Consider the following 131390-nt stretch of genomic DNA (forward strand, 5'->3'; position numbering starts at 1 on the left):
CACCCACTGGGAGGTCATGAGGCCGTTATCATCTTCACACATAGTTGATCACCAATACCAGTACAAGACGACAACGCCGACCTCTAGTGGCTACAGTATTTATTACGGAAGCAAAGTACGGAGTCAGGTGACGTAGTATAAAGAGCAACAAAGTCAGCACGGGGTGGCGGTCGAGGCGATTGATGTCCTGACAAACAGGACTTTCACTAGGAAGCCCGCTGTCCGTGTCCCATGTGAAACCAAACGTCAACGTTGACTTATTTTACCATGTTTCGCTGCTTCCCTTGCATATTTCACTGACGCCTAAACAAGCGTACTTATTCTAACATAAAGCACACGGTTTTGTTTCAATTCACAACATTAAGTTTCACTTTCACAGCGTGGCGGGTGCAGTTTTGGCTCGTCTGTGGCGTCAGAATGATAACGATAACCACTGATAACGGCCATTCCGTCGGCCGATAGCTCTCGGAATGTGCGTAGAAAGTGTTTTTGTGATTTGGGTGAACCACTGTTGGAGTACGGAATGACGTGCACCCTGCTTATTCTATTACACCTTAGTGATAATATAATAACGCACAATGCTGCGGCTCGATGCCCCGTGCACATTCAAATCTCTCTCTCTCTCTGCAGCCGATGTGTAATTGCTCAGGTCAACCTGCCTTCCTTAATAACAATCATATATTTACTGAAACACACACGCACACACACACACACACACACACACACCATCTCTTAAACACACACAAACATGTGCACAGACAGAGGGTATATTCCCCACCATCCACTACTAATTAGGAGCTAATTATCTAGGCAAGTGTAAACAATCTCAGCAGATGGCAAAAAGCGTGGCATTAGCACTAATGACCTTGAGCAGTGCGAGGCCGCGGGCTTCCATTCAGGAACAGCCTCTCTCGTTATGATATGCTGCACTATCATTAAGCGCCACACATACGCACACACACCAACCAAGGTTACTATTAAAACCAATCGTCATTAAGCTAAACGTTGTTTTGTTCTATTATACATCGAAAGTTTCACTTAACAGTATTTTCAGTTTGCATGTGGGTCGGGTCATTGATTAAAAATGATGACATTAGCGCCATTTGTAAGTGGAGGTGTCCTCCCAAAAGTAGTCACTATGTGGTTTTGCTTGTATTTAATGCTTCTCTGTAGTTGCAGGCTCATTTAATTTGCTGATAGGTTGGCTGAGTGTCTGCACCAGGAATGGATGAAACTAGTAATGTTGAGCATTATTGCGAATGTATATGTATACTTCTGTTGAATTTATATACATGATCGCTGTTTTTTATCCCATTATGCATCTACACTGCGCTAATATTGTGTTAATGTTTCTCATTTATGACTGAGTTCACCTTTTCAAATACTGCTTATTGTAAAAGACAAGAACAACTTTATTGAGCCCACGTAGGGAAACTTGAACGGGATATGTTGTATTTGTTGTATCCCGTATTCATACGTCTTTACGGTTTTATACTGAATCTGCTCTCCCGCATCTGGCCTAAATGTAGGATTGGATGAGCACACAACTGTCAGATGTGCAACCTTTATATACCTCAACATGTTCAACCATTCTAAAGCAAGAATAGTGATGAATAGAATAAAAGAAACTAAACGTATAATTGAAGAACATTCGATAGCAAGGCTACGTATCTAAAAATATCTATCCCGAGACTGCATACATTTTCATAAACATGTTTTTCCCATCTGTCTCTGCCCACTATTGTATCCATCAGACATGTGACATGAACAACAACCATCAGCCCCTCCCCTCCCCTGAATGAATTCATATTTTGTTCCGTTTTAATTTGAATCACAGTGGACTTCATGTGAAATATAATCCCCATTGAAAAGGCACAGACAAAAAACAAAAGGAAACCCACACAGATGAAGCGTGTGGTACTGCTGTTCTACGCAGGTGTACGTCTCCTTGTAGACCTGAGATGAGTAATGAACACTTCCACTCCACTTGTAGCTGTATCTCTCAGACACTCATTCAAATTGGCTCCCAAAGTGCCTGTCCTCCTGCCTTCTCTCATCTCTATCAATGTTAAGTCTCGTGTGACGTTCCTCGCCATGAAGCCATCTTAACACACACACTCGTGGTCATTCTGGCACATCTGCACACTCCAACCCAAACAGCTCTGTGATAATATTCAGGGAAATAAATTAAATTGAGTGATAGAAGAGATCCTTAATGTTTTATTTCTCTCGGTTTCTCTCGGTTCCCCCAGAACACTTGTGCAAAAGTGTTGCATCTAATTTACCCTTCTTTTTTTTTTTGGAGAATAAAGCATTTTTCTTCTTGGATCCATCCAATCTTGACGAAGTGAGCAGAACAAAAATATAAAAAATTGAAGATGGATTTACATAAAGAACAAAGTGATTGGGTGAAAAGGAGGTGAACAGAGGCAGAGCACAAAAAAAAGCAGGAAGCATTTATGGGACAACAATGGGAAAAAGGCAAGCGGCTTCTGGTGTCTTGCTTTTGAAGGACCTCGGCCCTTCATCTCACCACGCCTGCCCGCCCAGCTTGGCAAAGGCCACTCTGCCCTTTTTCTTACAATGACAACAGTCTCCTTTCCAGGACAATGCACCCTATACTGCGTTTGGCTCTGATCTGCATGATAAAAGAAGCCTGATGCAGCAGGTAAGAAATAGGACAGGTTGGGCTAATTGCAGCAAGGACGCTAGCCGGCTTTTCTTGCTGTTAGATGTGTTAAGACAGGTAGAGGCCACAAGGAGAAAGAGTTTTAGTTTGGTGCTGAATGACTTGACTTGGCCTTTAAAGACTAGACTATGGAAAACAAAAGCCTGAGCACTTACCACAGAACAAGGTGGGAATTAATAAATAGCGAAGAAGTAGTTCCATAATACATGTCCTGAACATATTAAATCCAGTTTATTGCAACTTTAAACAAACCCTCAGGTTAGCCAAACTTATTTGAAAGAGAAAACATTAAACATTAAAATGTTTACTCAAAGTGATTTTCATAATCTGTAACGTTGGATTTCTTTGTAAAGATATCAACATATTCCCCTATCATAGCAATTACTTCGTAGTGCAAAACTACTTTATTTTGAGTGAAATTAAAGAGAAAAATGGAATAAATGTCGGCCGGGCCGATGGTTTTCTGGTCCGTGTCTGACTTTCTTACGAGCTCTTCTTGTTTTGGTTGAGTCTGAGATGTTGTTTGTTGCATGTTGTGCCCTCTTTGCGTTAGCGAAGCAGCTATAAGCTTCAGCGTCGGTCAACCATGGAAGGATCCGGACGCAGTTCAGCCGCTGGTTTGAAAATGTCGCAATAGAAACGAGATAGAGAAAAAATGGTCAATAGACGATTTTATATCACCCGAAACAAAACGTGTTTTTTTTACAAAGTAGTGCCGATACGTCAGCTCAAGCTGCTGTTAGCCTCTAAAAGCTTCTGTTTCCTGATGCCCTGCTGTAGCTGCAGTATGCTTCGGCTCTGATACTGATAATGGTCATCATTCATGGCAGCCAGAGAGCGATGTGCCATTGTGATGCGATGGTGAATACATGTTGGTCCACGCCTGTAGGACTGCATTAGGCGGGAAAGAAATGGAGTGTGCTTTGTCTGTGGCGAGCGCGGAGATTACGACAATTAATGTCGAGCTATCTGCATATATGACGGTGACGCTGGATAGTCAGAGTGTGTGACAAGTTGGGGCGTTGGAATACTTTCCAGAATGTATGCTTCTGTGCAACATATATATAGTGCACCTCTGTGCGTGAGCTCCTTTTGGTTCCCACGTGTGTGAGGATGTAAACAGACCGCTCATAGGACGTCAATCACGGGGGCTTTAACTGTCACGGTGCTGCCGCTGCTGCTGAGGGATGGCGTTGACCTTCAGCAGTGACAATGGAGCAAGGCAGCACAATTAGACTGCACTTCTGCATCTCTCCCCCCCTCTGCCTTCCTCTCGCCGCTCAGAGACGTCAGGCCACACCCACCTTCCTTTCAATACCCGGAGTTCAATGTCGCCCGTATCGCTTGCGTGTAATGGAAGATAGGCTGCAACCAGACAGGGACATGACACCCACCTCCACACATAGATGTGACAGGAGAAGAAATTGAGAAAAAAATAGTCCCCCAGTCAAATTTATGCAGAAGCGAAAATGAAGGTAACCCAAACTGTCTGTTATAAACAACCGATATTTTACATTGTGCAAACTCATAGTTCCAGGGATTATAACAGACACATTCAGTGAACTAGACGAGCGTGGGCAACAGGTCACTTATGAAAGATAATGGAGAGTGAGTTTAGGATTGGTAAAGGACAGGTGAAGCCCCACGTGGCACGACGAGGGTGTGACCTCCCCGTAGACGGTGATGAGCGCTAGGCCTCTGATGGATGGTCCCACGTCCGGCCCTCTTTGCAGTGTCATTAGGCTCGGAGGTTTGCAGGACTTGTCTGAACGCAGCGTGCGCCGCCGCCGCCGCCGCCGCCCATTCATCACCGGACACTGCTGTGTCGGCTGAAGACATCAGGAATAAAGTTCCACTGGTGTGTATTCTGGAGCTGTGGGAAATTGAGGATTTCCACACGCACAACCTCCTGCTGCGGCCTTGAGTATATTTTCCCTGCGGCATTTGTACGAACAGGTCTGGTTGATTAATTGAAATCCCAATATAGTAGTGATATACTTACTCATGTGTTGGTGTTTCAGTGAAAATAACCATTCAAACTCCAAGGTTTCCACAGATATCTACACACATTAGGATTCAGCGCTTCACGCACCCATACATGCTCTCTTCATACATACTCAGTGATACCCAAACAAGCCTCCAGCATCGGCTTTATCTCAGCTACTTTACTCCAGCCTGAATTGGATACCGCTATATTGCCGAGATACAAAGCAAAAGGGCAAACTAATTTTCTCTGTGCAGCGCAGCTAAACCTGTCCAATGGCAGTTTCATACGGAAGTGTAAATGCACACACACACATGCCTCGGATGACATTCAATCTTCTTCTTTTTTCTCTCTCAGTGATGGGCATTAACCCTCCAAGGACGGTGGGATAATCTGTGGATTTACAAGCTTAAGGCAGATTAGGATCCTGACAAATCATACATTGTTTTTTTTTTGTCCAGGACTAAATATAATGCCTGCTGCAAAAATTCACACTAGGAGCAACATGAATAAAAAGCCCTGGATTTCTACTTGCAAAGGAAAGTAATGTGATTTAAAAAAAACGAAATAAATAGTTTCATGAGTGCAATGCCTTTCAAGCATTCAAGAAATAACGCAGATATGGCCAGCTGTGTACGTTTTGGCTCAGGTCAGCACATTGCCAGATTGTCAGGCCTGGTGTGCATGAATGAGGTCTCAGGACTGCTGGGACATTATGCAGTGTGATGGAAAATGGGCGCTGAAAACTGGAGTGCATCTTACATAAATCCAATGGAAAAACTATTTATTATTCTTATTTTTTTTTTTCTCCCCATACAGTGGTGGAGGAGAGTAGCCCGCTACGAGCAGTGGAGTGGCTGAGCGTGTGTTTTGAGTGTCCACCTTTAGACAGATGCTCATCAAACAATGGCAGACGCGGTTACGGAGGTGGGCGGCATACCTATCAATCACAACGCAGCCAATGCACTTCCATTTGAGGGAGCTGTCAGTCACCTGTGAGAGGTGCAGTCACAGCGCGGTTGTCACCAGAGAGAGAGAGAGGGAGAGGGAGAGAGAGAGGGATTGGACTGGGGGGGGGGCTGAAACTGATTTGGTAAAGTGGAAGGAGAAGAGCTGCCACTTCTCCAAGACGGTTCCTGGAGTCGCTACCTACTGCTGTTGGAGCTAATTATGGCATAGCTGCAGGCAGCATAGCTTCAGGTGTGTGTTTGTTTGCCATGCTTACAACGTCTCTGTGTTTTTGAGAAATACTTGCGCTTATTCGCTTTCTTCCCGAGAATAAAGAAAATTAATACCACTTATGTCGAGATTGGTATAGATCCCCCTCGTCTTACTGTTGGCAAGAAAAAAAAACAGATTGTTGCGCAAAACATTGAACTAATGCATGACTGATGTGTTTTATCAATGCGAAAACTGCGAAACAAAAACACCTTGATAGTGTAAGAAGCGTGAAGGATTTAGACGTAACATGCCATTAGCAAACATTTGTGAAACTTGTCGCTGCCACCGTTTGTGATCTGCATGCAATTAGTGCACACACTTTTTTTGGGGGGGGGGGGTTCTGCTAACCACTCTTTTTCTGTTGTTAAACCCGTTCTTTTAAACCGGTGATCCTCCGAGGTGTCCGCCACCAGAAGCTTCAGGGAAAGAGAGCATTTATTTAATATATATAATTTAAATATAGAGTCTCTGTTGTTATATGGCAGTAAAACAAGGGACTAATAGATGCTCAATAGTGGTTTTGTTTTTCCTTGTTTCATTTTTTATTCTCAAAAGCAAAGAAACAGAGATCACAGCAGCAGGTAAAACTTACAACCTCTCTTTCAATCCAATTTCTGCTCCCATGTTGACAGAAAGTACAAAAAAAAAGATTAAACTTCCCACTTGCCCTTTCGACACATCTCACTTTAGGTTTTAAAAGATTTATTTTTCTCTCTACCACAAGCAATCCTTGCTGCTTCTGTCTTGAGGAAAATAAATGTTCTAGCTCAACAAAAAAAACACAACAACAACAACACTGAGTCCAAATAATAAACATTTTCATATTGACTTCAAAACTCTTTCTGGCAGAGCTTTGGACGAAGGTTGTTGTAGATGAACTCCTGGGTTGAATGAAAAAAGTTGTGTTTAAGAAAGTTCACGTCAGGTTTTGACAAACAAAACCAAAACCGTGCTCCTCAAAGTCATGAGCGGAAAACTATAATCAGTCGGCAACCTCTGCTGGGCCTCGTAGGTCTCAGTGCAGCTTCCGATACAATGCACCATTTTATCCTTCCTAGCCATCAATTTTGCTTTGTCAAACACTGCCTTTACGATGTGTTATGCAGTTTTTGCCAGACTTCAGCAAGATTAAAGTATCACTCACGAAAACCTGTTAACTGTCACGTACATGCCTTCATAGTATTCCATCTGGACTCGGAGCCTAATTCTCTGTAAGAAGCATCTCTCCTGGCGACAGCTTGTGCAAAATGTTTCCCATCATCATCTTCAGACCTCGTTTTAAGATCTTACCAATCAGACACAAATAAACCAAGAGCTCCGTTCTTTTTTTTCTTCTCTTTCTTCTTCCTTTTAAAAAGCTCATCCTTGACCCTGCAAACTGCTGCTGACAAAACATCCCATGCACCTGTAGGTCCATTCATCAGCTGCAGTGCGCAGAGTTGACGGTTCGGTCCCTGGCTCCTTCTGTTCACTTGGGGAAATGTCCTTGGGCAAGACACTGAAACCCAAATTGCTCCCAATGGGCAGGCCAGCACCTTGTGCGCGAATGGCTGAATGAGAGGAAAAGTTATAAAAATGCAGTTCATCACATCATCTTCATCGGCGGATGATTTAGTTTTTTCCAGGTCTAACCTTTGAAAGAAGAAAGAATACATTTGTCTTTTTCTGAGCAGCGTTTTTTAACATTAACATTGGCTTCTTATTATCGCCGCTTTGTTCCCCACCGCCCTGCCCTCTCTCTTCTACCTCCCGTCTTTCTCCATCTCTTTAATCTTTATGAGAATGTTATGTTGAAATAACAAAGATGTGTGAATGCTATACTTGTTTGCTACTATGACGTGCCTTGACAGATGGTCTTGCAGAGTTATAGGGCTTAATTTGACTGGCACGGAGCACGGCACACAGCAGCCCTGCTCACTACCCGTTGCCTTGCGACAAAATATCCAGTCCTAATACCCATCCAATAATTCTTCTGGCTTAAGCGTCTCTGTGTGCAGTGATGTAAATAAAACCCTTGTTTTCCCCCGTTACCTAAACTTCAGACTTTATTATACAGCTTAGAGTGTTTTTGTACCTCTAGCCTTATAATCACTCCGCTCCTCCAGCCCACTTTCCATCCCCCTCGTCTTTTATGCTTCATCCACTTTCCCTCATCCTTTCCTCTGACCCGGGTATACCGGCACAATAATGCGCCCTGATCCCAAATAATAACGAAATTGAAAGCTCATTAATGAAAGATTATGGTTCATCTGAATGGCCACAGAGGGCTTTCATTCTGGGCCCATGTGCAGCACAAAGACCCGAACACAAAAGGAGCAAACAATGACCCCTGCAGGAGTACAGAGGACTAAAGCACAGCTTTTGTGCCAGTATTTAAATGCATACTCTTGGCCGGAAGTTATGACCCCTCAACTAATTAGCAAAGAATACAAAACTTTTTTTTTGTTGTCTGCTAGAAAATATAATGTAAGAAAAGCGAAACATGGCTTGACATGCCACATCATTTAGTTCACTTAACTGCTGCACTTGAGTTCCTCCCTGCTGCTCCATCTTGCATCTCTTATAAATAGGTACACAGTGGAAGCAATCAGAGGGGAAAGGAAAGCAAGGGGTAAACCAGCCATGATTACTGAGAGAGAACACGGCAGGAGGTCAAAGAAAAATGCATGGCAGAAGGTAAGAAGGAGCTAATTGGCTTGCTGAGCGGTGAAAGCGAGTCCCATCCATTTCCTTGGCTTTATTAAGACATGTCCGTCATTAGGTAAGCACAAAGGGGACAGAGCAATGATCACATTTATCCCGGGGAGGTGGAAGGGGCGCTTACAGTGTGTGTGTGTGTGTATGTTTGCATGTGTCGCAAAGGGACAGAGGTGGGGGTGGGGGGGTCTCCTTGTATGTATATTTCTCTGTGCGAGTGTATGGATGAGCGGGAGGCCGCCAGCAGAGACGGGGAGGAGACGGATGAGGCTGGCGACGTGTGCACGCATGCAGCTCCATTTATGTGCAGACTCTGTTCGTGTGTGTGTGCAGAAGAGACGTTCACTTGTGAGCGCACACCTGCTGTGTGCATTCGAACATGCCTGGCTGTACACAGATACTCTGTGTGGCTGATGGACGCGCGTGTGCACACTGTGTGTGTGTGCACAGACGATCAGCAAACGCATTACGTTACATCTATTCAGCTGTAGAACAAGCGCGTTCAGCACTGCACACATGCACATTAACACATTAACGTTAACGGACTGGTATCTTTTACTCTGTCAACCTGCCCACCCCTCCCTCCCTCTCAGGGATTACAGATGGAAACTAGCTTTTAGCTTTATATTAGGTGTAATAAGTGGACTCTGCATTGCTCCAGTTAAATAAAGAACAAGATAAATTGACGCATAGGGATGAATTTTCTACCAGCTTTATAAGAGACTGCGAGGAAAAAAAGACCAAAGGGAGAGGAGGGACGCCGATTTGAAGAAGAGACCAAAAACAAAACATGATCTGAAAGGACACAATGTTGAAAGCTAATTTATTGACACATCTTGACTGCTTTTGTCCAACAAACAGAATCTATGTGGCAATAACAGAGACTGACTAAAAAGCCCATTCTAGTGCTTTGAAAGCCTTCTAACAAGGCCATGAAGTGGAATTGTTTCCTGCCGTACTGCAGAGTGAGCAGGCGTTGAAATCGGGCGAGATGCTGGATAATGGCCTCTCCGTCAAACCGCCTCAGCTATCAAACGCGCTGCATATTGACCCGCGCGTATCATCTTCACTAAGTGCCAATTGTGCCATCAAATTTGTAGTACTCTTTAAAACAAAATTCGTATTATCCAGCACAAAAACAAATGTTTGACAAGCGGTCTAATAGCTTTTTCTGGATCTATTCAATCGCATCTCCAGTCCAACCGTTGTCATATGGCCGCATGTGGCAACTAAGCAAACTCTCTGATGAGGTGAACTGACGGGCTCACCGTGCAATTTCGTCGGAAGCACTGGAAAAATAGAAATAGTTGCCACGCGTCACGTGTTTCACGTAAGCAAGTTCAATGTTGATTTGCACTATTTTGAGATGATTGGTAAGATTTATTTTCTCTTTATTCCGACTGAGTGCTGAGAAAAACACTGGCACGATCTTAGACGAACATTAGCTGCACTCATGAACACTTTAAGCTGTTTCCTGTGTCCTGAGTTTGTTTTCTTTCCTCCTTCCCAGATTAGAAATCTGAGGTTTTAGCTTTTTCTGGCACCACAAACAAACACTTGCCATCAAACCAGTACGGTCTTTGCTAACCAAATTGCTTTAGTACCAATCTTAATACCTTACTTTCACTGCTGGGAATACCATCCTTCAAACTTGTACATGTAAAGCCAGCGAGCCATTTCAAGCAGACAGTTAAAGTTGTCCCTGCCACTTAAATCAAAACGCACCCTTCGCAACGCGGCAGTTGCATCCCACCTGCGGGCTCTGATGAAGTCGTCTTTCAGTGGGGAATTGCTGTTTTGGCATCTCTCCAAATATCAGTGGTATTTGCACAAGAGTATTATATTTGCACAAGAGTATGCGCTGATAACGCTGTGCTCACATAATAATAAATTAGTTCCACGTGATTTGGCTGAGTGAAGTGTAATGAATGGTCGGCCAAGACGAGGGAAGAATGTGTTATTTCGTGGCTGACACATGAGCAACACTCTCTTGCAGTCCGTTCTCACACTGAACTATAAACCTGGCTCGATAAACAGTAGCGCACACATGGCCAGTTATGCAGTCTAACTGCCATTTTTGGTTAACACCTCATTCGAGTGTGTGTGTGTGTGTGTGCTTGCGTGCAGCTATAGGAGCAGACTCATCTTTTCCCTTCCTCTAGGATTCTCCTGCTGTAACCTGCCCCATACATTATTGAGCACCGGCGAACAATGTTCCAGGACGTTAATTTTTCAGCAGGCCAGGGGTGGACTGCAGACACACACCCATCCCTGTAATCCGCCGGTTGGTCGGGTCACTGACGCGTATCGCCTCGCACGGCTGTGTGCGTGTCGACCGTGTTTGCTCGGTTATTTCCTCTGACTGCACTTATTTCCTCATACAGCACTCGCAGTATCCAAACAAGGGTCTTTTAAAGTCCTTCAGCGCATCCTAATATAAGCCCCCGGCATTCCCCGCACGCTTTCACCATTTTGAAATTACCCAATTCTTCACTCTACCTGTTGTAGAGAATCCCCACTGACACACACTTGCTTAAAATCTTACACTACATGGGATTTTGAATGGTAAATGTGGGCCTAAATCCTGCCTGTTTTTAGTGTAGCCATATGATCCCCACACACGAGATGCTTCTCGGGCTTTGTTGTGTCCCACAATACAGGAATTGATTTGCCTCCATAAACATAACAGCATAATATGCACAGTGTACTGTGCACCACACTGCTGCAATAAAGAGATTTTTCTCAGTGGATCTTGTGGGAAATTAAAGCAGCTTGGTCTTTAACATGCACACACATTACGAAGCACACGCATACACACATTTGCGTGTGGAAGAAACGGGCCATTACACAGAAGTAACAGGATTTGAGAGGCATGTATTGGCATACATTAAATCATATTTTCTTTCATTTCTATAGTAAATAATCTTTCCCACACCTGTGTACTTCAACTTTTTTTTTCCTTTGTGTTGCTCAGTTTCACAGCATTAGCTGCTTAGTCTAGCTTTGCAAGTCATTATCGGAGGTGGGGAGAGGATTGCTGCGGGGTAAGTGATAAAAGTAAGCATGCAAGCTGAGAGCTTAGCCTGTCGTGGCTAAAGGTTAGCTCGTAGATTTACGACAGTCCCTCTTGGCCCAGGCTGTTTAAAGATGTAGACACTTTTTTAATGTTCGAGCTGCTCTGATTGATTGTGGCCAGACTGTGCTGTCGCATCCCCCCCCCCCCCCCCCCCACTGGAGGAGAAGAGAACAGTGGAGAGGACAGAAATGTGAGTGATATCAGTTTTCAAACTTTTGAAGATGACTGATCATTTTATGTCCACGATCAATGGTTCCCAACCCGTTCAGCTTGTCAACTCTTTAAAAGACAGTACTTGCAACACCTCATCGCAGGTTGCAGCGACAGAGGAAGAAAAAAAAAAAATAACTGAAATATTTGGAGTATAAAAGCGACATTTAATAATCAGCTTGGTAAACCTCACAGGTTTTCTTCTGATCCCTTTGGGGAACCTGACCCTCATGTTGAGAAACCACATCCTAGAATGACTAGAATGGAAACCCCAACACCACACAACACATCAAATGTAGCTGGGTGTGGATGTGGCCAGGTACAGTCTTGTACCGAATAATAATAATACAATATAAACAGAAATATGAAAAATTAATAAATGATAATCACTCATTTTAGTTTGATTAGGTCATCTTCTCCTGCCCCACTGAGAGTCACTGTCCTGGACAATACAGGGGTCTTTGGACCTGCAGCCCCGGAGGACCAGCTAGACTAGAGATTAGTGGCTGCCAGCACGGTCTCATGGGAAATGCAGCGCTACAGGCGAGGAGGAGGAGGAGGAGGAGGAGGCGTCACTCAGCCAGGAATTGAACAAAAAGGCCCAACAGTAATACACTGGAGATGTGCCAAAAGCTGTGTGCGAGGGCAAGATGTATGTCCGTTTGTGCACATGTGTGTGTGTATGTATTGGTGCGTTGGATATGTGTGTGAACAAAATAGCGATCAGCTGATTGGTTTTGTATAATCTGTGTGTACAGACAAGGGCTACTAGCAATCAGCAGCTGGCCTTGGTTTGAGTGTCTCTCAGGGATGAGAAAAATATCAGTCAGCACACACACACACACACACACACACACACACACACACGCCTGCCAAACATCTCTCACAGATACACACAGAACATGTACAGTAATGTACTGACATACATACACGGCCACATTTTGGAGCCACTCCATTTCCCATCCTGCGCGCGCACGCACACACACACACACACACACACACACCTACACACTCAGCGAGCGGGCCAGACCAGTATGCTAAATAAAGACAGACACTGGAACAGATTTTCACACCCAGTGGGGCCATTAGCAGCTCAGTTAGACCATCAGGAAACTTCCACCCTCCTCAGCATCACCAACACATGCATCCGCCATCAAAAAGTGACTCGTGCACACACGCGCACATTCTGTTGAAATGAATAAATCCGATGTAGACCCAAACGAGCATCCACACCCATTCGTTACACATTTGTGATTAATGCACATGTCGGCTGGGCCTATCAACACTACTTGGTAGTTTTTTGATATTCAAGTATTAAAATGATAACTACTGTGTTTGTCTGTATGTGTGCGGCCCCGAGGCTGCACCTGAAATATGTATGCTGTGTCCAGGAGCACCGGACTCCTGAGGATTGAGCTAGGAGGGAGGTTTCTGCTTCACGGCTGCAGCCGCAGCACCGCAGCCTTCTGGGAACTGCAAAGCTGTGTGTGTGTGTGTGTCGACTGCCTGATTTATCTGTGAAAACTCAGCAGTGTGATTTTCAGCAGGCTAACTAAAGCTGAGAAAACATAACAGCTGTAAAGCAGGCGACGTATTGAAATGAATTTAGGTTCGTTTGTTGAAAAGATGTGTTTTTGTGAAAGTCATTAGAGGATATTTCTCTGACAATGGAAAAAAAAACACAAGTGATTTAACTGGCGAGATTATTTCAACACATCAAGCCGCTATTCAGCGTGCATTACCTGTGTATTTGTTATTCATGAAATAAAATCCTGAGATGATGCAGAGTAAAAGGCAGTCTGAGGTCGTGGGTTGATTATCATTAAAGTGTCATAAATCTGAAAAGATTCACCACAATGTAAATATTTCATGGTTCAAATGCTATAGAGACGTGATTGAATTTCAAGTATTACTCAAAGTGTTGTTTTAATTAGTTTCATTCTTTCCAAACTTGTTGTGCGTGAAAATAAATATATATCTTATCTCTATATTCTATGTGATTGACTGACAATTAAAAAAATGTTATTTTGACCTTTTTAAGAGTATTTGGAAGGAAATGAGAGAAATGTCCCTGAATATAGCTCTTGTTATTTTAGAAATGAATTCTCAACGAGTTCTTCTCAATTATGAATTCCCACCCCAGGGCAGGCATTTGTACCTGGCACTGCTCTCATTAATGAGAGAGCTGATTTAATTGACTGTGTGTTGCATACTGGGTTGCGAGCGTCCGTCTGACACACTAACCTGCACGACCGCACACACACACACACACACACACACACACTCGCATACCCCAACTTTGAGTCAACCCGGGCCGTGGCCCCAGGGAGCGTCCTCTGCCATGAGCCGTGCTGTATGCAAATGAGCGGCCTCTATCGCACAATAATTGCTTTGTGTTGCACAGGAAGCACACGGAGGAAGCTCCAGTTGGGTTGGAGTTGGTTTTGTGTTCGCATTCATTGGCATTTCCTGTCATGGCTGTGACATGACACACACTGTGTTACCTAAGCCTCATTTATAAATACACACACCACTTCGGGTGAAGGGTGTTACGCATTTATACTCTTCTGGTTATGTGACAAATATAAGAATGATTTCCTTTTGAGAGAAAATTACTTAATTATTTAGGAAAGATAATTGCATTCTCGTCACAGAAATCCCTTTTCACTGTTGTTACAGTTACTGAAGACAGACGAGTGAAGCTGCCATTCAGTCTTCCCTCACCAATTAGTGTATGCAAAGCACTGTAGACTTGTCGGCACATGATGATAATTTGTCCAATTTCATTGACGTTCATCATGAGAGAAAAGGTGCGTATTGTACCTCATGTTGTACACACGCTAAAAAATAATAAACTTAGAAAACGGGGGAAAAGACAAGCGAGATAATATCGTTCAGGTTAACGCTGGCTGTGGAGACTATATCTGTTATTAGTAGTACAAGTAGGAGTAGAATTTTTGACTGAAATAGAATAAACAATTGATCGATTAATGGAAAAATAATTGCCATATTTATCATTAAAGAAAACAATCACTGAGCTATTGTGTCACCACGTCCCCAGAGTGTCTTTCTCCTTCTGCGTGTGCCGATTCCACAGTTAGATACCACTGATGAGCTCTCATGGACTTCCTAATGAGAGAGACTATCGGAGATACTCATCAGTGATCAATGTTTCCTTTGGCCTCACAGCCTCCTGTGGATGAATGAGAATCTGTGTACGGGTGCGATACGGTATGCATGCTAGCGCTTTGTTTGCACGCCCCTCTCTCCCTCTCACTGCACTGCTGTCCGTCCCTTCCCTCCCTTTCCCTCTCTATTTTCTTTTTTTTGCCTTCCCCCCCCCTCATTGCCTCCCTTTTTATCTCCCCATCGCAGATAAAAGCAAAGCGCGCACCGCCAGGGAATAATTAGTCTCGGCCATCTCAAATCACTATTGCACATCTCAATCTCCCTCACAGTTCGTCTGTGCCAGGCGTAGTAGAAACTCACACTGTGGGAGATGCACCGGCACTCTAACTCTAAAGGAACCTCCGAGTCTATTTTACATTTTATCTCTCTTTTGCATCTATTAAGCCGTCTGTCTCCCATGCTGCTCTCTCATACATACTTTTCTCTTGTATCACTTAACCTAAGTTTTTTTTCCTGTTTTCTCCTGGTTCATTGTACATTCTTTTATTAGGTTTCAGTGCACCGCATGGCTTTCTGATTAGCTGTGTGTGTGTGTGTGTGTGTGTGTGTGTGTGTGTGTGTGTGTGTGTGTGTGTGTGTGTGTGTGTGTGTGTGTGTGTGTGTGTGTGTGTGTGTGTGTTTTGGCTCCGCTTTGTATTCTTCTGCTGTGAGGAGGCTTTCTTCATGTTTGACCAACCGAAGTGCGGTCAGGATGGCAATGGGCACAGTTTCAAACTCGGATATTCGTAGATGGTAATGTGAGTTGAATCTGACAGATCAACACGGCGCGGCGCTTTATTGAGTGTCCTCTTGTCTATTTGTTATAAATATTTATTATTGACGGCCAGCCTCAGGGTCAGCACTGCTCGCAGAAGTCAGAAACCACCAAAGTGCTCTTCATAAATATGCATCGAGACGTTGCTGGAATGTATGAATATTCGTTATTGACTTATTCAGATATGTCATGCACTTTTGCACTGCGAGCAACTACGGAGTTTGTGCTTGTAATTTCTCTTGATCTAGATAATCAGTCATCTGTATATTTGTATAACTTCTCTCAACTACAATCATCCTCACTTTATTAGCTACACCTAACTAAAACTTCTTTGTAGCCTGTATTGTGTTGTGCTGTTGAACTGTATTGTATTACACTGAGAGGTGTTTTAATATGTTATCCACCCCGTTTATATCAGGACTTCCAACAGCAGCATGAACAAGAATTGCGTCGTTGATCACCTCTATTTTCAAATGTAGAACTGGGAACTAAAGATACTTCACCATGTTGTGTGCCTCCCTGATAACATACTAAAAGCTCGCGCTGTAGAGTAGTGTGATTGCCACCAATAAAGAAATCGTGTGCAGTGAAGTCTCGGTAAAATGACGGGGAAAAGCTTGTAAATCATCTGAGGCCGCTCACTACATTTTCCCTTCATTCAATATTTTCCTCCCCATTCCTCCTCTTATCAGTCTAACTCCGCTGGATTTGAGCAACCAAATATCAGCACTATAGATCATTCTGACAGTTTAATTCCAATGCCTGATTATCACTCAATTTGATAATTATATTATCCAACCATCCAATTAATGTGTTCTATATTTACAATGATCATCAGGTACGCTCTCCGCTGTTATCCGTCATTCATCAAGGGTGAGAGATTAGAACCGCGAGGGACCTTGGCAGGTTGTGTGTGAGGCCTCTTGATTGAGATATATAAATCAGTGTGTGTGTGTGTGTGTGTGTGTAGGTGTGTGTGTGTGTAGGTGTTCAGTGCGTGCATCACCCTGTGGAAAGGTTCTCGCTGGTCCTCCTCAATCCGTTCCTTCACACTTCAACAGAGCGTGTTGGGGAAACACAGGAGGAGCGAAACAGGAGTGAGGAGGCGAACGAATGATGAAAGGATTTCATGCCTCCTCCTCCTCCTCCTCCTCGGCTCTCCTCCTCTCCTGTCTGCTCCGTCGGGCTCGGAGGAAAAGTGTTGCCCCGTGCCCAATGGGTTACTGACACACAAATGCACAACAGAGGAGCACTCCTTCCTCCACTTGATGCCTCTGCTTCCGCTTCCCTGTTAGCCAGACATACCCGACAAGTAACGCAAGCAACAGGAGCCTCACATGAGATTAGATATAGCTCCAAGCGGGACACGTTCAGGAAGGGGTTGTCCATCTGGAGTGCGGCAGCTCGGTGTTGACACGCGAGTGATAATCAAATACAGCAGTTTGCTTTGTCTTAGGTGATATCCCAGCATCTGACCATCTACAATCTGTCACAGTCCGATAGACGTAAGCACCAACTTTTCCTCTTTGTTCGAGTCTTCCTCTTCGAATGTTTTTCCGTACTTTGACAACTCGATGTTTGCTCCTCATCTATGCCTATACCTTATCAAGGTGAAAAATAAGTTCACAAGAGAATAATTTTTGCTTTTCTATCCGTCTTATCTCTCCTCACACTTTTAGTTCTTTAGTGCTTTTACGCTCACATTTGTGCCTCCGGGTTCATGTACGAGTGTGGGATTTGAGAGGGGGTGTGATTCATTGGGATGCTTTTGAGGTATTTTCCCTTCGCAAGATGTCTCGTTATGAAGAACAAAAAAAAAAACTTCAAATCCAAACTCTGTTTCTCTATTCTTCACAGATGACGTGCCTCCTTACTTCAAGACGGAGCCGGTGCGGAGCCAGCTCCATCTGGAGCGCAACAGGCTGGTGCTGACGTGTATGGCTGAGGGGAGCTGGCCGCTGGAGTTCAAATGGATCCACAACAGCACGGAGCTGACGCGCTTCTCACTGGAGTACAGGTGAGGACGAACTGAACAACTCTGATGAAGAGCGAGGAGAACACAAGAGGAGCGAGACGTATTGCGGACCGATTGATCGGTCCGATAAATGGGGTGGAAAATTGTAATCGGTTGGAAAGCTGCCAGATTAGCCAAAACACAATATACATATTTGGTCAAAATTGAGTCATACCTACCATTTTGACATTTGGGGTTGAACTTGCTAAAATCCTAGCCAAACCGCGAAACGGCAGCGACTGCTTCCTGGCTTTATGTCCAGAACGTATACAGAGGAAGTGACCAATACGTCTTTCACGTAACTGTGGCATGATGTAGATTTGAAGTTGACGTATCATTTGCACAATGTTCCCACCTTTTCCTACAGTAGCTCTTTCCCATATTTACATTTGATCTTTTTAATATTCAAATTAGCATTCAGTCCCTTCCTAAAATGTAAGAAACGTTAGCGTAGGTGACTAAGTGTCATTAAGTCTTGTATCTAAATTATATTATTCTAGTTTATTTATTCAAATGGTCAAAGAAGATGAAAGAACACTTTTTTTTTGTATTTAAACGTAGATAGAAAATCTGTGTTAAGATTATTCTGCTTAAAAAGATTTCATTTTAAGGTAATGTTAAGGCTCAAATTTCTGTCCCTGCAAGCTATTCTGCATGCACATTTTTTCCCAACACAGCCAGTTATAGATTCACAGAGCGGCCCACGAGATAAAGAGATGTCTCTTGCTGTTGCTTCTGTCTCTCTCTCCTTTCCTCTGGTGGCTCTGTGACCTCCATCGCTCTCTCTAGAGAAAAAGGCGGGAATGAGAGTTGGGGCAGGAGATAAACCGTCTTTAATGGTAACTTTAAGATCTGGAATATGGCGAACATTGCTCTTATCTCAGCGAGCAGTGTGTCTCTGAGCGGTGTTTGTGTGTGTGTGTGTGTGTGTGTGCAGACAGCAGTGTAAACGAAGCACCAGAGGATTGAAAGAAAAGCTTGTTGACACACACTTTGCTGATCTTAGCCCAACCGTTGTGTTCACATACGGGTGTGTATGTGAACACAACAGGGGGGGGCCGAACGTACAGTACAAGCGATGTGAGCCCAGTCGATGCAGCCGGCGCCTTTCTGCTGACAATCTCTGGAGACAGATAAGACCAGAGTGGAAACGGCGGGTTGGGAAGGGCAAGAGTGACACACACACACACAGATGCTACAACAATTGATCAGAACGGACTGTACTTGAGAATCACGCTGTCTGCTGGAGCCTCGGGGGGGCTCCCCTTTACTGTTGGGACATTGGGGGAGTGATAGAATGGGTGATTAAACAAACGGTCAGGCAGAACGCTGGGCAGGATTCTGCATGCGTGAGTGAGTGAGTGAGTGAGTGTGTGTGTGTGTGCACGCTGTGTAAAAGAATGACCAGGTGAAATGGACACTTGCAGAAAATGTTTTCTCGAAAACTGTTGCACTTAAACACTCAGGGAATCACAAATTTCCCTGAAATCAAATCAAAGAGTCTGCCTGTGCTGAACCGACACCCCCATTGGCTTACACTTAGCTTTCCTTAATTTCTGTATTTTGACAGCTTTTTGCATGTGTGTGGGTATGCAGCCTTCCTCACTCCTCAAGTCGACCTTTCTCTGTGCCAGGAGAGTATTTGAGCAGAACGGACCCCAATATTTAATGAGGTTATGGTAGAGGTCCCCTGTGCTGAGTGCTGGTTTAAATATTGACACCATGCGACTTGACCTTGTGTCCTCTGGCAACCGATCAATGCTGCAAGGTGTGTGTGTGCGTGGGCATTGCTATTCAACATGAAGGTGAGAGGGCATGTGTGTGTGTGTGTGTGAGAGAGAGAGAGAGAGAGAGAGAGAGAGAGAGAGAGAGAGAGAGAGAGAGAGAGAGAGAGAGAGAGAGAGAGAGAGAGAGAGAGAGAGAGAGAGAGAGAGAGAGAGAGAGAGAGAGAGAGAGAGAGAGAGAGAGAGAGAGAGAGAGAGAGAGAGCTGGTAAGAGAGTGGCACAGGTTTTAGCGATCTGCTGTGGAGGAGTGCCGCATTTGGGAGAGAACAGGCTTGGCATTAAATTCTGTCATATAACCACATATTACACATGCCAGCCAGTCACACACACACACACACACACACTTGTAGTCACAGCATTTTGGCCAGCATCCTGCTTTTTTTTGTTCCCATATAATCATTTAAAAGATAACTCTCCGAATTATAATTCATCTTAATTAAGATTGAAGATTATATCCACTACAATTAAGGATTTTTGAACCCCTCAGCCCGTGAATTATCCCGCACGTGACGCTTGAGTCGATCGATTGGTCTGTAAACAAACAGCATAGCGCCACAACTTCCCATCACATGATCGAAACCCTCAGGGGCGTTTCTCTACCTGGCATGCCACCAGTCTTTATGCCGACAATTAAACTCGAAACTTAATTAAGAGAGTTAATTATTAATCGAACCTCAAGAGTCGTTTTTGTTTGTCAACTGGCTCTTGGGCGGGTTGGTGGAGTGTGGCCTTCGTTCCTTTAGGGGGTAGTAAGCCTTTCTCCAATTTTCATATAGTCATGAGACGGACAGACTGCAAAATGAAAAAAAAAAACGCCTTAAAGGATTTAGCAAACAAACAATCTATTCAACAGCCACTCACGGAAGTAAATGAAATAGCGCGATGGACATGACAAGACATGACAGTTCCAGTAATACAAGTCTGCGCTGATTGACTTTTCGTCTCTTTGTGCTCACTCTCCCTTGTTGTTGTCAATTTTTGAGGAGCGAAAATGAGTTTCCCCCCACAACGCAATCACGACCAAAAGAGTGCTTTCCCAGACCAACTCTGCTTTTTACAATCAAGACAGGAAAAAAAAAAAGAGAAAAGAAAATGAGATTAACATTTTGACAGCTAGCATAATAGAGTGTCACTTCGATCGCTCCGGTAATGACTAGTCTCTGCAAAGTGTGACAATGTGTTCATAAATAGGCCAGTCTAACAGTTTTATTTTTCTGTGTAGCCATAGACAGCTACTGTAGATAGACGTATATGTCGATTAAGTTGCACTCGTTTATTTCCTGAAAATCCCCACTCCATCTTTCAGTTCTGAGCTCTCTTTCATCCTCACTCTTTGTTCATCCTGTCTGCCTCAGATCATTCTACTCGTACATGAACTACCACCGAGCGTTCGACGTTTTTTAAATTTCTTTTTTTTTTTACAGATATAATTTCATGGTGGCTCTGAACAAATTAACACAAGTTCAATACAATATTATTCCATGTCTGGGGAAAGAGATGACGGGCTCAGCTTGCTAACTAGATGGAGATGAAGGCAAAGCAGGGGGGGGGGGGGGGGGGGCAGAGTAGCTGCCGTAGATGATGACAACACAATTAATGTGTGTGTGCATGATGATTTTGAGTTTCATACCATTTAATTTAATAAAAATATGTTCCCAATAGGATTTGGGCACTTTACTATTGTTCTGATTCTAGTTGTGAATGGTTTAACTCTTAATGATGCATATAATACCAGCATGAATTAAAACCACCGTGACTTTCTTCTGATTTTTTGCGGCCAAATTTCGAAATTCGTCATGAACAATCCGAGCCTCGGAATCAAACGACTGGAGACTGTTAAAATGTCTTCCCTTTCGTATCTCTCCTTTTTGCATTCTCCATAAATAAGTAAAACACAGGAGCCAAAACACTTTGCCCTGTCGGCAAGTTGCAACCAGTTGGAAGTCCCGTGTGAATGTGTTCAGATCAGGGAGGAGGGTTAAGGTGCATGTATGAGAAATGAAATGGCGTGACGAACAAACAAAGCGTCGAAACAAGACCTTGAGAATCAAATTTGGCCCATTGACTCACTTTTATTTTCCGTCTTGCATCCCCCCGTGTGTGTTGTTTTCTCCAGCTCGGCACGGCTGACAAATCAATGCATCGCTCCCACCGCTGCTGCTGCTGCTGCTGCTGTTTCTCACCTCCGAGTTCAATTCAAACGAATGTTTTTTGTTAGAAGTAGAATACGTGCAGAAAAGGACACTGAACTGTTTGCCGTGGTCAAAGAAAATGGTGAACGTTGTCAGTTGCTGTGGTACCGACACACATCAGTGGGCCAGTAAAGTCACACGAGGTGGTTTGATAACTCTGTCAACCATCCACATCAAGCCGTCTCTCTCCAGCAGCATGCAAACAGAGATAGTGCACAAAAGACCCTCTCCATGCCTCCTTACGACATCACATTACACATAAAAATGGCCACCTCTCCGAGCGTATTGTCCATCTTCAGTTTCTATTTCTTATTTCAGCTCTTCAATGCCCTCATATAAAGCGTTGAAGAGCCCTTACATTGCGAATAAATGCAATGAATGAAAATAAGATGATAAAATAACTAATGCAACCACTTCATCGGATGAAATGACAAATGTACTTTGATTGCGTCGCCGTGTTAGTTCTGATCTGATGAGAGGTGATATTCGTGCTCAGGAGGAAGAGTAGCAGTAACACAAAATCACAGGCGGAAAAACTTTCCTGCACTCAAATCACCTCATGTCAGTGGCTAGCAGGGCTCGGACGCAGCCAGCCAGGCAGCATCTCTCTCTCTCTCTCTCTCTCTCTCTCTCTGGATGACCTTAATGGATTCCCCTCTGTAACACACATCCATTTTCTATCTCCCTGGCATTCTCCTCCACAGCCCCCCCCCCCAGACACAATAGCTTTTTCTTACCTTTCTCTCTGCCCCCTTGCACTCTCTCACTCCTTGTTTTTCCGTGGCGGAGTGGAGGGAGTGAGTCCGTCTGAAAGAGCGAGGGCGAGAGAGGAAAAAACAGACGCCATTTGTTTTATTATGCATGTTTACTGTATTTGTGTACGGGGGCGTGCGTCTCAATGAGTTTTAGGGTCGTTGCACTGTTGGCAGGTATGGCTTGTTTTGTAGTTTGTGATCCAAAGCCAGCTTTATGCAACATGTGTGTCTAAGCTGCATGGACGTCTAATTATTAACAACTCGGCCAAAAGCTCAACCGTTCACATTAAAGCACTTTCTCTCTGATTCCACGGATACTTAAGGACGCGTCATTCACCAGCGCGTTTTATGTGTGTGTATTGTGTAGTTGTGTTGCCTTTGGACTGTTTGGATAATCATAATTGCGGCTGTGTGGATACAGTATGGTGTGATTTTGCATAATGTCGCGTATACGGCTTGATATGGTGTGATGGAAACATGCTGGTGAGGTTCCCAAACGTTTAGCGCTGACCTACATTCGAAGCGGGCTGGCAGGGCTGCTGGTGTCTGCAGGCTATACTCTCTGATTCGAACAGACCCACTCAAGAAAATGTGCTGCCGCTGGTATTGTATCATACAGTGATTGTGGTACACTGCATGGGTCACATGAACGGGTGAAGAATCATAAGGTGTCAGAAAGGCCTCCGATACAGCCCGACATGCTGCATCTGGTATCGAAAGTGGCTCCATATTCGTCTGGGTTCAAACATCAAACTACTTTTGATACTTTACAACTGTTCTCTTTCTGAAAGTTCTTAATACTGATGCAGATGTAACAACCTTATCAATACTTTTTCAGTTCCTATATGTTTTAAAAAAATATTTCTTTTTTCCTTCTTTGAAACCAAATAGACCAAACTTTCAATGCACCAGTGTTAAAATGGCTCTGCCAGAAAGAGGGTGCGACACACTCCACCTCCCGCTAACGCAAACCTTCATCCAAGCAGATGCAGCACGTGTTTGTCATACTACAGTCACGTGTGCCTATGCTTCAATCAACTGGTATAATGTCACATGTGTCGCATGCAACACCAAACAAAGCTTTAAGGACATAACATTAGCTTTTATCCTGGTTGAGGCTGGAAAAACGATCGAGAACAAAATCAAAAAAGCAGACACATGAATAGATAAACAGAAATGACAAAATACAGTTGACAATCGTTTTTGTAAATTGTCTCCCATCAGACAGCAGTCCATCTGTTTTATCCTTAGAACAGATAGAACATATGGAGGTGTTCCCTCTGGACGTGTCGACAAATGATCCACTATCGATTTCCCGTAGCTTAAGCCAGAAGCCCCTATTACCTGTCATGTGTTGTATGTGATGGGATCTCGTCTCTTTAAGAAGAGAGAAGACGATCAGAATGAAGACGCTCATCCTATAGAATTTGAAAAGATGATCCCAATATATAAATCAATACACTTTTCAAAGGACGTCTCCTCAAGAAAGAATGCAGGACATTATTGATTTGCTGCCAGCTGCCTCTCAGAGATGCAAGTGAAGAACTGGAAACGTGTCACATGGTATTATACTTGACCTGTTTGCTTTCATGCGATGGCGATTTGTAACGTATGATATGCACAGCACGAGCATATAATCACCCGATCAGAATAAAGGCGCATATGCATCCGTCGTGCCCCTCTGCGATAAATATGTAATTAGCCTGTCAGAAGTAATAATTTGCCACTGCTGTTGCTTTTGTTTATATGGTACTGAACGTACAAGCTGTTGATGCCGCAGGTGAACTCATCAACGAAAGTGAAATGACATGAAAGGGTGATGGCCTCATCGTAAACTTCAAACAATACGACGCGCGAGTAAAAAAAAAACATCACCGCTTCCGTAACGAGTTGTACAATGATTGCCGCATGGCGAGAGGCGGCCTTCTGGGTCGGGTTTTCAAATGGTTTTGCCGTGTTTAGCAGCGGCATGACACAAACCCGTAATGACAGGAAGGAAACGCACTGATGCTGGGGATAAAACAGACGCGTGTCATTACCGTGTCATCCCGGATGTACGACGCTTTATGGTGTACCGTGATTTACTGTCATGCATTTAGGGTATAATTGCAATGTGCTCGTGTGTGTGAGGGTTTATTATCTTACAGCATATAGCAATTTGAGTAAAATGTTATTGGAGCTAACCTTTGTCACGGATTTGATGTTATTATGGGAACACTTGCTATAAAGTGCGCTGTAGCCGTCTTCAATCAAGGATTATAGTTTAGCCAATCATCCCCCTGCCATCCCATCACCTCTCCAACCCTCTTTCTCTCTCCTTCCCGTCTGTTTCATTCCTTCCATCGTTTCCACACTCGCCGCCTTCCTCCCTCTCCAAACCCACTTCTTCCCTGTCGAATCATTTCTCCTGAGTGGGGCTAATTAAAGGGGATCTGACGGAGTGCGCTGACCACAGGAACATCAATCAATCTCTGTCCAACACATCGCCCCCCCCCCCTTTCCCCCCGCTGACTCCCCCCGACCTGCTGCCAGCACGCACAGCTCCGCAAAGGTTAATTGTATTCATTATATAAGGGACAGGGCGAGAGAGGGGAGCCAGAGCGGGGGAGAGTGCTGTCTAAAGTCACCCTGAAGGCTCTGGCTCCGGGGTGAATTCTCCGCAGGGCATCAGCGAGGTTAAACCTGGAGCACCGACACCACCTGTCAGCTATCTCTCTCTTAATGTCTGCTTCGCTTCGGCCAAACTCTAATGCGACTGGCAAGTTGTTGTTGTTTTTTTTTCCGCCACTCTCCTGCACACTATTCCATCATCTATTCGCCTCATATTCCTTCCATCTATGCATAACACACACAAACACACACACACACACACACACACACACACACACACACACACACACACACACACACACACACACACACACACACACACGTAATTGTATTCATTTAGTTAATGGAACATATGAAAGGAGTCACACATCATTAATAGAGCCTCCTGATTAGTTGATTAAGTCTAAACAGACTTTGGGCCAAAACTCATTTAAGTCCTTCGGGTCCAACTGACGCTGCTGCTAATGAGATTTGATACAACTTCATTTTTTTTTTTTTTTGTTATGGATATTAACAGCCTTCGAACACACCCGACCATTTGTTATTGCAGTGCTACTTCCATTTGGTGGCAGCCACTTCCAAAGCGCTACGGCGTGCTTTCTAGACATTTTCATTGATAAAGAGAAGAGGAGAAACTTTGCTTTGTACTGATGTTAATAATCTGGCGCCAATTGCCAATTTCCTTTCCCTTGTATTCACTGAGCCTGATATCATGTTAATGTCTGAAGATTTCCATTCGGGGAAAGATTGTTTTTTGTTTCCCTAAACAATTATCAGTGAGTGACATATCCATTTTCTTTCGACACAGAAACTGTGTTTGCTGGAAGCGAGTTATCTTCACATTTTGCTCATGACGATTATAAAAAATATGCAGATTCAAGAGGTGTTAATTGCGTTTGCTCTGTTTCATGGTTGTAGCTAGGTAGCTAGCTTGATGTATAAACTGACCTAATCGCCATTCTTGTACAAAAGCCTCTGATTGGTCGATCCTGTCTCCAGCTGGGAGAACTACAGACATCAATGAGCAACACCACCTATTAAACACAGGTTTCAGTGTTCATGTGCAAACCAACAGGTGGCTGCTATGAATGGGCCAGTGGGTTTTTGCACACTGAAATGTGGCCAAAAATAAAGTTTCCCCGACACAGACACGACTTATATAGACTGGTGACGAATGAAAGAAAAACCCAAATTGGGTGGATAAACTAAATAATTGCACATGCCACCACACAAGGCTCAAAAGGGGGGAGGGGGGGGGGAGGGGGGGGGCTGAAGGGCTTAATGAGTGAGAGTTGGCGCTCTCCACCACCATCGTCAAAACACTAAATGAGAGAATATCTTCTGGAGGAATGGTTTGAAGAGTCTCCTCCGCAGCACATTGAAGTTATTCTGGCTGCTCCTAATTGGATGTCAGTTTTTCTTGTAATTTGTCATCCATCTGTATGTGTATGCTTGGTATTAAGTAACTTTACTTTGCAACCCTGAAGGCTTTGAAGCGGGATTTTTCTCCGCCCGATCAAATTCACAAGGACTTTAAGAATATATTCTGGTTCTCTGTATCGGGTTTCATTTCGCACACTTGTGTGTTTGGTTTTGCTTATTTTACACAGCCTCTTAAGCCTTTGGCAGTCTGTGCAAATGTGTCTATTCATGTACATTTAGTCTGAGTACTGTTTGTTTAGGCAACATCCTACACACATTGTAGTACTTTTAGAGGAACAAGTCTTATAATGGCTCCTATTATTTGACTCCCTCGTCCTCAGCGAAAGCTTTATTTCCGTGAAAGTATCCAAACTGTCCTGCAAAACAGCTCGTCGAACTTTTCAATTGCTCTCTTTCACTATTATGTCGTTCACTCAAGCGCTTCGCAAACATGTATTAATGCAAATAAAACCTCTTTACGCAAAAGATTAAATCACAAAAAAAAACACACATTTCAAACTAATTGCATGTGGTTGCAATAAAAAAACATCCCGTCACTCCGGGTACACTCCGACATCCTGCCTGGCAGTGCGCTAAGCACTCTTGAGCACGTTGCATGCAGGAATGTGACAGCAGAGATGGCAAGCGCACTTGCAGCGATAAGTGTTTCACCTCCCACAAGAAGTATTTATTTTGACATGTGCTGTGCTAGAAATGCTCAAATTAAACATGTACAACTCGCTTTAGGCTAATTCACAACTCCTACATGTCGTGATGCATCTAATATGCCGTTAGAGACTTAAACACTTGGCCGCGCCGTGTATCTCCCGCTGCACTTGCCATTCATTAGTTATTGGAAGATGCTGTTACGATGATACCTGCGCGTCCTGAGCGGTCTGGAAGCCTGATCTCCAAAATGAATGAACGTTGAGGTTATCTCTCACAGGTATACCCCGGTGTAGGGCAGATATCGAAAAAGACACATGCACACAGTTAGGCAAACATTGATCACTGATGAGCATCTGCAGGTGCCTCTTCCTGAAGCCAGTAGACTGTTAGTTCATAAGTGATGCTTTCTAACAGCTGTTATATATACACACACACACACACACACACACCTACACACACATAAAGGACCATTAGGAGCGTTTTAAATGGCCACTTAAGATCATCCCTGCCTCCTCCGGGCTGCATCACACTGCCTGATCTCTCTACAAGACCTCTGTGTCTTACGTGTGTCTTTGCAGTCTAAACGCAAATGGGGATAAGACTTTTGGAAAGTCCCTCCTTGAAAGGCGGTGCTGTCATGGCACACTGTAGCACCAGCAGAAACGTAGGAGTGAAACCAGAGGGCTCGACTCGCTTTCAGAAATCTTTTGAGATTACTTGAATCGCAATTTAGTAGTATTATTTAACTTAAATTGTACACTGTTTTAAGTATATTTTCACAAATGTGTTTCCTGTGTAAGTCTTGTACTGTGACATGAGTCTTGTTTTTGCAGTACAGTTCATGGCAACATGCAAGATACGTTTTAATTATAGTCATAATGGAAGGTTTGCAGAATCGATGGGAGCCAGCGTTTTTTCTCATCAGCACTTGCCACTTGTTCCTTTGGCATCAGCTGTATCGCCAGATGTGGCTCAAGACACCACATACATCAAGCGGGTCGTTAGTCTCCACAGCGCTGCAGCTTTGTAAACTACAGGGTACGCTGCCTCCACATGGCGGGGAGGCGGTACTGCCGCCCACAGCTGGACACAGAAGTCAAGGTCAGAGGGAGAGTGTCAACTGCCAGAGACACACAGCTTCGACCTTTGTCGCAGGGGATGTTTTTGCACAAGCGTGCATGTGTGTGTTTGCATAGAGACGATTTCAATGTTTGTTGTGTGTGTGTGTGTGTGTGTGTGTGTGTGTGTGTGTGTGTGTGTGTGTGTGTGTGTGTGTGTGTGTGTGTGTGTGTGTGTGTGTGTGTGTGTGTGTGTGTGTCTTGGGGGAGAGCTTTGCTGTGGAAGCTGGGTTAGCCTCTCGAGGATCATTATCATTGGAATAAACAATAGCTAAGCTCCGATGTCCTCTGTGCCCTTGTTCCTCTATTAGATGGTCTTACGTTTGTATGTGTGTGTGTGTGTGTGTGTGTGTGTGTGTGTGTGTGTGTGTGTGTGTGTGTGCATTCTCAGACGCCGGTGTGTGTGTGTTCATGCTTGAAAATTTGAAAATATTTGTGTTTGTGCCTTTTACATAAGTACCCTTTTGATTCCTACTTTTTGTCTTGATTAGTTTACCAGTTTATTGCAATTTCAAAAGAATCCTCATCCGTGTCTTGTGTGATTCTGTGCTTATTAAAGGTACCTAATCCCTTCGCTGGACCGCTCCCATGCCGGCTTCTACCGCTGCATCGTGAGGAATCGGGTGGGGGCCCTTCTGCAGAGGCGCACTGAAGTGCAGGTGGCCTGTAAGTATCTGTTGGTGAAACACAGATGAATGGACCTAACGGATGAACAAAAGGATGGATGATGGATGGATGCAGAGGAAGGGAGTGTGCATGTGTGTGTGTGTTTTGACCGCCTGCAGAGTACACAGTATGCCGACACTCTGTTTGGTTGCCTTTGTACCAAGGACTGACTAGGAAGGGACAGATGCTGGCAGGGTGAAAGATCTACCTGCATATAATTCGGGGTGTTATCAACCCGGACAGCTGTTCCACTCAGCATTCTCATTAGATTGATACTGTTGCCGTGGTCGTTTTTTTAACTTTCCTTCATTTCAATATGACCGCCGCTTATTCCGCTCTCTCGCTTTTGTCAACAACATCTGTCGCATCTCGCCCGAAAAATAGGGCTCCGATGCGGCGTGTTCTGCTGCAAATTTCCGGCGCCGCTTCCAGGCCGCTCGGCGCCCACGTCTTGTTAACGAGCTGTTACGAATGCACGGCGGAGGTGTCTGGAGTGCTGTCACGAAACCGATCCACCCCCATAGGTGCAATCCTCCCACGCCCATTATCCCGCCCTCCCGGGGTACGGCCAGGTTCGTTGGCTTCCTCGTGTTTTCGGCGACATTTTGAGTGGTTGTGACACGTCGCTGTACCTGACCGAACAGTGCAGCCAACCAGGCGTGCAAGAGAAAGAGATGGGAGGGAGCCACGACAGTCCCACCGGTCCACTTCTATAGTATCGGGCAAACGTGCTGTTTCTGTAGCTCACCGCTTCCTTCTGCATCTCTTCTCTCCTCCGGCAGTCAGACTCTTTGTTGCTTTCATCACTGTTTGTTTTTGCTGTTGCGTTCCTCCCTCTCGTTGGACTTTGTCAGTTGTCTGGGCACCACTGCTTTCTATTTATTTCTTGGCTTCCACCCCGCTGCTATTCATGGTTCTCTTTATTCCCACCTCTTCCTATTTCCATAATTCTCTTCTTCCACCTCATCAGTTGCTCGCGGAGGGCCACGGACGGTGAGGCCGAGTAAAAAGGGAGAATTAAGGACACCTGCAGAATAAATGGAAGAGATGCACGGGGGAGGGAAGGAGGGAGACAAAAAAAAAAGATGTGAGAGAGATGGGGAGATCTCTTTTGCAAACTCTTCCATTGAGGCGGCACAATTACGACTGCGGAGACACACCTCGGAGAAAGGGAAACATGCCGAGGCATTAGAGTTTAGGGAAGGGGAGGAGGACATTGCATCGCCGGAACCGCAGATCAAAGTCAGGGGATTTGCACACTTCCCAGATTTCCATTTAAGCTAAGCACCACAGCTCCACCGCAAAGCCAGATTACCTTTTTTATTCTCTTTGAAAGAGAACGCGCGCGCGCGCGGGAAAAATAAGATTGCCATCGAAGCGCAACCACTCCGACATCCCCAGTTCAAAGCCCCCCATACCTTGATCCCTACATTTCTCAAAGATATTATTATTTCTAAACTGTGTTAGAAGTTAATTGAGTGTTTGATGTTACGTTGAAATGATTTCAGTCGTGTTTTCTTTATTGTTTCCCTTGAATTCAAGAGACAAATATATGATCCTTCCCTCGCCTCTCATGGAGCTAAAAAAAACAATCCAACGGTATGCAGCTGTCACAAAACCAAAGTCTGCACTTTCTCTTTCAGACAGCGGTGGAGGAAGAAAAAGACAAACACTGCTCGTTACTGCTGTCCTATAAAGGTTTACAGTCAGCATCAGCCAATATGATTGCATCGGAGAACTGCACAGCCGAGATCGAAACAACAATTGAAGTTAGGGCTGACCGACGTGAAATCCATCAGAACATTCCTGCCCATAGATCTCACTTACGAACGGGCAGACGCAGGAATATTAGCGCAGTATTTTTTGTCAGCTTTTTAAGATATAATGAGGCAGGGGAGGAATGAAAGCGCTGTAACAAATGAAATATATTAGGAGATAATAGAATAGCTGCAGCGCTGGTCATCGACTATGTTGAGTAATGCTCACATTTAGAGGATGATCAAGATTGATTGCCCTTGATGCCTCCACACGGGAGGATACGGAATATGAATATGAGTCAATTTGGCGTCCCCTCTGTGTCCTCTCCGGTGAGTCATTACATCTTAGTTCCTTCCAGCTTTCCTTGATGTACAGCAGAAACCATGGCAACAACACTGCGTTGTCCATCAAAGTGGGCTCACTGTCACAACAGAAGAGCAGATGGCAAAAGCTCTCCGTGGGCACCAAAAGTCAGATATGAGGAAGTAAAGAGAGATTTGTGTCTGTGGCTTTACCGCACCCTTTCGCTTTCTGACTGGCTCCTGTTGTTTTTTTCTGTCTTTGTGTGTTTGTTTGTTTTCCTGTAGTTATGGGCAGTTTCGAGGAGGGCGAGCGCACCCAGTCGGTCTCTCAGGGAGAGGGCGGCGTTATCCCGGCGCCGCTTATTCGCAGCTTCCCCCAGCCACAGGTCACCTGGTTTAGAGATGGCCGCAAGATTCCACCCAGCAGTCGCATGTAAGTCCTTCTCTTTTGTATTCATGCGCTTGTTTTCTTTTACTTTACTTTGAATTGTAGTGTGAATTGCGTTTGATCCTGTAAATACTTCTTTGGGCCTTGTTTGTTCCTTTTGAGTGCTTTAGTCGGAGAGCGTCTGTTCCTACCTGTCTTTTGTCATTCGTCTTGCTACATGTTGTGCTAAAGGAGAGTTTGAATTCATCCCGCGAGACGAGGGCCAAGACCAAAGCCGTTTTTTTTGGCATTGTGTGAAATGAAATCGCCACTTTGTTCCTCAATTTTACTTTAGAAGGAAAACCTAAACATACCACCTTTTTTTTCAGTTTATCTATGTCTCTGTCTGTCTTCAATTTAGTCTCAAAATTGGTGTGTTTCTGAGGTCACCTATCAGTATTTGCCAGCCGGCAGCGGTGGCACCATCAGAGCCCGATGGGACCAGCGAGCGCTGGAGCTGCTGACAGCTTAAAATGGGATTGTTGGTTTACCTTCCCATTCTATTCACTGCAAAAGGAAATGTGTAAATGTAGAGTTGGATTGGAAAAGAGGTGTCCGCTCTCTCTACGATTTGCTGTTCAGACGAATAAGGGAGCGGTGGACAATTTTACAGTCAATATTGACCTATTTAGGCTTATATATTATTAAAAGAGCACTCCACCGATTAAGCATCGCTCACCTATAACATTGTCAGACTCATAATGGGGCAAGAAGATTAATATTGATTCAGCAGAACCAGAGATATCGTATTTTTTTTTTTACTCCACGCATTCAAAACCTGGCGCCCACATTACGTTTGAAGATTCAAGTGTGTTATTCTAACAGCGACTATCCTCGAGCTGCTAACCTCAAGCAGAGAAGAGGAGGGTGCTACAGAGGTCTGGTTAACTCCACACCCCATTGATTCTTTATTTCAAGGCTTGTTTTTTTTCACAAATGCAGTAATACTTCCAAGACCTGTAAACACATTATGATAAAAGTGGTGGTCTTATTATTCTATATCCGTATTGATGTTGTAGCTCCTATTAGGCTACATACTTTACATCTTCAGTCAAGGTGATTGTGCTTCGGTTTTTCATTCATTGATTGGCTTCTTTGGTGGGGCTCAGGTACAGGGCTGTTGTTACACACACCTCTGTGTTCCTGTGTTTGTGTGTGGGAATACTTTTAGGGTGTGTAGCTACGTGTGTGTGTGTGTGTGTGTGTGTGTGTGGGTGTGTGTGTGGAAAAAGGCACTTATCCCCATCGCATCACATCTGCATTTCTTCGCAGTGGGAGGGTGACCTTGCCCTTGGTTAGAGTGAATCTTTCTTATCAGCTCCTCATCATCAGTAATCATACCCTGACCTAGAATGACAATGAGACAAGTGCGCCCGCGACTGACCAAGACGCAGAAGGCTGCAGACGGTCGTGGGTCGGCCGGTCGCGCCGATTTGTTGTGGAAGTGCGGAGAAGCGGCCGAGAAAAAAGGTTGAACAATGGAGCCGCGTGGAGCTCTCTTTCTCTTAAAGTTGTTATTTGAAGAAATCATTGTTATGAAGGTTTGTTGAATGATCACACTGTCGACAGTTTCGGCGAGAAGGGTCCACCAAAGAATCTTTCAACTCTATTAGTTTACTCTCCTTTCTCGTCTTGTCTCGTTTGTCTTCCATTGGTCTCTCTCTCTCTCTCTCTCTCTCTCACTCCTTTTGTCTCCATTTTCCGGCCACCCACTGTGTGTACTTGTGCTTCCCTTCATCCTCGCCACCTACCCTCCAGCTCTGAGAATGCTAATGCCGCGCGCACCACCAAGGTCACTCTGTGCAAATGAGCACCGTTGATAACAGGCAGCCCTTTTTTTATTGAAAATCATTTAATTGAATTTGATTCGTGCCACCAGCGTTTACTCTGCAGAGGCATCAAAGTCTCACTAGTGGGGGGGAGACTGAGTGAGCGCCAAAGAGAAAGTTCAGCGCCGAACTGCAAATGTTACCTTGACGAAGGCTCTTTTTTTGAGGACTCGTGCTCTCCAGACTGGAGAGCTGTGTGGTCTCTTAAAACATTGTCACATGGGCGTCTATGTATCATAGTTATAGTCATCGTAAGACTGCCGGTTCCATCTGCAAGATTCATGTGTGCAAAGTTACGATATAGAATAGCAGTGAGGGGGAGGAAGAGCACTAAAAAAAAAAAAGATCCAATGGACTACAACCATGGAGACCATTTTCTCTTTCATTTTGAAAACCTCTTTTACTTTACCACTCTGTGCTTTTTACTCCCTCCTGCCGCTGCTCATTGTCCCCTGCTCCTGCTATCCCTCCTCAGGTGTCATAACTTTAATTTGCAGACTCTCCAGGGGTTCGTCTTGTTCTTTTCTCTGTGCTCTGCTTGATCACACCTCAGCCTTAGAGGGGAGAGGGGGAGGAAACAGCCAGACCCAGAATAACTGTGGTAATCACCACCAACCAGCAGCTATTCAAATGGACGCTTTTTTCCCCGCAGGCGTCTGTACTTGTTCGACATTATTTGTCTCATTGTGTTTGCATTCACTTTGTGATCACTTTGGCCTGAACTGTGTGGAAATGCTGTCAGTTGCTTCTTCAATTTAAGTCACACAGTGGGAGGATGTTTTCTTGTCTTGTCTTGTTTGCTATTTTTTTTTTTTTTGCTTTGGAGTAGAAAGGTGGAGAAAGATTGGAAATAACTCCGTGGTGACGTTTTTGTGAAGGGAATTGTGTCTCGGGTCCTGTGCACAACGAACAAATACAAATCAGGTGATCTGATCACAAGAAGACCCTCAAAATATACTGTTAGCAAAATACGTGAGCAAAATACTGTGATTAAGGTTTGATAGTATTTATTCAAATCAAGTATCAAATGCAAATCCGCTAAATATCTAAATATATGGCAACGAGTATGTTTTCATGCACATTAGTGTCCTGCTTCTGATCATATCCAGGATCTGGCGCATGATGGCGCATACATGGATCACGAGAAACCTGGTTATTCATCACCCTGTTTACCAGCACTCTGTGCTGATGTTGGCGGTCCCTGTGGACAAAAGCAGGAGTGTTTACCGAGCACCAGAGTCCCTTTAGAAAACCTCCCCTCCCTCCAGCGGGGACCGGCGGAGCAGTAAGGTGAAGCTCTGCTCCTCGCCGGGGGGGAGGACACGCTTCCCCCAGGGGGCGGAGCTCTCCACCTCCCCGCCGGAGCTCCGACTTCGCTGCCATCGAAGGCGGAATTGGACCTACTGGCTGAGAAGCCAATCTTCTCATTGATGGTCTTCATAACCGGTTAAAAGTTATTTGCCCCCCCAGGGTCACGGATGCACAACGCAGCGCATCGCCCTTGGCCCTGCGTGTGTAAAGGAAACCCACAGAAACGTAGTGAATACTGCATTGTTGATTCCCTGCAGCCAGTCCCCCCCCCCACTGGCAAGGCAACGTCTCACTGTGGCGCTGTGACTGCTCTCTCGTTGCCATGTGGCCTCTGCAGCTGTTGTTCTTGGCGTAGGCAAAGAGTCCTGCGCTGGCTCTCACAGTACCACCCGTAAACTTACGGATTCACTTATTGTAGTGTTTCCCTCTGATGGTTTTCCTGTCCGCTGTCCAGGCTCAAGGAATTGTGTCCTCGTTTGACTCGTTGCTAAAAAATATGCAGCTAGATATTGGTCCAACTGCCTTTTCAATGGATCGGTTCACCCAGGGTCCTCGCGTCCACGTTGTGTTGTGATGTAGATCAGGATGCAAGGAGAAAAATAACGTATTTAGCGCTAACGGTCATTATTCTTCCCTTATTGAATGGGAATGCATTTGGCAGGGTCTTTTCCATTCAGCTGCCGTGATTTGTTGTGTTATTTTGGGGACTTAATGTGGTGTATAATCAGAGGCTCCTTCAGTAAACACATTTGCCAGGAATTTCAGGGCTGCTGGCTCGAGTCTGCCGCTGGATAAAGCGGAGCCTGTCCTCCTACTATTTCACCACTGACAACGACTAACTGCCCGCTACCTGGTTTCCTCTCCCAGAAACTTTTCCATTGACACTTGGGCATGGATTTATCTGCATTACACTGCAAACAACCTTGTCGAGGTGTCCGTTAAGACAGAACACAGAGGAGCCTGACCTGGTGGAGTCAGTGGGAGGACATCCCTGACACACACACACACACACACACACACACACACACACACACACACAAGGCAATTCCCTTGAGTAATCTGCTGTAGCTACTGATCAATTAATGGCTCCTGCCTGTGATGCTCTGGTCCTGTCAGTCTGATATGGATTCCCCATTAGTCACGAGGGCCAGTGAATAGCCAGGCCCTTTCTCTGCATTTCCCTACGACCAACTGCCCAGCATTAGTCATGAACCCGGCAATCTGCAGAACACAAGGGATGGAATGTCAGTGAGATGCAGCTCTAACAGCAGAGAACAACACAAGACCTTGTACGTGTATGCAGGAATGAAAAATAGAGCTGCGACTATTATTTTTGTATTATTACTGATTTATTTGTGCATTATTTACTGATTAAGACCCAAGGACGCATCTTCAAATTGCTTGTTTTGCTTAATAAATCCCTGGAGATCGATTTATTTTCTGTCAATCAGCTAAAGAATTGATAGTTTCAGGACATTTATGTATGAACCTCAAGACGTTTTGAGTTCTGACCAAAATGTGTGTGCTGAATGCTTGGGCATATTTTGTTGAATTAATTTCAATAAAGTCAATAATGAAATATGCCAAGTGTCGGGTGAGCATTCCTATAGAAGCCCAGTTAAGACATTTGTTTATTTTCCACAAACAAAGGTAAAAAAGAAAAGAAACAATTGGATTGTGTACCAAAACCTATATTGGCACCGATATCAAATTGTCAGATGTACCCAAAGATTTAAAGATTAGAGCTGCAACTAACAGTTATTATCATCGCTGACTAATCTGTTGCTTATTTTCATGATTAGTTCATTTGTCATTTTGTTAACGTTTCTTGATTTGAGTGGCAAAAGAAAATCTGCATCCTCACACTGGAGAGGCTGGGTCATGCTGCCATTTTTGCTTAAAAAACATTCCTCAAACAATTAATTGATCATCTAAATAATTCCAAATTTCTGTCCTCTGACTAATTATGTAATTAATGAATCTTCTCAGCTCTAGTGTAGATCACTTGGTGGGTGGATTCAGGGACAGACTGTGGTGTTTGGTTTTGTAAATACTTCACTCTGCAGATCAGAAATGACCTTGAGTTCATTTACATGTCACTATTTGACCTTGCGTGGTATTTAGGACATCCGTATTTTTACTTCACCGCGATGAACAGGGAAGCAGAAAGTGAACAGCGAGCCACAAACCTCTACTTCTTGCCCCCGGTGAGAAAACAAGGGTCTGTTTCCATGAGCATCACTCCCTTAACTCTTCCCAATCTCTCTCACTCCTCCATCTCTCCCCGGCCCCGGGAGCCGAGGCTTTTTTCATCACAGGTCTATTGAGCAGTGGCACATGTAGCCTGCTGCTTGCTCTCACCCTTCTATCGCTCTCTAACTCTCTCTCTTTTTTGCCTTCATCTGTCTACTGGCTGTAGTTTGACTCATACTTTAGCCAGCCATGGGAGCTGCTTGACCCCTCTCTTCCTCTCTCCTGGGGGAGGCCGATCCGCCGACCGGGGCCATTTGTCTGCATGTAATGGAGGTCTGAGGCTGTGGAGCGGGGTTAGGCCCGGCGGAGAGGGACGGCCACGACAGATGCCAAAACACTCCCGAGCTTTTGTGTGCGTGTGTGTGTGTGTGTGTGTGTGTGCGTGTGTGTGTGTGTGTAAGAACAGGCACAGCTCAGTCAGAATGTGTCAGAACTGGATTAACACGATACGATATGCACACAGACTGGCAAAGTCAGTGGTTGAACTAGATACAAAGATATGCTCTCAAGATTAGTTGTTAAAAAATGAGTCCAGGGACGATGTATGATAAAGAGAGCGCATCACTGGATCCATGTTGATTTAATTTCCTTGTTATGCAGTTTATTAGTAACGATGAAAATTAGAGAAGGGAAGCAGCTCCGATCGATCAGCCGATATTCGTCCTGGATAGTTTGATTGGTGGTCTCTGTGAAGGCCAATCAGATGACGCAGAACACGCGACACAACTTGTGAGCCGAGTCTCTAAAGCCCGTCTCACACAATCTGTTTAAGGCGGGACTGTTGCACCGTTATTTCCGATTCGCTGTTCTATATAGAAGGTACGGAACACGGAATAGGGGGGGCCTTGCTGCTCCGCCCGTTAGGTATGGCGGGATCTCTGTATTGCCCGCCAATAAATAAACAGATGTGAATTCATGATGCTTTCTCATTCCCTACTTCTAACAGTTAAATGAATAAATATTGCTGTGCGATGAATAGAAGGCTTCAAATACACCCCCCCTGTAAATGAAACATTTATACTCCCATTTCAATCCAACATGAATCCTCATCATCGTTATTGATTTAAGTGCTTCGGAATCATTATCAGGCTGGCAGTCATTGAAAAGCCACCCCTGACGCCTCGCATATATAAATTGATCCAAGAGAAAGTAATTGCATATGAGGCCAGTACTGCTTCCTGCTGCAAGTAAAACTGGGATGGCACGTCGAGCCGCGGACTGGGCCAAGATGTTTCCGAGCAGCTGTCTGCTGCGAGGCTCTCTCGTGGACCGCAGCTCTTTCTGGAAAGTAATAATGGAAAAAGGGAAATTGGGTTGGACTAAAAAGAGAGAGCATTGAAAGTTGCAGGAATAGACATAAGAACAGGTACAGAGGCATGTTCTTGCATATCTGATTTGTCCAGATTTCTCCGCTCAGTGGCTTGACGAATCCCTGCACCGTGCCGGTTACATGTAAGTCATCATTACAAGCAAGCCTCAGACAGCTGCTCTCACACCAATGAGAGACTAGGGATTTTAATAAGGATGACCAAAATGCATTCAGAGCAACATGCTAAAATAAGAATTTACTTGAGGAAGCTGGTAAAAAAAAGAAATGGAACAATTCCATTACCTCTTTTAACCAAAGTCTTATCTCCCTATTCCTGCTCCCTTGATATACATGTGAAGCCATTCTGGATAATTGGCTTACTCTTAATTTCCTCCTGCATCATGCGCTCTTTGATCCCTGAGGACCGGCGAGCACGCTGTGCAACAAAGTCTGGTGTGACCCCCACTGCAGCAGCCTGATTACAGGCTGAGGGGAGAGAATGCTCAGCAGGGAAGTGCATTAAAATCAACTAGCCGGCGGGAAATATTGCCTCCCACTCCAACTATTATTGATGAAATCAGGACTTGCTCTGGATGATGGTAAAATACAAGTTGAAACTTATTTTGGCTTGAGCTTAGACGGGGTTATTGAGCAGGGAGTGCGAGCTGCACTCATCCAATGCTGTACATTACCACGGTGAGAATGGGCTGTCTCCTCCAGGTCGTATGAAACCCTGCCTCTTATAACTTACCAGCACTGCCCCGTATATTCATCTTCAAGCGTTTCTTAAGCGACAGGTAAAGAAGCTAAGCCCCCGGTTTGTGTCCCCGTTTTAGAAAGGTCCTGGGAAGTCACCTGGGATTCATTCATCCGCTTTGGACACTTCCATTCTGCCCGCATCCCTGAGGGGGATCCATAATTCATGGCCGTGCGTCCAGCATGTCACCGCTCCAGCAAGCTGGCATTAAATATTTACCACAGATCATAAGCTGCAGCCATTGAGGCCTGCCAGTCCCTTTAGGAAGTTTTCGGTCTCAGCATGCACAGGGAATCCCAAATGAGCCCAGTGACCGAGGCTGCTTTGGGAAATGGGTCCGGAGATGGATCTCATAAGTCATCGTGCCTCAATGCTAACAGCACAGGTAGCCTGTATGCCGCTCTGTGCTGTGTGCAATGCTTTTCCTTCATGCCACTCTGGAGCTAAAAAGAGAGCCCGGTGTCCGCTTGTGAGCATTTTTATCCCTATTTGGATTTATTTTTTTTCGCCCAGTTTTTCATAAGCTCTGTTGCTCCCTTAATAAGGCACCGCAGATGCCACACTGGTGAGAGATGCAGGACAGGATGGAGGCACACTTGGACGGAGAAGTGGAGTGGGTTTGTCTCGAAAAAAGCCATTACTTCCAGGGAGTCAAAGACTTTTTTGTTTGTTATTTCAGATAGCTGTTATTAACAATTTTGTGCTGCCAATAGCTCTGGGAACTTGAAGGAAAACGTCAAAGAGAAAATCCGACTGAAATGTCAAGAAGCAAAGGCGGGTCGGTGCAACAACCATTTGGATGATGTTGATTTGTTTCCCTTAGGGCTACAAATAAGGACTATTTTGATAATTGATTAATCTGTTGATTATAGCTTTGGCTGATCCAGTATCAATCGGACAAAAAAAACCTACTTTTTGTTATTTATTTAAAAAAAACCCATCTTTTAATACAATACAAATATATATTTTAAATAAATGAATATGGGGGAATGTGGCCATGCTCGGAAAATCATATATTTATATATATTTTATCATGTACAGTATTTGTGTTTCTCACCCAGTGTAGCCAGGTGTTCGCTTCATCAAGCGTCCAGTACGTCCATTTTTAAAATCAGAACCTATAATCGTGCGTTTGCCTCTGCACTGAGACTCATTTCCTCTTATCAATCACTTGAGCTACACGAGGCGCCGCATTGGCTGGCCCCGCCCTAAGAGACGTCACCACAGTGCGTGCATCATAACACAGACCCGACTAATTGATGATTTAAATCAATTGAATAGATTAGTTGTTGACCAAGCTTTCTGATTGGTCTGTGACTAAAAACTCTCTTTTGTTTCCTGGCGTGTTTAAACTGTGTCACAATGTCATAAATGTGCTATTTAGTTTATTTGGAATACATTTGACCTGTTGTGTTGAAGAGTTTATTCCCAAATGTGGTTCGGGTAGTTGTGTTTTCTGCCAGGGCAGATGACCAGATACCGCTTCCTCACATGACTACATCCACCTTCTGGTGGAATGGATGGAGTTAAGGAGAGAGGGGGGGAGTGGGACGGACCGGTAGATGGAGGGATAAGGCCAGAGGAAAAGATGTATGTGGAGGGAGGCACCCAGTTGGAACGGGCTATCTACCGCCAGATTGTTGAACAGGCACAGATAATAAGAAAATATTGATTGTAAACATGGTCAGGGGGCTGCTACATCAGGCGGCAGAGGGGGGGGGGGGGGGGGAGATTTCTCCCTCACTGGTTCCTACATGGACGAGGGAGAGTCCAAGAGAGAACTTGATAGAGACAACTAGGCGCCAGGCATTAGCCCCTATAGAACACCTGATGAAAACGGATTAGTGTTTATTTATTTAGTCATCATTTCAGCGGCCGAACAAGGGAAGACTCTGTTGTCTCCTGCCAGAAGCTGCTGGCTGCCGGAGGTGCAGACCGCTGGAAGCAGCGGGGTACAAATAGCCAATTAAAAGCCGTGGGTTATTACGCAGGGCTATCATATTTCAGAGCCGGACCATGAGGAGAAGTATGAACAAGGGAGGTTGTCAATATTTCTGCCTTGCTCAGTCAGCACCGGCACCGTGTTTACACATTGTAAATCGATATACCTAATGCAGCTTGAACAGTGTAATTAAAATGTTAAAATGTTTAATACCCTTTCCAGCAGTTGGGATCAAGTGTGGCCACGCAACCAGACTCCCAACATATTTAGCTCTAATTAGGCAGCCTGACGCTTCCTCTGAAGGCTGAGAATGTGTCGTGTGTTCTTTATTCTTTTATGAAGCTTTCTCTGAACTTCTTGGTTTTGAAGGAGCACAAGAAACTGTTATTTTAAAAATCGTCATTCACGCTGGATTCCTGACACCTATCTTGACTTTCCCTCCCCTTTATCTTCTAGTTTCAATAGGTCTTAAAATACAGATGTTCTTTTTTTTTTAACGCTCTACTTGTCTCGTTCCCTCCCTCAGCGCCATCACTCTGGACAACACGCTGGTCATACTGTCTACGGTGGCGCCAGATGCCGGGCGCTACTACGTGCAAGCGGTAAATGACAAGAACGGAGAGAACAAGACCAGCCAGCCCATCACCCTGTCAGTAGAGAGTGAGTAACCACATGCTGTAAACACACCGTAACGTCTGATGCAACTTCAAATGTGCAAAGCAACTAAGCACAATAAGAACCTTCTCAAGTCCTGCACTTCATGTTTAACATCGCATCATATGGCTTTTCAATGTAAAATAGTGGAACTGTAAATGTAGTGGAAAGAAAAGTACAATATGTCCCGCTGAAATGTAGTATAAAGTGAAGTAAAAATACATCAAATTGAAGGCTGCCCCTTCCGCTGTTATTTCTTTGTTGGATTAGTATTTTTTTTTCAATTACTTATTCAGAAACTTGAGACATTTCTGGTGAAAATAAGAGTTAAAGTGCTTTTGTGCGATTTGATTAAATCAAGATGAATTAGTCGACAAAATCAATTTATAAAAAACATGTCGTTAGTCACATTACACCGCTGCAAAAAAATGTGCAGATTGAGTGCTTCTACTTTTCATATTTATTATAAAAGTCAATTTAGCGTATTATACTGCGTTTGCCCTGAAGTGAAATGCAGGAGTTATAGTTCCACATTGTTGGATCACTACTTGTTCTCAAGTAAAGGATTTAGATGGCCCTGCCACCGCCCTGCGACATCTAAGAAGCTTTACTTTTACGATCAGATATCATTTCATTGCACTTAAGTGCATCCGTTGCCATATTTGCTCATTGTCGCAGATATACGCCCGCAGAAAGAGGGGGCTACGGGGGGGGGGGGACAGGGACACAGACTGACTGTTTGACTGCCAAGCAGTTCTTAATATTCACCAGCACCCTTAGCTGCTACAACAACAAAACACAGCGTACACATAGCAAACCAATTCGAGTAGCTTTAGCTCAGCAAATTGAAATGTTAGAGGAAACCTAACAGACAGCATCTTATGACATGGTAGACTGGAGTTCAGTGCAGAAGTGAATGAGGGGGGGGGGGGTGAGGGTAAGATATTACAGTTGACAACACAAGGGAACAGAAATAGCCTATGGGGAACATTGGAAGAGTTGATTATACTACTGCTAGAACACACACACACACACACACACACACACACACACACTGATTCAGGTTATATCGAGAGCCCAGCAGGAGGTTTTAACTTGGCAGGTCTCAGTGGATCACAGCGTACATTTACATGAGCATTCCACTCACGCTCTCACGTATATACACACACACACACGTCGTACACACAGTGACGGGCATGCTGCCGGTGGAGCCTGCACTGACAGTCGTGTTGTGTTTGAGTGAGTGCTTGCGATTGGCTGTGTGTGCATGTGTGTCTGTCGGTATCTGCTGCAGCTGCTGCTCCTGCAGCGACACGTCCTTGGCGATGCATTTCCCCGTGAGCCCTCGCCTCCCAACAGTACATGCCTAAGACTTGGCGAGGGCATAGGTCAAAGAGAACTCTGGGGAGACTCGTGCTCATGTTACAGTATTCGTACTATTCGGGACAAAGTTTAGAAACTTGATTTTAACATCAGCAAGACATGTTGAATTATGTTTTCAAGTACATTTTGAGAGCTTTGGTTTGTCACACTGAAATATGTAGCAGGGTTTTTCCGGTGACTAGCAGTCAAACCTTTAAGGTGTGTGTGTGTGTGTTTGTGTGTGTGTTGGGGTGTGCACACATGCCCTGTACACTGCATCTGATGACCCAAGATTGCGAAGAGTGAATCATGACAACCCCTGAAGCTGCATCTGACATGTGCAGCCACAAGCACACTCCCAGGGCATGATGGGATTGACGGATCAGTGTGACTTTATCGCAGACATGACACATCTCAAGCAGCACGCGCACACACACACTGTGCTCTCACCGCCACGGGCTGTCTGCCTCTGACGCTCACAGCACAAACACACACACAGGCATAAACTAGTCCGCGCAATTCCGAGTTTTGAACGCATATGAAAATATATCTGCGCGAGTGCACGCAGCAGCCTATTCACCCCGTCGGCTTCGTGTTCGTCAGGCAACATTTCTCTATCCCTGTTTCTGGTTCTCCAGCAGACATCTTATTATCCACAGTCAGTGCACTGCCTCGTCCTATTCGACCCATTCTCTGTCAGAACTCGGATACACTGTGCTCCCTGGTCAGTTTCAATATGTCACGTCGTTAAGCACCCCCCCGGAGTGCACTGGGTGTGAATGAAATGTATGGGACACCAATGTCCAGAGGACTGTGATAAATATATCTATTTCTGTTTATCTATCAAGATCATCTGTGCTTAACCTCTCCACATGTGTGTGTTTCTTTGTTGGTGTTTGGCGATCTGTCCGTCTGCCTGTCTAGATGTGGGAGGTCCAGCAGACCCCATTGCCCCGACCATCATCATCCCTCCCAGGAACACGAGCGTGGTTACGGGCACCTCAGAGGTCACCATGGAGTGCGTCGCCAACGCCAGGTAAAACACGCTGGAGCTGCAGGGTCATATGTGTGTCAAAGGGCCAGTTGACTTGAATTCAGACCAGGAGATTTCATAGAGGTTATGCTTCTCAAAATAAATGCAACAGGAACGCATGAATCTTCTTCTTCTTCTTCTTCTTCATATCTAATTTGTCATTCATACATATACTGCACTGCACAAATACCCATCTTAAGTATTAAACTGGTCAAAATGTTGTTTTGTACAATAAATTGCATATTCTATGAGTGTTGAATGATAATTGTGGTTAAATCCAATATATTCTCTCTTGTTTCGCAAGGTTTTGTGTTCTTGTGTCTTGAATGAATATGCAGTATCAAAGCCAACTGCTCCACTAATGACATCCCTTGATTCATCAACTAGTCAGTTTGAATTGAAAACAGTTGGCATCATCTCAGCCCATAAACAGATATGTATCTGTATTTCAATACTCGAAGCTCCAGCAGATTAAACAGATTGACGGATATGCGTCCCATCGGACCAGTGTTGCCGAACCAGAATCATTTATTAGCGAGCAGAAGAAGAAGAAAAATAAATCTCTCGGTGAGATTGAAACATATCTGAGGCTTTTACGTTTCACTCTGCAGGCCTCTGATCAAGCTGAGTATCTCGTGGCGTAAGAGCGGCGCGTTGGTGACCAGCGGCTTGAGCGACTTCAACCGCAGGCTGACCATCCTCAGTCCCGTGGTGAGCGACGCCGGCTTCTACGAGTGCGAGGCCATCCTCCGCAGCAGCAGCGTGCCGTCAGTCAGCGCTGGGGCTTATCTGCATGTATTCGGTAAGAATCATAAACCGAAGTATGCTCCTGTTTTTCTTCTTGTATTATCACTTTGTACTTGTATTAGACACTGCATTGCAAGTACTATTTTTACAGTGGGCCTTAAGGAAAAAACAAACAGTGAAAGCACAAATATTAAGGAAACGTGCTCCAAAGATTCACATGAGCCGTGATGGGAAAGCTTAAAAGGTAAAATAGGTTTATTGTTGACTTCCTCCATGTTATGTTTGTCGTTTGATATTTGTGCTTTTGCTTGTGTGTTTTGATATTTTCAGTAATTCATGATTTGGAGGACATTTCCTTAACGTTTGTGTTTTCATTCTCTGCGTTTTACCCTTAAAGTTCACCATCATTTTATTCCTTTTATTTTGCACAATGTACAGAGAAAGTGATGTGATTAGTCTTAATGCATAATTGCTGTATGTGCTTTTGCATCAGCACGACACGCTAAATGGAACGGGGAGGAAAAAGAAACGAGTGTCTCCATTTAGCTCCCGTACGGTACATCAGGCAAATGTGTGGGAGTAAACGTAGCATTAAGGTTGCAAGTTCAAACAACAAGAGCTGGTATGAAAATGATATAAATATCAGCGGTCTCACTGTATGAATCTTGCAAAGCTACAGCTGTGAAGTCATGAGGCAGTGAGGGGAAATCGTTATTGATTTAAAAGGGAGAAAGTTAATGGTTGGCCTCAAGAAACTGTTTAATGGCGTCGCTCGAGTCACTTTCATTCCATCCCACCGAAACACTTTGATGTTTTCAAGGTTGTAACGTGATTCAAAGGACAAGGTGTGGTGAACCTTTCCCTTGATGGAGCAAAACCGAGCCTTTCCTCTCCCCATGAGTTTGAATGATGCATTTAAAACCATCACGGTGTATCAATTACTGATTTCTCCAATTAAACTACTGTGTAATGACATTATTTTCAGCTGCTGTATGAGCAATCTGCCCCCATGAGCTGTACATTTTAAAGCAACAGTACAATATCTTAACCATCCCTCCTAATGTCTTCAATTACAGGCACTGTCATTGTAAGATGTCACACGGTACCACAGGGGCACTTTGTGAGCTTTCTGATGATTACAGCCGCATGGTTTGCAATCTTGCCTCTCATTTTATCAATTTGTCATCCTGTTTTTTTTCCTTTTCACTCCGTCACTCAGAACCCCCACAGTTTATTAAGGAGCCGGAGAAGCACATCACGGCAGAGATGGAGAAGGTGGTGGACATTCCCTGCCAGGCACGAGGTGAAAAGCATTATTATTTTTTTTCATGTGATTTTTTTTTATGCCGAAAAAAAGGGAAGCGTGACTCATTGTCTGTAAACCTCACCCCCCACACTCACCCCTCTGCAGGAGTGCCCCAGCCAGACATCGTGTGGTACAAAGATGCTTTGCCCATCAACGCGGTGAAGATGCCCAGGTACAGGGTGCTGGTGGGAGGCAGCCTGCAGGTGAACGGCCTCCTGCCTGATGACACCGGGATGTTCCAGTGCTTTGCCAGAAACCCGGCAGGAGAGGTTCAGACCAACACATACCTGGCTGTTACCAGTGAGTGCTCGGCTCTTCAAGAAATGGTTTTACACAGATAATTACTGCTATTATAGTACAATGTGGTTTGTTTAAAAAAAAAAGTAAAAGAGTAGTGTTAAATTATTACACAGCTCTCTCAAGCCCCGTGTCAAACTCAGACAAAAAGAAGAGACGTAATTGCTTTTTGCAAAAGTGGAAAGCAATTCCAACCTGTAAGGAGGGCGAAGAAGAGGAGCAATTTAGTGCTTTTAAGGCAATTCTGACTCCCGCAATTTCTGCTTCGACTGCAACGTACATACTAAGATTACACAATCAGAATGCATATGAATCAGATTCCAAATATTTATTCTAAAGTAATTAGTTCTAATAATTAATTAACCTTCTCTTGTTTCTAACATATTTTGTTACCTACGCAAGAGATGTGTTTTTGATCTGACCGGAATGTGATCGCAGCAGATACTGTTCTAACGATGTGAGGTGACTACGTTGCAAGATCTGATCGGTAAAGACATCAAGCAGCACTGATATGCTGGATTTATCTTGGAGAAAGCGGGTTGTTGTTTGTTGTTCTGGGAACAAACGTACATTACAAGTATTATTGAGTTTTTCAGAACTGTATACACGTATTTGCATTCTCTCAGTAGTTCAGAACTGCGTTTTAGTTTTCTTAGATAAACTGAAAGTTGACGTTACTACAGAAGAAGGAGCTTAATACCACGTTTGCTGCCTTACTCTTATCACCTGAATGGCATTTTCAGACTTTTTCTCCGAGCACGCGCCACTGCTTGAAAATGAACGCTCATTTCACCCTCGCTGTGCATCTGTTTGGCAAGTTCCTGACATCTAATTTTCTTCACTTTGTCTCATCTCCTGCAGCCTCCCCTCCACGCTGCACCGCATTTTCAGAATTCATGATATTCTGTTTCACTAACTCACCCCTTCCATCACCGACTCCCTCTCTTTCTCACTGTGACACTGTCTCGTCTTCTTCTCCCTCTTCCCTCCAGATCTCATCTCATCATCTCGCTTTTCCTTAACACATCCATGTCCCCGCTTCTCCTTCTGTCCTATCCTCTGTCCTTAGCTCAGCACTCCTCCTTTGGAACAAACCCCCTACTCCTTCTTTCCACTTGGAAGCGATACAGTTTTCTGTCATCCTATAAAAACTTTGATTTATTGCATGTCACTAATAGGGATTTCAGTTATCTACATTTTGCCATCTCTTTCTAGTCATTTTCCTTCCTCCTCTTCCTATACGCTATCTCGGTGGGTGCATGCTGTGTCAATCCGTGAAGAATTAGTGGGACAAAGCATCGCCTAAACACTGAGATGCAGCAGGCTGGCGCTTACCAAAAAATACGTTTGAAGAGGGGTTTTGCCATCGATGTTTATTCTCTCACCTCTATAACCCTCTTACCTTCTCTCTGTACTGAGCTCTCTCTTTATTCTGTGTGTGTGTGTGCGTGTGTGTTTGTCTCCCCTCAGGCATTGCCCCAAATATCACAGCCGGACCCTCAGACAGCACTGTGATCGACGGCATGTCAGTCATCCTGCACTGCGAGACCTCTGGAGCTCCGAGACCGGCTATCACCTGGCAAAAAGGTCTCTGTTACCCGCATGCACGCGCGCGCACACTCGCCGAGGGATTATGATGTTCTGTTTTCTTTTGCGCATGGGGACCACATGGCTTAACAAATAAAGCCTGATTGGATTCCCTGTTTGGATCCCAATAGCCGATCAGGGAAACACTGTTGTTTTTCCTCACAATCCCCTCTCCTATTCTGTTCCTGAATGCCTGCTTATTTCCTCTCTCTCCTTCCATTCTGTCTGCCTTTTTCTCTTGTTTGTGTATGTTCTTTCTCATCTGTTTTTTTTTCTCTCCTACCTCCTCATGCACTCAAGGTGAGCGCGTGTTGGCGAGCGGTTCGGTCCAGCTGCCCAGGTTCACCCTGCTCGAGTCGGGCAGCCTGCTCATCTCCCCCTCGCACATCTCCGACGCCGGGACCTACACTTGCATGGCGAGCAACTCCAGGGGCATCGACGAGGCGTCCGCTGACCTTGTGGTCTGGGGTGAGCGTGCGGGGTTAGATAGGCCTTTCGCATCCTTTTTTTTAAACCCACCCATGCCTGATATTGTGTGTTGTAAATGCCCAAGCAATCCTTCACGATCGGTGGCAGTGGTGGAGTTTTATTGAGAGGCATGTCTGCTTAGCAGATGTTGGGTAACGAGGATCGTGCCGTATGATAACACAACTTGCGCTCAATTCCTTCAGATACAAAAGCACCCTTCTGTGCGAGTTTGGAGTCCTCTCCGATGCGTCTCCTGCAAGAAGCCATCACGAAAAAGAAAATACAAAACAGCAGCATGTCATTTCAATTGAAATGAGTTTTGTGAAATGTGTTTGGCTTGTTGTTTTCTTTAGTATTTGTTTTTTTTCTCAGGAAGGACATTTTGTAAGTGTTTTTCTCTCTCCAATACTTTCTTCTTCTCTCTCTCTCTCTCTCTCTCTCTCTCTCTCTTTCTTTCTCTCTCATCTTTCTGTCTCCACAGCTCGCACCAGGATAACCACCCCTCCACAGGACCAGAGCGTTATCAAAGGAACTAAAGCCATTATGACCTGCGGAGTCACACACGACAACAGTGTGACTGTCAGGTAAAGAGACCTTCCGAGATGTATTCATATAGCATTACATTATACTTTTCCAAAAGAGATGGCATAGAGTGCTTCACAATAGAAGAGAGTAGAAATACAGACATGGTGAAAGAGTGTAAAAGGAAACAAAGGGAAGTGAAAATTGTTAGGTCTCGAGGTGCTGTTTCATAGAATAAAGCTTGCCTATAGTTTTCTTCTTGTCAACAAATAAAATGACCAAAACCAACAATGTGTTGGTCTGTCCCTTGATATTTCTTTTTTTTGTCTATTTAAGTCAATCTCCTAAAAGAGCTGGGCACTGTGGTTTTGTTGGGGACTATTTTCAGTATGTGCATTAACACGCATTTGGTGCACTAGTGAGTATTCAGTGTTGCAGTAAGGTGTATATGGGATTGACTCAACACTCAAGTGTTTCTCAATAATGTGTTTTTAATTGTTTTTGGACAACAATGGCACCAATGAACACACTATCTCTTGCTTTGGCTACACTCATTGTGACTGTAAGAAAAATATCCAGAGCAGCGTCTGTTCTATATTCTCAGCTACTGTAAGACATTTAATTGAGTTTCCTTTTAGCGAGATGAGTGAATTTTAGTTCGCACTTATGCAGTATACATGTCTAGGGCTTTTATTGTGAAAGGTAAGAACGAAAGGTGTGGATCTGGTCTACGCTGCCTTTTGTCAAGGTTGAAAGGAGTAATAAAGTTTTGCTGTCTTGGTTCTGACTGCAGAGCCTCAGTGTTGTTGTAAACTATAAAGTACATTTTGAAATGGGTTGATGTCTTTATTTGAGGTGCGGAGGCTCAGATTGACCTTATTTTATTGCTTTTCGGACATGTAATATTGGTGATCTGTGTGAAAAGTACTCATGACAAAAAACACAGTTTAAAAAAAATATATGTTGACGTGTGAATTAATCACACAAAACCACCGCCGGTGTGTAAAGGTCTTTATCCTTTTAAAGGAGTCCACAATGTCCACAGATCAAAAGCCCCAAAAAGAACGAGGTTCAAAGTGAAGGCGCCTCAAAGCCACGGTTTTCTTTTAGTTTTGAGCCCAGAGTGAGGTTCAACCAACAAGCCCGTGGGTGCCTGACCAAGCAGACAAATCTTAAATAGGATTCTGAATTTGGAGCGGATTTAGTGGAGCCACATTTGATAGATCACAGAAAACTCACATCAGCACTTTTAAAAGGACCTGTTCTGAAGCCTTGCAGCTGCATTCTGCACTAGTTGCAAGAGATGCGGGGATGTCTTACTAAAGCAGGTGAGAATGGAGGTACAACAGCTTATCCATCTAGACTATTGTCAATGGCTCAATGGATGCCAAATCCATCTGCACATCTGGACACGTTTCTATGTATTTGTTATCCTCCACACGTCACAATGAATACCTAATAAAGCACAGTTGTTGAGCCATATCGGCCCACAGGTCTGTTAATGAAGATGCCTCATCATTAGTTATTACTTGCCGAACTCTTCTCTACACCGTTGGTTGTTAGTAATTTACTACCCTAAGCACAATGTATTTATTATTTAACGCTCCGTATCATGTTCTGTGCTCTAGCACATGCATTGCAATGTAAGGACCGAGCAAAGACACAAAGCTGTTTCCCTGACTTAGCGAACTAGTCGTGCAGCTTGTACAAAAGCAAACACCCACACATGTAAAAAAAACGTTTGGCAAACACTGATGTGTATGTATGTCATTAGAAGACAGTCGCTGTTGCACACCTCCAGTTTACGATTGCAGTCCAATCCGGTGCAAAAACACACAACCCGCGCAAAACAGACGATTACTGAACTCCAAGCTTGTAGCCGACATCAGTGGCGATCAATAGACTATCCTGTCCCTTTCTACTCAGAAGAGAAGGCTACATCTGACGCCACGTTTGAGCTGTGCGGTTTTGATGAGTGTGAATTCGGCGTTTGATATGCAGCCGACAGCTGCTATGATATGCGTGCAGGGCAAGTTTGAAGAGACAGAGAGGAGAAAGATGAAATACCTCCCTAATAACATATTCTTCTCGGTTTGTGGTGGAATAAATAACAAGCAGAACCCCCAGTTTACTCGTTGCTTTACTGTCAAAAAGACTTAACCTACCATCTGAGGCTGACATGCTCGCGTACATCATAGTTCACATCTCAGCAGGTGGCGACCAAGCAATGCTCGTCAGGTTCTGGCAATCTGGTAGGAACTGCTTTTTGATGTGTTTGTTTGTGCATTTAATTAGGCACTGAAGAAGAATGCTCTTTACCATACAGTTTGAGTTACAAAAGCTACTTTGTTCAGTTCCAGTCGTCACTCTGTTGAGTCTGTATGCAGTCGAGCTTCTTCTAAAGTTTGTTTCACATTCAACATTTAAGATCTGGGAATTGCAGATTCTGGCTAGAACAATTTGGACAGGGTTTTCCCAGGGACTACTTTCTGTGTGGTGTTTGAGATGTTTTCTGTTTGGTTCAAGTTTGTTTTGTGGAAAACTGTAGGAGGCTTACCCTCCTCGCCCGTTTGACGTTGTTGTTGCATTTTCCTAAATCTATAAAACGGAGGTGGTGAGTAATACTGTGTTTTTACTAATGGGCAAAGACACCCAGGTTGACAAATACAAAGGCAGCGTTTAGTGCAAATAAATATCGTCAGTGTGTTTAAACTGATCGACTGATGCTGCTGAAGGAATGAAAAGCAGCAGCGGGTGACGGCGGGGATGGTGACGTTAATGACAACGGGGCCAGCTGACTGATGACTTTGCATTCCAGGCATGTCTGGGAAAAAGAGGGCTCGGTGATCAGCGTCCAGTCCATCCCCCGCATGCGGCTGGAGGCGGACGGCACCCTCCACATCTCCCAAACCTGGTCGGGTGACATCGGCACGTATACCTGCAGGGTCACCTCCGTTGGCGGCAACGACTCCCGCAGCGCCCACCTCCGTGTCAGGTAACCACCGGCGCCTTAATCGCTTGCCTGGCTTTCTATTTCCTCTCTCCTTCTCACTCTTTTTTTTTTTTTTTGCTCCGGTATTCTCCAGTGCAAAGATACAGGAAGGAACATGTCTTTTGAAGCAAGACAATGCATCCACACATAGCAAGTGTCAGACGAACACACACACACACGTATGCCCTCTACCTCCATCTTTTCACTGCCATCCTGTTATTATTGACACCTCTGACTCATTTCCACTTAAATGGCGCCCGTTCCTCCTCACCTCCCCTGTCCTCATTCTCACCCGACACACTCTTAACACTTGTCCTCACACACTGCTCTGGATTGCTTTTGTCTTCTCAAATCTTTTCTTTCTCGGAGACGTTCTACTTGTGTTGTGCTGTGGCACTGCAGCAAGGGTAAACTGAATATGAATGAGACATCTAACTTTCTGTTTGCCAAACTGCTGTGCTTTACTGACTGTGTCTTTCTTTGTCCCCCTATCGGCCTTCTCGTTGGCTATCTGCCTTTTGACTTGAGTTACTGCCAGTTATTCGTTCGTTGCTAGAAGGTTTATCTATCAATCTGTCTGTGCTTATCTGAATTCATGGCTGAATGAATTAATGATCCCCAGCTCTGGCCTCATTTATTCATGTCTTTATCCGTGCATTTTCTTCCCTGTCTGTCTCTTCATGCCTTTCAATCCACCCCCCCCCCCCCAGGTGATATCTATCTTCTTTTGTTTGCCTGCGTGTCCATCTGGACAAGGAACCGTCTATTCCGTCTTGTCATGCCACATTTCATCACCCGTCTTAACTGTTGTAGAACCTTCAGCTTTACTTCAGATGTGTCCAAGGAGACGTTCAGTGTAGACAGAAATCTGTAACGCTCTGCCCCCCGCGGAGGATTTGCTGTGATTCTTTTTTATTTATCGAAGTTGTCCCGATGTTCCCTGCAGGCAGCTGCCCCATGCCCCAGAGAACCCGACAGCCGTGCTGAGCACATCAGAAAAAAGAGCCATCGACCTGGCCTGGGCCAAACCTTTTGATGGCAACAGTCCGCTCATTCGCTACGTCCTGGAGGTTTCTGAGAACAGTAAGTCACATATTATCCAGTCATGCAGCGATGTGTTGCATCCTTCTCTACCTTTTATGCTTTGTAGCCTTTGTGGCGGTTTAAACAACTTTAAGATCTATGAATTGTATATGATGAGTTAGGTCTGGGGGGAGAGGGACCTCGGCTCTTGCGATCAGCATTGCAGCAACAAGTGAAGACGACGCTAAATGTTGCTTGTTTGGATTTGTTTTTTATTATTTCCACGCAGCCAGGCCTCTATGACGTCAATGCTTTTTTTCCCCCAAAGAGCTACAACTGCAAAGCACATACAGAAAAGAACTTGAAAATGCATGATCAATAAGACTAATTAAGAATGTCCATCATCGCTTTTGATCTCAGTGAGCTACACTACAGTCCATCACTTAACAGCTCTGCACGTAACGAGCAACTTAAAGGAATACTTCACTCCCAAAATAATTTGTGTATCAATTGCTCACCCAGAGTTACCTTGATTTCTTGAATAAAACGTAGTTTTTCTCGCATACCTCTACAGCAATAAATAATCCAAAACCTCTTGATGAATTGAAGTAAATGGGCGCCGTGTTAAACGACAGCAAAACTATATCAAAACATCCGTTTACAGGCTCTCACACAACTCGTGCAGTGAAATGCAAGTCTCATTGAACCAGTCGTATGCTCACCACTTCCCAAACCTTACTATTTAAAAGTGCTTCTGCATCAACGGCACTCGCTCTGACCAGTAAAATGTTTATGCAGAAGTGTTTCGAATCGTAAAGTTTTAGTGAAAATGTAGGTGTTTAGGAAGCATTGAGCATACGACTGGATCGATGAGACGTGGACTTTAGACTTCTCTCCGTTTCCGGTCTCACTGATGGCAGAAGGCCTCCTGAGCCACAGCTGCCCCGTGTGCAAATGATCATTTTGAAGGGTGACGTGTTCCTGTTAAAGTTTATACGCTGTAGAACTGTGTCAGGCTTAAATCCCTCGCTTCCTTTTGTCAGCATGATTCGTTTCGTTTATTTAATGAATTTGAATTTTTTAACTGTGACCTATACCGTGACAAAATGATTGCAGGCATGAGAGTGAAAATCCCTTCTGAATATTAGTGAAATTGCCAGAGATGTGTTCGGCTCATTCCTTACAAAATGTTACATTTTGATGGGATGTTAAAGCGAATGGTTAGCAAAGCGATGAACAAAGATATGTGTCGGAACGAGGTGTTCAACTAGATTTTCTTTGTTCTAGACGCTCCCTGGGCCATCCTGCTGGCCAATATTGAGCCACAGTCCGTGGCGGTGACGGTCAATGGCTTGATCCCGGCGCGCTCCTATCAGTTCCGCCTCTGTGCCGTTAATGATGTGGGGAAGGGGCAGTTCAGCAAGGAGACCGACCGGTGAGTTAAATACAGATCCTACAGCTGTTCCTACCACTTCAACACCAGAACAGCTCTTTGTCCCTTTTTATCCAGGGTTTACAACATAGAGAAAAACAAAACAGCAATATACAGTTTCCCTTGCAGGGGGGCTTTCAAGGTACACTTTTCCCAACAGTTTTCTGAGGACATGTTAATGGATTTTCTTTTTTTTTTATTGTATAGAAGCAAGCTTTTTTTTCATCCATTCTTTTCCTTTGAAATCCACAAAAATGTCCCTCTATGGTAGTATCATTTAATTGGCAATAGCAGTGAGAAATCTTAGAAATGTCGAACACGAAACCTGCAGAACTTCGTGGCTGTTGGCAAATAGTGCTCATTGTGCTCAGGAAAGCCGTTTCCTAGACAACCAGTTTGACTGATCCCTTCAGTCAAGAGTCGGCGAGGAGGGATATACGAGTACCAAAGCTGGGACACACACACACACACACACAAACATGCACAATCACATGTAAACACACACGAACGCCCGCGTGCTCTCGCATTCGGAAAGCCGCAGGAGGGATTTAGGTTTCAGGCGACATTAGGTTCGGCCGTTCCGCGGCCTCGCACAACTTCAAGCGCTCGTTCCTCCCTCCTAACCCTCACCCACTTTCCCCTCTCCCTCCCTTTCCCGCCCTCCACCAGTCTGTCACGCTGCCTCTCGCTGCCAGCTCCCTTTGCCAGAGGAGAGCCACGGGGGGGGGGGGGGGCGCTCCGTCTGTGTGTTGCAGGGGGGGGCTGGCACTGTGTGCTATGTGACGCCATTTGGTACTTAGTCACCGCCACTGATCTCACTCCCATCTCTCATACGCATCTTTCCCCCCCCCGCGCAGACACTCACGGTGTTCTGTCCGAGTAAATATATAGCGTTTAGGTGGCTGTAAAGCCCAGGCGTCCTATGACTTTGTCGTCTGTGGTGTTAAGTGTGGGCCCTGTGCGTATATCTGGGGAGCTAAAGCACACAAGGACTGCTCTGGGTTTTTTAACAAAGACAACAAAGTGGTAGGAAACAGTTGAGGAGACAGAAAAAAGAGGGTTTTTTAGTATGTGCTTCAGTTGAAATGAAACTGGTATTTAGCTTTAAATGGATATGCTTCATTTAGGCTGTTGCATTATTACACAGCTTTAGTTTGAAATAAACGAAAGCTGTGTTCATTATGAAAAATGTTCGTTTAATCTCGTTTCCTCTCTTCATATCTCTGCGTGTGTGTGTGTGTTGCAGTGTCTCTCTGCCAGAGGAGCCCCCCAGTGCCCCTTCTCAAAACGTCATCGCTAGCGGCCGGACCAACCAGTCCATCATGATCCAGTGGCAGCCTCCGCCGGAAAGCCATCAGAACGGCATACTCAGGGGCTATACCGTCCGGTAAGAGCCCCGTTCATCCACCTCTCCGCGGACACCTGTCTGTGTCTCACTGTTTCTTACAAAGGCCGGAATTAACAAACCTACACAGTTCAGTGTGAGGTTCACCCCTCGTGCCGTTAGAGCTGATTGATTTCACTTTAAATCTGTGACGTTGAGAATTTAGGATTTGCACTTTCAGTATGAACAAATAAAAAGACATTATCATAATATGGGACGAGTTGGAATTCGGTCACACGCAGTATGTTTGACATAAGAGTCCATACACAGTGTCAGTTAACACCACTGCATTAATACAATCATTTTGTCTCAGAGCAAACTGAAATAGTTTTGACTTCGGAAAAACTTTAGCGACTCTAATCGGCAGAGTCAGCAATATGCCAAACTGACTGTAAATCCTGTAAACATGTAATTAGTTTGGTTTTCTGTCAGGCTTCTTATTCATTACATCCAAATGAAACAGCAGGTGCTTTCCAGACAACAGTCAGTGCCGTCAGTGGTTTTTAATTGCTTGTTTGCTGGTGCTTTGTCTCCCCCTAGCAGGGAGTCTAGTGAACTGGCTCAAGCGGCAAAGTACTGTAATGTCCCCTCTTTGCCAGTGAGTCATCTAAAATGTCACGTTCAGTGTGCAAACAACACAGGTTTGTTATGTTTTTTTACTTGGTGGTAAAGTCCAGCATTCACAGTTCAAGTGTGTGTGTGTGTGTGTGTGTGTGTGTGTGTGTGTGTGTCAGGTACCGTCTGACTGGGCTGCCTGTGGACTACCAGATGAAGAACATTTCCAGTCCCGATGTGACTAACCTGCTGCTGGAGGACCTCATCATCTGGACTAACTATGAGATTGAGGTGGCTGCCTACAACGGGGCGGGTTTGGGCACTTTCAGCCATAAAGTCACTGAGTGGACTCTGCAGGGAGGTGAGAACTCATTTCATTAATATGCTCCCCTCAAAATCACCGGACTCCATTGAAAAATGTTTTTACATCGCCAATTGTAAAGCACACTTCATTCAAACCTGCCAGAAACAAGATAAGACTCATCCAAACTGTCATAGTCAGCTCCGTCCACTGTTCCTAAAAAACACCAACAGCGGTTTAATTACACAAAAAAACTGAATTCAGCAAGTTAGAAATGAAAAATACGCTGTTTCTCTTTGCTGTTGTGCTAACGCTTCTGGGTTAGCTCGAGTCTGTGGCTGAGCGAAGAAAGTTTCTCGCCTCAAACTTTATCAGACACAGATATTGGTTTACTCGCGTATTTTCTTTGTTTCTAACTCGGTTGATAGGAAATACATGCGCATGAGATTGTGGGTGTTTTGGGAGCGCGGAGGATACACACATGCATCCTTGAAAATCCTCTGAACAAGGTACTCAGTAGAATTCGAAGGATACACCAAATTGGAAGAGTCCTCAGGCGGGATTCGATGTCCTAGCATCCTTGACATTCAGCCGTTGAAGTTTAAGAGACTTCCATCGATGCTCGACCAAAGCTGATACGCTGACAATCTTTCTTTCTTCATTATTGAATGTGTCATTTTAAATACATCTGCATGTGTATGTATTTACTCAAGTGTCTCTCTTAATCATGATGAATAAGACTGGGATGCAACAAAAAAAACAATCTCCTAGTAAGCATCGAGGTTGATTCTTCTTTGTAAGGACCACACGGAGGTGTGGCATCCCCCTGAAATCTATAAGCAGCTCACACAGTCTCAAACAAACCCACGGAGAGCCCGGTATTAGGTGTTCGTGTCATCAGAAAGAGAGTGATGGCGGTATCTGCCCTGACCTGAGCAGCAGCGATCAATACTCACATCAAAATAGATGCAGGCAGACTTCCAGCAGTCCACTGAAATGTGTTCTCACACTTTTATTTTCTGCCTTCCCACCTCTCTCTTTCTCTTCCCCTCTTGTCTCCCTGTTTTTTTTTTCCCCCCTCGCCCCATCCCAGTACCCACCATCGCCCCCGGCAATGTGCAGGCCGAGTCGGTCAACTCGACAACTATCCGTTTCACGTGGACAGCCCCCAACCCTCAGTTCATCAACGGCATCAACCAGGGCTACAAGGTCAGTGGCCGCCGCGGCGCCGTCAGCACCGGCCATCACGTCCGTTGACAGAACTGCCGGGGCCGAACGTGTAGTATCACATATCCTGTGTATCAAGAGGGGGAGAGAAGAGCCAAGGGGCCAAAGACATTTGGCGCCACTGTGAACGATGGGCTTTGTTCACCCATTTGTTAGTCGGAGGTCATCCTCTTTATCTTTGCAGCCATTTTTCATGTTTTATTGTGAAGCTGTGTGCAGGTAATGATGGATGTCTTCATTATTTTGTCACAGGCTCTTGAATATAGTCCATCTCTCTGCCTCTCGCGTACACTGCGTTGAAACAAATGCACCCCACAGGAAATCATGAAGCCACAGCCATAGAGCAGTTCTGTTCTTTTTCCCATTGACTCTGTTGCGACTTAATTATGTCATTGGGTTTCTTTTTTTTCCTGCCTTTTTTGTCTCGCTGTTCAATAGCGCTCCACAGGCCTAACTCAGCTGGGTGGAGGGGGGGTCACTGTTCAAATTAGAATTTTAAATACCAGATCTTCTTCTCCAGGGGGAGAGATATAAGCAGCAGTGAGAGGAAAAAAGGGAATTAAAGAGTGTGAAAGCTGATGGGAAGACTTTCAGGAAGGGACGGAGACAAGCGAGCGTGGCAGACAGTCAAGTATCTATCCCTCTGATATCTTCTTGCCAGCTCTTTCTCTCTCTCTCTCTGGAAGCTGTAAAACAAACCCAGTAGACCTGCCTTTGGGACTCATTACCTAAGCACCTAATTGGTCAATGCAGGTCCCATTAGTAGATGCTCTATAGTGCGCAATCAACATCCATGATGGGATGCTATCATGCCTCTCTCGAGCCTCTCGCAGTCTGTCCTAATGGAGCTATTCCCTCCCAGTCAAAGCGTCTTCAGGGTATCTTTCTGGATAGATTTGGGAGAGCTACGATGCCAAATAACTCCTCCGACTGGCTCCGGACTGCCAGAGAGACACTATTGTTAGTTCTGTGAGATTACATGTGTGCGAATTATCACAGAACAAATGGTTTAGCCGCCGTCTGGGGTCGTTTCTTTTTCTTTCCGACTCACTTTTTCTCGTCCTCTCCTCTCTCCGCTTGTCCGTCTCAGCTGCTGGCCTGGGAGCCGGGCAAAGACGACGAAGTTACCATGGTAACAGTGCGACCGAACTTCCAGGACAGCGTCCACGTGGGATACGCGACGGGCCTGAAGAAGTTCACCGAGTATTACACCTCTGTGCTGTGTTTCACCACGCCCGGAGACGGCCCCCGCAGCCCGCCCAAGGCATTAAGGACACATGAGGACAGTAAGTGACTTTTTTCGTCCACGGTTTTCTCTCTCCGGTGGTGGCGAGGGGCCACCGAGCATCTCGCGGTAACACATCCTCCGGGCAAGATCTATTATTCATGCAGAACGAAGTTGTAGAGAAGTGCTAATGACTGAGTTTATTCTGCATCCAGCCCAGGATCATCATAATTGGGTCTTAGTCCCTCTTGAGATAATTGGTTAAGCTTTGGAAAGATCTTCCCCCAACTTGTCATCAGACAGTTTTCTACAGTGATTACCTTATTTTTTGCCTCGATTTGTCAACACATTTAAAATGCAAATGCTGTCGCCATGTGTGTGCGGCTGTGTGCGGGAATGAAAGCTGATCAGCATGAGTTATTATTGAATATAGAGTGTCTCATTTGCCCATTGGCCATGCTCATTAATCTTATTTGTCCCTGTCCAGCCCCCGGTGCTGTGGGTCACCTGAGTTTCACTGAGATCCTGGACACCTCACTCAAAGTCAGTTGGAGCGAGCCCGGCGAGAAGAATGGAGTTCTCACAGGTACGTTCACTTCAAATCACACACGTAGTGAGGCCAAAATGGCCGGAAATAGCAGTTTGTCCGAGAAGGTATTGACTGAACAGCTTGAACTCTTTTCGTGAGCCCAGCACATGTAGCTCTGAGGGTACACAGCTACTTTATTTGTTTGTTTGTTTCATTTGGCCGCATGAGCTTAACAGTCACCAGATATACCAATGCATCAGCGAGACAACAACAAAAAACATGATATAACGTCTTACATAAAACATGACATTGCAAACACAGAACACTGTCTCTTCCCCCCCAAGCTCTACAAGTAAAATCTTTCACACAAAAGAGGCCTGCTTCCCAAAACACAACTCAAGTCTTTAATAATAGAAGAAGTAAGCAGAGATGAAGGGGCGGTTTACTAAAAAGAAAAAGTATAGCCCTTTAAATCAGTCACAACTGTAACCTGTTTTTTAAAAATAAAAAGTAGATTAAAGTTCACTTGTCCAGGGATGTACACGTCCTAATTAAATATAATTCTAGTGAGCAGCCTGTCGCTTCTATTCCACTTTAAATAATGCTCTCAAACGTTGAGCGAAGAACAAATGCCCACCAGTTACATTAATATTGTGTTTACAAAGGTTGAGATTTGGCAGAATATACTGAAGCATTTTTTCCAAAGCATTTTGATGTGCTGCACGCTCCCAGGAGACAAACACCGACATGCCATGTGAAATTATTGATTTGGCAAGAAGTGCTGCCTAATGCCTTATGCAATCACATGAAAAGAGCTGCCGGCCAAGGAGCAAATTGCATTAACTTTGAGAGGGTTAGCGTGTGTGTTTGGATGGGAGTGGGTGGAGGATGTGTGTGTGTGTGTGTGCAGGAAGGTATAATCACAGGCTGATTTAATTTGCTATATTCAATTTTTGATGAAGTTAATTTAATGTTTCTGTTAGCTTGCCCCGTAGCATGCGAGCACGAGAGTTGCCCATTGTGGTAAAAGTTGCTGTCGAATCTTCCCTGAGAGGATTCTCTTGTCGGTTGCTGTCAAACCCGTCTCTACTTGCTCTTCAGGTTACCGCATTTCGTGGGAGGAGTTCAACCGAACAAACACCAGAGTCACCCACTACCTGCCAAACGTCACCTTAGAGTACAGGGTCACTGGACTCACCGCTCTCACCACATACACCATCGAAGTAGCAGGAATGACCTCCAAAGGACAGGGTCAGCTGTCCTCCTCCACCATCTCCTCAGGCGTCCCACCAGGTCAGTAACCAAACAATTAATTCAGACACTTTGAGGAATATTCGAGAAGAAATGGTGAACGAAGAATCAAACGCGGAGAAAAGTCTTGATGAACTGAAGTAAATGGGCGGCCACGTTACAAAGCCATATCGTGCAGTTTAATCCTAGTCTCACTGATCCGGGTGTATGTTTACTACTTGCCAAACACAACCGTACTATGTAAAACACTTCGGACTCGTTCGGACACTCACAGATGAGAAGCGCGCTTTAAATAGTAAGGTCAGTCTTGGAACCCTTCGGCTGACGATGGATAAGCCTCTGTGGGCCACGTCTTACATTTCTAGTGATCCTTCATTTCCCATAATGCAACTCAATTGCATCTTTCCTTAGATAAATGCCTTCTTTCAAACCCCACACTTCCAGTTTGTAATGCAGCCTCTCTGTGAACATGTTGAAGTTACTGTTAATGTGTCAATAGCTGGAGCCTTTATTAATCCTTCCCTTGCTGCATATTTACTGTTTCACATTAGATTTGGCGCCAGACACAATGAAATTGAACCCCCGGTCACCTCAGCTGGGACGGAGCCAAAAAAGCCTCACCCAATACACATATCTGCGCCACATCTGCGGAATAATAGCTCCCACGGGCGCATTAAGGGCAATTACAGTGTTTAATGATTTCATATTTGCAAAATTGTGTAATAGACATACAATGCCCACATCAATTACCAGAGCAGCACTCTGAGCCTGTGCATCTGGGAAACCTGTGAAATGACAGGCTGTTATACTGCGAGCAGGCTTCAGAGCAGCAGTTAAAGTCCCCAGAATGGTGATTACTCTCATTGTATACGTGTAAAGAAAACACCTATGTGCCTGTAACTGTGTCCCAACCATTCAACTGAAAGCCACCTCGATAATCAGTCATGCAAATGTTTTGGAGGTGATCATTTTACTAGGACACGTATAATCTGCATTTCATTAGGGTTCAATGCATCCTCATTTAAGCAATCTCGGGGAAAAAATTGCTCAGTGTGCCCATGGGGATGATTATATGTTTTTAATAGTAGGCCGCTGTCCACACTCCAATATGCCACAGTTGGAGGTTAATACCTCCAACTATGGTTTATGTAATCTATATTGTGCTTGTGAATGGGCATATGTTATGGTAGGTTTAACGGTTATCTCGAGGGAAAAGGAGATGAAATGAAAATGTAAAAAAAACTCCCCACATACACACACACACACCATGATATTCATATACACAAAAAAAGCCCTCCCGCTGTTCTTTGAGTTCACAATTTCCAGATTTATTACCCCTCCAGGATTTCCAGGGAATAATCCATTCTCGTTGTTTACTCAGCTCAAGTGTAAACAGTGAGGTATCAGATTGAATCGTATCTCCGGAATAACTGCGGTGTAATCGACATTCATGGCGTTGTCTCCGCCTGTGTACTGCGTGGGAGCATCTTTTTCCAAATCTAATATATACGTTTGCTGTTTTAGCTGAAGTTGAAAGAACAAGAGGGAGAGAAAGGGATCTGTGCATCTGTGTGCAGTATCTGTACGGCCACAAGGGGGCGCTGAGGTAGATAGATTTACCCAAGAGGACCAAAGCCACCCTGTGTGAGAGGCAGCCACACAAGAACAACCAACAGCAGTGTCAGAGATTTGCTCCCTCGGTCATTCTCTGTCTCTCTTTGTCTAACGTTGGCTCGTCCCCTCTCTTGCCTCCTCATAGAGCTTCCTGGCCCCCCTACCAACGTGGCAATTTCCAACATCGGCCCACGCTCCGTCACCCTGCAGTTCAAACCCGGCTACGACGGCAAAACATCCATTTCCCGCTGGCAGATGGAGGCTCAGGTGAGACCAGATTTTATTCCAGAGCCGAAGCTCCAATGTCCTTAATCACGCGTTATTGCTTTCAGAGTCACCTTCCTTTTTGCTGGATTGTTGCTTGACGCAAATATGATTTCAAGACGTGATACAGATCTCACTGACTTCGTCTTCTTCAGAGAGGTTTTTGCAGTATCGGCCGTGTTTGTCATGCTCTCTTGTTGTCTTGGTCCCCAGGTGGGCGTGGTGGGAGAAAATGAGGACTGGGTGATGGTCCACCAGGTGACCAACGAGCCCGAGGCTCGCTCCTTGGAGGTGCCAGGCCTCAACCCGTACACCTTCTACAGGTAGCCTACTGGGAACATTCATCTGTTGAAAACAGTAAAAAAAAAAAAAGGCCCAGACTTAGCCTAGACGTCTCATTTTATCGGCTCTCCTCTGCAAACTTGCAAATGAAATGAAACAAAATTAGTCACAAAATGTATATATAGATAGAACCAAAGCAGATCCTAAGCCCCGATCACACTGGATTCTAAACTGCTGTCAGTAGACTTTTGCACACAGGACAGACATGCACAGCATAGTGCATTATTATATAGTTTTATTAGAACCTGCTCATGATTTTCACAGTACAAACTTATGCTAGATAACATGGAAATGAAGCGTGTGCAGATTGTGACAAGGTGTAAGCGCGTTTGAGTATCTCGGCTAATTTCAGCACATCCCAGGAGCCTCGTCTTATTCTCCATTCCTTTGATTTGAACACGAGCTTGTTATGGATAGCGTGATTTAAATAATATTTTTACAGCGTGCACATCATCTTTTATCTTGGTGCATCCTGCTTGTTTTCCACGATCACATTCAATATCAACGTTGCACTGAGCCAATCCCCGAAAGACCCACAGCAGCTATAGTTCTCATCGTTCCGACATCAGTGCTGCCAGTTTACATTTGACTAGATTTAAACGTTCCTCGCGTTGGATCAAAATGTTGTTGTTTTTCGCATATTCAGGCTGTAGCTCAAATAAGCCCTCCGCTCATGTTCAGACGGCATTCATATTCAGTGCTCTGATCTCGGTTCAAATGCAATAAGCCTCATGTAAGAGGAGGCTCACTGCAAGTACTGCAATAATGCCGGATGTTCAAGTTGCCAGATTCTGAGCTGTGATTTCTGCTCAAATTTAAAACCATCCTTTTGCAGACGTTGCATTATAACGTTTACCTCCCAAACACCAGGTTCCGTATGCGTCAGGTGAACATTGTGGGCACCAGTCCCCCCAGCCAGCCCTCCAGGAAGATCCAGACCCTGCCGGCTCCTCCTGACATGGCCCCCGCCAACGTCACCCTTCGCACCGCCAGCGAGACCAGCCTCTGGTTTCGATGGATGGTAAGAAGGAATCTGCTTCCTGTGTGCATACCCGTCTCAATTACCCATTACAATTGTCAATCATGGTGCTGCACTTTTACGACACATATAAATCTAATCTAATCTAACCGAAGGAGTCTGGCTTGTTTGTTTTTTTAACGCTTTATTTATAGATATTGTTTTTAAGACATTGACATTAAGCTACCATCTGAAACAGATAAAAAGCAACAACAACAGAAAAAGTGCATCGCAGTGTGTTTAAGCATAAATCGGACAGACCACCTGTAGAGGTATAAGTTCATGGTTCCAAGCCAAATCAGTCTGTTCACAAGGTGTATTAATGGGCCCCAGGATATGTTAAATCTCTTAGACATTGAGCGTGCATCTGAATTTTCTCAATCTTGATGTTCTGCATCACATCTTTGATCCATTGATTGTGTGTTGGAGGGAGTACAGCCTTCCAACGTGAGCGTTAGAGAGGAAAAGGGCAATGGCCTCCTGGGAAATGAGCAGGGACATTGGGAGTCATGGGGAACTGAGAACATACCAATAATAGAACATAATATTACAGCCATAAGTGACGGAAATTGTATTCTTGTTTTGACCCGCTCTCTCATTGTTCATGGCCAGCCTTTGCCTGAATGGGAATACAACGGGAATGCGGAGCAGGTGGGCTACAGGGTTCAGTACTCCCGCGCGGGCTCGCAGGGCCGGGCGCTGACCCACATCATTGCCGACCGCCTGGAGAGAGAGTTCACCATCGAGGACCTGGAGGAGTGGACGGAGTACGAGGTCAGGGTCCAGGCCGTCAATGGCATCGGGACGGGGCCCTGGAGTCAGCCAATCCGAGGCAGGACGAGGGAGTCTGGTGAGTTAGCGCCTCATCTGTCATCCTCAGAGAAAAACACTGCGTTGTCTGATGTATGAAGATCAGTTGATCAATGAGCAGTAGCAAACTGCGCTGAATCATTTGCATTACAAAAACACAGCGTTGCTTGCTTAATTACTCAAAAGTGCTTTTGTTTTCTGCTGCCAAGTGTCAAGTTCTTGTCAACAGAAACAACAATGAAATGAGGAGTTATTATACAGCTAAAACAAAGCCCACAGCAAAACACACATTTTTTTACATACGTGTGGAATATCAATAATACGCAGCACACTTAACGGTTTTCACTTTGCCATGTGCTCAATGCCAGAGTCTTTTTAGCAGCCAGTGCCAGTTCGAGCAGAAGCACATCACATCCCTTTCCCTCCGTGCTTCGACCTTTTATATTGCTCACCAGACATTGGGTAGTGGAAGGAGTCTGAGGAAATTGAGAACACATGGACTCAAATGTGGAATTCCTGTGCTCCGTTTTTTTTTTTCCACTCACTCCAGCAAATTCTTAGGAATCAGCGCATTTATGTCCAGGGACGAGCGCCAAGGAAGAGCAAAAGGCCTATTCTTGAGTCTTTTCTTTTTTCAGGCAGGGCCTGGAGGGTATACCTGGATATCAGAGGCTTTGTGCAAACACATCACACGCACGATATAACCATAGCAGATCACTCAAAACTGCGTCTCTGTGAAACACCTACATCCACACACACGTGGGGAGCATAACACATGAGTCTTTCAGAATAAATGGCCAACAATGGACTCTTCAGGCGTAATGTTTGTTGGCCTCTCTGCTCTCTTTGTTTTGCAGTCCCCTCCTGTGGACCCACCAACGTGTCTGCCTTCGCCACCACCTCGAGCAGTATTCTGGTGCGCTGGTTTGAAGTTCCCGAGCCGGACAGAAATGGTCTCATTCTGGGCTACAAGGTCTGTTTGTGCTTCTTACGTGTTCACTATTTATTTACAGGGCGATCAAACAGTATAGGCAGTATACAAAGCAGCAGGGTGACAGCATGTGAGGCCATTTCCAAATTCCCCTTTTCACCCCAGCTTCTCTTTTATCTCTTGTCTCCTCGCTGGATTAGGTGGGGTACAAGGAGAAGGACTCTGACACTGCAATTCACTTCTGGACGGTGGATGGCAACGCCACCCACAGTGTCCAGCTGACTGGTCTGGGAAAATATGTGCTCTATGAGATCCAGGTCCTGGCTTTCACACGGATTGGAGATGGGCGGCCCAGTTCTCCCCCCATACTGGAGAGGACTTTGGATGATGGTAGGGACAAAGGATGAAGCGACTATGAGTGTTACAGTTAAAAAGCGTTATTACATTATGGCAAACCATGAATGATGCTATTGCAATAATGTAGCAATGCTTTTACCCATGAAATTATATGAAATTCAAACTTTTTATATCCATTCTATAAATTGCATATGTGCATGTTGTTGAATAGGTGCACAATATGGTCGGGGTTGTGATCTGAAAAGGTTAGAAAGACTTGAATAAATCCGGGCTTTATTGAATGTAGAACATTTCGTTTTATGTTGATGATCGTTGTGGTTTGTTTGGTAAATTGAAATGATGAAGAAGAGAATAAATATTTAGTTTCATGCCATTTTTGTTCACCAAATTGTAATTCTGAGTAACTCCAGGGTTGTTAAGCTATGTTATGTATTATGTCTGTTGTTTTCCTGCAGTTCCAGGACCTCCAGTGGGGATCCTGTTCCCAGAAGTACGGACCACATCAGTCCGGCTTATTTGGCAGTCCCCCTCGCAGCCCAATGGCATTATCCTTGGTTAGTAACATGAGTTAAATTTATGTGTGAGCAGACTGTTGCAAATACTAACTCCTCAAGGCGTGATGTTTTCACAATTTAAATAAACACTAAAAACAAATACACACCTCCAAAAATCCTGGCGCATGTCTTTATTTATATTTAATGTAGCATCAGGCCCACAGGAGTCGTCCCTGATGACTTTCAACATGCTTTTGTCAATGTTAATATCAAATCTTGTAATTTCTCCAGCTGTAAAGTGAGTTGGACTCTCTTGTAAGCGAATTGGGGATTTCCTTGAGAGCGTTAGAGTCATTAAACATCTGTCAGATCATTTATTTTAAAACTGTACCGTATGGCAGACCCACACAGTAGCAAGCAGGAGCAGATGCGAATGGAATTGTTGTCATTTTTGTTCTTACTTCACCATTGAGCTCCTCATGACGCCTTCGGTAAGACTGTTTTGTCCCCGGCGTCTCTCCAGCCTACCAGATCACGTACCACCTCAACTCCTCCAGTAGCAACACGCCCACGGTGGACGTGCTGATCCCCAGCGCTCGCCAGTACACGGTGACCAGCCTCAAGCCGGAGTCCGTCTACGTGTTCCGCATCAAAGCGCAGACGAGAAAGGGCTGGGGCGAGGCCGCTGAGGCACTGGTGGTCACCACAGAGAAAAGAGGTAACCGTAGCTCGCTGAATGTGTGCCGGGTTTGAATCTTCTGAGAAAGAAAGTAATCACGCAAATGCCAGATCAGAAAACCCACCCCAAATCTGTTTAAAACTCTCCAGGCTTTCCCTTCAAATTATACACCGTGTATTCTAATTCTACCATGTTTGAGTGCTCGATATGTTGAGGATCACATAACAACGATCTGACCAAAAAAAGAATTCTCTCGAATAGCGTTTTTGCAAAGCCGAAGTGGTATTTTGAAGTGTGATGGTAACAAACAGGAAACACAGCAACAGTTGTAGGCATAATTCTGAGAGCAGAATTATGTGATCTCAGTGATGACACAACTTGTAGAGAAAGCCGTCTTCGGAATCAGTTCATTCCCGGTTAACAGTCCAGTCAGCAGATGTGTTTTCTAAAGGAGTTTCTGAGCCCCGTGGGTGTTTGTCGGAAGCGCTCTGATGCAGTTGTGAGAACGAATCAGTCCATCTGCTTCCCCCCAAGGCATGTTGAGGATTGTTTACTCTGCAACTTTCATTTCTCAGCTACTTCTCATTCATCAGAATCATACTTTTCCCCCCCCCCCTCCCTTGTTTGTGCAACAAATGCAAATTTGAGCAAGCAAAAGCTGTGTTTACTTTCCCTTTCTCCATCCTTCCTATGTCATCCACTTCCCATTCATTCCCTCAATCCTTTGATCCCACTCTATATCTTTTTACACAAATTATTTAATTTTACCACTGTCTCATCTGCCTGTGTGTCCGTCCCTCCAGCTCGTCCCCAGCCCACCAGCCGCCCCACGGTTCCTCAGAAAGATGTTCAGGCCCGCCAGGTCCTGCTGGCGTGGGAGCCCGGCAGCGACGGCCTGTCCCCTGTGCGTTACTACACGGTGCAGCACAGAGAGCTTCCTGAGAACAACTGGACGGTCCACTCTGCCTCCGTCAACCACGAGGCCAGCTCCTACATAGTGTCGAGGTAGAGTGTGCTTTCTAGGGGATTTCATCCCCTTTGTTACAACAAATGCTATATTTGTTCTATTTGTTCTATTTGTTCTCATCAGATGTAGAGGGTGATACTAAATGAAACAACACTTTGTCTTTACACAATCCCCACTGCTACATTCACTTAAATATTCCCTCGGCTGTTGGCAGATCAACGACATCCTAACACAGAATAATGTTCCCGGGGGTGGTTTTAAAACATTAACGATGGAATAGTCAAACACATGTAGGGCATTAGGAAGTCAGCCTAGGCAGCTATCAGCAATGAGGTCTCGGTTTGGTTGAAAGTGTTGTCTAGCAGCTCCCACAGTCCGACTGCGTCTCTCTTTTGATATCTGTGGCTCAAAGGGTTTAAGATCCAGGGCCGGGGGTTTATCATCAGGATTGATGTTGTTATCCTGTGCTTCCGTCCCCAAGGCTGAAGCCCTTCACATCCTACCAGTTCAGAGTAAAAGCCACCAACGACATAGGGGACAGTGAGTACAGCGAGGAAAGCGAAGCGATCACGACCCTACAGGACGGTAAGAGTGACATCACGAGTAAATTAACTCGGAATAGTTGGACATTTTTCGGAAACGGGCTTATTTGCTTTCTTGCCAAGAGTTACATCTGAGGATTGTTACCGCTCTCATGTCTGTGTGGTAATCACAAGCCTACAGCCAGTAGGTCGGTTTAGCTTAGCTTAGCATAAAGACTGGACGGAAAGGTAAAACAATCTGCCAAACCAGCACGTCTAAAGCTCTACGTACTGTACTGTATGTGTCATGTGTTGAATCTGTCCCAAGCGTAAAAAGGACATGTGATCCTACGGAGCGTCTACGACGTGCACGACAGTTTATTGGCTGGTTGCAGTGATTTTTCCATTAGTTGCCTGGCAACTTCGCAGTGTTGACAAGACTCCAGGAAGTCACTGCGCCCGAGAAATAGTCCTGCAAAGTACAGCAAATAAGCGCCCAGAATGTCAAACTATCAATTCAAAAGATAAAGCTTTTGTACGGCGCTGTATGTTTTACAGGGAAATATTTCACATAAAAACCGTATGCTCATATACTTTATGTAGGTATTTATAGGCACACTTTTAAGACTACACATTTCTGTATCACTATGAGAGCAGTTTAATGTCTGAATGAATTAGCCTATTGTTGTGATTCAGACACTACTGGCAAAGGCAGCATGTGATGTCATGTGCGCACCATCTGCAGTTACCACGAGACAAGAGGACGGCATTAAAACCTTGGCAAAGTCTGCCCAGCGGTGCTTTAACCAACAAAAGAGATGTGCTCTATCCAACAGCTATTTTTGACTCATCCGTCAGTGCTTGTTCTGTTGTAGCTATTGTGTGTTTATGCTCCATGAATGCCACTGCACCTGGATAGATTTAGCACCTTGAATGTGAACATTTTCAGGTCAATTTATCCCATTTATCTCACTTTTATTGCCTCAGCGCCCGACGAAGCGCCCACAATCCTCTCTGTCACGCCGCACACAACGACGTCTGTGCTGATCCGCTGGCAGGTAAGAGGACACAGTACACGTACTGTTTTTTTTCTATGTTTCATTGTTTGCAAAAATCCATGAAAGTCTAAGAAAGTGGCCTCTAATGAGAGACCACGGCAGTACACAGAGTAGACCTATACTTCGAGTTGAACAAAAAGCACTCTCTCCCACACTCGCACCTGAATTAACAGGCCGTAAAGAGCAAAACAGGAGGCTCCAAGCCACAATTTCACTTTTATGGAGAACACTTGTAGAGTTTATAAGGATAGAGAGGTAGTTGTTTGCTTCTCCCCTCTGGCCCTGTTCTCTCATGTTCAACCATGGGGGGATTTCTCCATGTGACTCATCTGTGGATGAGCTCAGTCTGAGGAGATTTTCTTTTTTTTTGTGTTTCAATTACTGTAAGTCTTTTCAACGACGGTAAATTATGCCTCATTTCCACTAGATTGTTCGGCTCGACTCAACCTACTTTTAGTACCCCTTCGGTGAAGGTGCTAAAGTCTTTCATTGGCAACCAAACAGAAGAACATCTGCACTTTGTCAAGTGTACGGTGCAGATTTGCGGTGCCGCCATTTATTAAAATCTGGCTCAATTAAATAAAAATAAAAAATTGCAAAATTGCAAAACATACAAGTTAAATGGCTGTTCAGGTGAAATTAACTTTATATGCCGTCATTAAAACTGAAAAGCTGGGTCGCATGCAGTAGTCGAAGCTATTTCTGGGGCTCAGTTCTGCAGAGATCTGCCACAGCAGACCTTAATTCTCCATCTTTCCCCTTACAGCACCCCTCTGAGGAGAAGATAAATGGAATCTTATTGGGCTTTCGGATTCGATATCGTGAGCTGCTGTACGACCGTCTCCGCAGTTACTCTCTGCACACCATCAACAGTATGTCCACCTGGGGTGAGCTCACCGGTGAGTCATTAGTCATTACCGCAGCTAACGTGACAAATCGCAGCGTTTTTACCACCTTGCGCTGTCGCTTCCGTACACAAATACATTTTGCCGAACATTTTCATTTAGAACTGTCGGTATGTTGCGCTATTTAAATTGCTACATTAATATATTTACATCTAAATTAATTCAGCAATAATATGTTGGGAAGAAGAAGTGTAATTTCTCTGCTTTACAACAATTTCGCACAAGACTCTGTCACGGTTGATTATTCCTGTCGAGTCCATGCAACACCATTATTTCCATCAGAGGGAACACACAGCCCTATTCTGTCTCCAAAGCTCTCCCAGCTGGTCTTGACACTTCACAGCAAAACATTTCATCTTGTGATCAGAAGCTATCAGCTGCAAGATATCATTAGGTTTGCTCAGGCGCGACTCTGTTTCTACTGCGCCGTGTAACTTAGCCTATAATTTTACTCTTGAGTCATTCTGCCGCTCACTCAGAGGTATGATCACTGTGATTGGGGGTTTTTTTCTTCTTTTTTTTTTTTTTTTTTTTTTACGACAAAAGTGAAGCGCTTCTCGACAAGGAAAATTACTTTGGACACTGAGCCATCTCCTCTCTCACATGTTACCTCTTTTCTCTCGCTTGTTTCTTTTCTACCTCTCCACCGCAGCCCCCTACAGCGTCCAGAACCTGAGTGATTCGACTCTGACCCAGCATGAGTTGGACAGTAAGTTTTGTCTCTTGTCTCGCAAAAAAAACACACATTCACATGAGTTATGAATGATTCAATCCCCAAATGAATTAGCTATCTCAACACATGTTCTCAAGTTTCCTGCGCGAAGTCACTAAAACACTTGAGGCCGATGGAAGCAGACTGTCTACAGACACCGAGCGCACGAGCTCGCGTAGTCCAACACACTCCTTGGTTTGCTCATGTCTGCGTATTTGGATGAGCACTTCAAAAGCAGATGGCCACATATTTCTCCTGCACACTTGCAATTATTTACAGCAGAAAAATCTGTGTTCCCAGTAGCAGTGTTGTGAGGACGAGTAGGACACCAGTGAGAGATTCCTATCCTTATTATTGCCTTCCCGAGTTTTACTAATGGTTCGAAGCATCTGGCAAGAGGTTGAGGGATGTGGAATGGGTGTGGAAGGAATATTGGGAGTTCACAATTAAGAGTAAATAGAGATTAAACTGATATAAAGTATAATTTTACGATTTGCCGTTAAATACAAATTCCTAACTTTATATGCCTGGTTGTTTACTTCCGTTGCAGAGCTAAGTAAACACAAGCGCTATGAGATACGCATGAGTGTATACAACGCTGTGGGCGAGGGGCCAACCAGTCCGCCTCAGGAGGTGTTTGTGGGAGAAGCAGGTGTGTACGCTTCCTGTCATTTCAATCCACACAGTCTCATGGGCAAAGTTATTTTACCACTGCAAGTAGTAGTAGTAGTAGTAGTTTCTTGTGCTGTAATGTTGCCTGTCTATACAATGAGTAAAGTAGCAATACCATTAGCTAAAACAATCACTTGTGATACAGAGAGAATGTCCTTGTCTTGTATAGTTTAGTTCATGTGTGTGATTTGCCTTCAACAGTGCCTACAGCCCCACCCCAGAATGTGGCCATTCAGTCCGCAACAGCCACCCAGCTGGACGTGACCTGGGACCCTCCTCCTGTGGATGCACAGAATGGAGACATCCAGGGCTACAAGGTCAGATTCACACTTTCATGTATTTATTTTTTCATGTTTTATTTGAGTTTTCAGAACATGCTTACAACAACAAAAGACATTCAATTTTAACCCCAAAAAACGACAATAATAACTACATTTTAATGTAGTTCTCTCGCATCAACTTGTATTGGCCATATTTCTGGCCAATTATTGACTGATACCTGAATGATAGATGTTCTAGTGCTGCTAGTTTACCCAACTGGATGTACCACAGAGATGCTGCAGGTGCAGAGGAGGCTTCAGTGTTCAGAGTTGAACACTGTGGGGTCAGATTCACACTTCGTATTCGTTCATATTGGACTCAGGAGCAAAACCTTTCATGGGTCTACTTCACAATAAGGCAACAACGTTGTCTTCAGTTTTTAATCTTTATATAAATATTCAAATGTGTGTTGTGGTTCACAAGAGACCACATCAATTTGATGGTAATCACCATTAATTGCACATCTTTTTTCACGTTTAGCTCACGCCGTTTTCCAGCGGGGGCTTTTCGATGAAAGGTTTCGTCTGTTGCTCAAGAAAACATTTACAGGGAATAAAATGAAACTGCTCTCCCCTAAGGGAGTTTGAAATGGGAGTGAGTTTTATAGAAGCAGAAGTGTCTGTATTCCCTGAACGGCATCTGCAGACGTGCATTAATAATCATTCGTGACTCTTATTCCATGTAGGTCTACTTTTGGGAATTCCAGCGTAAGAATGAGACGGAGCGGCTGCGGACTCTGTTCATGCCTGAAGGAGGTGTGAAGCTGAAGAACCTGACTGGCTACACCACCTATATGATCAGTGTTGCCCCCTTCAATGCGGCGGGGGACGGGCCCCGCAGCCCACCGACGAGGGGGCGCACTCAGCAAGCGGGTAGGTCTTTTCACTTCAGCTCCTGCAATCGAGCAGTATAGGAAAAACAAATGTTTCTGTAATGAATGAACACATGATGGAGAGTTACTGAGGGAACGAAGACAAGCTGAAGACAAACGAGGCGACGGGACGACATGACTAAAGCGGATAAATTAGAATCACGTGCAGCCATGTTCGTTCATTTGTCATGTTTACGTGTTGGTGGTGGGTGCTGCTGATGTTGAAGAGTGTTTTCTCAAAGTGGATGAGTCAAGTATGAGGAAAGAATTTGATGTGAAGATGATGCTAATCGTTGCTGTCAGCATGCCAAACGCTGTTAGCGGAACCACACACTGAGCATAAGTTCCCAATCAGCAAACCCACTCTGGACTCATTTGCTGAATCTCCTGTTTTGGCTGAAAAGTAGACGGCAGGACATTTTCTTTGAGCAAGCGTTCTCCCTACAGGCCTCGCTTTTTGTACACAGCATCGCTGCCAAACCGCCCCCATGTCCCTTTACCCATCCTTTTCTTTTTTAAACCCCTGTGTAAAAGAAGCCATTTTTCACCATTTTGGTGCATTTTGATATTGTGACTAGGCCCAGTAAGAAGGAAGAAAAAGAGCATGTTCACAGCCTCTTGGTTTCTTTCCCTCTTGGGTCACTGTCGTGAGAGGAGGAAGCAGATGACAAGCTGGAAGGGGGAGGAGGGAGGAGCACCGGGGAGATAGTTATCCCATCTTTTCAGACAAAGGAGCTTTGTCTCTTGCAAGCGTCTGGACTTCTGCTTGACAAGTGAAAAGACAACGGGGCAAACTGTGTTTTTCGAGCACAGGGGTGTCACAGGCTCAGTCAGCTGTGATGGAGCCTGGAGGCTGAGAATTGTCATTGTGATTGTGAATAAGTTTGGCCTAGTTCAGATAGGTGTGTCTAGCCTTTTTAACGAAAATGTAGTGTTGACCAAAATCAAGGCGGTTCAGCTGGTGAACACAGACACAGACTCACTGTCCTGGGACAGAGGATGTGTACAGATTGTAAAGCCCTCTGAGGCCAATTTGTGATTTTGTGATGTACAAAATAAGTTGAACTTAAAACATAGTTTTAATAGTTCTCAAAACTTTGTTATTGTCCTCTGTGAAAAAATCTGTCCAAACTTGTTTTGTGCATCCCTTACGCATACTTAATTTATTGACTCTTGTGTCCTTTAACCTTTGACCTCTGCATGTTACAGCTCCCAGTGCTCCCAGCTTCATCCACTTCAGTGAGCTGACCACCACCTCGGTCAACGTGTCCTGGGGCGAGCCCACCTTCCCGAATGGCATAATCGAGGGCTTCCGTCTGGTCTACGAGCCCTGCACACCGGTAGATGGTGAGCTCTCATTCTTACCATTTTCACTTGCTCAAAGTGGCTGCTGGCTTCTGTTATTAAACCTCGATGCACACAACAAGATGTAATAGGATCATCAATAAACTTGTGTAGGATCTGACTTTTGCTTGAATCGATTTACCTCAGCCAGGTGAAAATCTTGCGGTGTGCATTTTTATTGGGCCGTAAGCTGTAATCATCACCTTGACCTTAACAGCTTGTACGTCATTGTAACCTTTTATATATCTTCTGTTATCATCGCAAATGATTTGTGACTCCAGGAGCTAAAATGTGAACCTATTTCCCACTACTAATTCCATGACTGTGTGTGTGTTTACCTGTGTTGAGTGTGCTCCCACGTTGCCTGGCCCGTGTAAGATCTGCTCTAAATGTGGTTTGTTTGTCTAGAGTCTTCAGTGGCCTGTGCCGACTGTCTTCACTCCCCCTCCCCCCCAGGCGTCAGTAAGACAGTGACAGTGGATGTGAAGGGGAGCGGCCCCCTCTGGCTGAAGCTCAAAGACCTGTCCGACGGCATCACCTACAACTTCCGCATCCGGGCCAAGACTTTCATCTACGGGCCCGAAGTGGAGGCCAACATCACCACCGGCCCGGGAGAAGGTAGCGGGCCGTGATGTTTGTTTTGTGAAAATTGTAATGTTTTTAATTCTTTACTTCAACACCGTATCATTTTTTTCTTCTCAGGAGCCCCAGGACCCCCCGGAGAACCCTTTATCACGCGCTATGGTTCGGCCCTGACCATCCACTGGACCAGCGGGGACCCAGGACGTGCTCCCATCACGCGCTACGTGATCGAGGCCAGACCTTCAGGTGGGTGCCTCAGCTGCATGATGCCCAGGCCACACTACCTGCATGAGCAGTGCGGCTCAAGAGATTACAAGAGATTCAAGAGCTCACCTATTTGTTTTTGCCATTGCCATGCATAGTACACAGTGATTATGATCTTTTGACGTCATACCAGCAAAATAATTACAGCTTTGATTTCAAAATCTCTACAAGCTGGCCATTATAAAAGACAAACTCTCTTTAGACAGAAGGGCTGGCAGCAATGCTGTATGGACACAGGTGATCACCACTTCAGTCTTGGATTTGTTAACCTTCCCTTATTTTAGCCACCTTGATTCTTTGATTAAGGAAAGTGGACTAAAGTGTCAGCATCTGCTGCCCCGCAGTCTGTCTCACCGGTATTTTAATGGGTTATTGATCGTGGCGCTGCAGTTGAGACAATTGGCATCGGGTTTCAGCTGTGATTGACAGGCCCCGGCAGGGCTGAGGAGGTGATGGATGGTAGGGGACTCTCAGGGAGGGATGTGTTCCACTACTTTTGAGTGAAAAATTGAAGGGGGTTGTTAGTCCTAGATTTGCAGGAGGATTAGCAACACTGGTGATGAGAATATATTGCGTAGATTGATGTCCAGGCGACGCGGAAGATGCTTAAAACAACATCACACGACCCCCTTCCCCCCCCCCCCCCTCATCTTCTCGTCTCCATATGCCAAGGGCCATAACTCTCTGCGGTATCATATAACTTGATGACTCGTGTTTGTCTTCCAATCTAATTACGTCAGCTTTTCTAAATTTACCCGATGTTCAGCAACATGACAGATGAACTCCTTGTTTATGTCTGTGTGCCCCCATTAAAAGAGTCAAACTTACATTGATGTTTACAACCAGCGACTTGTAATAAATGGTCTCTGGCAGGATTTCCAAAGCTAAGCACCTAACATTGCTTCATTTGAAATATGGCTGCACCTCTATTTATGATGTGCATTTGTTTGCAGTAAATTTTACGGGGGCACTGGAATTGATGGATTGTGTAATATTTGCAAGAATTATGAATTGCCCCCGGTAGCTGCCAGCCAGACCGGAGCCTTATATCAAACAAAGCAACCGACCTGTTAACAAAAGACATATTGACGTTGTTCAAATGCTTCACAAGTTTCATTTTCCCGTCAGACCCCCATACTCACACAAAATTGCAATTTTACAGATGAGGGTTTGTGGGATATCCTGATCAAGGACATCCCCAAGGAAGTAACATCCCACACGTTCAACATGGATATCCTGAAGCAGGGGGTCAGTTATGACTTCAGGGTAATTGGAGTGAACGACTACGGCTACGGCTCCCCCAGTCTACCTTCTCCTTCTATATCTGGTGAGCTTTCATGTGTGTCTTGATAGTACATTTGAATTACAATAGTTTTGCAGACTATATTGAATTCCCTACGGTTATTCAGATCACAAAAATATATGGCAAGTAGTTTTCAACAACCAAGAATTCCAATTTTCTGTGTTTTTTTTTTGCAGCCCAAAAAGTGGCGCCTTTCTACGAGGAGTGGTGGTTCCTGGTTGTGGTGGCTTTGGTGGGTCTCATCTTCATCCTGCTGCTGGTTTTCATCCTCATTATCAGGGGCCAGAGCAAGAAGTATGCCAAGAAGTCTGAATCAGGTAAGTGCACACAATTAAATGGAGATCTTCTAACTAGACTTACAGCTATTATGGAAGCCTTGTGCCTTCTAGTGGCGCGGAAGGCCGAGAATCTGATGACCTGGACTTTTTCTTTATAACAGAGTCTCACTTCATAAGGGTTTTTTAATGATTTATAGTTTTCAAATACTGAGCAGTGAACATGAGGTCACGTTTCTGAGAGGGTAGTATTGTAATTTTCAAATGATAAGCAGGATAATGAGAGGGACAGGGAAAAAAAAGCAGAGAAGTCGGGAAGCAGGAGAACGGGTGCATACTTGTCCATTCAGTGCAGCTCTGACATCAGCGGGTATTTCCCTCAGCTCAGCACTTCTGCCATCGCTGTTTAGCTGCCAGGCAGGGGGGGGTCCCTATGGGTCACTGCCCATCTTTCTGACTGACGGAGGAAAAACAAGAGGTTCCTTCTCACTCTAACACAAAGACGCTCTCAATGCCTCCATATCCCTCTCCAGGAATCTGGCCCGGGCATTTTCCTGTGTGTTTGCGTAACCACCAATTGACCTCGAGTAGCCCCGGAGTAACCACGGAGGTCCTGGCCTCGCTGTGATCGCTCATAAGTCTTAGGACGCCCGAAAGGGGTTTTTGACCTGAAGCATGGCAAGCAACAGCGCCTACAAACATTAATCTAGCGTAGAGCAGCAGGGCAAGGCTGTCACTCTCAGTTTATGGTGTTGGCGGTTTTGATTAATCGTGAGGGACACTTGGGTGTCGATGCAAAATAGTTGTGTTATTGCCCATTCGTCTGTGATGCTCAGTGTTTACACAGAGAAGAACTCTCATCTATCACACGCTGATGGGTTTTGTAACATGCCTCTCCGTGAGTTTGGCGTCATCTGTGCTCATGACTTTGTGATATTATAGATTGTGAAAGGTCCCTGCTTTAACAGAGAAGAGACAAAGTGTTGAGACTTGAAGTCGATTCGGTCTCAATAGGTCAACGTTTTGGGAAATAGGCTTATTTGCTTTTGTGCTGAAAAAGCATATTTCGCAAGAAAAGTCACAAAAATGAGTTCCTTGAGAGTTTACTTGGACTTGAAACTGGAAAGCAAAAACACGCACGGGTAGACCTGTTAATGGCCCGGAACTTTATTTTTAAAGACAGTACATGTCATGTAATTTCCTTATGAAGATTTGCTCTCAAGGACTTGACACATCTCTACCAATCACTCATTCATTGTTTTTCTGTTGTTTTCGTTCCGGAACATTATTTAATGATTTCAGTCATCTTTCCTTATTCCTAATGTTGTTCACTCTCTCACCGTTCCATTCATCCACCCCACCCCGTGCACTAACCTGCCTGTCCGGGCCGGCCTGTGGTCACACAGTGTCTCTGTACGTGTGTCCAGGTAACAACTCCAACTGTAACGCTCTGACCCACGGAGACTTGGTGAGCCTGGACGAAGGCCGTTTCCCAGCTCTGGAACTCAACAACCGAAGGCTGTCCGTGAAAAACTCATTCTGCCGGAAGAACGGCGTCTACACCAGGTCAGTGGTCCACGCCGCTCATGAACCAGAAAATATGAAGTGCAGAATATATTTAAACCACAGATGAAAATTAAATAACCATATGGTAAAATAATTGGGTTATCTGTGGAGATATTTTCAGCTCTGTAGGAAAAGAAAAAAAAACACTCGCTTCCTGACAACTTGGACTCAAATCCACTCTTCCTGCGATCTAAAAGCAGCGCATAAAAAGACTCTTCAGATTCCTTTTTAATGAGCTTCTGTATTTCAGTGAATCCCAGCTGCAGGACATGCAGCGTGCTGAGACCATGACCTTGTTAATAATATCACTCTGACTGACAAATGTGCTAAGAACTCTGCAGGGGCTGACTCAAGTCCAATTTTGGATCCAACTGTACACTTTGCATTAGATCATTAATACTTGTTAAGGTAGGAAGTCCGATGTAGAGACGGCTGGAGTCCAGCTGTTTTTGTGGCCGTATGTCAGAAGTGACTGTTCGTGTGGATGTCTTAGCTTTCTGTAGTGGTACTGAATGGGAGATGTGATTCGGGGAGGGGGGGGAGACAGGTGCCCTCTGATGTTTCACCGAAAATAAATTAGCCTTCTCCGTGTGTCCATATGTGTACGAGTCTACATGTCCGTCTTGTGGGGGGAAAAAAGTACATCGCTTCGCGTATGAGAGCGTGTGAGAAATTGGTAAAGGTGTGTGCATCCGTACGCGTGGACGCGAGCGCGGCCTCGAGGCCAGATCAAAGCTGCTCCTGGTCTTTGAGGAGCTTCCAGGCAGCTTCCCATTATGTCTCTGGGCTTGAAGGGGGCGGCGGGGATTGAAAGAATGCACAGATGTACTTTCAGACTCGGCACTCTTTGAACTCAGCCCACAGCGGAGAGAAAACCTAAATCCCAACACCTGAGCCCCCCCCCCACACCCCGATTTATAGATTAATGCCAGTTCTTGATCCTGGGTCTCAGAATACCAAAGACGGGATGAAGTCCCCTGCCTGATACCGGGATCAGAAATCAAACATTCCTAATCCCACTGTGCTCGTTTCTAATTCAGAGCCGTGTCAGACAGCAAATGTCGTTCATGTTTGATTTTGGATACAGAGATTTTCTCTGTGTGGAGATCACTTGTCCAGAGTTTAACAAAAGGGTCGATATGCATGACAGTAAACACAAGCACCATCACCGGCAAGTCAGCGCAGTTCACTCTGAGTGACTGCCACTTGATCCGTGACTACTTATATTATCAATGTGCCTTTTTAGCACTGTTAGGAGTTCCAATTGACTGCTAAGAGTAGTTACACATGACATATCTGTTTCCACTTGATATTGCTGATTCTGGTTAAAAATAGTCAATGTGGGTATTATGTGGTCCTACAGTTTATGTAGGACATTAGCAGTCCAGATCCACTCTGACGGCACATAAACTCTACTACTTGGACTCACTCACAGGAGTCCAAATGTGTTTCGGGGTTGAGGTTTCACTGCTGTTATGTTAAGAGGAACGGATTAACAGCATCATTAGCGTACGGCTTTGTATTCTTCCCTTAATAGTTTGAAATATACTTTGACACACTGGTCGGGGGTTTTAAAGAGGTCTCGGTGAAGTAATTCAGTGTAGATTAACATGGTTTTAAACACTGTTGAGTGACAAAGCTCTTGAACACTTCAGACATGGTAATGAGTCCCAAAAGGCAATCGTAGCATGAGGAGAGCCTGATAATGAGTGTAGACCAGAGGCAGATTTGATTTCCCCCCCCCCCCCGCCTGTTCTCATTTCTTCCCCGGCGCACTGCTGACTGAGTTTTGCTGCGGGAGGATTAAGTAGTGGACCCTTCTCTGCCCAAGTGAAGAGAGCTGATAAATAATTCACGCCACACTCAACAGTGTAAGGGAGTCAAGGAGAGGAGGTGAAAGTGGGCCGAGCTTACTCAATGTTTTTAAACAGGCAGTTCATCATACTGTCGCAGTGGCCTCCCAACGGCATTTCTTCACACTGACGTCTTAGGAACCGAATCGCTGGGGTACATTTTGTTTGGCCATTCTTTTTTTTAAAGTGATAAACGGTGTTATTTATTGGTTTGTAGCTTGCTACAACCTCGTTGGATTAGGCAATCTCTCCAAAGTATTCAAAAGTGTAATAATATATTATAGGTTGAACTGCTTAGTCTATTTATCAAGCAGTCGATGATATAATGATGGTATAATGATGGTATAATTGTGCAAATTAAAGTAAAGAAAGTACATCCGTAACACTGGGAGGGCCCAGCAAGCATTTACATGCTCACCTCAAGGACAGGAGAGATATACAAACATGTATATCAAACATGAATGTACATGAATGTCTACATGCATGCAGTTGAAGACAGTCGCTATTGAGTTAGGATTACATCAAGGATTTTAATTGGCTCCATTAGTGCTTTCCATTTGTCTGTTTGGGGTTCCCTTCACCTCCAAATTCTTGAAATAAAGAAATTATTTTCAATATAACCTAGAAAGTAGATATCCGTCCTTTTTATCCCTTATTTTATAACATGAAATAAGTAAATAAGTCAAATACATTCCATTTTAATATTGTAAGTTGTCATCACAGACATATATTACGTCTGCATATCCTGAGACACTTGTGTTCTGTTGAACATCCGCAAACATACACAGAGATATGACACGAATTCACCGACCTGTATCGTGTTGTATATAAGTAGCTCATTACTGTACACGTTTCAACCCACTCACGTTCAGTGAATTAACTGTGATTTAAGTGAATTAGAGCTGGCATTTGTGATTTCCTTGTGGACTTTTCCATTTTTGTCCACGCCACACTCAAAATACCACTTGTGAGAACTGCTGGAATGTAGCCACGACATTTTTGAAATGTTTTCAACATGTATTTATTTGGTAAAAATGCTAATGTGGTTTCGACGTGCAAAAGCGTCTGTGTGTGGGCGCTGCTGCTGCTGCTGCAGCTCCTTTGGCAGCGACAGGCGGCCGACACTATGGCCTGGAAAGTCAACAGGAGTCAGCATGTCCCAGTAGTCTCAGCCAAACCAGCACCAATCAGCAGAAACAGATGGGTGTTTGTTTAGCAGGACGGGCGACAGTGGAAAGTACGGAGGAGCTTAGGCACCAAGAGTTTTTTTTTTCTCCTCTCATATTTATTTAAAGAACCCCCGACTGGTGCACACCATTTAAGGAAATGTTTTCCCAGCATTTCATCTTTCTCTGCATTCATTTTTCCTCACTCCTTCTCTCTTTTCAGCCTTTAGCTCCACGCGGCACCTCTCCCCGACCCCGTTCTCGCGTCACACTCCCTTCTTTGCTCAGTCCTATCACTTACACTCTTTAAACATACATCTGAATGACATATTTGATCGCCGCAGGACGCCGCTGACAAGTCTAATCCGTGCAATCGTTCACGTGGGCTCGGATAACATTTGCCAGAGCAAAGCCTGAGGCTGCCATTTGTTTGAGGGACCCCTTGAGCACCGCGAGAGTTCAGTTAATAATTTAGTCACAAGGGCCCAGCGGTTTGACGTTCCACAGCCCACAGTGAGGACTGGATCAGGGGGAATTATTCATTCCTGGAGAGACTGGATGAAGGGAGCCATCTCATGAGTGTCCCATGATTCTCATCAAGCTGCACTCCTACACACTCAGACAGACAGTGACACATGTGAAACTGAGAGGAAGTGCTTGCTGCAGTGTCTCAGACATTAGTGAGAATGAGGGAGGCCTAGAGTCATTGCATAGCTTTGCTTGTGTAGCTCTGACAGTGATTTAATAGGATTTCTGAATTCATTACAGAAGGCCAAATTATCTTTTTGAAGGACAACCACATGGTTCTCATTTGCATAACTTTGTCCATCGCTTCTATTGGTTGTGATAGTGTTGTACTCACCAAGGTCATTTCTGAGATTTAGGAACATGGTAACATCTATACAACAACGATGGGGCAAGGAATACAAGCGGTTAGCGGGCGTTCAGACCAAAACCCCAGGCAGTTTAGCCGGAATATCTGAACTACTTATTTGAAGGTAAACCTGAAGGTGACCACACCAGAAAAAAGCTGTATTCATCTCAAAATGCACAAGACAACTGTGCGCATTAAGGTCAAAGTAGGTCAAAGCTGAACAAGGAAGTGAGTGTGCAAACTGCGATGGATTTACATCAGTCAAATTTGGTAAATAATTCTAACTTTTACTTTTGTTTTACCTTCCAAGTAAAGTTGGATAAACTTTCTAATTGGTCTGATCTTCCAACTTCATGATTTCTGCCCCCTTTGTTATATCACTGCGTTCCCAGAAATCAGCAGTAAAAATGTCAAATGGAATTATCCTTTGATGTTTAAATGGTTGTCGTGAAATGCAAAAATAATGTAACAAAAAAGAACCAGCTGAATCATTCTCACAGTCCGTCTTCGCCTCTGCCCAGGTCTCCTCCTCGGCCCAGTCCAGGCAGTCTTCACTATTCGGACGAGGACGTCAGCACAAAGTACAATGACCTGATCCCCGCAGAGAGCAGCAGTCTGACGGAAAAACCCTCCGAAATCTCAGACTCACAGGTGCAGTAGCCACTCTTTGTTTGTTTACACTACATCTTGTCTGGTCTGTGTGTGTAAAACGTTCACCGTCCGTCTGCATTAAGTGTGTATTTGTGACATGTCCGTACCCGTCTGTGTGTGTGCACATTGTCATCTCCTTGAATTCCTCGCGAATTCAACTTTTTTTTTGCATTGTGGGCTGTCCAGTGTCTTCGTGTCAGTTCATTCTGTCCACGCGGTGTCTTTTCTCCGTCGTTCACCCTGAATGCCATTCGGCCCGCAGAGGTCATGAGATACAGCATAGTAATGCACGAGGAGAGATGAGAGATTAATGACTCCGCTCGCTGGCGGCCAAGCAGTTCTTAGGCCAGGCAGTGGCCTGTGGAGAATGTCACTCTGCAGACACCCACCTTCCGATCCAGGCCGCTGCACTCAGCCACAGCACTCGTTGTGTAAGACGGCGGGAGCACATGCAAAGCTAGTGACGTATTGGTAGGAACCACTCCACCAGCCAGGCAGCCGATCCAACTTTCCTACTGAAGTTTTTTTTTTCTGCAAGTCAGGTTCAGAGTCAGTAAAACTCATCTCTGAGGAAATCTGAAAAATACTGTATTGGCTTTTTCACTCCTCTTTTGTGGCAGAACCTAGCCTCATTAGCATTTTAGGTAGTCAGATATCTTAGTTTTGAATCTCTTTTGAATTCCAAAGTGTTCTTGGCAGACACTGCCCGGACTGATAAATGAACAAGCACTGCTAGAGTGTCTAACTTGCTATGTGCTGAGCCAAACTGCTTTTGCCCAGTAAGTGAGTGCAATCGATAAATTCTGACTTTGTTTCTGTCTCTCCCTATCTTTCCATCGATCAGTCTGCGTGCCTCCCTCATGTCTCTGATTTCCTGACTATTTCTATTTCATTTTGGGATTCATTTCTTTATTTTTTTTACGTTGTTTTTAAAAAACATCTGAACTGTTTCTTCCCCTATGTCGTATATGCACATATGTTGTTTCTGTTTTTTGTTTATGTCGCCTCCCTCCCCGGCTCTCTGTGGTTTGGGGGAACCATCTTGCGGGGTGCAGTCTGGTTTTGATCCGAGTCAGATGAAAGCTGCCGGGGAAGGGGGCAGTGGTCCTGAATTCCCATGCTTTCAGGCTTCCTTCAATGTTCTCTTTTATCTACAAATTCTTTACTCTGGGCATTTCTCAAATTATCTTGGAACATCTCTCAGCTAGCTACGTGAATGCTATATGTGAATTCCGCAGCCAGAAATCTCTCCCCACCCGGCTTTATCGGAACCTAAGTCCCATTTCCAGATCAAATGAGAATCTCCCAACAATGAATCGTTACGGACAGGACCTTTCGCGGCGCGATAACATCCCCTCCAAATGAAATAATTTCGTCATTTCATCACCCGTCTGACATATCTACCGTTCGCACTTGTGTATTGTCAAACATGGCCTTTTATGCAGTAGCCGCCCCCCCTCGGCCTGCGATGGCGACGCCTGCCTGCTGCCACGCTGCACAGTCGAGGGGCTGACGCTGGCTTTGATGGGCTGCACCACACAGAGCCCTGCCTGTTACCCTCGGGCTCGTCTGCCATGCCCCTGACAGGCCGCCGTATCAGCACCCAATGGTGCTTCAGAAGAATCCAGGAATGCTCTTTGAAGTTTTATTGAGCGGATAACTCTGAGCTATCGGTATGACATTGTGCTGTCTGTCCTCTTTAATCCCCGGGGGCTCCACCAGCAGGTATAAGTTGACTATTGTACTCGTCCTCGAGAGGGGATATGAAGGAAGCTAACATTGACTTGGCAACAAGGCCACCATTACAGCTCTGCCCCCCTGCAGCTAGTTCCCTATTGACTTTTTTTCCCTTTTAGAGTATAGGCTCTCTCATTTGGCGAGGTCGCCTCCGTGGCACTGTCTTTATGTGTCATTTAAGACCGAAACCAGTCAAAGATAGATGATCTCATCTCTGAGTCAGAGATGGATCGTCCATCATGCTCTCTCTCTGCAGAGTGACATTCCGTGGGAGAGAAATGAAAGTGTCTGCTTTCTGTTACATGCTTTTCTCTCCCCTTTTTCCTATCTGCCTCTGTTTATCTCACTCTTTCTCCACCCTCCCACACCCTGTCTCTCCGGCTACGGTAGCTTTTCTTGTTTCGGCTGGGGCTCAACTCAGAGTGCGTTGTGTAATGCCTGGGTTGTCTCTAGTGACAACCCAACGCTCTGTTTTTGAGCCCAGTCTCATGATGTCATAACCCGAAATAAAGGAAAATTACGACCGCAAATATATTACATTTTATTTTTAATATGTGTACATAACAGAGGGGTAGAGACAGAAATGGTGGATAAAAGGAGGAATTTGTGAGAGGAAAACTAGCCCCATATAGTCCCTTAGACTCCAGACGGGTAACAAATTAAGAAAAGAAAAAGATTTGTAGGGAACCGCAACAAAAGCACACGCTTCCATTACTCTCACTAATGCCCAACAACATCTCAAATCCCTTGATCATAGTTGTTCTGATTGAAGCAACATACACTACAGCAGTGAGAGGGGATTGGAGCTGCTAAGGAGGCCTATATCCCTGCCTTGATGATGAAAAAGTACAACTTTACTTTCATGCGGCAGGCATTTCAGTTCGCCAAAAACACATATTCCAATTGCTGTTTATCCTCCACTCTAATCCTCTTTCTTTTTCCTACACAGAAATCGTCCAAAGCACACAAAAATGTATGTACTGTGAATGTCTCTGGACCTTTTAATCCCCCTCGAGACCCACATATACTGTCTTTGTCTGCGGGGACCCCTGCTGTGTTCACTTCATCAATGAGAGTGACATAGACAGCCCCCCCCCTTTTCTCCCCCTCCTGCAATAATCCATAACTAGAGGACAAAGGACTGACCCACGCTGTGGCACTGGGGTATACATGCATCCAATTTGGGGGGAGGGGGTGGGGGCCATGCTTGCCGTAAGACTGTTTCAGTCTCATGCCATTATACAAGCCATAGGAAAGGAAAGTTATTGACAAAGCACCTTTAACTTTTGGTTAATCACAAAATGCTTCGCGGGACATCTTTAGGCATGAATATAGATAAGAAATAAGAATCGCTGATATGACAGCATATGCCATATAACTGTCATAGGTCAAAGGTCAAAGTTCAGGGGGTAGATTGTGGGAACATCTGCTCTATTTGCCGACAATTTATCTACACCAAATGGTAATTTTGTCCGATATTTAATGCACATCCATTGTTGTATTTTTTCTTTCTCCCCCCCCTGTCCCACATTGTTTTCCCTTCACGGTGTTAGCGATTGTAAACAGGGAACACAAGGTAACTTTATTATGCTGGTGATAAAATAAACTACTGTCAGGAGGTTTCACCAGTTAATTGGATAGATGTCTTAATCGCTTTCTCTGCCTAATTTAACATCATAACGATGTAAAACTGTGTAATAATTGTCACTGGCAGGCTGGTATGTGTCTGTCTTCGACATGTCATTGCATACATAAGATGTTGGTTCCCTTGAGGCTGAGGTGCAATGCTGCATTTCATCCCTTTTAAAGTCTCTTTCTTTCACAGCATTCAGCTCTAGTAATTAGCTCGTAATGAGTTAAAGTGAGAAGCTGTTTCGCAGGCCGTGCTGCCCCAGAGGCAAATTGTCAAGCATCTCAACTGTCTGTTCCTCAATTGGATCCTTGAGTTATTTCTGTTAAAGACTGATTATGAACCAGAAGCAACAAGAGGACAGATTGCGTCGGTTTATACTTGTATGTAGAACGTCACAAAAGTCAGAACAACTGTTGCGCACACTCCACAGACAAGCAGCTAGGCAACCAACGCTCTTTCCCACTAACTCACACACACACACACACACACACACACAACTGGAGTGGTGTTTCATCTCTCAATGCAGCGTTAAGTCTTTCAGAGTGAGGTAATCATTTGAAGTGGCTCGGTATGTCTTGTTGGGCCACTGAATGGATCTTGTTGTGTTGCGAAACACACTGACGTGACTGGATTGCCTTTCAACACTGGTTGGCCTCAAGTGTTCACAACTGGGTAACAATTTTACAAATGGACAACATCACAGGAAGGCTCTAATGCATCTCAGACTTCTGCCCTAGTTATTGAGAGGAACAGCAACATAAAAGAAAGTTAGATCATGATCATTGTGAGCCAAACCTTGCTATACATAATGTCTGCCTTTGATTAGTTTGTGGGAAAAAATAAGAGTAAAGGGGGGAAGGGATCAATTTCTTTTGTGTGGTACCAAAGAAGATTTTTAAAAAGCAGGATATTTAATACAAGGCCTATTTGGACATTTAGAAACTATGACAGCTGAAAAAGAAAAGTCTTGTGAAGGAGTTCGCCGTAAGAGACGTGAGCCAGGTTGAGGCTGAGGGGTAATCTGAGCCCGGTGCCATATGCATCACATATGTGCTGTGCAATATCCAGCATGAGAGCTGTGCTCCGGAGTGCACCCTTCGAGTGCGTGCCAGCACACCCATGTTCCCGTATGAGAAGATTGAACATGATAATATTGAGTTGTGAGAGATAAAGAACGTTGAGACAGTCGCAGTTATCGGCACCATTTTCACGGTGTGCTCTTCTGAAAAGAATAAGCCTCTTTGGGAAATTACCCGGTGACAATTTTGGCAGCGGCGGCTGTGTATTAGTGCTCTGTGGCCATGTGATTAATCACAGGCTAGCTAAGCCAATTGGCAGCTGGCTTTCAGGGCAATTAGTTGACCATGAGCAATCCCCACCGAGTGCTCGATGATCACATTGCTCTCTGTGTGACGCGTGGAATGTTACTTGACGTGAACACAATAGCGCCCCTAGCCCAGCCCGCGGCGAGGTGGAGGGTCGGTAGCGAGAATGCGCTCAGGTCTATTGTCATTTCTTTAGAGATGGCTTGGAGGGAATTCAAACTGAAACTGAAAGAATGAGGAAAATGAATTATACTTCCTAATTAACTAAATCAAATCTATTTTCGAGAATGCACTGCACGACCTATGTTTCTTTTTTTTATTTGTAGCTTTTCACACCATTCATCCAGAATGGCACAAAGGACCTATACATATGTATAACATATCTATGATTATCATCGTCATGACTGGGCCATTTTGAATCATTCTGTTATGGTGATGTACTGTAAAACCCATTGTTTTGTTCACCCATAGGAGGCGCTGGTGTTTTCATATGGGACAGGTGGCCTACATACACTTCCACTGCATTTGGTGAGGTTCCTGTGGCTGCCTGCTTTGAATGTTTGTAGCCTGATAGGTGACTGGTTCCTATAGTGCTAGTCCCCATCAAATCCTCTCCCCCAGATTCCCATTACAGGTTTTATATGGTACACTGTGCCGAACAGCACCAAAAACCCCGTCTGCTGGCGTGGTGGGGATACAGAGATCTTAGATCCTGAACATACTGATTAACTCCGGAAGATAAAATTGACCGTTGCCATCTTGTGTTGATGGTCCGTTTACAATGCACGCTTCAGTAACAAGTCATCCCTCCGTCATCATGCTTTGACCATGTTTTGGTGTCCATGTGTTCTCGTGCTGTGTTGTAAATGTAAGTGTGTATGCATGTATGTGCTGTTTAGACAGGGGTGTTTGTGAATTGACGACTTTGCTCAAAATAATTCAATAACTTCATGTTCATTTACATTTGTAGCCTCAGCATCTCTAACTGCTCCACATGGAAACACTACAGAGTCACCCCCATGCTAACTCCATATTCTAAAGTCTCCTCTTTACTTTCTTTCACAGGGCAGCGACAGTGAGTACGAGGTGGACCCCAACCGACAGAAGACGCACTCCTTCGTCAACCACTACATAAGCGACCCCACTTACTACAACTCCTGGCGGCGCCAACAGAAAGGCATATCCCGGGCACAGGCCTACAGCTACACCGAGTCCGAGTCGGGCGACCCGGATCACTGCGCCCCGCCGCCGCTGCCTCCTCTACCTCCACTGCCACCCCAGCTCAGCTCGCCTAGCCCCCAGCTCAGCTCGCCCAGCCCCCAGCCTCAGCAAGCCCAGGGCCAGCCTCAGGGCCCACCTCAGGGTCCGCCCCAGGGCCAAGGCAGCCTGTTTAGGCCCAAAGGTAGCCGGACTCCGACCCCCTCCCAACAGAGCTCCAACCCCCCCAGCCAGCACAGCACCCTCTACAGGCCCCCTAGCAGCCTAGCCCCTGGCAGCCTAGCCCCCGGCTCGCGGGCCCCAATCGCTGGCTTCTCCTCCTTTGTGTGAAAAAAAAGGCTGAAAAGGACATCAAAACTTCTGGAAATATCGACCCACCTTGTGTTAACGGAGAACACAGAAGCGCGCAGTTTAACCCATTCAAGTCATTTACGGCTTTCCTGCTTTCTATTACTTTTCTTTTTTTTTACGTGTTACTGTTCTTTAGTCTGCTGGATACATGCGGAACGACACTATGAGACTTTTTGGAACACTTTTTTTTTTGTTTAATGTGTGGAAGTGTGCCAGTGTAGATTTCTCCCCACCAGTTGATAAAATCACTCTCTGCGTCACCTTTTCGCTTTTTTTTTTGCTATTTGAACTATTTGCATGCATGACTTTTCCCTCCCTTTTTTTTGTTGCTTTTCTTTGGAAACATTCAAATGGTAATCTCTTTGATTCTGTACAAAGTCACAAGAATCTTTGAAAACACACATGCATATAAATATATATATATATATATACAAACATATATATAGTAGATGTACCTAAAAGACAAAATCAAGTCAATGCAGAGTCTGCGTTGATGGAGACTGAACAGACAATATGATGGAGCCATATTGTGGAGGTGAAAGGACAAGTGTCTGTTTGGACTGGATGACCTGGATGTAAAAAAAAACAACAAAAATGAGGACAGACGTGGATGTGGAATTTCATGCCAAATTGAACAAGTTGTAATGTGTCGGGCCGGGGAGAGTTATTAGCGGACATTGGCGAAAACAATCATGGGTTTCCATGGAAACAGCTCTCTGTGCCTACAGCACACTAATGCATAGAAACAACTGGCCAAGGCGGGGTCAAATGTCAACGACTGTGCTGCGCCCGAGGGGACCCTGCAGATATATAAAATGAGTGTATATCTGTTAAAGTGAAAGTGTTTAAGTCGTCGTCGTGAGTGTGGTAAAGTGGATCAGAGCTGCCTTGATAGAGAAACAATTATTTATGAAATCTGTTACCAATTGTTACTGAGACTGCAGATGGTGCCCTTGACTGCGGCAACGTAACGTCAGCTGGCCTCGCGCTCCGAGAGCCTTTCTTTTGATCCTGACAGATGTGGGCTGTGAATTAATTTGCATTCACGACCCATATTTCTTTTCACCATTTGCTGGCTCACGTATACACACACACACACACATCAGTCTCATTCTGCATATGTCTACTGAAATGCTTTGAAGTCCGACCTCAAGAGCGTCAGAACTGTCTGAAGTAGACTGGCACGGTCACATGTGGGGCACGGCTGCTGGTTCCGCTAAAATGTTAACAGTGAGATTTTGATAAGAAACAATGTTTGTTTTTTTTTCTTCCTGTTTCCTTCCTTTGCTGGTATAACTCTTCTCTGTCTCTGCTCACAATCACGGGGCAGCGCCGAGCTTGCGCCAAGAGATGATGTCATTGAATTGCCTCACCTCTTTCCCTTTTTGTGTAATCAATCACGCTGTACTATTCAGGTGTGACTGTATCGTCCCAAAATGCTAATGCGTGTATGTGGTGTGTGCGAGTGTCTGCGCGTGCATGTGTATGTGTGCGTGCGAGTACACTTCTTGTGCATAAGCTTTACAGATCATTCACTGTGTGTCTGGTTATAAAGAGATTGTCGTGCAGCAGCTGTAAACCTGCCTGGAGTAACACCACAGAGGGCTGGCACCGTCCGGCCGCCCGCCAGGCGCACTCATAACGCTATAGTGAAGACTCAGTGGTGTGTTCCTAGTTTTCATAGTTTAAAAAAACAAAACAAAGAAAAAAAATCACCTTTTTTTTTCTTTTTTTCTCTGTGGGGTGATTTCATTGTACGCAACAAAAGCTTATCATGCAGAATCTGAATGAATATATGATCACAGTACATTTCTGAAATAAATTATTTTTGAATGTTAGCAGTTCTGGTGCTCAATTGAAAACTGTACACAGGAGATAAACCTTTGCCACAACACACACACAGGCCTCTGTAGGCTGCACCGTTAGCAGTCAGTCACACATCTTAAGCCATTACCACTGCAAACTCTCTCCTCGCCGTGATCACCGCTCTAACTCGGTAAATGAAAGCAACGTAAACGCGCTGATTGCACAAGCAGTAGTCTGCTATTCACTAATGACGAGAGGATATAGCGGTTGCCTTGATGTAACTCCACTCCTTTGCCCACTATCACTCCATATCAGCAGTAAATGAAAGAATGTAAAATAAGGGCTATTTTCAGTCTGCGTGCACCTTTTAATTAGTATTTCCAGGTAAAACAGTGAACGTGTGAAATGCCGCGGGGTATATCATGTCAGTAAATGGCGCCTTACCTTTTAATGACAAGTCATGAAAACATCAAAGGAAAGCGTGCATAAATGTGAGAGAACAAAATGCTCCGAGTATAAATGCTTTTTTAGCACATAGGTCTGTCTGTGGCTAATTAGTTGATGAAATTCCAACCTCACCTTAGTGTTACTCAGGGCAGCAATAAATTGGATCAGTGCAGATGCTGTGAAATCCTGTTATCTGGTTACAAATGTCCCCTCCGGACTTTTTCGTGCTCCACCACAATTCATTAGCTCATCATTTGTTCCTTGGTCGAATAAACTGGCTCAGTTGGCCCTTTTAGACCTATCAGACTGCAAATAAAGTGATACCTATATGTATTTAAGGCATATGCAATGTCTTTGAAAGAGTACCTGAACTAACAGAGACACACTTGCATGACAGAAGCACATGTACAATGTCAGATGGTGTTAGATGCTAATGAGATCACATTCGCCTTGATCCAGGGCTAACCTACTAAACACGGGCACGAGAAGAGAGGAGATTAGACGGGATAGGACAGAACAGGGAATTGGAACGAGCGCGTCCAAAGCGCTAATCCCCCTTTTTTTGAAAACACATGGGAAATTTCCCTCTGACAGAAGAATCACAGACAGGAGGCATTTCACTTGCTGAACAATTTATTTCCTTCTGTCGCTCTTTCGCGCTCCCTCGGGGAAATGAATGACAGACGAGAGCGAGCTGGTGGTCCCCGTTAAAAAGGGAGCCCGGTGTACTAAATAGCCCTGATGAGCTTTGAGAACCCACAGTTTGGAATAATAAAGGATTCAGACAGAAGGTGTAGTTCAAAGGAGTTTGAAACCCTGAATTTAATTGCCTCATTTGTGAGCTTCACTGAGGGTGGTTTGGGGATATGAAGAGGATATACTGGCTGTTGGAGAAAGGATACTAATTTGAGAAAGGGGACGTACCCTGAGTGCCGTTCATGAATGCCTTTTTCGTGTACTGATTGGTGGACGCTTAAATTGGTTTCTGACTTAATGCGCATTATGGGAACTATAAGATGCCAGTAGCCATTTTGGTACGTCCGTTGACAACCTCTCACCCTCACTCTTCTTGCAGTTTGGATGGACACTAGTTTCCACAGGGTGTGGTTCAAGTAAGATCTACTTAAATCTGAGGCAACTGAAAATTGTGGATGAAGTCATTCGGTCACAATTATTTTCGTCGCCGTTGGTTTGTCCAGTTGACAGGTTTCCACTAGAAAAGAAAATCCCTTGTGTCCCAATTTCTTACTGTAGCCTTTCCGGGCTGGATTCATTATGTAACGTAGAACACAAAGCCACCCAAGGAAGCAGTAATTGAATAAGGGGGCCCGCTTCAGGGGTGATGTGCCATCAAAGTTTTGTCCTGCATACCCTCACTGAAGTTCTGAAGGACCCAGACAGAGCTTCCTATGAAACTCTGCACCACTAATTGGTCCATCATGTCTTAATATAAGCCCTGATGATATTGACAGATGGGCGAACGAGGCTTCAGAGTAACAGGAGTTAAAGTTCACACCTGAGGACCAGATGACTTGTGTAACCACACAAGGCTCATTTCTACATGGCCGGAATGAATAAATGCATCAAAGGTTGTACATTTGTTTTTGGGTGTGTGCAATTAAAGGCCCTTAATGTTATCTGGAAGTTGTCAAAAATAATTGGAGTAAAGTGCACCAAGTCAACCTTAATTACCTTCGTACTAATATAAATCAATGTGTTTGGACCTTTAATTATAGTATTGTGCTACCTTGCAGTACATTTTCCCTAATGCTACAAATCATACACGGGAAGAACATCAATTCCTGCTGAATCTGCTCATGCTAGCACATTTCTAATATTTAGTGAGTATTTGAAATCAAAAGGCTGTAAGCAGAATGTACTATTACAACACAAGTTTGTGTTTGTGCCTTGTTGCATGCATGAGAAGCAGTAAGGAAGAACCCCAATGCACAGGCCTTTACAACACGCAGGCATGAAAGCTCACTATTGCAGGTCTATCAATTATTTAAAAAACACAACTCTACTGGAATTAAGAGAAAAGTTCAACCCCTTTGGGAAATACATGTATTTCGCTTTCTTGTCAGGGGTTTTGACTGGATTGGAGATTTGATACCACTGTCACGTCTGTAGCGTAAATTTGAGGGTGATCAATGGTGCGTGAAGCAAAAAAAGTTTGACTTTCGAGTATAAAATTCAGATGAAAATACCTGGATCTTCCGGCGATCTTCCTCATCCAGGGGGGCCCATCAATGAAGCGCACCAGCGTCTCCTTTGAACCCCTCCTCCCAGCCCTCCGGTCCAGCCTCGTCCTAAGTGGACAACATAGGATGGAAAATAACTTTGGATTCAGCAATAAGTGCTTTTTACAGCTTTATTCAAGTCAACAAAAACAAATATCTACTGACTTAAATTCCCAATGTAGGTCTTTGGAATAAAAGTAACTTTTGGGGGGAATGGAGCTAAAGCAACTCTGTAAGAAAGTGCGATTCCTTAAAATGTCTTCCCCTTTAAATGTCCTACTGCTGTGTGCTTTTCGCCCAACCATTTTATGATCTTATTTAATTGCCATTAGTCCTGGACTGAAGGGCTTGGGAGCCCCACCAAGTTGAAGTTCTGCCCATTGTTGTGTGTTTGTGGATAAAAGGGGCTCTGTCCCTTTAAACCGCAGGAGGAGGTGGCGCTCAATGGCACATGAGAGGAGGGAGGAGGAGAAGGAGGAGGAAGGGGGAGGGCCGCTTTGTGCGCCACACACATGCAAACTAAACGGACATTGGAGCACCAACAACGGGACCGTCCTGGCGTTAACTCTGCTGCTTCTCCTGTTCGAGGGAAAACTAAACTGACTTCGTGCTGACGCGCAGGCTTCTCCTACCTGCTCTTGCTGTTCCCTCACGTGTTTCCGGGAAGTTTAGCGGAATATAACCTGAAACTTCGCCTTCGCTCGGGCCGCAAAGAAAAGGTAACATTTCCACCGTGTGGTGTTGTTTATGAGAGGTGTTTAAACTAGGTCTGCGAGGGACGAGTCTAAGTGCTAAGAGTCGGGTGTGTCTAAATATAGTTTCCAGACTTAACTCTTATTTGGTCAGAGAAGTGTGGAATCTGCATCTCAATTGAATGTCAGCCCTGCTTGTGGTCAATCAGCACACTGCAGTCTCGTCGAGCTCCTGGCTGTCCCACATGGAGACAATGAGCCCTCTGGCGTCCCGTGTGTCCTCCAGGGGCGAACTGTAACTATATCAAAGTCACCACTCCAGGTCCCAAATACTGTGGGAATCCTTTTCTTTTTTTACTTCTGTCACTGAGAAACTTTTTCTATTTATTCTACTTTTGGATCACAGCCATGAAGTTGTGCAGGGCTCCTGTCTTCTTCTTTTTTTTATATCATGGGATCCCAAATATGAAAGGCACACTTTGTCGAAGAAGTCCTTCTTTGTATAATTGCATAACTCTGTTTTAGAGGTAAGGCCAACGCCACAATAAGCCATCATTAACTGTGTTAAATGACAGCGAAAGAATGCACATTTGGCATCCCCATTTGGAGTCCCCAATGATCCGCAGACCGTTGGACACAAATTACAATACGAAGACAATCTCTTAATAATTTACTTATTCAGTTTACAGAGGCTGGATAAGTGGGAGTCCCACATAACTATTTCCAGCAGCAGGATATGGTTCCTCATCAGAGCGGGTCAGAAAGCACCGGTTCTCCTCGCTGACCGTTGCGTAACATTTAATACTCTGCTACTCTCTGGGAATTTACCAAGAGCTCCAACAAACCTGCCCGGCTACTTTCACCACATATCCCTCACTCCCCAATTTGTCCACTTTGCCGCGTCATTAGTGAGTCGCTCCTGTTTGTGTTTACAGACCTGGTTCTTGGCCCTCGTGGTCGTCATGCCTGATGAAGTGGCTAATTCGCTCTGGAAAAACCCACCGCGCCCGTATACCTGCCCATCCTCATTCATCAGGCTCGGGCCGTATAGTGTAGCGTGCTTGACTTTAACTACGCCGACCATAAAGTCTGCGGGCCCGTTTTATAACTCTGTTTAATTATTCCTTGCTCACATTCAGTAATCAAGCCTTCGGTGTCGTTAAACCGCCGGTCTGGACAAAAGGAGGACATATTGACTAACGGGCTTGTCTTTGGTGCGTTCATTGGACGACTGTTGCCCTCTGACCCCCTCTGTTACACTCAAGCATACACAAACACAGCATAAGAACAACTCTTAAGGTCTGGAGAAGTTTAGGCCAAGACCAGACTCTGCCCCACTTTTCAACGCGTCCTCGTGCTTTTCCAGTGACTGAAGTGGAGCGTTATCCCGCACACTCCAGGCCTTTCAGCTCCTTGTTGTACGTCTTCTCCAGAGCTGACAGAGCTGGCAGATATATATCTCTCCATCAAGACTTATTGTGTGCACTGCAGAGTCAGAGGGGAGGGGTGAGTGAGTGTGTGTGTGTGTCATCTCTGACTGACTGCAATGGAGGCTATTTCAGTTAGCTCTGGAGGATACTGCTGCTGCGTAGTGAGGAAGCTGGCTACCTGCCCGACTGTGACTGCGCTGAGGTCATCGCAGTTTTTTTTAATACTGGAAAGAAGGCGCGTATGAGTGGGGGGCTGGGAGGAGGCAGTTACACTCATTTGCACTCTCTAGAAAACTTCAGACAGTTCCTCGAGCAGTTTGTTAAAGTGGAGGCCAACTAATTTCCTTGGGAAACAACACCAAGTCAGTATTTTTTATTTGTGTGCGTCCGGATTCCATAATAAGTAGAAGTTTAATGTATGGACTGTAAACTTGAGAGAAGAAACACAAATTGTTTAACTGGAGTCAGATGTGATAACTTGCAGTATGTTGCTTCCCATGCCTCGGGCATGTGAATAGTGAGCGGCCGCTATAATCCACCCACCTTTATCCCTCTGCTCCGTAGGAGGCCGACGGGGAATGATGGGAGCGTGCCTTGACATTTTGGCTCTGCTGCATGGCGTCGTTGCAAATACGTGGCCCGCACAAAAGCTCCTACAGTCAGGGGGGGGGGGGGGGGAGGAATTTTGTGTTTTAGTTGTCACTATAAATGGATCAGCTTTGAGTCAGATTCAAAATGGCAGCTGTAATATGTGGAAAAAAAGCCTCACTTATTGAAATATTATTCCATTATTGGACGTGTTTCAGTAATGCACTCCAGAGCTCTGAGGCTCTGCAAGCCTCCCAGTTTCTGTGAGTTATTAATCCCTTCAAAGGTGACGGGATGTGTCGTTTTTTTTTCAGCAGTTGATACTGGAAAGCGTCGAAGGCTTATGTTGAAGTCCCGGAGCAGAGATGTTTTGTCTCAGACCGTTACAGGAGTCGCCCCGCCTGCAAAGAAAGCAGCAGGCTCTTTTGAACTCTGAGCAGAAATCATGCCGAGGGTTTTTAGGTTAATCTTTGAACAGACTTCACGTGGAAGCAGAACTCAGTGTTATGCAAATGTCTTTGGGGCGTTTCGCCGAATTTGTTTGACTTTGAATTTCGATCAGGATGAAAAAAAAACATGAACCAGATCAGTATCCGTAAAACGGAGATTCACAAGTCTGTAATTTAGCTCTGTGGGTTCCAGCCTCTTAGTAGCTCGTGGTCCCTTTAAACAAAGCGATGTCTGCGGGGAACCCTTTGTTTCAAGTTTGCCAAAGAGTAATTAGTTTTTCTTTTGGGAATTAACCTAGAAAAACGAATATATTTTGGTAGCAGTAATATGTTTTTGCTGTTTGGCTGCCCTATCCTGTTAATCCTCTGCTGACCCCACAGATTTGTCCTTCCCATTGATTTATTATTGTTCTCTTTCATCTGTGGAAGAGTAGATGTCTTTCAACTTGTCTTGTTTTGAATAGTTAAGAGAGCTCAAACCGTGTCAAAGGGTTTGAGCCAAACCCCCTGAACGTCTTATCACCATTCAATACTCGGCACAAGGCTGCAGCCCGGTTACTTCGGCTGAAATAAAGCTGATTCTGGCACAGTGGGCCACATGCCCTTTACCATCCCATTAAACAACAATACATCACGTCCGTTCCCAGGGAAAAGAGCCCACTTTCTCCTTCTTCTTTTGTGTATGCACCTGTCACGTGATCTCTTAGATCTGTGCGTGTTTTGGTTACCGTCGGTGTAACGTGACCAATGTGGCAGAAAATAACCAGTTCAACAGGAATGTTACTTTTGCGGCTTACGCGCCGCACTGATGTCCTCTCACTCGCTTCTTAAAAAAAAAAAAAAACGGCTCGACGCCACAACTTCTCAGCGCACGCTTTAAAATCACACGTAAAATACGCGCAAAGCTTTAGCCTCCACTATGTCTATAGCACGCCGTCGTCACTCTCACAGCACATGTCGTTGTTTTGCGTCTTGAATTGGATTGTTTGAAGCGTAGAACCCAGTCGTCTGAGGTGAAGGCAGTTTTCCAGTGAAGCTGACTGTGGCCGGCCTGCTGGGTTGTGCCCACATTGCAAACGTTTCAGAACGTCCTCTGCGGTTTCTGCTTAATGCAAATGATCCGTCAGCGTCCATCATCGGCTGGCGCACCTGTCTGACGAACATCCTCTGGATTCTTCTCTGACTACAAACATATTTTGGAACATGTGTCATAGCTATGTTTCCATTTTCGACTTGCTGGTTGGTAATATGTGGGGCGACTGGCTGAGTGGAGAGCAGGGCCGTCTTTCAATCAGAGGGTTGATGGTTCAAACCCTGGTTCTGGCTCCGGCACCACTAGTTGCAAGTCGATGTGTCCTTGAGCAAGACACTTAACCCCGAAAATTGCTCCCGTAGCTGTGCCTACGGTATGATAGCATCTGAAATGTAAGTTGCTTTGGATAAAAGTGTCAGCTAAATGACTGTAATGTAATATCGGTGTCGCTGCTTTGAACTTTGGTTGTAATTCTTACATTCTCATCCATTAGTCGTGATGAAGTAGAGACTTTGTATGGCTAAGTATCACTACCCTCCTAAAGCTTCTGGGATAAAAAGCAGCTACGGGGATTTCCAGTCCATTTCCTGTGTTTGAGATGATTTCTGTCAAATTAAGTTTTTTTTTCTTTTGAAAGTTGCTAGAAGCCTGAGGTCCGTGTCCTGGTTGCGGTTATTAACAGAGTTGTTCTTGATAGCGAGCCCTTTATAATATGTTTTGATTATCAATACGACCCGGGTTTCACATGACGTGGTTCCATCTCAGGACATCTTGTGAGCAGCATACATCGTCATGTCCCTGTTGAGTTAATCAAATAGTGTTGTTGCACACAGCCTACAGTTTGACGCTGACAATAACCCAGTTCATATATAATGTTGCGTAACGTTATGATTTGTCCCACACATCGTTGCGGTTTGTTTGAGAACGTCATTCCTAGAACCCGTAGCGTTTTCTGGTGAAAGTGCTTTTAAAGTGTTTGGACACTCGTATTCATGTGAGCTACAGAGACACTTTGATATATATTATTTCTAAATTATAATAATATCGTCTTTTATGTGAGATTTCTTTGTTTTTAACTTTTCTGCTGTTTGCTTTAGTCTATTATCTGTGTTCTAATGTGTAAATAAGATGAAATGAATACACAGGTTTATCAGCTGACACAGTCTGATAAGAAGTTCTCTGTAAGTGCCTTTTCTTTGCTGTTAAAATCCAGCATCCAAGCGCTTCTCTATCAACTGTAATCATGAGCAGCAACAGCGCTGACATCTATAGAATAGTTAAACATTAACCACCAATGATTGCATCGCTGCCGTTCGTCAATGACACAATATTGCTTTCGGCAGCAAGTTGGGTGAAATATTGACTCGGCTCCAACCGGGTCGTATATATTGAAAACGCACACATGGCGGTGCAGCTGGTCATTGTGGTGCCGGCTTTGGCCTGTTTACAGTCCAGCGAGCCCTCATTGTTCTGCATGCACACACAAACGGGCGGTTTCGCTCTCATGCGCACTGAAAAGACAAAAGAGGACTGTTGGCGTAACTGTGGTCACCTCTGCGCCCCGCTTTATGACAAATACACGGGAACGGTCACATGGTGATCTGGTGATCCGGTGAGAGTTGCTGGTTTTCGTGTGAATATGAATATATATATATATATATATATATATATATATATATATATATATATATATATATATATATATATATATATATATCTCCTCCCTGCCCGAGCTCTAGACGACATTTTTGGGTCAGCGATTCAGAGCTGTGAATGGACTGTGGTGGAAGGTTACCTGGGCAGATACGCATCAAAGGCCTTTTGTCTCTTTGTGTTAAATGAATGTGAATCATGGTAAATAGTGGGTGTCACTCGTATGGGTCACCTTTTAAACCCCGTCTAGTGTACGTGCTATCTGTTTTCCTTTAGAGGCACATGCGTGTGGTTTGGGTGTGTCGAACGGGTTTGGTTCCTGTCTTCTACTGAGCTGCCTTGTTTTTTTTTTGTCCGTTCTCTTCTATTGTTCTTTGTGTGACATTGCTGGTTCCTCAGTTCCAGAGCAATAAGTCAGCCATTTGGGAACCAACTGGGTGTGTTTTTGTTTTTGAGTCCTGTGTTTGTGACTCAGACGACCTTTGAACCTATTTACGGTAGTTTAAGCGGGAGCCGTTGACGGACTTTAATCTTACACTTACACACACAAACACACACAGCTTAAATGCATGTAAACGCAGCCACAACAGGCCATCTGTATGCGCTTCCCTAATGAAAACTTTATGCTCGCAGACGTACGTTTCCAGGAAATCCAAATTGTTGCTTGATTGCCGAATGAAAGTAGCATGTGTCGGATGTGAAAACCAAATGAAAGAAAGATGACACCGACGATACCGCAGACATTCCTGACATAATCAGGTGGTTTTTCCAGAAATCTCTAAGAATTTTCCACTTTTATCATCTGGCGGACAGATACACAAGAAGCCACATATTAAATGTTGGTCCATTGTGGCTTTTCTCTTGTGAAATGTGATCTGCGTTCCATGCCTTTGGCATTTTACTTTCTGTGGTTACAACTAATGATTGTTTCCTCTAACTTTTAATTACTCTTGCACTCAAAATATGGTGACAAATACTGAACCCTGGTGCTCATCTTCAAATTGCTGGTTCTGTCCGATCCACGCTCCAACACCCACATGTACTCAATTTATAATTATATAAAATCAGCAATTCCTCACGCTTGACAAGGCTGGAAATGTTTTTATTTTTACTTTATTAACGGCAACGTTTACTCGATTCCAAAAGATTATAAAAACCTTAATTAGTTAGTACTAGACTGACAGCTTATTCAACTTAAAATGACGTGAATTTAGCGGCCATGCACATATTTAGTCCATATTGGATTATAGCGAGCACACAGATCAACTGTGACTCAGCTGGGCTGCTGAAATGTAATCAGTCCCTGTGTGCTTAGCTTCCCTGAAGAGTCACTTTAGCAGTAACTATTACACGTACACACACACTCGCAGCAAGCGTGGCCTCCTCGCACACAGCACTAACCAAATCACAGTGTATGTAGGTAAATCAATCAAGGGCACAATTACGTTAACAATGTGCTTTTACGAGGTCAGACGCTCCAGTCTTTGTCTCCGTCCTGTCGTGGGTTTGTTGTTTTCTAGCTTTGTCGACAGCTGTTGTGAATAACTATCAGGTTGGATGTTTGTGGACTTGCGTGTTCTCTATTGTCTGCGAGTGTTTTGTTTTTTTGCAGTGGGTCACAATTAAAGTTAACACCCTGGGAGGTTTGTCAACACTTTTTATTAAATAGAAAAGGCCAGAAGCCGTTTAGAAGTTGACACAGTACAGAAAATGCTCACTTTATCTTCCCGGTACACCGAGAGGCCTCCTGCTGGTTTCACCAAAGTGTGTACGTGTCCTGGTTCTGTAGAGTATAACAGATTGTCCCACTGGTTTATCTTCTTGGGTGATTTTTGTTCCCCAAAGGTCTCATTCTGAGCTACTCGTTAGTGCTTCTGACCCTCTTTCCTTTGAAAAGAATAGCCGCCGATATTGCCAGTAAACTATTTGAACTCATTAACGATTGTGCAAGCCAACTGTGGCTTTGGCGTCGCCGCTGTAACGGAGCATTTTGCATTCCCCTCTCTGTCCTTTTTAGCACAACCCTCAGTAGAAATTCTGCTTTGTTGTGTCGTCCAACGACGATTGGACGGACGATTCAACCACTTGGCTGAGATCCCGTCCTCTGGTACCAGGCGTTCATGCCGTCTATTTGTCGCAGACCGATGGGGCGGATTTCAGCTATTAATTAGACGTGTAGTCGTGTGCACGCTCTCAAGCACACACACACACACACACAGTGTAGTACAATCCCTCCACTGTAGGCTTAATGAGGGACACGGAGAGAGAACGTCTGTCACTGTGCTGGCATGACTGAGTGAATCCAATGTGGTGACACCCTCTGCCGCCCCTTTTGAGGGTGTGTTTCTCTCCAGTGCCTCCATCTGTGCCGAAAAACATCCCTGCGGTATTGTTGGTCCACGTGGGCGAGGTTGTGTCCCTTCACATTTTTACTCAGGATATTATTCACACTTAGCTTATTACATAATCAAGAAACATGTTCCTCTTTCCCCCTCTCTGGCTGCAGCACACCCAGTATCCGACCCTAACTGTGCCGGTTTGACTGGGAACACAGAGCGGTCGTTCGGAGGAGTCCTCTGCTTCTGGATATCAGGATTTGTAGAGATAAAGAAAAAGAAAATCACTCAACCCAGTCACGTGGTGATTGTGTTATTGAGTGTGCTGGGGTCATGACGGGAGCTTTGTGCAACACACCAAATGTGATAGAAGATGGATTTTGGAGTCTCACAGCGTAGGGCTGGCTGGTGAGCAGCAGCAGCTGGAGGTTTGTTTGTTTGTGTGTTTTATTTCTCTAGACGCTGACGGAGGTGTGGAGTTTGTTCGTCCTGAGCTCGTGTCGCACGCTGGTTTTATTTGCTCTCGTCGAGCACGCTGCCCTTAATCCTCCCGTGGTTTTGTTTCTGCCTGTGCAGCATTAGGGGCGCTGGAGGCCAACACGCGTACAGAGGGCGCGTAGAACATTGGGCAACAATCCTGCTGATGTCGGTATGTTTTCGCGAACTTATCTCCCAAAGCGTTTCTACATAAACATGATGAGTGTTCACTATCTTGTCAGTCTTCTGCGGATAAAGCACTAAACATCTCTCCTCTCCTCTCAGGTCCAGCCCGTGGTAGGAGCAGCTATATCGCTACCGTCTTTAAATCAAATTGTTGCCATATAAGAATATTCATATATCTGGTGATATTATACGAAGGCTGTGATGCACTTTTCCACCGTGACTAGAACCTGCCAGCATGACGTTTAGCAGGTAATAATGTGACATAATGGTGGCAACTCCCACATGATTCAAACTTTATCTTTACACACGTGCCTTCCAATTAGCTTAGTTTAAGTATTGTTGCATATTATTCAGAACACGTTTTCCTCTTAACGGCGTAACGCTTTAGGACGCATAGTTACATTTAACAGCGCTGTGTTATGTAAGGACAAGTAATTGAATTCAACGGGCTCTCAGAAGATTAGTAAAAGTAAAGTTTTGTTTAAATTCGAGCTTCCTCACCAAAACCGTTCTGTTAATCTTTAATGTCTAACAAGCATGCTCTCATGTCTGCCTCTCAAAGCATAAAGGCCTTTTTTTTTAAAGAAGTTGACAAAAAAATGACTTCGCTCAAGAAGTTTTGTCTTTAACTTCCAATCACAACTCACATCCTCCTCAGTAGAATATAGTAAGACGATACATTAATAATTGATTAAAGATGGTACACTCTTCTGAGGAGTAGTGAGAGTCCAGTAAGAGGTCACAAGATTTCAAATTATACATTTTTTTTTGCTGAATTTGAAGAAAAAGACAAACTTCTGCTTTTTACTCCTCTTTTCGTCGTCCTCCTCTGCATTGGAGTCACACATGCAAACACTAAACACACTCAGTTTTTACAGTAATGTGTTAAGAGTTGTGTTTTTTTTGGCATCAGATCAGTACAGGAGGAGCAACAACCGTTCCAGTTAACGCTTACTGTTTCCTCTCAGAGTGTTGAATAAGTGAGTACAGAGCTCTCCATGTAGAATGACCTGCACAGGATCTGTTTACCGTGGGATCATACAGCTGTTCTCAACAGTCGTGTCCTCTGGTCTGCCTCTGCTCAAGATGTTTCTGCCGTTTGTCATACGGGGTTAGCCCTCGAGCTGTTTGAGTAGATATGACGTTGAACAGGAAGAACGGGTTCATATTGTAGCCTGCAGTCAGGACAAAAGATTAGCTCGGTGTGATGTGTCGCTAACAGGCCGTCACATTACATGTGACATTACTAATGTCACTGTATCAGTCGCACATTCTTTTAAGACCTTCTGCGTCACTGTTCAGGTATGTTCTAAAGCGAGGGAAGGCTGGGTTAGGGAAGGCTGGGTTAGGGAAGGCTGGGTTAGGGAAGGCTGGGTTAGGGAAGGCTGGGTTAGGGAAGGCTGGGTTTGCACGCTACATAAACAGTGTTTGCTTCCGCTGCCTGTGCGGTGAGTTAAGGACAATAAGTAGCTGTCGGACTGGAGGAGACTTGGGAGAAACGCAGCGGCTCGAGAGGGAGGATGTGCTAATGAGCTCGCACAAAGACGTGTGAGGCGGATTCATACATAGTTGATGAGGTCTCCTAGTTCCTTCATTTCACTTCAACAGTTTTTGTGTTTAGACGACAAAAATGGGACTCATAGAAACATTGAGTAAGATTATTAAACTAGAAATAAAACCGTTTATTAGGATATATATATTACAACCTAAATGCAGCTTGTAGTGTGTATTAGGCAGGGTCCATGTTGTCGGCGTCCTCTCCCTCCGTGGGAATCCCACGTTTGGGCCGGAGGCTGCGAATGAAGTTCGCCGACCTTCTTTGTCAGAGTTGAGAACTTTCCATTCTTATGCAGCGCCATTGATTAATCGATTAGCAATGTCATAGATGGCGTCGGCTGACTCGTATATTCATTTGCATGTCAATGGAGCTGACAATAGGGTTGAACAACGGAGCAGATTGAAGGTTAAACAAAGCAGAAACATGTCTGTGTTGAACTTAAACATGAGGACTGAAGGTTGGACGAGAAAAGATTCAAACTACACTTATAATAGTATTTCAAATCAGAAAGCGAGTGCTAGAGTTGTATACGGTCGTCTGGTCTAAAATGAAGAAATGTTGCATTCTTACCAATCATTTTCCTTGACTATTTTCTTTTTCCTTTGCATTTGTTTACCAGTGGAAGTGTTGTTGACCACAGTTTCCTCAGCTTTTTAATGATACGCCTCAATGTTGATGTCCAAACACATCTCTGGTATTGGATATGGAAACATCCCAGCGTGACTTTTTGGGTAACCGATAAACCCACCATTGTCAATATATGCTGTCCCAGGAGGAGAAGCATATCTTGCTTGTATCCCCATTTTTTTATATTCTATAGATATCAAAGAAACCTGTCAGACAATATCCGGGCTCCCATCACTGTTGTGTAATTACACTTTACGCTCGCATGGAGGCTTGCTCCTTGTGAATAAATGATGGATCCTCTTTCTGTCTCTATTTTGAGAATTTAAAGCGCAGTCAGAAATAAACACCAGAAGCGATCGCAGTCAGTGTGTACGACTGTGGCTTTAACGTGACAGCAGTCGAGCTGTGACGGGATAAGCAGCCGAGGCCTCTTTACCCGCTTCACCAGAGAGGGAGAGGGAGAGGGAGAGAGAGAGGGAGAGAGAGAGAGAGAGAGAGAGAGAGAGACGGTGGCGGCGGGATAGCCGAGGACTGTATAGCGCCTGTGATCCACGGGATTACAAGAGTGAGGCTGAACCCCTGACGAGCACTGGTGGTCGTTATGATGTCACCCTGCGCCTGTCGGAGTCCGCCCGGCGACACAGGATGCTCTTAATCATTCATGGCCCTGTCGCCACTTGTCTCAGTTTGAGCCGGAGTCATGTGACACTTGGAGTGTTCGGTTACATAAGGGCTCCGTCACCGGCTGGCACGGCGGCTGAGGCAATCATTCTCAACTAAAACGAACAAGATAATACCCAATACGTCTGTGGGCACGGTGCTGCTCTGACATGGGACATTTGTAGCTCTGTGTGCGTGTTTCTGCGTGTATTGAAAGCAACGTCCTAGTAGTATGACCTGATTGTATGTTTTGGGGACACAGAGCTGTGTACTATGTTTCTGTCCAGGCGCTGAAGTGAAAGAAGTTTCTAACTTTCATTTATTTCACCGGCAAAATAACTTAGAAGATTAATTCCAATCCATACTTCACCCCCCTGGTAAAATAGTGGAACAGTCTACTCGGCCTCGGGTCTGAAATGAAAAATCAGTAATAATGAAAATACCTGAAGTCCAAAAAGATTGAGGTATTAGATTGTCACATGTAGATGGAAAATCATTGGAACCAGAAATATATTCCACTCTGCCTGATGGTTCTACAAATGAGTACATTACACATTTTCCAAATAAAAAAGAGCCCCAAAATGGTTATTTGTTCTATGTGTAAGAATTGTGATAACTTATCAAAATTGATGTATTTGTTTACTTTGTAAATATGAATATTCTATTATCGAGAAAAAGAGCAGGTATGTTGTTTAAAAGATATAATCGGGCTTAAGTTTGACTCGATGCTGAACACTGATTCAGAGAAAGCGTTGATAGACTTACGAGAACAACTGGAAAAAAAAATATGTTTAACATTTAACAGCTACAATTTGCTATGCACGGCATTAAAGAGGCTTTTAGTATTCATAACACTGCCATTCTCCATGATTTATCGTGTAAGAAGTACTGAAAGGCTGCAACTGAATATGACAGGACTGCCTGCAGGCCGTACTTCATCTTTTGTCATGCCCACAATAATGGGGTCTTGGTGATCCGGGTGGGGTGGGGGGGGGGGGGGTTGAACTATTCCTCATCAAACACCAAAGGGGCCCAGATAGACATTAAATGGGCCATTTCCTGGAAGGACTAAAGGTGTGGGGTTTTGCACCTTTTTGATATTCGAGCACCCGCCGACATATTTTATGCAGAGGTTGAATGTCTTGGGAGTGACGCGGCACATCAAAGGCATTCCCCTTCAGCTATAGCACCGTGGGGGATTGTCTTATTGCCCTGCATGTGGCCTCCCAGGAAGGGTTAATCCGTCCATCTGAATGAGCCGATCTCTCCATGTAGGAGATCAAATCTCTCTCTCGCCGTCTCCAGCCGGCTTACAGACAGGAAGCTCGCCTGGTCGCCGTCGCTCTGCTCGGATGTTGCCGGAGAGAAATGCAAAACTCTGGGCAGCGGGGAGGAACACATCCGTTTGAGTGGCCAGTCACACATTCAGCAGCCTTTTTGTGCAGCGGATGCTAATTGGCTACTGCTCAAGGCGTGAAGCAATAAGCGGTTTAGCTAATAATAGATCGTACTGCGTTACGACTGTGAGTCGACGCTGAGGGACTTTGTGGGTGTTTGTTTGCTCCGCGCTATGATCTTATAGTTTGGCATCCAGTTGCTGTTTAAATAGCCGTCCTAACAGTAAGCCTACTCCAGTTGTTGGTATAAGGGTGTGAACTTGAACTCAAATGGCTTTTTTTAAATAGAAGTTTGAATATGAGCTTTTCAAGTGTTATTTGTCAAAGCCGTTGCTCTTTGTTTGCCCGTCTTTTGTGCCATCTTCTTTGCTGCTGTGGGCACAGTGCATCGTCGCCATTAACAGCAGCAGAACAACAGAAGAAATCTTGAATGAAGTTGTTGAATGATGAGGATAAAACCTCCGGCAGTGGATAGAGTTCAGTTCTCTTTGGAGATGATCTCTCCCGTTTTTGAAAGAGCGGCAAACAAAAAAACCAACAAACAGCGCACGCTTTTATCATCCATGAAACCGCCCTCTGTTCCCTCTAGTGCTACAGTTGCCTTGCCAGTTGAATGGGTTATTGTCAGAGATGCTAATGTTTTCATGGATGACGTTCCTTTTGGAATATTGTTGAGTGAAGCCCCCATTCATTCACTGTGGGGATACACATACAGGCCCTGGAGCGTGGGCTTTAGCTGCAGTTTGAGAATGATGGGACAGCTGTCTGGCTAAAACAGTTGAAACCTTTGTTAATGCCATTAACACATGGAGCTAGCACATACGTGGGTGTTTTTTTTTAAACCTTTTTCTCCACTTGATTCTGATTTAAGGTCATGTTTCAGGGCTGGTGACGTGAGGACAGTTTGGTCTATGAAAGGAGCGCTTTTATCCGCTTGAGTCAAAGAAAATCAGCGCAAGTACAGGATCAAGGTGAGCTGCAGTAAACCAAGAGCAGCCTGCTTTCCTCACATGAGAACAATAATACAACTTAATGACTTGGTCATTACCAAGTAGATGAGATAGGCACACGTAGGTCAAATTGTGCCGTTCATGTAGGTTTAGTGAAAAACTGTTATTGAAGCAGTGACTTGTGGAACAAAATATTCTGTTAGAGGCTCTCGAACTGCCTTCAAGGCTAAAAAGACAAAAGCCCGAACTGTGAGAATAACACAAAGAAGGCAGCGATGGAAACATTTTGTCTCTCGACGATGGGAAGGTTAGAGACAGAATGTAGCAGATCTGAACTTTCTGAGCTGTGCTGCTTCCACTTCATTATTTTTTTATTTTTTGTGCCAGCTTGAACTGCCCCGGCTCCCTGTATCCTGTGTCTCGCTGGTTATGTAACAGCCAGGGGCCTAAATGGGAACTAAAGCACAGCAGAGGCAGCGGACACTGCAGCCACTTGGAAAAAGCGAATGTGACAGCAGCCTATTAGAGTTTTTAGGGGGGGAACTAAATAAATGTACCAGAAGAATTGTACCGACACATTTGAATGGGAACTTATTTTGCCTTGGTAGGCTTCACTCAGGATATCATTACTGCTTTCTGTAGAAAGGTGAGCCAGGTGCTGTGGACTTTGCACTGGAAAGCTTTTCTTCACTGTTGCATAACAACCTCAAACCGCTGAATATATAAAAAGTTTTGTGAGTTTAGCGCCACTCAAGTGAGGCTTCGTTTTGAAGCTCTGGCAAAGCAAGTTTCCGTACTCGATGCCGATCAGGACACGGGGTGAGCAATGTGATCGTGGGGGATGAGAGATGAATAGGCACAGCTCTTTAGTGAAGCATTTGAAGTGGTTGGGTACTTTTGCAGCAGAATGAAATGGTGTCTCTTATTAATTGCATGTTTCCACATTGCCTGCCAAGGACATAAGTACTGATGTGGTTTTAATGCTCTCTGTTCTCTTCTTCACAGGCTGATCCAAAGGTAGAGATGAAACCCGAGCTGGAGGACCAGAATGGCTGCGCACATTAAACACCTGGAATTATACTTTCTTTGACAACATCTCGTACAACTGCCAACATTGTATTTGGGAGGGAACTCTCCTGAACTCCCACAGAACCCTAGTTTAATTTCTCTCTGTGGATTTGAAGTCAGACTGCCATCATGCCTATACTCAAGCAGCTGGTGAACAACTCTAACCAGTCGAAGCGGCGGTCTCGGGCCGACCTCACCGCGGAGATGATCAGCTCTCCATTGGGGGACTTCCGCCACACCATGCACGTTGGCAGGGGAGGCGACGCCTTTGGGGACACTACGTTTCTTAGCACCCGATCAGGGGAACCCCCCAGGGAGCCGGAAGCCAAGCAGGCAACAAAGCACAGCTCCCCGGGCCCCAAACCAGGGCTGCTGTCCCGCACCTTCAGAAGCAGCAAGCGCTCCCAGTCAGTAAACCGGGGGGACAAGTATGACTACAATATGATGGCGCCCTCTGGTGGCCCGTCCACCTTCGTGAAAAACGCCATATCCCTGCCTTACCTAAACGAAGAGGATACAAACCGAGGCGGCAAACTGCCAAAGAGTGTGTCCTCGAGCCCCATGAAGAAGCTGTCGGAGATTGAAAGCAAGCCGGTAAATGGAGCCGCGGCGATGGCGACATTGGATGCGGAGTTCGACGAGCGTAATTTTGGCGAACTTACAGATTTGCCCCCATCCATGCCCAAGGGAGGCGGCATGAAGCACGCAGAGTCTATGATGTCCTTCCACATCGACTTGGGGCCCTCCATGCTCGGGGACATCTTGAGCGTGATGGAAAAGAGAGGCTGGGAGGAGGACGACCTCGGCTACGAAGAGGGGAAAGGCAGCGAGGGCCGCGCGTCGCCCTCCCTCATTCCCCACATAGATGATGAAGTGGAGGAGCAGGCCCCTGCAAGGCCACCCCGCAGCATGTACCAGCAGAAGCCCGCGGTGGATCCCTACACCCCAGAGCTACCCACCAGGAACAACAACCACCACAACCTGGACAGCTACTCCGTGTCCAGCTCCGGCTCGGTCACTGAGGAGAAACCTCAGTACCAGCTCCACGACGCCGACACGGACAGTGCAAAGTACAGTTCGCCCCGTGGGGAGGAAGACCGAGAGTTCACCTACATGGACGATGAGGACGACGATGAGATTCGAGTGTAGACTGGTTTCGTTGCCGTGAACAGTCTCAGAGGACACTAATTGAGAAGGACCAAGCTGGAAAAGATGGGAGGGATTTAGAGGCAGGGCCACATCTGCTTTAAGCTGCTTGTAGATCAATCGTATCTCTGCACACGTTGTTCAACATCATAAACCAACAAAGCCTTATTCACTGTGCTGTAGTAAGGAGGTATGAGCCCAGTGCATACAGACTGGCTCACACAATGACTTCATAAAGGTTCCGGGTTCGTCGATTGTTGCACATTTCTGCAATGTCAAACTCATGATCGGGGAATTCTCCAATTCCCCAAAAGACCGACTCTCTCGTGTTCTAAGCCTTTGTCCTTCAAATTTGTCCGCATTACAAATCATCATGACCACAGTGTTGGAGAGCTGTACCCCCCATTTGTCAATCACACAAATATCACATTTGGAGTGTGATGGTGAGGGACACGCGAGGTCACAAACCAGATGTGGACGTGCACCACAGATTCTGAACCAGGAAGAGGACGAGAGGGGAAACTCCGATAGCGTTGAATTCCCTGAGTGTGGGGAGTGTTCATGGAGTCTTATTGACACTAATTAGATAAAGTAGATTTTACTTTTTGTCCCTGTCGGACTCAAAGGGGCGATTTCTGTTTATTTAGTTTTACTTTATGTACATAGAGTATCTGGAAGTCGCTCTACAGTAGCCTGTTGTATTTGAGTTTGGTAGTTTTATTATTTTAACGCTGTCTTCATTTTGTAAATTCACAGAGAGCTGTGTTTAGTTTTTCATACATTTTGATAAGGGATGGATTATTCTCAATGTGCACTGCTAGATCTTTAAAGTTTAGTTTTATGGGGGGTTTCTGACATGTCTTACAAAAAAACGTCTTAATGGTACTACAGAGTGAGCTATAGCTTCTGTCCGTAGGAGTTGGCTGCATGGCACTTAATTACTCAAGTAGACATCAAATGTTCTATCACTCCTGCAATCACCGTCACGGTAAGGCTGTATCGGACGACAATGACTTCTGTTTTACAAAATCGTCCGCTGCGAGTGAAGGTTTTTTTTTAATTTGCTAAAAGAAAAAAAGAAGGCCTTATGTATGTGTTCTGTATTCATCGCAACAGGACAGAAGTGTTGATTGTGTATTTCTGAGTCATCACATCATCACTGAGGTTGGTAGGACAGCAGGTCAGCAGAGAGGCATGTACAAAGTTTGAAAGGGAGTTGTTGCAGTAGAAGAATTGTTCTATCAATTAATAGCTTTGGCTCTATCCAGCAGACTCCTCTTCCTCTAGACATGCGCTCAGGCTTGTCTCTAAAGGCAGAGGATGTGAAAACATGTACAAAGTGTTGTTGGAGCGCAGCTACTTGAAAGATGGGCATCAGGTGTGTCCTGGGGCGGTGAGAGTGGCAGATATCCCCCCCCCCCCCCCCCCCCCCCAAACTGGCCCCACAAGTCATATCGTTCACCTGCTCTACACAACCCAAATCACACAGTAGGTAACAGATGATTAAATCAACCCATCATCTGGCCTTTCCCTGTCTACTCATTACATGTGCTGGATTATTGGCCCCCAACCAGCTGGAACTGCTCCAGAAACAGCAGGGTCAGGAGCAGACAGGTGGGCTGTTTAGTCTTTGGCTTTCCTGTGTCTTCTAATACACGCTCGCTCAGCAGGCTCCTCCAGGTCACTTTCACTTCTAAAGAAGGCACGCAGAGAGGTGTGCTCTTTCCGGTATCCATGATTAATGTCTGACCTTTTTTCTTTTTTTTTTTTCCTTTAGTGTTAGAAAACTAATTGCCATGTCAAATGGGAGCTTTGAATTTCCTGTGTGTGTAGATGGAATCAGGATGCTGTGCCATTCTGCCTCGAGGTTACTGAAATGTTTTGGGTAAAAAAAACGTCTTCATGAAACAGGTTGCGAGAAGTTCTGACATTGTGAGAGATCTGGAGGGAAATTGCCAAGTATGTTAGCAGGATGTTTGATTTTGTTTAATTTTCTCGTTCGTTTGTTTACTTATGTATAGATATGCAGTATGATTTGAGTCGGAACTCTTTTATATTTTAACGTAAACGGGCCAAATTGTACGATGTCTTTTACTTCTATTGATCCATTGTGCGGTTGGTTGATTGTTTGCTTCAATCCTTCATGTTCGTTACCGAGAAATGGAAAACCTGAGAGAAAAAAAAACACTCATCTGCCATTGTTATAATCTAGTAATGTAAATATAATTTGTGCCATCGATGATTACAGTCTTTATCAGCAGCGTGAGAACCAGAAGAACGCGAGCGGCTTTAACACTAAACGGCACAATCGCGGCCAAATTTGTATTCCCAAGTGAATTTGGAAGAGGCAAACAGAGCATCATGGGAAAGTACACTAAAGTACGCTGAAATACTTTGTGATTTGCGTTAACCTTTTTGACGTTTCTGGTGTTTCTTTTGAAGGAAAGGCCAGAATAAACCATTATAGAGGAATGTGCTGATACTCTGCCTCAGGTCTGCTTTAAAGTTGTCTGTGCCCGGACAGCTGTGGTGGCAAAATAAAGAAAGATAAGGACTGTGAAGAAAGTGGCTCCGAGTTCTGCTGTTGAATGTTTTCTTTGTTTTCTATTCAGTGGCTGTAGTGTTATGCCAAGTATGTACTGTTTTCTTTTCCTTCTGCTTATTCTGGTTTTACAGTATATTAATATATTTACCTTCCTCACTCTCCTTTCTTTGAAATAACAGCTATATTTTTCAATAAAAAGAGAAAGCTGGTAATCTTTAAACACGACTCAACTGTTTTTTTTTGTTTCATCTCCGTGAGTCTGTCACCGCAGGAGGCCGCCTCATTTTCAAACTCTGAGGCAAGTTTATTCACATTCTGCTTCCACGATAGGCAAATGAAATCTGACCTTCAATGAATTCATACTGCGGGAGCTGCTTTAAGAGGTCCAGCCACGTCCTCAGTTTAACAAACTCCCACTCGGCAGTGTATTATTCTCCATAAATAACCCTGAAATGAAAGGTAAAACCTTGTTTATAAGATTCCACAGTATGGGCAAGATGAGTCTTGTTAGCTAATTTGAGCCCTCCAGCCTGCCATTGATTTTTGTAAGGCTTGGGAGGTTGCTTGATAAAGCATGAAGATGCTTGAAACACTCAAACCTGGTGTTCCATGACATGCAGGAACTAAAGTCATGTTCACTTGTTTATATGATCCAAATCATTTTGTGTCCGTCTGCGAGGAAGGGGAGGAGATGGAGCCTGACTCAGTGGGGAATCGAGAGAACGAGGAATGAACTGTACAGATGGGATACGCAGCTTTTAACATTTAATCGACATGTATGTCGATTAAATGTTAATCGACATGTATGTCGATTAAATGTTAATCGACATACAATCGACATACATACATCGACAAAATGTTCTTGCATACAAATGTACAGGTGTACATTTGTATGCAAGAGTGTCATGAAAAGCATCTAAAGGTCTAAGAATAGTAGTCTTAAGTGTTAAAATAGCAACTTGAATAATCCTGAGTTGTAAATCTGCACAGACTAAAGTAATCCTCAGAGCATTTTAACTACAAGCAATGCTGGAATCTAACTAAGTACATTTACTCAAGTACTGTATATTTTGTATAGTATCAATGTCGATAAAAGTAATAGTATGTTGAAAAAAGTAAAAAAACAGTCTTAGTATGTAATCAGGAGAGACTAACAATAATTGATAACACATGCACAGAAATGTAACAGTGCAAAGTCTTTGGCGTTTGGACTCTACCCTGAAGTAATAGAAGGGTAGTGATGTCAAGAAAAGTCATTTTATAGGATGTCGAAAAAGGTTATACAAAAGCCATAGTATAGTACGTGAAAAAAAGTTTTAGAAAAAGGCGTAGGTAAAGAATTAGAGAATACAAGTCTACTCTTAGCCACAGAAAGAAGTTCAACCACCTCACCATTTCAGTACTTTTAGATATCAGCATTTGAAGCCAAATTTAAGTATTAGGCACTGATATGTTTTACACTTACTAAGTCTTTTGCTACAGTGATAATGATTTTATAGAAAGTCATAGTTTAGTATGTCACAAAGAAAAGTTACTCTACCATAACTTTTTTATGACTTTCTACTTTGACTTTTTGGAAGTTACTTTACTATGACTTTATTACATAATATACTTTTAGATTTTAATACATACTACACTGACTTTTAGAACTGGCTCTACCACTTGGCAGAGCCGGCTGATATAACGAGGCTGAGGCCTGACCGCAGCTTCCAGGGCTTCAATCCGACCAGCGGCCCTGTGCTGCATGTCTTCCCCTCTCTAGTCTCCATCTGTCTTATCTAATAAAGGCAAAAGGCCAAAAGAAAGACAGCGAGTGCCTCCATAAAGCCTGGGTCATGATCAAAAACCACCTCCTTATTCACTCCAAAATGAGTCCCAAGAAAAGGGCAGGTCGGTAGGTTGTGTGTCGGTGTCTGCTGAGTCCCAAGTTTGTCCAGGTCCTTCTGTTAAGGCTGAGCATGGTGGTACCCAAACGCAGGACCATGTCTAGAGCTAGGTGAGGTGATAAGGAGGGTTTATTAACTGGAAGCAGGGAATGAAGACGGATGTGGGGGGAAGAATCCGGCGGGTGGTTGCAGAGGATAGTGGGTGAGCCGGTGACTGGAAAAAACGAGGCAGAGAGCGAGGGGAGCTGGCTGGATGGGAGCGTGGCGAGACAGCAGGCGGGCAGGCAGTAATCCTTTGGCACAGGGAAGCGGTTTAGAACAAGCCAGAACACAAACGAGGAAAGTAAACTAGAATGCACAATTTCAAATCGGCCTGGAGCTCGAGACTATACCTACCACTGTAGCTGAATCATTGATCTGGCGAGGACTGTGAGGAAAGCCAGGGTTGATGTGCTGCGGAGCTGATGAGTAGATTACTGACAGGTGTGTGCAGAGCAGGGCGCCAGGAGAGGCGATGAGCTGATTGATGGCAGGTGCGTTGGTGAACAGGGATCCGGGCAGACAGGCAGGACAGGAACTACAGACAGGAAACCGGTTACTTATGTTAATTGGTTTGCGTTTAGTTTACATATTTTAATCTCGATTGAGATGTTTTTTCTAAACCTTACTCTGTGGCTGTGTCAGTATCTCATCTCAGGCCTGTGTTAGTGAGGCGTTACAACACTTGAGCAGATTGCTGAAGTTGAGCTAAAACATCCAGACTCCCTGCTCATTGTTCTTGGGAACTTTAACAGAGCAAACCTCAACAAAGAACACATTAAGTGCCCCACCAGGGATAATAAAACACAGGGCTATCCACACAATCATTAAAGGAAGCTTTCGCTCCGTTCCCCCGTTCGGCTTTGGGGCTCTGATCACTGTCTGGTTCATTTCCTCCCGATTCACAGGCAGAGACTAAAATCTGCTACCCGTGTGGTCAAGACTGCGAGGAGATGGACCGAAGAAGCAAAGCTTGGAGTTACAGGCCAGCTTTTGACTGCAGGGATTGGAGTGTTTTTGAAGCTGCAGCTACAGACATGGATGAACCCACTGCCACTATGACATCATACATCAAGAGCTACGACCCTGCGTCAGTGTGGAGGAGCATGCTGGACATTACCAGCTTGGCGTGAGCATTCCAACATAGCCCAAAGCAAATGTCACGTTCCCCAAGAAACCCTCCATCCCCAGGATCAAATGACCACAGGCCATCACTGTGGCCATTAAACCTCTGTGTATGTACAATGAGAACAACATAAAGACTGATGTTCTGGTATGTAAACTAAGCTCATTCTGATTCAAGAAGAATTTGTGGATATACTCGTTTATAGGTGTGCTACTACCGCCCTCTAGTGTCATTTCTATATTAATGCAACTGTTTAATCATGTTTAATCACATAGAATTTTAGAGTTGGGGAAATGTAATTTTGACTCATAAATCTAATGTAACTAAATTACATTTAGGTAACAGGCGGTCCACTTCATTTGAAATTAAATGTAGTTTCCCTGGTGTCTATACTGCATCCACTGCCATATTTACCAAGAATTCCATCTTACCGTTATTCCAAACATGCCCTGTATTTACGTTGGATGGCTGTTTTTGTCGCTGCCGTTAGTTTGGCGTTGCAAAAAAAGAGATATTCTGCAAAAACACACAAAGCTCAAGCTGATCCCTCAGACACGCCTGTAGGACAAACTATTCATGGGTTTTCAATCCTCATTTTCGCCTAACGTAGAAACAAAACACAGCTTCCACAATGTGTAGGTGTTTGGGGAAATTTAAAAAATGTAAAATGCATCATAATACATAATTCAGTGGATATTCATTACAGAAACATCCTGGGTGAAAATTGTGAGAAAGCCAACAGAAATCCCTTTTTTTTCCCCTTAACAATTCTTTTTGTTTCCATATATAGACACACATACACTCTGATTTAGTTTCGTGTCTGTATTATCCAAACCTAAAGCCACTAAATGCTTCCCAATCACCAATTACACTGATACCATACCCTTGTGGCTCGTCATTTACACAATACAGCAAAAAGCATACAAAACGTATTTGCATGGACAGCTAAGCGGATTTCTGAATTGTGCTTTCGGTAATGTATCGTGTCTGTTTTCAGTGTGGAGGACGACAAATAGCCGGATCAGAGCGCTGACTCACGTTGAGCAACCACGCGGAACAGTCTGTGTTGTTGCCGGTGGGATGAAATATCCAACAAATAAAATGAATGTCTGTGTGCTATGCTGTAAATATTTACGCAGCTTCTTTCCTCTTGTTTGATGTTCCTCCATCTACTAGAGAGTGTGGCGTCCTATGTATCTGGCTGTCTGAATTAATCAACTATAGGACCATAAAGTAAAGTCACAATTCACATTTTTCTACAATCTACAGTTTGGGGTTATAGGAAAGGCCACTAGCTTCATCCTGATAATGAAGCCATTCATGAAAAGGGATACTTATCATGATAGAACTGTGTCTGTACAGCAGGGTTTAATAGGCTCTGTATCAATAAATCTGGATTACTATATAACAATGCAGAGCAATCGTTAAGTATACAGTAAACTACATACAATAGAGGATTGCTTGTATTCAGGCTTAACCAATGTAATAATAGAGTTCTGTATTCATTTTTGTTTTAATTGTGTGGTGTTTAGCAAAGAGGAAGTTTGTAACTGTTTAACATGTGTTTTTGATTTATAAGATGGTTCCCTTCGAGGTATGTGAGACCTACACCATTACATTACACAGTCTCAAAAAATGCCTAATACAGGCATCTTATTTTCATTTCATGTATACATCTAATTTGTGTTTGGGACTAAATACACGTATTATTCAGTTTTATATTAAAAGTTACTGTACAAAATATCTTTTAAAGAAATGTCGTTTAGCTTCTCACCGTTATGATTTTATTAAAATGAGAAAAGGTTTGAATGCTGTACTTTGTTCACTGTACTTTGTATTTATGACTATTCGTGACCAGCAGATGGAGCTAGTGTTGTTGTACAGTAACATTTCTTTCCATTCCCTGACTGACTATAACTTATTTAACCAGTGCTATGGCTATGACTAGAGATTCTTGGCATCACTAGACATTATTTTTCCTTATACATTACTTGTTGCACCTGAAAATATTTTGTAATTTGCTTGTTATTGGCATCAATATTTGTCCACGGCCTCTTCCCAGTGTTGACTTTCTGCTGACTGCTGATTCCCACGTGACATTACATTTCATTGATGGTGTGATTGACCTTTCAAAGCATGAGCGCTGATGGTTTGGAACATTATTGTTTCAGCTGTTAAACCCTCATCATAACTCTCACAATGTAGAGCAAATGTTTCAAAGCCAGGTGATGAAATGAAATGTTTTATGTGTTAGTTTTTAATTGTGTTGGCATTCCTCAGGTTGATTTTTCTTAAATGTCTTGATCATCCATTGGCTATTAAATAATTGTTTCCAGGTGTCCCTCCATTGTGAAGGTCATCTTGGATGATCAACTTCCTCTGTTGTTATGCACATGTTCACATCATCACCCCATCTGCTCCTTGCAGAAATAAACACTTAAAATCCAGATGTTTACACAAACCTGCATACAGATTGGTATTTATCATACATGTGTGACTCCAAACAGCTCTGAGGGACTTTATGGAACACAAACTATGAGCTGTTAAATGAGGAGAATCACTGACACTGTAGCACATCTGATTTGACTTTTACTTTTTGTATCACGATTTCTACGGAACCGTTTGTGCAGAATTGATAATCACTGTGTGTTTTGTATGGAAGCCCATTGCTGCAGCAAAAAAAAAAAAGAGAAATCCACCCCAAAAAAAGAAAAAAGATTCTGATGTTTTTTTTATTATTATTTAATTTTATTTAACCGGAAAAAAGTAAAAAAAAAAAAAAAGATCATGATGTTTTTTTTGTTTTTTTTTTACTTTTTACTTTTTTCCGGTTAAACAAAATAAAATAAAATAAAAAAACATCATAATCTTTTTTTTTTTTTTTTCCTTTTTCCGGTTAAATAAAATGAAGTTAAAAAAAAGAAACATCATAATCTTTTTTCTTTTTTTTGGGTGGATTTCTTTTCTTTGTTTTGCTGGCGGGAATGGGCTTCCATAGTTTTGCATGTATAGTCCACCAATCATTCTTTAAATGCTTTTTATTCCAAATTGACAATTATATTGTCACTCTAAAAACTCAAAAACTGAGAGGGCAGAGGCTTGTTTTAACCAGAATTTGGCCCTTGGTGGGTTGTAATTTTGGAGGGTTCAGATGTCTAGGTTTCTAGAGTGATTCTTATGTTGAGTCCTTTAATGTAGCATCACTTAAATGCACCTTTGGACAAACAGTGAAAATCTGTCCCAGACTTATCAACAATCCTTTCTTCCTTTGTTTAGTCTGAGCAGGCGTATGTTCCTTGTAATCCATCACTGTTAGCAATAAAGTAAAGAGGTATAATGTCTACATTGTGTAATTCATGTGCACACAAAAAAGCTGAAACAAAAAAAAACATGTATGTTGTTCAGCTATCTTTGGCTCATATTGTGCTTCCCTGAGGCTATAAATATGATGCAGTTATATGCATGTGATTTCTATATGAGAACATAATGGGGAGTTGACATGCAGAGGGTGTGATTGCAGCGTGGGCTGAGAATAACATACCAGGTTCAAGTATAGACCATCACCGAGGGGTCTGAAGGCAACCGCCCGCACCTCCAACACTTAAATATTTAGCTTAGTCGAGCCGAGCCAGTCCGAGCCATTCAATTCATCTTTTCACATGAGAGGGAGAGTGGTCAAACAAACCGAGGTGGGTGCAGAAGGAAGCCAGCCCCATAAATTACACCCACACTAATACGTCCTGGTACAAGTAAGACGTGTGTTGACCAAAAAGAGAGATACAGTGAGACAGGAAGTAGTAACCTAGTAGCAGCCTTGTATCTGCAGTTTGAAAAATAAAACTTTTTTTCCCCCACAAAATGTACCTGTTTGAGTGCGTTTGTGTGAAAGACAGAGGAAGACCTCGAGTATCAAACGAGACCTTTTATTGTAGGAGCGCAACACGTCGTCGTATTCTCTGTAACCAAGCAACCAACTGCAGGGTAAACAATCGGCTTTCCTGTTGACACCAGCAAGCGCATGCCCAGTGTACGTCAACAGTCAGTGATATGTGTTTTCAGTTGGTTTGTATGGATGGAGATTATTTCTATATTTCTCATGCGTACAGAGATCATTTTCATCTTAAACTGGTGCATTAGTGTGGCTGTTGTCTTAAATGTGTGCGAGTATACGTATTGTGATTGAGTTTACTGCAAAGGACATCCAAACAATGACTGGCAACATGAGGGAGGGATGTTTTACAGGAGGAGAATACTGCTAGTTGCCAGTTGTTCCCTCTGAAAGAGTTCGGTTTATAACCTCCATTGACATATAGGTTGATTTTCAAAAGCTGGTTGAAATTATCCATCAAGTCAAGGTCCAAAGTCTAGTACTCATAAATCAGAATTAATGAGTCTGGCCGGTGTTCTTTTTTTTTTCCCTCAGGCATTCAGAGTCATGTTCAGCTGAGCAAAGCACATTTAAGTGAAGGGATACCAGTCACATATTAAGGGCTTTCAGTGGAAGAATAATAGAAGTTCGGAAACGGCCCCTTCGTGTAAGTTTGACTTCTTCTAGCTCTGGTTATTTTTGAGCAGGCCTCAAGTTCTGGGAACCCTCAAACCGACGGGAAACCAGGCAAGAATATGTTCAACCGTGATGGAAGTTTGTTCAGGTGGCAACATTAAACGTTGAGCTCCTGTTTTTACCTTCGCTCTTTGAACGTTGGGCGTGAGCATTCCAACATAGCCCAAAGCTTTAGAGAAGAATTGCTCAATAGTGAAAAACGGGACACATCTTATGGTCTTTAAATCGCGGGCATGGCGAATAAATGACCAATATGTGAAAAATTCACCTGCTAATATTATACGTCTAGGGCTTTTACTGTGAAAGGTAAGAATATGAAAGGTAATATTTGCGTACTGTGTGAACCTTTTTAGCAAGTTTCCTAATGCAAACAAGAGATACTGTTTAAAAACTGTAAATCTAAAAATCTATAAAACAGAGAATATTTCTTTCATCCAGATGGTTCAAAAGAGTCTTTGAGGATTCAAGAAATACCGTCAGAACAGCAGTAAGTGCAATGACCTTTTGGTCTTTTCAAACATCTCGCTGGGTAACAATCATAAAACAGCTGTAATAAAAACAGAATCCACAGTTAAAGTACCGACGAGGACATGTGGAGAGTAGATAAAAGATGTCTGTCAATATTTGTTTTGTCCCAGATGTGACGAAAAGCTGCGAGTAACAATCACAGTTAAACCGCCACTGCTGTGGACTGTGGCGCTAGCAACAGAGCACCCAACTGAAACCAACCGCCGGCAACAGAACAATAAGGTTTAACAGAAATAAATAAAAAAGTGGGTGCCAAAATATTCACAACTTCAAGATCTATTTATGCAAAGTTATCGGACAAATCACTTCTAATAACAACCCTCTTGACAATGACGACCAATAAAAAAGGCGCAGATGGACAAAAGATGGAAAACAAAATGATTTGGATGTGTATGCCCATTTACTCAATACTTGTTACTTAAAATTACCATTACGGGTATTCAGCAATACATTTCTCCATATATATCATTAGCTTAAATGATTATAACCTCCATAGATTGACCTCCATTCAAACATGGTGAAATGTCTCTAGAGGAACTTTGTGTTGAGGAGACTATTGAATAAGATGTCCTGTCTGCTTTTTAACATAATTGACAAAGAGGTGATGGACATGGTCGATGAAAACTGTTGACAGTGTCTTTGCTTGGAGTGTGATATCGTGTACGGTGTGGCCTTCGATACTGGTCTGCTCTGGAATTCACATGCTGGATGTGATTATAATAATGGCACTTGGTAATGTGGTGAGCGTTGGTATGTTGGATATAAAGGCCCTTGTTTCAGTTAACATTACCGCGTAGAGCCGTTTGTATGTAACACGTTCAAGCAGCATTGGTATTTCTGAAAAGGGCATTTTGCTTCTTGGCCTTTAATTAAGAGGACATTTTTTTACCCTATTCACATCCCCTTAAAACTAACTAAGAGACGTCTCCATGAAACGTTCCCCAGTTGATTACTTACATTAAGACAATTACTGAAAACACTTGTAGTACTAGAGATATCCAGTGATTAGACAGAGGGTGAGGTTGCGGAGCCCTGACACCACACTGACACTACACATCCTGTCTGTCGCTATTGAAAAACGGACACACAATTCCTTTCTGTTTCCTCCTAGTGTTTCCTGCTGTCAGTCGAAGGGGTCCAGGCCAACACCCTTCTCCCCCCCTCCCCCCTCTGGGATTTAACCTCTTACGGGGTGGAGAGGGTCAGCTTCCTTCCCCATGAGGAGGCTCGGAGGGAGGAAGGGCTGACTCCATCTGTGCCCTGGCAGGAGGTGGGCCGAGAGGAGACCCAAGATATTTACAGAAAAACACAGGCGTGCCCCGCACATTCTCTCCCTCTGAATGAAAAAGCTGGGGTGGGGGTGGAGAGGGATTTCACGACGAAACACTGAGGAGGAAATGAACCGGACGGATACTTCACTACTCCATCATCTGCACCTCCCTTTTCCCTCCAGTGTTTATTTTTTGCCAGATGTGCGTGTGCACGTGTGTGTGTGTGTGGATGCACATATCGAGATGAGGTGTTCCCATGTTTTTTTTCGCCGGGCTACAGTCTTGAAGCCCTGCGTGGACGCGTTCAAACTATCCTCCGTGATGACATCACTCCACCCGCCCCTTATCCTGCATCCAGTGTTCCCCTATCAGTCTTCTGAGTAATAGCTTTAAAATCCCACAGAGCTTTAGCTACCACATTATCAAATAAAGAAGGCAGAATTGTTGAAACGTGAGTCATTTCCTGCCAAACCATAAATGAGATGTGAAGGTGAAATGGTCTCGAGTCTGTTTTAACGCAGACTGAAAGTGATATGCGAGACAGACTGTCGCCGCAATAAAGATTCAGGTGAAAGGTAAGTACTCTATACACTTATCAAACTGCTCAGATGAAAGCCTGAAAGGCCACTATCTCCCTCTCTCCATCACTACACTGTAGAACGAGACAGTAAGAAAGAGACATATTAAAATTCCTTCGTCCTCATTCCACCTCATAAGGATTTCCGTTAGGACGCAGCGCTGAATCACTGGGTTTGATCCAAAACTCATTGCATCTAAAGGGTACATTGCTGCCTTCACTATACGCCTTTAGATTTGAAATGCTGATGCTATACTACAGCACTGCCCGGGCCCATGAGCTAAAACAAGTAAACATTAGACAGTGAATTCCTTCGATTGTTGCATTCTACTGTATTTGTGTGTGTACTACAAAAAAGGAGCTTTTGTGATCGTTTATAAGCTCAATTTCGAATCGCTAACATTTACTTAGCAAACCAAGCAGGTCCCATGTTGACTGACAGCGGTCACAGACGGTGGCAGGTTAACGAGCCATTAAGCCAGCCATCACCAAAACCTCCGGCTGGCCTCCTCAGTCATACATCACCGGCAGACTGCTGGCTCTTTGGATGCCTTTCCCTAGCAATGGAAAAAGGGCCCGTCTCTAAGTGCAAAGTATAGCAGTGAAAAAGCTTTGGACGCTGGAAAGTTGGTGCAGAACAGGAAGTCTAGCGAGCATGTGAGGAGGCCTTTGCTGCGGAACTCTAACTGCAACACAGGATGTCATTGGTCCCGCCTTAAAAAGGGTCACAATTCTACTTAAGGCAACACTCGTGCATGACAGTATTTGACTGATTAAACGGAATAATCGGGCGGTATGAATAACTGATACAGAAGCTTTTTAAACCGTGGAGGAATTTCAACAATTGACCTCAAAGACGTTTGCACGAGGACCACACACAGTGGAATCCTACACCTCTACTTTAGGTAAAGAGTTTATTTACATGGGCACTGCATGCATGCACCACCTCAAACATAAAGAGAGAAATAAAAAATACATCTGAAAACAATTTCTCTTATGACCTTTAAAAAAACCTTCTGGAAATCTGTTGTTTTGGGCTCCTATAAACACTACAAATCATCTCAGGAAAAAGAGGCGTGGCCTCAGTTTGCTGACAACCTCAGCTACAGTAAGAGACGCATGGCAGAAATTCCCCTCCTGTCTTCTTGTTTCACTCTTTGCTTCTGACTTCATCAGAACAGTCAGATGTAAAAACGTGTTGCAGAAAACAGCCCGACTCTGCACATTTTTCACTCTGCACTTCTCTACACCAACACACATGTTGAAGAACACTGGCTGCATTTTACCCAATGTCAAGTTTCCACTCACTCACGACAGGTATGCACTACTCAACACATCTGACAGAAGTGTTGCTCAGACAAACTGCACTCAGAAGTCCTGAATCTACACCTCTGCACATTCCTCGCAGTGCTGCAGAAGGTCAAAGGGCCACTGATGTCTTGGGCTTGGAAACAGAGCAGCTATTTTGGAGGAGTGCAGTGAAACTTGTTTGGGTGGAACTAACAACCCCACAGTGTTTATTGTAAGCCCTTAACCGTGTGGATTCAGACGCCACACATTGATCTCACACTGCATATTCTAAAGTAAAATGAATGCCCCTTTTTAGAGACTCAGAGGCAGTTTGAAGAGAATATAAACAATAAGCAATCACCGGATAATATGATACCCTGGGAGCAGCATCCTTGGGTTTAAACTTCAGTTAACTGTGTTTTATCAATTGGAACACACAAGTAATGAATTGCCTGTAGTTAAATTAATGTTCATTCATTTTGCTAACTTTTGTCTCTGCCTTGAAAACGATGCCTCCATTAAAACCCCAAAATGCAATTCCCAAGACATGTACTTTGTAAGGCTGTAACTGTTCTTTGAACGTGGGGCATTTTACACGGCTTGTTCCTTTAAAGTGATTGAGTTGTCCCAGCTATGGCGTAGATGTGACCTCTGGCTGCATAAACACATACTGTACCGCGGCTGAATGATGCGCTTGCATGTGAAACGTATTTGCATGAATCCGGGACGGCTTTTCACCGGCTCTAAATACACAACAAGCGAGCGTAAATTACGACGACTCTTACTGCCGCAGCGACCGGCCTGATATCTTGTTGACTGGTTGCTCTGACACATGCACATACAAGCGCATGATGAATGCGGACACACGCGAGCCTCGTCGTGTTTGAGCGGTGAACCTCGTGGCTGTAAAAACCACACAGTGAATTTCGGACCCGTTTAGACGGGTGTATTTATAAATGGCAAGCCCACCCGGCCTGGCATGCCTCAGATGCTTTGGCTGAACTGGCACCAATAAAGGCCAGCAGCATTCCTGAAGCTAGCAACATCGGACGCAAAAGAGCCAACATTTTTTTCATCTTCAAAAGTACAATATGGGATATTGTTCGCAGAAATGCGTCGTGCTACTCAAATCAACAGTTGAGATATTGAGATTTTTTTTTTTACAGGAAACGGTCACTTGTTGACAGTTGAAGGGACTGGGTGTGTCCACCATGTTGACTGACATTAGTCTATGTCAGGTCACAGGGGCAGCACCTTCCTCTTTAGCATGTCCAAAAGAGAACTTTCTCTCCCTGTTCACTCTCCCTCTCTCATTTCAAACACAAACATCAGGCACGTTTGGCTGCAAAGTTTCCATTCCTCCATCCGCGGTTTTCAAATAAAAACATCCACTGTGCTTCATTTTAGTTAACAGTTCATCATAAAATATATTCAAATGTATGACAACAGCATATGGCTTAATCATTTGAAACCACATATAAAAAACAGGGAAAATGCAAAGTAGAACGTTAGCGAAGGAAGGTTAAATCCCCAAGACCAAATCTCAATTTATTAGAAAGTTGTATCTTGATCAGATCAGGCTTTCAGATGTCTGACTTCATAAATCATCTACCGTATAATGATAAAATGTCTGCTCATATCCCAAAATGCCCTCTACAGCAACCATCAGCAACCTCTACAGCAACCATCTGTCATTTCCCAAATCTTTTTAACGTTACCACAGAATATAAGAGGAAAGCAGACCTGGCTAATGTTGGTGATCTGACATTGGGCTAACTCCTCTTACAGTAGCCAGTTAGGTAGTATTTTGCTAACAGATGTAGCATATCTATCTAAGTATAACAGGAAAAAGGGAACATTGACAGAGGTTTGGTTTGCTGAGTGAAAAGAGAGGGGACTCAGGAAGGGTATGTTGAGCTTTGGCTCAATCCCCAAAGATGAACTGTAGCTTCAACTGCAATTCAGGAAACCAAATATTTATATAGAACCGTGTGCATAAGGGAAAAAGTGTAAGAGCCATATATGCTGTACAGCATGTGAGTGTATACAGCGTAGCCCAGGATGCCTGGTGACTTCCTTTCTTTTGTTTTATGTGCACAGTTAAGGGGATTTGCAAGACCAGGGCTGCAGTCAGGAAATTAGATTTGAAGGACCATCTTTCTCTTAATCCTTTTGCTTTTTTTTTACTCCTTACTTTTGAACGTGGCTTGAACAGCAAAAGCGAGCCCAGAATAAAGAGGCCATTCATGCCATGAATGAACCTACAGTAGTGCATTTTCATTCATAATATAGCTATGACTCTCTTGAAAGATAGCATTAGGTCCAGCACCTTCAAACAGCATAATGCACCCTTGAAAGCAACAATAAGCTGCAAAAAAAAAGAACCGCTGCCATTTATCTTAAGCTCAGCAAGGAGCAGGGTGGGAGCTTAAGTGATTTGTTAAGTACAGATAAATCCCTCCATGATAATTATGGAACAGGGATATTTGAATGGCAAACATCAAAGTTTCTTGCCATCACTTAGGACTCTAAAACAATGTTTGCCTTTGTAGGAGAGTAGCATTCCCTGATCGGGGCGAGCTGCTGCCCTGTCTGCTCCTAATTACTGCTCTAATGATAGACCAGGTAGCTCAAGCTCCGTTCCCTCTTAAATCCAGCCTCAGTCTTTGTCTTCACATCGTTTACCATCTGCCCTCCTCTGTCCTCCCTCTCTCCATCTGCTTTATTTGACCATTTTCTCCCTTTTCTGTCTCTTTCTATCAATGTATACACTTCCTGTCGACATCCTGTTTGTCCTCCATTAGCTCCTTACATTATGTCTGCAGCCAAGACTTTGAGACAACCACAGCAGCCCGTCATTCTTCTCAAGCCACACCGTGTGCCAGAGTTGGCCTGCCTACTTCACCGACAGTGTGTCTCTCACATAGTCCAAGAGCTACACGGGGGCAGCAGACAAAGGGAACAGTGTGCCAATCATTCCCACTTATGAATTACAGGGGGCAACAGGATGTGCCTTTGATACAGTGCACTGACAGTGACTTGAGTATTCTCATCTAAAAATGTGGCATTTTCTCATGTTGCCAATTTGCTACTTTCATCCTCTTATTTGATTTCCAGTCTTCTACCTATTATACCTTGTTCTGGCTCAGTTATTGTTTTTCAGACCTCTTCAACAGCCTCATATTCCTTCCCCATCTCATTATCCCCTCTCTGTATTTTCACCCCTGCCTTCCACTTCCCCCTTCCCCTTCCCCTCTAAATCAGCCCTCTTCACCCAGACGAAGGCCCTCTGCTTCCCTCCGTCATCCTACAGTTCCTCCAGAGAGTGTTTTCCGAAAAGCTCTTACAGCCTCATCCCACCCCTAATGCACATAGCAGTCACTCCCACAGGATTCTCTTCTGCAGACAGGGGGGGCTGGTGGGGATGAGGAGTGATGATATATTACATCATACTGTAACGGCTTTATTGAACTGCGATAACCATGTGCATCTATTGAAATGGCTGTGCACACATGCATTCACGCTGATTTGCAGTTAGTGGATCGTGCAGACTGCAAACACAATAACAGCCGCAGTAGGACGGGCGGTATGGTATCAATTTGCAAGGTGGGAGAGTGTCGGGTGGGCTCATCATTTTCTCTGCTCAGCACTGGCAGATAGGAGCAGACTGGGGGTTTGGATTGGTGAGACAGTAAAACTGTGTATGTGACACATAGCAGCTCTTTGTTTGCCTTAGCAGACAGGGGGCACAGGGCCGCTGTGGTGGACGGGAGCCAGGATAGCAGCGAGTCGCGGCTAATAAACTACACCTAATAAACAGTTCTTCAGCAGCAGCAGCAGCAGCTCCTCCCTCGTACAACACTTATGCAAAAGTTCCTCGTCTGCAGACCTTCTAAGGACAAGAGGAGACAATGTGATTTATTTCCTGTGCAGAAGCTGTGATGACGTTTACTTTTCTTTTGTACACCGATCGGGTTCACACAAGGACCGCTGAGCTCTCAGACCACTCTGTGTCCATGTGTCTATGGTATGGGAATAGTTATCGTGACAGTGTTCCTGCCACAAACACAAAAGCAACATGTGACTTCCGATTCAAATGCTTGCACTTAATGGTTGCTGTCTGCACATAGTATACTAAAGAAGGGTATGTGTGTACACTGTACGCAGCAGTCAAGAAAACGTTACAGAGCAAATTGTACTTCTTGTTGCCTCAGTTCTTATTCTACCTGCAGACACCTCTTTTTCGTTGATAATCTTCAATAACTATTTTGTTATACTTGCTTAAATCCTCATTCATCAAGATATCGTCAGACAAAAAAAAAACTGGTATCTGGGGCACGATCTATGGCGTCGTCCCGGAAGCGTAATGCCCACCCTCCGGTTCCCCCTCTGTCAGCACTGTTATAGTTGTTTGCACCGTTAGCCTCCAGCCGCTGGCCCAGCTGGCGCCATGTTGAGAGCCGTGTGGAGGCAACAATCATAGAATTTGGAATTTAGCAACTTTAAATGTAGTCTATGAATACATTGACTTGACTGGCTGTCTCCTATCTTTATGTCAGTGGATGGGAATATTTCCACTTGTTTGAGCTACACCGTTATCATTATTATCACAAAAAATATCTAGTTGGCAGATTTATATCAACAATTTGGACACAAATACAGCAATATATCTGATTTGATCATGAATCTGGTCCAATCCAAACCGTGGTTTTACTCTGTTTGGATCAAAGGTAAATGAGCACAAAGCAAAGATAATACAATGTTAAATAATGGAAAAGATGTGTGACATTTGTTTATGGCTGAATTCTCATGCATTGGGTGAACCCATGTGGGAATGTTTCTTGTTGGGGCATCAGTGGCCATACCGACGAATGTGTGGAACTGTCAGAGGTGAGGCTGCTCACTAATTGAGGAACATCCCCTCATATTACTTCACCATACTTAAAGTCTTAAATGCCACCAAATGAACGCGGACATCACTGCCTATGTGCCCATGGCTGGTGGACTGCAGCTGTCCAGGGGAGAGAGTGAGAAGGTTTTCCAACGTGAGGAGGGTGAAATCCAGCCCTGGGTGCAGCTGTGCCCCGCTGTCCTCAGCAGCCAGGATCAACTATGTGGGCACGTGATGAGGTAAATGAGTAGAGAGGGGATTGAGGCGGCAACACATCGAAGGGCTTCGTCCGCTTCCCGCTCTGGTTGGGAGCAACGTGCAGTGCGGTCAGAGGCCTTGGGTGGTCGCTCCAAGCGCTGCATGGAAAAAAAAAACTGTGTTAAACAACCGAGTTCACCACAGCGGTTTGTGTTACACTCCGACCCAGAGCGGCAGAGTTGGCAGCACTCACAGAGAGGATTACAGACAGAATGAACTGAAATAGAGTTTACTAGAGCTAGATGTGTTTGTAAATGGCAAATGTCTTGACAGTTCAGCTCTGGAGCAAGGCTAGAGAGTGATTTATTTTTGTTGGTGTACTACAGAGATTCCCTCACAAGTGGTCCTCCAAAAGTCTCAAAGACCTTGAGGCAAGAAGTGTTCTTGCGTTGGCTGTGTTGCAAAATCACTCACAATTGAAAAAGTTTGAACGAACAAAATATGTGATCAGCAACAGGTTTAAAAAAAAAAAAAAAAGGCATCGCTGCTTTTCTCCGCCCTTGTTTGGTTTTAGGGTCAGGCCCGCTCTTTACCTCTCACCACCGACTTATGGGCACAGTGCAGCAGGTCTGATCTTTCTTTTGACCTCACTTCTGCTGACCTTGGCTCCTCCCACTGAGGTCAATGTGCATTCCCAGCTGCTGCCGCCTGTCCTGTCCACACACACAAGATGAGGGTGTATAGCTGCCGCAGATCCACCGGAGCCATGCAAGGGCTAACTCACAGCTCATGGCCCCCCCCTCACGTGGCGCATACACCTGACATGGCAGCACAATAAGTGCAGTAAGAATGGACTTTAATGAGGGCCAGTATGATACTCCGGGGTTTGGGATTTAACAGAGGGTGCAGAAGTTGCCACTTGAAATACCGCTAAGACATTTTTACAGCTCGGCTCTCTGTGTAGTGCCCAAATTGGGAACCATGTGGCCATAATTGTCACATGCCTACTCTATTTATGATATCTCGGCATGTCTACTGACTGAATGTCATACCAGTGACCCACAGTTTGATTCTAACACATCGTGGGGCGCAGAAAAAAAAGGTGGGAAAGGCAAAATTGTCAAGCAAAGTTCCCACTGCGTCCATCTATGAGAAGGTTAAGCTGCCAGGAAAGATAAATGAAATTCTCTCAAGCCCGTTAAACAAGTTGACAATAGCCCCATTCTACTTCAGTCCAAATTTGGGAAAAGGGGAACAATTTGAAAGCTTGTGAGAAGCTGTCAACCAGATGCCTTTGGCATTTCAGAGGAAGAGGGAGGGTGCAGAGGTTGGAAAATGCCTCTGAACAAAAAAGCCATGGTTTTAAATGCCTTTCTCCGCCTTGTGGCAGTGCATCTGAATCTTCCGAGGCCTTTTGTTTGGCCGGAGTGAGCCATTAGAAAAGAATTCAGAAAGGGTGTGTGCAAATGACAGAGCGTTCTGTTATGTTTTATGCTAAACAATTGTTTTGTGGTCAAGTGCACACTGTATATTTACAAGAAACCACAACTATGATGACACTACGATGCACTCAAACCGAAGAAACCACAATCCAGCCGTTCTTACACTTGTTACAGAGGTCACTTTGGGTGTGAAATTCACTTTTTACACACATGCTGTTAATAAATACTAGCATGGAAAAACATCAACAAAATGTACATTTTAAATAGCAAAAACTATGTGTCCTCCAAGTCTGATTAGAAGCTGCTAAATGGCAGCAGGGTTACGTTGCAGCAGGGTGTGTCTCTTTGAGGGCCTAACATGAGAACATGCCTTTGAATCCACCTGATATCTCACTTGATGCACTACGACCTTTGGCAGTGCGCAAAGAGAATGCACGACGAGGGAATGCTGTAACTGCAGCCTTGTATGTTGAATGCATGTGCACTGCATACCTTGTGTCACTATACAGTACATGTGCTTCAAAGATCAAGTCAAATTAGGTCTGGAGAAATTCACTGTGGGTGTTCAATATGCTTTTGGGAATTAACATAAAAGAGATGTGGATGATAAGTGTGTTTTCAAATGATCATAACCATAAACAAAATGCTTCTAATTCCTCTCCAAAATGTGCCAAAAGCTTTCTTGTGGCATCTGCTTCCTTCAGCTCCTGCACTTTGCTAGCAGCGACTCCAACAGTCAATGTTGAAACAACATGTAATAAAAAGAAGAACTGTCACA

General features: G+C 44.4%; 2 protein-coding genes across 4 annotated transcripts; both read left to right on the forward strand.

Annotated features, from left to right (window-relative positions):
- Positions 1-17742: 17742 nt before the first annotated feature.
- sdk2b (sidekick cell adhesion molecule 2b) lies at positions 17743-89563 on the forward strand. Its single transcript, XM_079183328.1, has 44 exons — positions 17743-17837; positions 28945-29051; positions 31397-31544; positions 41466-41599; positions 43880-43991; positions 44600-44790; positions 45955-46038; positions 46147-46341; positions 47809-47925; positions 48226-48393; positions 48875-48977; positions 51734-51910; positions 52854-52990; positions 54218-54365; positions 55609-55749; positions 56481-56662; positions 57696-57811; positions 58920-59115; positions 59542-59640; positions 60685-60876; positions 62594-62715; positions 62926-63035; positions 63925-64075; positions 64685-64922; positions 65740-65855; positions 66014-66203; positions 66626-66724; positions 67188-67382; positions 68147-68348; positions 68792-68895; positions 69819-69889; positions 70656-70788; positions 71447-71503; positions 72057-72158; positions 72380-72495; positions 73185-73371; positions 74580-74717; positions 75171-75332; positions 75417-75542; positions 76723-76887; positions 77040-77180; positions 78566-78704; positions 83119-83248; positions 89009-89563. The coding sequence occupies exons 1-44, from the start codon at positions 17758-17760 to the stop codon at positions 89489-89491; spliced, it is 6504 nt and encodes a 2167-aa protein (XP_079039454.1). The 5' UTR covers positions 17743-17757; the 3' UTR covers positions 89492-89563.
- Positions 89564-94531: 4968 nt separating this feature from the next.
- Positions 94532-113014, forward strand: cdc42ep4b (CDC42 effector protein (Rho GTPase binding) 4b). Of its 3 annotated transcripts, XM_079183213.1 has the most exons (3): positions 102776-102835; positions 102949-103098; positions 109047-113014. In XM_079183213.1, the coding sequence occupies exon 3, from the start codon at positions 109239-109241 to the stop codon at positions 110256-110258; it is 1020 nt and encodes a 339-aa protein (XP_079039339.1). In that variant the 5' UTR covers positions 102776-102835; positions 102949-103098; positions 109047-109238; the 3' UTR covers positions 110259-113014. The 3 variants fall into 3 exon arrangements, with proteins under 3 accessions (XP_079039338.1, XP_079039340.1, XP_079039339.1); XM_079183212.1 differs by lacking the exons at positions 102776-102835; positions 102949-103098 and adding an exon at positions 94532-94724; XM_079183214.1 differs by lacking the exons at positions 102776-102835; positions 102949-103098 and adding an exon at positions 102529-102614.
- Positions 113015-131390: the final 18376 nt, after the last annotated feature.

Source organism: Pholis gunnellus (genome assembly GCF_910591455.1).
Source record: "Pholis gunnellus genome assembly, chromosome: 21".
Lineage (NCBI taxonomy): Eukaryota > Metazoa > Chordata > Actinopteri > Perciformes > Pholidae > Pholis > Pholis gunnellus.

Excerpts from the sequence above, each read along its gene's own strand:
- cdc42ep4b (XM_079183212.1), top strand. The coding sequence starts at position 109,239 with ATGCCTATACTCAAGCAGCTGGTGAACAACTCTAACCAGTCGAAGCGG.
- sdk2b (XM_079183328.1), top strand. The coding sequence starts at position 17,758 with ATGGCTGAGGGGAGCTGGCCGCTGGAGTTCAAATGGATCCACAACAGC. Across the intron at positions 48,978-51,733 it reads GACAACAGTGTGACTGTCAG|GCATGTCTGGGAAAAAGAGG; the intron begins GTAAAGAGACCT and ends TTTGCATTCCAG. Across the intron at positions 68,896-69,818 it reads GATCACGACCCTACAGGACG|CGCCCGACGAAGCGCCCACA; the intron begins GTAAGAGTGACA and ends TTATTGCCTCAG.